The 112,493-nt window shown below is 63.9% G+C and overlaps 12 protein-coding genes across 14 annotated transcripts; 8 read left to right on the forward strand and 4 right to left on the reverse strand.

Moving 5' to 3' along the window:
• Positions 1 to 241: 241 nt before the first annotated feature.
• Positions 242 to 14,083, reverse strand: RABL6 (RAB, member RAS oncogene family like 6). Its single transcript, XM_041004658.1, has 15 exons — positions 13,833 to 14,083; positions 8,486 to 8,620; positions 8,358 to 8,405; positions 6,948 to 7,000; positions 6,404 to 6,495; positions 5,776 to 5,916; positions 5,517 to 5,622; positions 4,076 to 4,179; positions 2,119 to 2,435; positions 1,882 to 2,029; positions 1,427 to 1,639; positions 1,166 to 1,352; positions 921 to 1,089; positions 686 to 744; positions 242 to 612 (listed from the first exon to the last, which is right to left on the reverse strand). The coding sequence occupies exons 1-15, from the start codon at positions 13,960 to 13,962 to the stop codon at positions 439 to 441; spliced, it is 2,076 nt and encodes a 691-aa protein (XP_040860592.1). The 5' UTR covers positions 13,963 to 14,083; the 3' UTR covers positions 242 to 438.
• Positions 14,084 to 14,463: 380 nt separating this feature from the next.
• On the reverse strand, positions 14,464 to 21,169 carry CCDC183 (coiled-coil domain containing 183). Its single transcript, XM_040963318.1, has 14 exons — positions 21,100 to 21,169; positions 20,009 to 20,130; positions 19,602 to 19,679; positions 19,345 to 19,512; positions 18,866 to 18,970; positions 18,550 to 18,672; positions 17,595 to 17,720; positions 17,397 to 17,451; positions 16,869 to 16,969; positions 15,959 to 16,119; positions 15,552 to 15,720; positions 15,332 to 15,451; positions 14,751 to 14,847; positions 14,464 to 14,582 (listed from the first exon to the last, which is right to left on the reverse strand). The coding sequence occupies exons 1-14, from the start codon at positions 21,167 to 21,169 to the stop codon at positions 14,464 to 14,466; spliced, it is 1,614 nt and encodes a 537-aa protein (XP_040819252.1).
• Positions 21,170 to 23,480: 2,311 nt separating this feature from the next.
• Positions 23,481 to 24,879, reverse strand: TMEM141 (transmembrane protein 141). Its single transcript, XM_040963165.1, has 5 exons — positions 24,818 to 24,879; positions 24,432 to 24,498; positions 24,238 to 24,321; positions 23,963 to 24,070; positions 23,481 to 23,727 (listed from the first exon to the last, which is right to left on the reverse strand). The coding sequence occupies exons 1-5, from the start codon at positions 24,869 to 24,871 to the stop codon at positions 23,714 to 23,716; spliced, it is 327 nt and encodes a 108-aa protein (XP_040819099.1). The 5' UTR covers positions 24,872 to 24,879; the 3' UTR covers positions 23,481 to 23,713.
• A 3,270-nt stretch (positions 24,880 to 28,149) lies between these two features.
• Positions 28,150 to 31,452, forward strand: LCN15 (lipocalin 15). Its single transcript, XM_040962750.1, has 7 exons — positions 28,150 to 29,362; positions 29,701 to 29,840; positions 29,909 to 29,979; positions 30,081 to 30,191; positions 30,753 to 30,854; positions 30,976 to 31,050; positions 31,369 to 31,452. The coding sequence occupies exons 1-7, from the start codon at positions 29,261 to 29,263 to the stop codon at positions 31,371 to 31,373; spliced, it is 606 nt and encodes a 201-aa protein (XP_040818684.1). The 5' UTR covers positions 28,150 to 29,260; the 3' UTR covers positions 31,374 to 31,452.
• A 2,370-nt stretch (positions 31,453 to 33,822) lies between these two features.
• On the forward strand, positions 33,823 to 35,811 carry LCN8 (lipocalin 8). The gene is made up of 6 exons (XM_041004603.1): positions 33,823 to 33,915; positions 34,104 to 34,234; positions 34,436 to 34,506; positions 34,709 to 34,813; positions 35,575 to 35,664; positions 35,756 to 35,811. The coding sequence occupies exons 1-6, from the start codon at positions 33,823 to 33,825 to the stop codon at positions 35,809 to 35,811; spliced, it is 546 nt and encodes a 181-aa protein (XP_040860537.1).
• Positions 35,812 to 38,181: 2,370 nt separating this feature from the next.
• On the forward strand, positions 38,182 to 39,486 carry LOC121172543 (epididymal-specific lipocalin-5-like). The gene is made up of 4 exons (XM_041004609.1): positions 38,182 to 38,271; positions 38,530 to 38,669; positions 39,055 to 39,131; positions 39,308 to 39,486. Exons 1-4 carry the CDS (start codon positions 38,182 to 38,184, stop codon positions 39,484 to 39,486), a joined length of 486 nt encoding a protein of 161 aa, XP_040860543.1.
• Positions 39,487 to 42,597: 3,111 nt separating this feature from the next.
• On the forward strand, positions 42,598 to 44,771 carry LCN6 (lipocalin 6). Its single transcript, XM_041004610.1, has 6 exons — positions 42,598 to 42,687; positions 42,754 to 42,893; positions 43,753 to 43,823; positions 44,143 to 44,253; positions 44,358 to 44,459; positions 44,731 to 44,771. The coding sequence occupies exons 1-6, from the start codon at positions 42,598 to 42,600 to the stop codon at positions 44,769 to 44,771; spliced, it is 555 nt and encodes a 184-aa protein (XP_040860544.1).
• Positions 44,772 to 45,744: 973 nt separating this feature from the next.
• LCN10 (lipocalin 10) lies at positions 45,745 to 47,406 on the forward strand. Its single transcript, XM_041004611.1, has 5 exons — positions 45,745 to 45,843; positions 46,363 to 46,502; positions 46,777 to 46,847; positions 46,934 to 47,041; positions 47,252 to 47,406. Exons 1-5 carry the CDS (start codon positions 45,745 to 45,747, stop codon positions 47,404 to 47,406), a joined length of 573 nt encoding a protein of 190 aa, XP_040860545.1.
• Positions 47,407 to 51,580: 4,174 nt separating this feature from the next.
• Positions 51,581 to 57,190, reverse strand: CSF2RA (colony stimulating factor 2 receptor subunit alpha). 3 transcript variants are annotated; one of them, XM_040962765.1, is made up of 11 exons: positions 57,090 to 57,190; positions 55,870 to 55,960; positions 55,271 to 55,391; positions 55,050 to 55,182; positions 54,734 to 54,912; positions 54,377 to 54,510; positions 54,235 to 54,264; positions 53,731 to 53,866; positions 53,139 to 53,235; positions 52,049 to 52,130; positions 51,581 to 51,786 (listed from the first exon to the last, which is right to left on the reverse strand). In XM_040962765.1, the coding sequence occupies exons 2-11, from the start codon at positions 55,870 to 55,872 to the stop codon at positions 51,688 to 51,690; spliced, it is 1,014 nt and encodes a 337-aa protein (XP_040818699.1). In that variant the 5' UTR covers positions 55,873 to 55,960; positions 57,090 to 57,190; the 3' UTR covers positions 51,581 to 51,687. The 3 variants fall into 3 exon arrangements, with proteins under 3 accessions (XP_040818699.1, XP_040818698.1, XP_040818700.1); XM_040962764.1 differs by lacking the exon at positions 57,090 to 57,190 and adding an exon at positions 56,588 to 56,657 and having other exon boundaries at positions 55,870 to 56,084; XM_040962766.1 differs by lacking the exon at positions 57,090 to 57,190 and adding an exon at positions 56,588 to 56,606.
• Positions 57,191 to 58,636: 1,446 nt separating this feature from the next.
• Positions 58,637 to 66,017, forward strand: CRLF2 (cytokine receptor like factor 2). Its single transcript, XM_041004593.1, has 8 exons — positions 58,637 to 58,829; positions 60,413 to 60,515; positions 60,999 to 61,162; positions 61,504 to 61,637; positions 61,928 to 62,090; positions 64,405 to 64,525; positions 65,119 to 65,203; positions 65,545 to 66,017. Exons 1-8 carry the CDS (start codon positions 58,760 to 58,762, stop codon positions 65,845 to 65,847), a joined length of 1,143 nt encoding a protein of 380 aa, XP_040860527.1. The 5' UTR covers positions 58,637 to 58,759; the 3' UTR covers positions 65,848 to 66,017.
• Positions 66,018 to 70,149: 4,132 nt separating this feature from the next.
• Positions 70,150 to 72,191, forward strand: LOC121172539 (histo-blood group ABO system transferase 2-like). Its single transcript, XM_041004602.1, has 4 exons — positions 70,150 to 70,246; positions 70,467 to 70,502; positions 70,889 to 71,023; positions 71,452 to 72,191. The coding sequence occupies exons 1-4, from the start codon at positions 70,218 to 70,220 to the stop codon at positions 72,140 to 72,142; spliced, it is 891 nt and encodes a 296-aa protein (XP_040860536.1). The 5' UTR covers positions 70,150 to 70,217; the 3' UTR covers positions 72,143 to 72,191.
• A 33,669-nt stretch (positions 72,192 to 105,860) lies between these two features.
• On the forward strand, positions 105,861 to 108,741 carry LOC121145004 (progestagen associated endometrial protein). The gene is made up of 7 exons (XM_040963630.1): positions 105,861 to 105,974; positions 106,417 to 106,565; positions 107,195 to 107,268; positions 107,713 to 107,823; positions 108,071 to 108,175; positions 108,291 to 108,329; positions 108,613 to 108,741. Exons 1-6 carry the CDS (start codon positions 105,885 to 105,887, stop codon positions 108,305 to 108,307), a joined length of 546 nt encoding a protein of 181 aa, XP_040819564.1. The 5' UTR covers positions 105,861 to 105,884; the 3' UTR covers positions 108,308 to 108,329; positions 108,613 to 108,741.
• Positions 108,742 to 112,493: the final 3,752 nt, after the last annotated feature.

Genomic DNA, 112,493 nt, shown 5'->3' on the forward strand with positions numbered 1-112,493 from the left:
GGTGGGCTGCTGGGCCCCGTTCCCTCAGAGCGGCCACGCCGTCCCCCCTGCCCCCGGCAGTAAGCAGGACACAGCGCAGCAGGTGACAAGAGAGCTTTATGGTGAGCGGAGTGTGGGCGGCCAGGGGTAGCGCCTGGCTCCGGCTGGGCAGCGCCCGGGGAGCAGCCGGACAGCATGCTGGACGGGCCGGGCAGCCCCCTCCCCTGTAAACGGCAACGGGCCCCCCTGGGCAGCGCCTGGCCGCGCCTGGGGAGCAGCCGGACAGTATGCTGGACGGGCCGGGCAGCCCCCTCCCCTGTAAACGGCAACGGGCTCCGTCCTGGCCACAGTCACATCCCTGAGAATCGCCAGGGGAGCTGCCCACCCCGCGGGGCCCAGCCTGGTACACAGCGGGCTGCCCACCCCGCGGGGCCCAGCCTGGCACACAGCGGCCCGGGGCTACAGCTCCTCGTAGTCGCCGCCCCCGGGGTGCCGCCCGCCGGGCGCGCCGCCCCCCAGGAAGGCCTCCAGCTCGTCGGCCGCCTTCTTCTCCTTCTTCCGCCGCCGCCGCTCCTCGCGGCCCTCGTCCCTCCTGCCCTTGGACCTGCCCTTCTTGCCGGCCTTGTCGTCGTCCTGCGGGGACAGAGGGCTCGGAGCGGCTCCGGGGGCCAGGGGTGTGCCCCGCGCCCATCCCCGCCTGGCCTACCTCGCGGCCCTGGTGCTTCTTCTTCTTCTTCTCCTTGGTGGGCGGCTTGCTGGCCCGGCCTGCGGGGACACCACAGCTGCCAGCCGGCCTGGGGACAGGCGGGCCTGTGGGCTCCAGCCGTGCACCCCCACCCTGGTCACTGTGCCCCCGGGGGTCTGCGGGCTCCAGCCGCGCACGCCCACCCTGGTCACTGTGCCCCCGGGGGTCTGCGGGCTCCAGCCGCGCGCACGCCCACCTTGGTCGCTGTTCCCCCGGGGGTCTGCGGGCTCCAGCCCCAGCCCGAAGAGATCTGAGTGGTTCTGCAGCTTCAAGGGTGCGGGGGCCCTGGGGGGCGGCACGGGGCCCGGGGCAGCCTCCTCTTCGTCGCTGGCGTCCGACAGGTCCTCCCGCACCGGGAACTCGGCCTGGGAGACGCGGTGGGTCAGGTCCCGCAGCCTGGGCAGCCCACACCGCCTCGCGCCTGCTGGCCCCGTGCCTCACCGCCCGGCGCTGCGTGTCCGACTCGCCGCTCTCGAAGTCGGGGTCGTCCATGACGAAGGACAGCATCTGGGCAGCGATGGGGCCCTCGGGGTCGCTCTCCGAGGAGGACGCCCGCCCCTTCTCATCTGGGGTGCCCTCCGCAGGGCGTGCAGGCTCGGGCGCCACCCGGGACGCCTTGGTGTGGACCCTTGGGGACGGGGAGAAGGCCAGGTTCCCCACGGGCTGGCACGGTCCCCCTGCCCCCAGGCCCCAGCTCCCTACCGTCTGGGGTCCGACTCCGAGCCCCGTGGGGCAGCAGGGCCGGCCACTTTGAGGGGCAGGGCGGCGGCCGGCGCCTCATCCTCACTGGAGAGGCTGACGTCCTTGCTGGGCACTGGGCGTGAGGGCGGCAGCACTCTGCCAGGCCCATCCTCGGGGTCCACGTCGTCCTGGAAGCCGGCCACCATGGGGTTCCCTCCGACAGCCTCGCCATCACTGCCCGGAGAAGGGTTGGGTCACTGGGGTCCCCTGGCCATCTGGAGCCCCACCTGCGGGCTGCCAGGGCAGGAAGGGACACCAAGGGGAGCCCTGGGGGGACACAGAGCCCAGTCTGGGGACCCCTGGGCCACCAGGTCAGAGTATGTGGGGGATCAATAGGCAGGTATGGCCTGCTGCCCCTCCCTACCCACAGGGTCCCTGCCCGTGGCTGTAGGTGTCCGGGTTGGCCCTGCCCTTGCCTGTCGCTGTCGCGTGGGGGAACGGAAGCCCCACCCCTCTTCTCCTCTTTTTGGGGGGCCGTGTCCTCCAGGAAGCCACGGTCCAGGCTGTCCTCTGGAACGAAGTCCTCCACCTTGTGCACGTGCTGGGGAGCTGCGGGCGTGGACTCTGTGGGCGGGGACACCAGTGCTGCCCCAGCGCCCTGGCCCTGGCCGCAGCCACAGCGGGCGGGGCTGGCGGCAGCTCCTAGCACCTACCTGGGGGTGGGGGCGCTGCGTCGGCGGCCGGCGAGGTGCCGAACCAGCGGGAGATGATGCTCCTCCGTGGGGCGGGGGGATGCGTGGGGGCGGGCAGAGATCCCTGGAGGGCTGCAGGGGCTGGCTGGGGGGGGCCAGTGGGAGGCGCCCCCAGGGGCAGCTGAGGAGCTGACTGGGGCGTGCTGGAGCCAGAGCTGCCCACAGATGAGGTGCCCGTGGGCCCAGCGGGCGACTGGGAACCTGGGGGTGGGCTCTGCCCAGCGGTGGCCCCTGGGGACGTGTGGCCACGGCGTCGCGCCTCTGCCATCTCTAGGAAACTGCAGGACAGGAAGGGGGCTCAGTAAGGATGCCCCCTAGGTCTGCTCTCAGGGGGACCAGGGACAGCCCCCTGAGGCCCCAGGAGACACCTCCAGCACCCACCCAGGTGTCCAGCGTGGGAGGGAGGCCGGTGTGGACATGCACTGGCCCTGTTCAGTCCCTCCCACCGAGAAGCAGCCAGGGCCGCCCTGGGCCCCGTGGGCCTCAGCCGAGGCGTCTCTAGCCTGTGACGGCACGCTGGCCCGAGGGCACTGGGTGTGTAAGGCTGGCCTCCCTGCGGATGGATTTCCTGCCTGGGAAGGGCCCACACCAGGCTGAGCTGAGCTTTGGGCCCCCACTGACAGGGGTAGCCACTCAGGTGTCCGCAGGCCCCTGACTGGGCAGAGGGTGGGAATGGAGCTGTTATGGTTGGGGTCTCCTGCCGGCAAGGCCTCGAAGGCTGTGGTGCCCCAGCACCGCCCTCCTGGCACCTGCCTTGCGCCGGGCTGTCCGGGAAGGCAGCTGTGGCCAAATAGAAGGAGCTTTGAGAAGTCTATGACCAATGTGACAGACACACCGTGCATGGCAGCAACAACTTCCTACCTAAACCAAACTCGCACCAGCTTGTTAAAGCTCAGCCGGGTCTGGCCTGAGAAAGCAGTGGACGGCCCAGGTGCCCGGGCCCTGCACCCCTGGCCGAGGCCGGAGCTGCTGGCCAGCCCAGCCATGTGGGGGGTGACCCAGTGGGTGGGAGAGCTCTCTGTTGCTCACCATCCCTGGGGAGCCCAGGAGGGGGAGACGCTGAAGGTCACCACCTTGCAATGGTCAGCCCCACTGTGCGGGGACCTGATCAAGCTGTCATCGGCACGCCGGGCGGAACAGAGGCCAGTCAGACCTGGCCAGGTTGGAGCCAAGGCCACAGCAGGACCTGCCTGTCCCCGCCCATGACTGTGGCACCTGGGGCGGGGCGAGGGCGGGTGGGTCCGGAAGGCAGTCCTACAGGGCAGAGTGCTGGACAGGCCTGGCTGGCATGGCTTCAGCAACCGAAACCCACCTGGCCCTAGGGCCGCTCCCTGCCTGCTGTCCCCCCGACTCCCATGGGACAAGCGTGCCGGCTCGCTGCTGGCTGACACAGGGCTGCCATGAGCGTCCACTCCCAAGTCAGTCACTGGCAGAGGCAGATCTTCCACCCACTGGTTCACTCCCCACGCTGCCATGGGGTCTCCCGTGTGGGGGCAGGGGTGGGGTCTCGGGCCATCCTTGGCTGCTTTCCCAGGGGTGTCTGCTCGGGCTGGCTCGCAATGCGTGACCCATGTGCGATGCCGGGCTCACATGTGGTAGTTTTATTGGCTACACCACAACACTGTGTGGCCCTGGGGAAGTTCATGACTTTTACCTTTTAATTCCATGAACTTCAAGTCCTCTTGGTAAAGGGCAGTGCCCCCCACCTGTGCTGGGCACCAGCGTCTGCGGCTCGCTCTGGATGGAGCCCGCTGGTGAGGAAGTCACATAATCGGCCTCTTACCCAGCGCCCACTGCTCTCCCTGTCGGGCTGCCCGTGCGCGGGCCCTCTGCGGCCACCCGCTGCCCAAGGCCAACGCAGCTGCGACCCGCCACCACCCGCTGCCCAAGGCCAACGTAGCTGCGACCCGCCACCTACATGCTGTAGTTCTGGTCCTCAGTCTCCTGCTGTACCGACAGCTCCTCCAGCGTTGCATCCGTGTCCAGCTGGTTGGTCTCCAGCTGTCGCAACAGCGTCTCCCTCTGTGGGACAGGTGGACCCCGAGGCCGAGTGGGCACTCCTCGCCACCCTCCCAGCAGGCCCCATGAGAGCCAGGCAGCCGGTGCCACTGGGACTTCAGAGCTAGCTCTGTCTCAACAGCTGGGGCAGACTCCAGGCTCACAGCAGCCTGACACACTGTATGTGGCTCCTTGGGGCCTGGCAACCAGAAGCCTCACACCAGAGGCCCCACATGGGCTGGGCCTTCGGCCCCACGGGGACAGCACTGGGCAGGGTGTCTGTCACCCTGTCACCCCGTTGCCGGGGGATGTAGGATCTGGGTGTTGTTCTGACAGAAGTGCAGCAGCTACAGTGACACCCGGAGTCCCAGGGTACAGTGAGGCACTGCCCAGATGGCAGTCCACTGCCTGGCCACCACCCCCCCGTCCTCCCGCCCTGCACCCTGCCCCTCCATCCTGCACCCTGCCTGCCCCCATTCTCCTGCCTTGCACCCTGACTGCTCCCCCGTCCTCCCTCCCTGCCCCCCCATCCTCCCGCCCTGCACCCTGCCCCTCCATCCTGTACCCTGCCTGTTCACCCGTCCTCCCGCCCTGCCTGCTCCCCCCGTCCTCCTGTCCTGCACCCTGCCTGCCCCCCCATTCTCCTGCGTTGCACCCTGCCCCTCCATCCTGCATCCTGCCTGCCCCCATTCTCCTGCCTTGCACCCTGACTGCTCCCCCGTCCTCCCTCCCTGCCTGCTCCCCCATCCTCCCGCCCTGCACCCTGCCCCTCCATCCTGCACCCTGCCTGTTCACCCGTACTCCCGCCCTGCCTGCCCCCGCCCCGTCCTCCTGTCCTGCACCCTGCCTGCCCCCCCATTTTCCTGCCCTGCACCCTGCCTGGCGCACCCCCCCCCCATTCTCCCGCCCTGTACACTGCCTGTGTCTGGCGAGTCCCGTCCCCTGGAACTGAGAAAAGCTCTGGGGCTGTGCACAGCTGCCCGTCCAGCCTCGGACAAGAACACTTCAAACCATGTGTAAGTGCCTCTACATAAGACGGACGGCCTTGGCACGGCGACCACCACGGGCCAACTGTCATTTCCTTTGACGGAGAGGCCGGGCAGGGCCCACACCACCCTGGTGAACCGGGCACAGGGCCCACACCACTCTGGTGAACCAGAGGAAACTGCCTGGCAGCGGGCACAAGGCTGGGATGGGCAGCTGCTGTCTTGATGAGTGGCTGGTACATAGTGGGCTCAGAGCCATGGGTCTGCGTGTTCCCATCAGTGGGACTGGGACCCCCACGCCCACCAGTGAGATGCTGCACGCACTGGGATGAGCAGGTGAGCTCTGGGGTGGGGGGAAGCACGCCCAACACCCACCTGAAGCTGCAGGAACGGGATGTTGAAGAACTTGTGCAAGTACTTGAGACCAAAGCTGTTCTTCATGGAAGACTCAGCGTAACGGAAGTAGGAGGAGCCTGGGGGCCTGATCCAAGACAAGGCCATGGCCACTGTCCACCTGCTGTCCCTCCAGGCATCACTCGAGGATGGGAGTGAGTCACCACAGGCCGTCTGTAGCTGCCCCCGTCCCCCGACTCAGGTGGCTGTCCCCCGCTGCCCTCCCAGTGTCCTCACGCACCTGTCCAGGCGGTCGATGAAGTCACGCACGTCACTGGGCAGGATGACCCGGTGCTCGCCCATGTCACGGTAGTTCCCAAGCACACACACGGGCACGTGGCTGGGCACTTTGGGCAGCTCCCGCAGGATGTAGTTAAAGGTCCTGGGGGCGGCAGAAGGAACATGGCAAGGCTGCACCCCGAAGCCCTGCCTGGCCTACCATGCACCCGTCCACTGCTTGCACTGCCCAGCCCTGACGCCCGCCCCCCTGTGTGCTGGTGGCACAAGAAGACTCTGGTCCCCGCACTGCCCGTGCACCTGTGCCTGGGGTCTCCCACCCCTCCCTGCCTGGGCCGTGTCCCCACAGCCCTCCCACCCCGCCCGTCTGTGAGCCCCGTCCCGCGGGGTCTCCCACCCCTCCCTGCCGTGGGCCGTGTCCCCGCAGCCCTCCCACACCGCCCGTCTGTGAGCCCCGTCCCGCGGGGTCTCCCAACCCTCCCTGCCTGGGCCGTGTCCCCGCAGCCCTCCCACACCGCCCGTCTGTGAGCCCCGTCCCGCGGGGTCTCCCACCCCTCCCTGCCGTGGGCCGTGTCCCTGTACCCCGCCCGTCTGTGAGCCCCGTCCCGCGGGGTCTCCCACCCTCCTCCTACCACTGCTTGGTAATGTCAAACATCATGACCACGCCGTTGCAGTTCTTGTACACGTCCAGGAACTCGGCGTCCAGGGCCATCTCTGCTTCCACCTGCAGACGGAGGGAACAGGCCTCAGCCCCAGCGCCGGGAGGGGTGGCCGGGGCCGCTACAGACACTGCGAGACGTTCCAACACTCTGTTGTATGTTGTAGGATGACCCTACTGTGTGAATCCCAGGCCCCCACGAGGGGTGGGCTGAGCGCAGACCCGGCCTGACACATGTTCCAGAATGTTCTACAGCCCACACACTGGCTTGGCCCTAAAGGAAGAGTGGGGAGCAGTCGGGGGACTGCAGTCAAAGCAAAGCTGAGGCTCCCGGCGCTCGTGGCCGTGTCCTCTGGCTGCAGGCCGCGCAGCATGCGGGCGTCTCCTGACTGCCTCTCCCAACGGTCGTGGGCTGGTGACCTGGGAGTGGCTGCCGGGTCCTCCCCTACTACAAGCCCAGCACAAGCCCCGGCAGCCGTGTGTGGCTGCCCCGCTGCCTGCCGCCCGCCCTGGCTCACCTCCTGTGGGTCGTTCTCCACCTTCAAGCCGTCGCCACGTTTTTTGCATTTTCCTTCGTAAAGACAGAAAATATGGGTGGATTCGCTGGGCTGAAGGGAAGGGCCCCCCGCGGCCCCCTGCGCCCAGGGACCTGCCAGCCGCCTTCAGGGCCATCGTGCCCACTGACGGGGTGGGGGGGGAACAGAATGAGGCATCCAGGGCCCCCACCTCGCATGCCACAAGAACTGCTCTTCCAGAAACTTCTGAACATGGAGCTCACAAGCTCTGCCATCACGCCACCCTTGGGAACACAGCGGGGTGCGTCCTCGGTGCGCGGTCAGCCCGCCCACCTCAAGGCCTCCCGGCTGCACGTCGGGGACAAGTCGGAAAGGTCCCACCCGGACGGACATGGGTCCAGCCTGCTGTGCCGCAGGCTGTGAGGGCGGCCTGGGGGACTCTGTCCTCAGGGGCCACACCAGGCAAGGCCGGGAAGCAGAGCGCCCCAGGGCCCCTGGCTGGACGGCCCTGTTCCCAGACTTGGGTCCAACCGCATGTCCTGTGTGTGTGGCGGCCCAGCAAGCAGAGATGTGGTCCCTGTGGGCCAAAGGGCCCAGTCCCAGGGAAAGGCAGTGAGTGGGGTGGGGGGTGGGAGCCCTCCTTCAGGGTGGCAAGGGACCTAGGCTGCCTGGGGCACACACCGCAGGCTGGCAGAGGGGCACTGAGAACTACCCCAGCCTGCCCCTGTGTCACAAAGAGAGACCAAGGGGGCGGACACCAGCAGGCAGAAAGGAACAGCTCACCCCAGAGCACCCGAGGTGGACCCCCGGGGTGCACAACGCCCAGGGAGATACAGAACCCAGGCACCGTGTCATCCACTCAGCAGAAGCTGAGCTGGAGCACCCTGGACGCTCCCACTCCCACCCCCAGCCGTGCCCTCTGACCCCACAGCCCCAGGTTCCTGCGCCCGCAAGCACCGGCCCCCTGTGGGTGTGGCCTGCATGCGAGGGCGAGGGGCCTGCACCCACCCTGCCTGGCAGGGCTAGCTCAGGGCTGTCTCAGCACTAGAGAACAATTTGGGAGAGGAGGGGTGTTCTGCCAGGCTGGCAGGCATCAAGAACTGCCAGCAGTAGTACAGGGTGGGAGGAGGGGTTGCCAAAGAGCCCTTGTCCACCTTGAGGTGCCCAGCACCCTCAGCCCCATGGCTCCTGCCCTGCCCAGGGGCATGGCTCCCACACTTGGGGATGACAGGTGGGGAACTGTTGGCCCTGAACTGCACTTGGCAATGGCAGCCAGGTGGATGGAGTCCAAGTGACAGGGGTCCAGCAGAAAGTTCCAGCAGGGAGGGTGTGGCCCCAGGTGGGAGGACGGGGCACACTGCGAGGGGTATGGCCCCAGGCAGTGGGCAGCAGACCAGGGGTGGATGCCCTTACCTTTGTCAACCACGTCCCAGACTTCGACCTTCACAATGTCGTCAGTGGCTGAAACGGGAACCCCAAGATGAGTCCAGGCATGAATTGGGGGCACAGCCCTGCTGGATGCCCACAGGCCAGGGGCTCACCCTTGTAGCTCCAGTGGATACTGGTGACCTGGATCTCCTGCGTGGGGATGTACTCCTCCACAAACTGCTTGCCCTGGAGCCGGTGCCACAGAGCCGTCTTGCCCGTGTTCCTGTCCCCCCGGATCACTATTTTCACTGCAACCAGAGAGGGCAGGTGGTCAAAACGCAGCATAGGAACAGCAGTGCCCGCCGCACCCACAGCCAAGAAAGCAGGGAGGCCAGAGCGGTCAGGAGACTCCAGGCTGGGGTGCTGCCCCGGGCCCAGTGTTCACAGGCAGGGGCTCACGGGCTGCAGGGCGCGCTGCACAGCTGGAGGACGGGGTGCTCCAGTGACTGGGGGCACGGGGGGTAGGCAAACATGGGAGGTACCTCAGAGCAGGTGAGAGGTGTGGGGGCACAGTGGCTGGGTGGTCCCACAGGCTGTGTGGACGAGACTGGCTGCCCTGGGAGGGTGGGGGCACAGTGGCCGGTGGTCCCACAGGCTGTGTAGACGCTAGGCGCACTTCCCACCTACCGCAGTGGAACCTCAGACTTGTGGGAAGGCAGTGAGCCAGCTGAAGCCCCCTCCCTTCCCTCTCCCGCAGGTGGTCTCGGGACACGGCATGGTGTGGCAGGGTCACCGACAGGTCTGGGTGCAGGGTCCCTGTGCAGACGCCCCGTCTTCCCACGGACCCCGCCCCAGCCCGTGCGTGGACCCGGGGTCAGCTGCACAAGCAAACCAAGGGTGGACGCCTGATATCCTCTGGTCTCAGGGACTGGGGCAGGGGCCACACGAGACGTATGCGCCCGCCTGAGCTCCACGTGGGATTGGACGTGCTTCCTGTCTGGTGCAGCTGCCCAGGCCCATCACGGGCTGGGGGTGAGGCTGGCCTCCAGGTGTGTGGAGCTGCTCTAACCAGCTCGTCCAGGCGCCAAGGTGCACATCTGGAACACCCTTCCCCGACTGCTTCTGATCTTCTATGTACCCAAGGGGTTTTTTGTTTGTTTATAGATTTATTTATTGGTCCCGGCGCAATGGCTCAGTGTCTAAATCCTCGCCTTGCTACTAGCCTTGGGAATACACACCCACGTGGGAGACCCAGCAAAGGCTCCTGGCTCCTGGCTGGCTCAGCTCCGGCTATTGTGGCTACTTCAGGAGTGAACCAGCACATGGAAATCTTTCTCTGTAAATCTGCCTTTCCAATAATAATAAACTAATAAATCTTGGGGAAAAAAAGACGTATTTGTTTTTATGAGGAAGGCAGAAAAGCAGCTATACAGAAAAGGCAAGACAACAGAGGACCCTGCCACCTGCAGGTCCACTCCTTTCTTCCGGTCGCCCGCGAATGTGCAGGGGCTCCCGCGCTTGGGCCACCCCCGCTTGTTCCGGCGTATCAGCAGGAGCTGGATGGGAAGTGGAGCAGCTGGGACGTGGGATCTGGATCGTCTACACCCAGGGAGCTTGTCTACCGTCTCTCCCAGAAGTCTGATCAGAAGTGGAGCACCGGGGTTAGAACTGGCACCATACAGTGACGCCAGCCACAGGTTAGCAATTCTACACCGTGTCCATCACAGGGGCCCAGGGCTGCCCAGGCGGCCACTGCCCCTTCATTCTCTTCCCCGGGAGCAAGGTTGCACCCGGCCTTTCTGCCCGCGTCCTGTGCATCCACCGCCAGCCAGCCTTGCTCCAAGGCAGTTTAGAAACATCCCATACAAGCACTGGTTCAAGTCCCGGTCCCTGCTGATGCACCCGGGACCGCGGCGGCAGACGGCAGCTTTACTTCCCATCCAGGTCCCCATGGGGGACACCTAGAATGAGCCCCACTCCACCGTCCATGCCATTTGCGGGGAGCTGGGTGCTGGAGCAGGGAGGGCCAGCACATGGTGAGGAGCTGGTCACTTCTGGGACAGCTCTCCTGCCCCACCCTTGTCCGCTGCCCTCCAACAGGGGCTCCTGTCAGTACTGCCTGGACAGCATGTTGGGGGGCAGCCGGAGCCAGGGGACCCTTCCTCCCCATTGGCTGGGCCCTCCCACGCTGCAAATGTGCAGCTTCTAGTTCTAGAACTGTAAACATGTTTTTCTTTTTTTAAAAGATTTTTATTGGAAAGGCAGATTTACAGAAAGAAAAGAGCTTCCACCTGCAGGTTTGCTTAGCAAATGCTGCAACTGTCAGAGCCGAGCAATCCACAGCAGGAGCTCTTCCGGGTCTCCCACGCGGGTGCAGGTCCCAAGGCCCTGGGCCGTCCTCCACTGCTTTCCCAGGCCACAGCAGGGAGCAGAACCGATGTCCATTTGGAGGTGGGGGTTTTCAGCCAGCTGAGCTGTCAAACTGTCCCCAGAGCTGAGTGGGCAATTGTCCTGCACTTGTGGCACATGACAGCCCACCTATGTCAGGGACCATGTCTGGGCTGCCCGGTGCCAAGGCGGCCTCTGCCACCCTCTCCCGGTGGAGGGACACTGGCCGCTCTGTGAATGCTCACGGGCAGTGAGCCCCCGTGGCCCCACAGTCCTCGGCCATACCCTCCAAGCATTCTCTGCTTCCAGCAAGGCCCACCCTGTCCGCTCGGATCCGTCAGTCTCACCAGGGACTGGGACACCGGCTGGTGCCAACACTCCGGGGGGCACCCTACACGCCCACCCAGCAAATGCTCACTGCCGGCCAGGGCTGCTGTTCCTCTGCTGCCCAGCGGCAGCCCACGCCCCTGCACCCCATTTTCCCCGCGGCCCTCACCAGACAGGCTTGGGGTTTGTTGCAACCGACAAACGTGTCCCTATACCGAGCTGATGAATTCTGTTCTAGCTTGCTGGTCCCAGTGCAAGCATTTCCTGCTGGAACTATTCAAGTGGGGGAAAACAGAACCTGTCTTGGGGTTCACCCCTTGAACCTCTGCAGAGCTCACCCCCACCTGCCAGGCGCTGCGCACTGAGCCTGCCCCCCAAGCCCTGGGGCAGCCGGGATGCTGCATCCCTCCGATGCTGCCTCCTGCCTGGGAGTAGGCGGCTCCCCAGTCAGGCTGTGCTCTGGGGGGGCGCTATCACAGGCTGTGCCAGGCTGTCCAGGGCAACTGCAGGCGTCACAGGCGTGCGGAACCTCTCTCCTGGGAGCACACCCCACTCCAGGGTCCTGCCCGCATCCCCGCTGCCCCAGGGCACCCCACCCACTCCCAGGGCCCTGCTCCCGTCCCCCCCCCAGCACACCCCACTCCCAGGGCCCTGCTCCCGCCCCCCCCAGCACACCCACTCCCAGGGCCCTGCTCCCGTCCCCCCCAGCACACCCCACTCCCAGGGCCCTGCTCCCGCTCCCCCCCCCCCGCTGCCCCAGGGCACCCCCCCCACCCCAGGCACCCCACTCCCAGGGCCCTGCTCCCCGCCCCCCCCCACTGCCCCAGGGCACCCCCCCCACCCCAGTGCACCCCACTCCCAGGGTCCTGCCCGCATCCCCGCTGCCCCAGGGCACCCCCCACTCCCAGGGCCCTGCTCCCCGCCCCCCCCCCACTGCCCCAGGGCACCCCCACTCCCAGGGCCCTGCTCCCCCCCCCCCCCCCCCCCCCCCCCGCTGCCCCAGGGCACCCCAGAGCTAAGCCAGCTGCTACAGCTCCGGCATCCTGGTACAGAACTCTCCCCCAGCTCTCCTGGCTGCTGGGCTGTGTACAGCTGCATACGGCTCACCATGCTCACTGCCTCCCCTGCGTGTGCACCAGGTCCCTGCCAGGCAGACCCTGGCTAACCACCCTCTCTCTCTGAGCTTGTGGCCTGTTCCCCTAGCACCGGCTGTCAGAACGCAGCCCTTGTGTGTCCCTGCCAGCTGACAGGCCCTCCTTTCCTTCAGCTGGTCACCTTTGCTGTCACTGTGGGGAAGGCGCGTTTAGCAGCTGCTCAGCCAGCAGGGCCCGCACCCCCACAGTCCCCACCAGAACTCGCATACCTAAGGGTCTTGGCCCTGGGGTCCCCAGCCCCACCGCCCTGCACCTAAGCCCTTGGCCCTGCCAGCTCCCACACTGGCTGTCACCTCACTCACTGTGCTTCTGCCCAAACATTCAACAAATATTTGCAAACTGTGGAAAAGGAAGCGTGATTGCCCTGGGTGGGGGAGGGACAGTGAGGGCAGCCTCCCCCACCCTGTGCACCCTTGAGGTCCCACTGCTGCTCCTGGCAGCGTTTGGTGACGACCTCCCTAAGAGAGGCCCTGTCCCCACTTCAGGCACGCTCCTGTGGTGTGGTGGTGGACACTGCCACACCTCCGTCCGCCTTCTGCTGGGTCCTCCCTGAGCCAGTGGTCAGGGGAAACCAGCCCCTACCCCACCAGGAGATGTCCACATGGCACGAGGGGCACCCCACCCAGGACGCAGCTCCACACTTGGGGTGTTACCCATATGGCACCTGCGCCCGGGATGGCATCACATTAAGGTTGGCCCAACCAGTGCTCCGCACACCCCCCTCCCCGCCACTGCCGTAAGGTTCAGGGGATGGTCGTGCCCCGCACGCCAAGCCTCCAGCCGCTGCACCAGCATCCCATGCGGACACCGGTTCAAGTCCTGACCAGCTCCCTGCTGATGTGCCTGTGTGCTTGGGCCCCTGCACCCTCCTGGGAGACCTGGAAGAAGTTCTGGCTCCTGGCTCCAGATCGGATGCCTGGGGAGTGAACCAACAGATGAAGTTCTCTCCGCATTCTCTTCCCTCTCTAAAATCTGCCTTCCACATGAAAATAAAGAAACCCTCACCTACACACACTTTCCACCCCATCAACAGATCAGAGTTTCAAAGCTGCCCATCATTCCAAGACAGCAAGGCGCAAGTCCTGTCTCCGCTGGCCTTCGCTGTCCCTTGGGCTCCAGGGGCCACCTGCCAAGGACCGGGATAGTTCCCACCACCTGGGCAGGGAGGTGCAGGCATACAGGATGCCAACACACGTGCACCCTAAACAGCTGGTGCCCCGGGACGCACGAGTGCCCGAGGGTCCAGCGTCACGTGCAGGCCAGCAAGGGGCAGAGGGCATCGGAAACACCGAAAAGAGGTCAGCGGGCACAGGTACATAATTTATCAGGGAGGGAACACGGGGTGCATGGCACAGTGGCCACTGCGCCTGCGGGGGGGTGCAGGACAAGGCACGCTCCCCGCACCAGCACCGCCCCCAGAATGCTCACCCCAACCCGGGGTGCTCATGCACCCCTCATCCCGACCCCGGGCGATCCCGGGCGCTCACCCCGACCCCCCTGGGACACTCACCCCGACCCCCCTGGGGCACTTAAATGACCAGGGGCACTCACCCCGACCCCTTACCCCGTTCCAGGGCGCTCACCCCGACCCCTTACCCCGATCCAGGGCACCCACCCCTCACCCGGACCCCCAACCCGGCCGCGCACTCACTGTTATACTGCACCCCCTTGGCGAAGCGCCGCTGCAGCGCCTGGTTCATGGACTGCAGCCCCGCGGGGATGTGTTTGTCCCGGCCCGGGGCCTGCTCGGACCCCACGAGTTTCCTGAGGGCGGAGAACATCTTTCCGCGCGGCGTGGCCAGGCCTGCGCGGCCCGCGAGCTCAGCGGCGGCGAGACGGGACGCGCACCATGTCCCGGCGGCGGAGCCCCGCCCGAGGCCCGGGGCCGACGGCGGATCCTCAGCGGCTACCGCGCCACTGCGGGGCCCGGTGCGGCCGCCCGCCACACGCAGGCGCCGCCATCTTGGCTACGGGCGCCGCGCGAGCCGGGGGCGGGGCACGCAGGCGCGGGGCGGGGCACGCAGGCGCGGGGCGGGGCGCCGCGAGGGGCCGGGGGCGGGGCACGCAGGCGCGGGGCGGGGCGCCGCGAGGGGCGGGGCACGCAGGCGCCGCCATCTTGGCTACGGGCGCGCGCGGGGGGGGGCAGGGCGCATGCGCGGTGCCTGTGTCCACCCCCAGCCGCCCTGGCCCTGCATCCTGGAATGGGCCTCGGTGGCCGAGGACAGTGCTGCAAAAATGTGTATTTGTGTATCAAAGCGCGGGCTGGGCGGGGGAGGGCGAGACTACTTCTTCTTCTTCTTGGCCGCCTTGAGCTTCCCTTCGATCAGCCCCTGCGCCTGCTTCTTGATGTCGGCCCGCGACGGCACGTAGCTGTGGTCCACGTCGGCGAACTGGAACGTGTCTGCGGGGCGCGGGGTGTCACCCCACTGCTGGCCGGGGTCCCCGTCCCCGGATCCCCGTCCCACCGGGCGCCCGACTGTCAGGGCGGGTCCCCGTCCCACCGGGGCATCTCCCCCCAGGGACGGGTCTCCAGTCCCACCAAGGGCGCCCCACTCCCACCCCTGTGCACCTATCATGTCTTCCTCAGTGTCCTCAAAGCTGATCCTTCTGTTGCGCTTCTCCTTGAAGGTGGCCGTCTCCAGTGCCTCCCTCACCTGCGTGTCCACCTGCAGGGTCCAGGCCCCTCCAGTTCGGGTGGGCACACCCACACTGCCCCCACTCCTCCCATCCTCCAAGTCTCTAACACTCGGGCTCCCCTGCTCAGTCCTGGGTACATCCATGTACCCCCAAACCTCAACACTGGACAACAATGCCAACCTCCCCCATTCTGACCCCACTTCCCCACCTCCCGTCCTGGGCCCCGCTCCCCCACCTCCCCCATCCTGGGCCCCACTCACCCCTCCCCCATCCTGGACCCCGCTCCTCCCTCCCCTATCCTGGACCCCACCTCCCACCTCCCCCATCCTGGGCCCCACCTCCCACCTCCCCCATCCTGGGCCCGGCTCCCCCACCTCCCCCACCTCCCCCATCCTGGGCCCCACTCACCCCTCCCCCATCCTGGACCCCGCTCCTCCCTCCCCCATCCTGGACCCCCCTCCCCCATCCTGGACCCCACCTCCCACCTCCCCCATCCTGGGACCCGCCCCCCACCTCCTCCGTCCTGGGCAGTGCCTGCACTTGGTCCACCAGCTGAATCAGATGCAACAGCTTCTTCTCGCAGTATGCCAGCTTGGCATTCAAGTCCAGGGTGTCAGGAGGTGCTGCTGCTTCCTGCTGGAGATGGGAGGGAGGAAGCGGCTGGGGCCCTTGCTGACCCCGTGTGCCCTGCCTCACCCGGGGCCGTGGCATGAGCTCCTTCCCCCGGGGGCACCTGGGCAGCGGGCACGGGGATGCCCGTGAGGCGGAGGTACAGGTTGTCGATGCCCGTCTGCAGGGACAGCAGCAGCTGCTGGCTCCTGGTCATGCCGCTGTGAGCCAGCTGCAGGCGCTCCTGCTCCGCCTGCAGAGTGGCCTTCAGCCGCTTCTCAATGGACCTGAAGCTGAGCAGTAGTGGGGAGCAGAAGGGACCTGAGGCTGGGCTGTGCACTGGGGGCTCAGGTCAGGGCTGTGCACTGGGGGCTCAGGTCAGGGCTGTGCACGGGGGGCTCAGGTCAGGGCTGTGCACGGGGGGCTCAGGCCTGGGCCGTGTGCTGTGCCCTGGGGCGGGGGCTCAGGCCTGGGCCGTGTGCTGTGCCCTGGGCGGGGGGCTCAGGCCTGGACAGGTATGCCCCTGTGCACCTGTCAGAGCCAGGCGCCTGGTGGAACTTGAGCAGGGCCTCCTCCAGCTCCAGCTTCATCATCAAGGCCTCCAGCTGCCGCCGCCGCCCCTCACAGTCGGCCATCTGGAGCTGCAGGTTCTCCTCCGTGTTGCTCTGGGACAGGAAGCGGCCGGCGATGTCCTGGCCAGCAGGGTGGGAGGGGAGAGGAGGACAGGTATGGGCTGGCCAATAGGCGGTGGGCTTTGGCTCAGGGACGCGATCTGGACCTGCATGGCAGTCTGAGCTGAGGGACAGTAAATTGAGGCAGGACCACACTAAAGAATGGAGAGACTTGTCCACCCTGTCCGTCTGGGACTGTCCACCCTGTCCGTCTGGGGCTTGTCCATCCTGTCCGTCTGGGGCTTGTCCATCCTGTCTGCCTGGGACTGTCCACCCTGTCCGCCTGGGATTGTCCATCTGGGACTGTCCACCCTGTCCGTCTGGGACTGTCCACCCTGTCTGGGGCTTGTCCATCCTGTCTGCCTGGAACTGTCCACCCTGTCCGCCTGGGGCTGTCCACCCTGTCTGCCTGGGACTGTCCACCCTGTCCATCTGGGGCTTGTCCACCCTGTCTGTCTGGGACTGTCTGCCCTGTCCGTCTGGGACTGTCCACCCTGTCCGTCTGGGGCTTGTCCACCCTGTCTGTTTGGGACTGTCCACCTTGTCTGCCTGGGACTATCCACCCTGTCCATCTGGGACTGTCCACCCTGTCCGTCTGGGATGGGCCTGCACTCGGCATGCAGACCTGTGCAGGCTAGCAGGCTCTGTGTGACTCCTGAGTGGGGCTTGGCTGTGTTGTGTCCTGGGCACCCACCCACACATGCCTCTCCCCGCAGTGGGGAGCGAGTTGGGGCTCCTGAGGCCGCAGCCCAGGGTGCCAGGGGCAGTACCCAGAGGTGTGAGCACTGCACAGCCGACTTGACCCTTTCCACCAGCGCCATCACCTCCGACTGGTACTCAATGTCCACAATGGAGGCCTCCTTCCTCCTCACTGCAGAGCAGAGGGAGGGTCAGTCTGCGCTGGTTGCCGTCCAGCTGCCTCGGGGCAGGCCTGGGCATCCTCCTCGCCCACCCCCTTCAGCTACGGCCAGGACAGCCTGGCGAGAGCCCACAAGTCCAGACTTAGCCCTGGGGGCCAGCCTCTTTTGCCCACATGGGAGCCTCGGACCCGAGAGCTGGCCTCTTATTTCCCAGCCTCTGCCAGGAGGCCCAGGAGGAACAGCTCTTCTGTCTCCCTGGCAACTGCAGGCCACCCATGGTCCAGTGGCCTTGAGTGGCCCACCCATGGCCCAGTGGCCCCGCAGTGGCCTGCGTGTGGCCCAGTGGCCCCGCAGTGGCCTGCCTGTGGCCCAGTGGCCTCGCAGTGGCCTGCCTGTGGCCCAGTGGCCCCGCAGTGGCCATGGTGGGCTGGGTCGCACCTTTCTGGGTCTCCATGGCCATCATGTTGGGTGGGAAGTCCAGGTCCCTCTGGCCCTGAGGGGGAAGTGGAAAAACAAGATTAGCAGCCTGGTCTTCAGGAAGTGGCCCCGGGCAGAGGCTGTCCCAGCTTCCCCGGTCCATCCCCCAGCTGGCCGTGTCCCCCAGCCATCCCCTTGCCCCGACAGGCCGGGACCCACCCGGCGAAGCTTCTCGCTGGTTTCCTTGGTGTGGACCTTGTCAATGAGCTTCTTCTGCTGGCTGAGCCGGTTCTCGCGAGCCCTACGCTCCTCGATGAAGGAGGCTTCCCCCTGCCTCATGGTCCTCTGGTGGCATGGTGAGGACACGGTCACGGCCCCTCCAGGGACGGCTGCCCTTGGCTTTCAGTCCTGTGTGCACTGGACCGTGCAGCGGCCCCCGAGGAACGCGCTTTGCCTCGCTCATGCGGTCCCGGCTCGCTGCTGATGTCCCAGCTGCCTCTCGCCCAGCGCCGCCAGGAACCGGCAGTGTGGACCCAGCGTGTGGAAGGCCACGGCCACGTGTTCCCCCAAACATGCCTCTTAGCGTGTCTGCGTGGGTGGCTGACCCATCCACACTCGGCCGAGACTCCAGGTCTGCCTCTTATGGACTCGGTCTGTCCCTTGCTCCCGACCACACCCTGATGTGCACACAGCAGCCAGGGTGCACCTGTCTTGACTGCGGCACTGGCCCCCACGCCCAGCCTGCCAGCTGCAGCCCAGGGCGAGTCCTGTCCCTGCCTGGAAATCACACTTTGGATGTTTTAGTTCTGCCAAGCCTGGCTCAAGCGCCCTTCCCTGAGCGGGCTGGCATCCCAGCACTGCTCGTGGCCCATCATGTGCTCACGTGCCCTAGGGGCCGAGGGCTGTGCCCTGACACTGCCCTCTCCAGGACGAGGGGGCAGCATGCCTGGTCCTGCTCTCCTCTGGAGCCACACAGGGGCCTCCGCATGGCCTGGGTGGATGAGTGCCCCTCACCCACCCACAGCTCCTGCGCCTGACGACCTAGCCCAGCGGGTGAGCAAAGCAGGCGGCTTGGGGTCACCAGGCTGCCTTCTTCACGGCTCCCAGGCCAGTCAGATCTCAGAGCCAGCCCGGAAGGCTCCCCTGAGGCCCCAGGCCTGGGTCCTGGGCTTACCTTCACCTCGTCCGTGATCATCATGGCGTCCTGGGACATGACTGTCATGTCTGACAGCTCTGAGCAGTAGTGGACCACCACGTTCTGCAGCTTGTCCAGCTCCATGGGGTACCCTGCCAGCACCTGCACGGGGTGAGGCAGGGCCACGGCCGGCTAATGCACGCTGTCAGGGTGCAGTGTGATCTGGGGTGCTTTCTGATCTCACTGAACTGTAAAGCTGGAGGACCTCCCACCGACCCTGGGACCCCCAATACCCTCAGGGAGCAGCGGCAGCGAGGCGGAGACCCCACCTGGCCAGCCGCGGACGCCAGCTCACCGACTTCAGGTAGTCCAGCAGGTCCACGTACAGCAGGCGCATGTTCTGGCTCGTGGTGATCTTGACCAACGTCTTCTCGATGTTGTTCTCCAGCTGGCGGATGACCTGGGGCAGACCGGGCACAGGAACCTGGCCTCCACAAGCCCCGCCCCACCCCGCGGCAGGGCCCCGCCCCTCACTCCTGACCCCGCCCTCCCTCCTAGCCCATCCCTGGCCACGCCCTCCCTCTTAGCCCATCCCTAGGCCACGCCCTCCCTCCTAGCCCACCCCATCCCCTGGCCCCGCCCCCACCGGCCCCTCCCAAACCCCTGGCCACGCCCTCCCTCCTAGCCCATCCCTGGCCACGCCCCCAGCCTATCCCTGGCCACGCCCTCCCTCCTAGCTCACCCCAATGGCTGGCCACGCCCTCCTCCTAGCCCATCCCTGGCCACGCCCCTCACCCCTGGCCCCTCCCCATCCCTGGCCACGCCCCCGGCTACCTGCAGCAGCCGCAGCTCCTCCTTGGTGGCGTCGGGCTGACTGCGCAGGCGCTCCAGCTCCAGCTGCAGGCACTCCAGCTGCTGTCCACGCCGCCGCACCAGGTGGATGAGCACGTTGTGCGTGTTCACGCGGTCGAACACGTACTTGCGCAGCTTCTCGCGCGCCACCTGGGCCGAGAGGCTCGGTTCGCGCGTGGGTGGGTGCGGCGGCGGGACGCGAACACGGGGCGGGGACCCCACCGCAGCGTGCCACTCACCTCCATGCTGTTGCGGCTGAGCGCCAGCCTGCTGGACACATCCTTCCCGCAGGCCTTGGAGATGACGCTTTGGTCGTACTGTGGATGGCGGCAGCTGAGCCGGAGCGACCTTGGTGGTCCCCCTGCCCACTCTCAGAGTGTCCCCTGGCCTGCTGTCCCCAGGGGGCCCAGGTCTCCCTCCACAGCTGAGCCGGTGGTCCCCCTGGCCATTCCCGGGTCCCCCGGCCTGCTGTCCCCAGGGGGCCCAGGTCTCCCTCCACAGCTGAGCCGGAGCGGCCCTTGGTGGTCCCCCTGGCCGCTCCTGGGTCCCAGGGGGCCCAGGTCTCCCCTCCACAGCTGGCATGGGCGCCCTCTTCCCGGCTGATGTCCAGAGGGGCCTGGCTGGGGCAGTGGGGCGAGTTCAGCACCTTCTTGGCCAGAGCCCAGTCCTGGGCCCCGCGGCGGATGCTGCTCCGCAGCAGGCTCAGCGTCGCCTTATTCTGCGCCGTCTTCTCCTTCACGCCCTGGATCTGGAGTGCCCGGCATTGCTCTGCGGGCGAGGGGGAGGGGCAGGGTGTGCTGAGGTGCCTCCCTGCTGGGGTGTGGAGCCCCAGGGCCCTCTGGCCTAGGTGCTGGGCAGTGGGGATGGACAGGTGCAGGAATTCCTCCCTCCTGGCTCTGGAGCTCCCCTCTGTGCGGGGCAGGTCCCCAGGGCTGGCCCGCTCACCCTGACAAGGTCCCAGATAGCTGTCCACTCACCCACTCACCCTGGGCAGGCCCCAGCCGCCTGGCCAAATCGCTTACCCTGGAGCGGGTCTTAAGCTCTGGGACCCTTGTGGGGCAAGTCCCCCAAGGCCAGCCTGCTCAACACAGCCAGGTCCCCAGCTAGCTGCCTGCCCGTCCTCTCGCCCTGGCAGGTCCAGACCACCTGCCTACCCACTCACCCTGGCCATACCCCTGCCACCTGTGGGTCTTCTCGCCCTGGCCGTCCCGCCGTCCGTCCTCTCGCCCTGGCCGTCCTGCCTGCTGCCCTCTCGCCCTGGCCGTCCCGCCGTCCGTCCTCTCACCCTGGCCGTCCCATCCGCCCGTCCTCTCGCCCTGGCCGTCCCGCCGTCCGTCCTCTCGCCCTGGCCGTCCCACCCGCCCGTCCTCTCGCCCTGGCCGTCCCGCCGTCCGTCCTCTCGCCCTGGCCGTCCCGCCGTCCGTCCTCTCGCCCTGGCCGTCCCGCCGTCCGTCCTCTCGCCCTGGCCGTCCCGCCGTCCGTCCTCTCGCCCTGGCCGTCCCGCCGTCCGTCCTCTCGCCCTGGCCGTCCCGCCGTCCGTCCTCTCGCCCTGGCCGTCCCATCCGCCCGTCCTCTCGCCCTGGCTGTCCCGCCGTCCGTCCTCTCGCCCTGGCTGTACCGCCGTCCGTCCTCTCGCCCTGGCCGTCCCGCCGTCCCGCCGGCTGTCCTCTGACTGGTAGGCCCCGCCCGCCCGTCCTCTCGCCCTGGCTGTCCCTGCTGTCCTGCCCGCTCTCTCACCCTGGAGCCGGGTGATGGTTCTCAGCTCCTGGATACGCTCTTCCAGGTCCGGGTCACTGTGCACCTTCATGGTGGTGTCAGGGCCTGGGGCGCTGTGCACTTCCCACCCGCTCTGTGCGTCGCCCCAATTGTACAAAGCTGGCAGCAGCTTGGATTGTCCCCAGAACCCTGACCCATTGTGACAGGAGCCCTGGGATTCCAGACACGCCCTGTCTAGCCTTTGTCTCCGACAGGGTCAGGCTGGTCTCGCAGTATCTGCCGGGGAGCTGTGCAGGGCCACGTGTCCAGGGGTCTCTTCTGCACCCCATGTCCAGGCCCCTGCACTCTGCTGCCCCTCCCATGCCCTGGGGGTCCCAGCTCACAAGCCCCTCCCTGTTGGGCCTGACCTGCTCTGCCCCTCCCAGGATGGTGTCTCCCAGGGTGCACAGTGGGCTGTGGCTGGGAACTGCAGCCCGGGACCCAGCAGCTGCTCTCAGCGGTCTGGAAGCAAGGGCAGGGTCAACGCGGGTGGCTGTATGTAATCTCCCAGGCAGGATTAGCACCCCACCCCCACTGTGACATCAGCCATAATCACCTTCATCCACCTACAGGTGTAACCCACAGGGCACGCCTTCTGCTCCCTTCCAGGATGCAGTGTCCGCTGAGCCTGCAGGCGGCTGTGAACCCCAGGCAGCTGGTGGAGACAGCCCAGGGCCCTACAGAGCTGCCCGGCCTCCCTGGCCAGCTGTCCCCACTGACGGCGTGGGGAACAAACAGCCAAGGGCGTGGGGTGCAGGGCTCCTGGTTGGGCAGGCACCGTCTGGCCCTGGAAAAAAATGGACCTTGGGGCCATCCTTTTCAGCTTTCAGAACCCCAAAATGTTCGTGGCCATGTGCAGTGCAGGGCGAACACTGTGTCATTCTCATCCGTGGCCAGATGTCCCGGGGACCACACGGGTGTCCACCCTCCCCAGGTAGCCTGTCTGAGCGGGCACAGTGCTCTGCAGCCCCGCTCTGCCGCGACCAGCCTTGGCTTGACCCTGAGGCCCGTCCTTTCCCTGGGATCTGGTGCTGGGGTTGGGCCTTGGGGTATGGCCATGCCTCAGGGCACTGGGAGGCCAGGACTGTGGTCTGGGGGGACAGTGGCTCCGAGCCGGGTTGCTGCAGCCTCAACTCCCCTGGCCTCCCGCCCGGCCCCTCACTGCTCCAGCCACTTACTGCATTTCCCCAGGTTGATTTACTGGGAAGGCAGTGGTGGGTGACAGCGACTGGGAAGGCAGATGGCGGCAGCAGCCAGGAGCTTCCTCCCGGTGTGCACACGGGCTCCAGGCACCTCTCAGCTTCCCAGGCCCAGCTGCCAGCAGCTGGACTCGAGCTGCATGGATACGGGATGTGGGGTTGCATGTGGAGGTCTCTTAGCCTCACTCCAACACCACTTCCATCAGCCTCACACTCCATGCTCACACCCCCTGCCTGCTGGCCAGGGGCTGGGGGTGCCTAACAAAGCAGCCATGCAGCCTCCTGTGTTCTTGGGGACCCAGCTGGGCGTCTGCTGCCTCAAGGCTGCCCATGGCCAGGCCACCTCTTTGTGCCTGAACCAGGGTTTGTTTTAGCCGATGGGATAAAAGTAACAGTGGTGGGTGCCCTCCCTTGTGAAGTGCAATGAAGACATGCTGGCTGCCTCTGCCGTGAGGCGGGTTTGGGCGTGGAGACCATGGCAGCAAAGACTGGACCACCGGAGCTGGGTCCCGCCCCCGACCTGTACATGCACCCAGCTTTACCCGAGACAAAGTGGCTGTGGAGACCCCACGCTCCCTGCCACTTTGCACTCTACCAGCCTAAGGCATATGAGGTCCTTGTAAACATTGCAGATGGCCGCTGGCCCATGAGGAGTGGGGGCTGTGCTGGGGGCTCAGGGCACTGAGGGAGCAGGGGGCTGGGGGAGGTGGGACCTGGGCTGGGGGAGCAGGGGATTGGGGGAGGAGAGACTTGGTCTGGGGGAGGAGGGACCAGGGCTGGGGGAACAGGGGGCTGGGGGAACAGGGACCTGGGCTGGAGGAACGGGGACCTGTACTGGCGGCCCAGGAGGCTGGGATGGCCTCCCGTTTCTCTTGCTGGAGGGCTGTGGGTGGCCCTTCCTGTTTGGGACCCCAGCCCCCTTGATGCTCGCTGCGGCAGGGATGGGCTGGCAGTCGTGGCCTCCCCTTGGTCTCTGCAGCCAGGCAGGCGGCCTGCGCTCCAAGTGGTTATCAGAAACCTCCATGCAGAGGCCTCTTGGTCCCAGGGGCCCTGGCTCCGGGTGCAGGTGTGGGACGCCCTCCCAGGACCCCAGGCCGGCTGTGTGGTGGCCAGGGCACTGGTGAGCTCTCCTCAGCCCTGGACAGTCACTGCCCGAGACTCCGCTGGGAAAGCACAGCTGTGTATTAGTTTTGCGCCTGCTGGGGACACAGGGGCTGGATAGGAGGTGTCGGGGGTCTGCCTTGGCACCATGGGGAGCCCACTGTGCTGGTCCCCCGAGGCAGGCTGGCCAAACTTGTCTCAGACCTGGGGCTGCCGTGCACGGACTTGGCTGGAGTGGGGCTGCATGGTGGGCCAGCCTGAGGCTGGGGGACACGGAGGGCTGCTTGCAGGTCCCCCTAGCTGCGCTCACCTGGAAGAAGCAGAGAGACTTGTCAGTCACTGCTCCAGGTCCCAGCCCAGGGGGTACACGCAGGCCCTGGCCCTGCGTGCCACAAGGAGGAGAGTGGCTGTCAGGAGTGGGCGCCCCTGCCCTGACATGTCACCCAGAACTCCTTAATCGCACTCCCCAGGGCCCAACCTCTGCAGAGAGTGCCCTGTGCTCCCCCCGCCCCAGCCTCTGTGTCCTGTGGCCCCCAGCCCCTCACCTGTGTCCTGGTCCTGGGGGAGCCGCCCCGTCTCCAGGAAAAGCCAGAGGTCACTGCATTTCTGGGACTCCACTCTGGTCACCCCATAGCTGGCCACAGAGCCTGCGACTGTGGGGCAGGGTGATGGGCTGAGGCCTCTGTTCTCAGGGGGCAGCTGCACACGAGTTGGGGTGGGTAGGGTCCCCCCAAGAACTGGGCCCCGAGTTGGAAGCAGGGAATCCAGAACCATGGCCACCCCACACCCCTGGAGTACCCCTGCGCCCAGGAGTACCCACCCACAGCCCCCAGCAGGCTCCACTGCAGATGGTACGCAAACTTCCTCTGGGCCAAGGTCAGCAGGATGAAGGTGGTGCCCGTACCTGCCAGGGCAGAGGTGCCTACCGGTCAGCCCACGCAGGGGGCAGGTGCATCGCCGCTTTGGCCTCAAGCACTACCTAGGCAGGGGCAAGCCCCAGGCACCCACACCCACCTGAGATGAAGCTGACCACGCCCTTCATGAAGGCCCTGGACTGGCAGGCGGCGTATTCCCCGAGACCCTGGGTGAGCAGGGTACAGGGCTGGCCTTCACAGCCCCTCCGGCCTCTCCTCCAGCCCAGAGGGAGGGACCCTGAGGGCGGGCACAGTCACCCCACCCTGTGCCCAGGCCCTGGAGGGGGACCCTGAGGGCGGGCAAGTCACCCCACCCTGTGCCCAGGCCGGGTAGGGGACCCTGAGGGCGGGCACATGTCCACCCGCCCCCATCCAGGGGCAACGGGTGCCTCCTGCTGGGCTTCTTTCAAGGGGACCCCTCCAACCCCGTTGCGCTCAGGTCAGCCTCGAGGCCAGGCGCTCTACGTGCCTCGCCAGCGTCCTCACCGGGTGCTTGGCGGCCACCGTGTCGTCCACACGGGACAGCCCCAGGTTCACCATGGCGGTGCTGGTTGGCAGAGCGGAGTGCGCCTGCGCAGGCGCAAGGAGGGCCTGTGCGGGGGCGTGGCCGGCCGGAGCCGCGGGGCGTGGCGTGGATGTGGGCGTGGCCGGCAGGAGCCGTGGGGCGGGGCGTGGATGTGGGCGGGGCGTACCGGAGTAGCGGGGCGGGGCACTCTGGCGCATGCGTGGCGGAGCGGGAGCCGAGCCCGGCCTCGAGAAGCGGGCGGGATGAGCTGCCGGCTCTGGCTGCTTCTGTTTCCCGTTTTCACGTTCGGGGATGTGATGGTCATTGTCTCGGCTTGGGAACCAGGGTCCCAGCCGCGGGAGTGTGTGAGCAGGGGCGTGGGCAGCGGATCTCGGCCCCCAGGCAGAGGAGATGGCAGGACTGGGAGACCAGAGGAGGGCGCTGGGAGACCAAGGAGGGCGCTGGGAGACCAAGGAGGGCGCTGGGAGACAGAGGAGGGTGCTGGGAGACAGAGGAGGGTGCTGGGAGACCAAGGAGGGTGCTGGGAGACAGAGGAGGGTGCTGGGAGACAGAGGAGGGTGCTGGGAGACCAAGGAGGGTGCTGGGAGACAGAGGAGGGTGCTGGGAGACAGAGGAGGGTGCTGGGAGACAGAGGAGGGTGCTGGGAGACCAAGGAGGGTGCTGGGAGACAGAGGAGGGTGCTGGGAGACAGAGGAGGGTGCTGGGAGACAGAGGAGGGTGCTGGGAGACCAAGGAGGGTGCTGGGAGACAGAGGAGGGTGCTGGGAGACAGAGGAGGGTGCTGGGAGACAGAGGAGGGCGCTGGGAGACCAAGGAGGGTGCTGGGAGACAGAGGAGGGCGCTGGGAGACCAAGGAGGGTGCTGGGAGACCAGAGGAGGGTGCTGTTCAGAGGAGGGCGCTGGGAGGCCACAGGAGGGTGCTGTTCAGAGGAGGGTGCTGGGAGACCAGAGGAGGGTGCTGGGTGGCCACACGAGGGTGCTGGGAGACCAGAGGAGGGTGCTGGGTGGCCACACGAGGGTGCCCTCCACGGCGCCCAGTTCCCCGCTGATGGCAGCCGTTGGGGAGAGAGCCAGCAAGTAGGCGATCTCCTGTCTACCTTTCAGATAAAAACAAACCGTGTAAAACGGGCCCAAGCCGTGATGTGTGGAATGAGTGGGCCCGTGTTACATATCCACCGCATGGGTGCTGGTTCTAGTCCCAGCTGCTCCCCTTCGCCGGGGGGGCAGTACAGGACGGCCCAAAGCCCTGGGCCCCTGCACCCTGTGTGAGGCCCAGATGAAGTGAGGGGTGCAGTGTTTAGCAGGCGGTAACACTCATTGTGGAGCCCACTCGGGCCCTGTGCCTGCTACCAGAGTCCTTGGAGGACTTGCAGTGCTTGCCTGCCCAGGTGGCAGGTGCCCGCCTGGGGGAGAGGTTGGAGCACAGGGCGCTGGGCAGGGACGCGGGGGGAGATGGGTCCTGGCCAGGCAGGCGGTGGCCACAGCAGGGCCCGGAGCATTCCTACAGCTCTCTGCGCTGTCTCTGCTGGCAGTGAGCCTGCGAGCCTCTGCTCGGGGGGCTCACACCCCGCAGCTCTGTGCTCCAGTGGGGGTTGCTCCCGCCGGCTTTCAGCCTCACAGGGGCCCCTCTGCAGTGCCCAGGGTCAGCTCTGAACACCTGGCAGGTGTGCTGCTTGGCTTAAGACAGATGCAGGGCCTGGGCGGGCTGAGGGCTGGAGCCCAGGCCTGGTGGTGGGCAGGGCCTGGCTGGGAGGCTGGCAGGAAGTGGAGCTGGCCCAGGGTGCTATGTGAGCAGGTGCAGGCCCACAGCCTGGTCAGAACTAAGCCACTTTCTCGGGGTTCTGGAAGGGACCCATGGAGCCTCCCTCAGGCTGCTGGGGTCGGGGAGGGGAAGGGCAGACCCTCCCCTGAGTGTGTTTGGGGAGCAGAAATGACGGGGGGCACATCCTTGAACCCCATCTTGGTCAGTCACCCGGCCTGGGTGAGAGCAGTGGCTGTGGAGGGCTGACTGAGAGACGACCTGGCAGTGCCCAGCGCCCAGGACCCACTCCCAGGCAACATACCACAGCTGGGCCCGAGCAGGGCTTCCTGTCGCCTGGGACTCTTCCGGATGCTCGAGTCACTGACCTCGGCTCTGGGGTCGCTGCCTGGCACGTGCTGCGCTGGCCTGGGTCCTGCCTGCGGCCACATGAGAGCTGAGGTGTGGGTGCACACAGAGGGAGTGCGTGGGTGTGAGGGGCTGGAGGGTGATCTGGCGGCACGGTGACCGAGGCCCGTCTGTCCTGGGTGTGCAGGCTCAGCTGCCCCCGGGAGCCGCTGGAGCGCTATGGAGGGGACCTGGGGCCCCAAGCTGTGCCAGCGGCAGCTGCGGGAAGCACACCCGTGGGTGCGGGTCGGGGCTGGCCCGACTTGCTCTGTGAAGGTAATGTGGAAGGGAGGGGTGCGTGAGGTCACCGTTGTTTAAGATAAGATGGCCAGCATGGAAGCGTGCTTGTTCCGGCTCGTCGTCATTTGAGGAAATAGGCCGTAGCTGGGATGGGGCAGTGTGGTTTGACTTGCTTAACTTCTGTGAAATGCTTTCGCAAACAGCCTAGCCCGCAGGGTGACCTTAACCGTGAAGGGAGGGGTCCTGTGCCAGGAGCCCTGAGTCACCTGGGCCCGTCAACCCGACTTCCCACACCCGGAGTGAGTGGACTTGAACTCCACATGCACCCTGCCGTGTGCCGTTGGGGGCCGCGCTCCGGCCAGCAGTGTCCTTCCTGGTCACTCGGTCACCTCTGTCATCCAGCTCTCTGCCAGCCTTAGGCCGTGGCTGTAACAATGTAACCCGGTGACCAGAGCCCAGGCCTGAGGATCGGACCCCCCTGAGGCCTGGGCTCTGAAGTCTGGCAGCATCCTGGCGCCCGCTCCTCCCGCTGCAGGGCAGTGTGGGGACTGAGCTGTGCCCCTCCCCACAGGACTGCTTGTGGGGGCCACAGGGGCCAGTGTGTGTAGCCTCCTGGGCCACCGCTGGGATGGAGGCCCGACACAGCATTCTTCCTGCTCACGCATAGCCTCCCAGCGCACACGGGCTCCCACGTACACGCCTGGCCTCCCTGCACACACGGGCTCCCACGCACACGCCTGGCCTCCCTGCACACACGGGCTGTCATGGACACACCTGGCCTCCCTGCACACACGGGCTCCCACGCACACGCCTGGCCTCCCAGCGCACACGGGCTCCCACGCACACGCCTGGCCTCCCAGCGCACACGGGCTGTCATGGACACACCTGGCCTCCCTGCACACACGGGCTCCCACGCCTGGCCTTCTTGCACACACACGTGCAGCCTGGACTCCACGGAAGAGGCCTCCTGTGCACGGGGGAGCGGGGGGAGTGTAGGCCTCTGTCACCCAGCCTGGGGGGGTCTGTCCTACTGAGGCTGGGTCTGTGAGGAGGGGTCGGAACCCCTGCTGAGGTGTTCTAAAAGGTGAGAGCTGGGTGTGTGAGGTCGGAGCCAGGAGGGGTAGAGTGGGGGCAGGGTCTGCTCTGGGGGCCTTTTTACAGCTGCCCCCTGTGTGCCCAGGGGCTGCCACGTGGGCCGGGGGCTGTGTGTGCCCCGGCCCTGGCTGCCACGCGGTCGCCTGCCAAGGTCTGCCTGCTTTGCCTGCAGTGGGAACATTGTAGGAGGGGGTGGCCCAGGCCCGTGCTGTCCTGCTGGACCTGCAGGTGGGGATGCACAGGCCCCGGAGGCCGCCTTGGACCAGGGCACCCACTGCTCTGGTCTCCTGTCTCCATCTGCCCGTCTGGACGTTGTCCTGGCAACGCGCCTCTCTGCTCTGTCCCAGTTAGTGGGCAGGGAATTCAGAAGATTAATCCCCTCATCTGTGTTTGGTAAGCATTCTCGCTGCTTCTGCAGGCCAGCTTGGCAGGGACGCTGGCTGAGAACCAGTACCTGTTCCGGCAGCCCTGCGCAGACAGCAAGCAACCCCTGCCCCTTCCTGTCTCAGCTCAGACCCTGTGCCCCTGCTGGGCTGAGGCCCGTGGGTGCTGGCACCAGGATGTGCTGCAGGCTGCTCCCGGCCCAGCATCCCCGGGGGTCTGACGGACATGGAGAGGTCACCATGCAAAGTGCCCCCCGAGAGGCTCCATCCGCCCGCCCATGGCGCCTGCCCGGCGTCGCCCCCACCTGCACATGTGCACAAGCGGTAATTAGGGCTGGCTGATCCTATAATCCAGTCGAGGGCCAACCTGGCCTCATCCTGGGAAGGAACCCCTCCAGGAAATGACCCCCAGGGCCAGCAGACAATGGACAAAGGTGAGGACAATGGCCAGGGGGCCTCCCACTGCACAGCCCGCTCCCTGCCCCCGTGAGCCCAGCAGCTATAAAGTGCGGTCCCTGGGGTGTGGGAGTGTGGGCAGGCATGGGGGTGAGGTTGGTCCTGCTGAGCCTGGTGCTGGTGCTGCCCTGGGGGCCCATAGCCCAGGTGGAGGTCCTGGTGCAGCCCAGCTTTGATGCCCAGAAGGTACTGGGGACCTTGTAGACTGGAGGGCTGGGGACCAGGCCTCCCTGTGACATCAGTGACAAGGAGTGTTCACCTGCCCTGGCCTGGCAGACCTGTTAGAGCCACCCTCCATCGGGTCCTCAACAGCCCTGTGTGTGGCCCATTTCACAGCTGGGAAAATTGAGGCTCCAAGTGCTGTGGCCTCCAGGATGGGGGCTCAGGCCTGAAGGGCAGACGGACCCACACCTGGGCCTCATGATGAGCCTGTCTTTGGGCCCTGGGGCTGTCTCCCACCACACCTGGGCAGGCAGGGGCAGCTGGAGCTACCCCTGCCTGTGGCTCATGGAGCCGCCCCACAGTTCTCCGGCCTCTGGTATGTGGTGGCCATGGCGTCCGACTGCAAGGCCTTCCCGGGCGAGAAGGACCACCTTCTGATGTCCACTAGAATCGTTAACGCCACTGAGGGAGGCAACCTCAGCGTCCAGGTGCAGGTCCCGAGGTGAGAGGCAGGGGTGAGGGAGCGGGAGGGGCCTGCCGCAGGGCAGGGTGTGACTCGGTGTCTCCCAGGGCGGACAGCTGCAGCCAGGTGGACGCCCAGTACCTGAAGGTGGGCTCCGACGGACACTTCAGGGTTCCAGGTAGGTAACAGCGCCTGTGGATGGTCAGCATGGGCGGTGGGCAGGGACCGAGCCCTGCCCACCTGGCTCTGCTGTGCACTGGGCCTCCGCCTCCTCCGCAGCCCTGGGCTACATGGATGTGCGCATTGCCAGCACGGACTACGACTCCTTCGCCATCCTCTACATCTCCAAGGAGCTGGGGGGAGCGCCCTGCACAGCGGTGCAGCTCTACAGTGAGAGCCCCGCCCAGCAGAGCCCCTCCCACGCGATCCTGGAAGCCACGCCTCCCTAGCCCCGCCCACAGAGCCGCCCCAAGGCCCGCCCCAGCAGAGCCCCGCCCACCGCGCTCCCGGAGCCACGCCCCACACCCAGCCCAGGCCCCGCCCACCGCGCTCCCGGAGCCACGCCCCACTCCCAGCCCAGGCCCCGCCCACCGCGCTCCCGGAGCCACGCCCTCCCTGCACCATGCCCAGGCCCCGCCCACCGCGCTCCCAGAGCCACGCCCTCCTTACGCCCCGCCCAGCAGGGCCCTGGTCCACAGCTGGACTTTGCACCCCATGCTCCCTGTTAGGGTGGTGGGTGTTTGGGGCCGACCCCTGCCCAGCCGGGCTGATCCCGACATCTCCCTGACTCTTGGCCTGCTCTGGCCCCTCCCCTGAGTGGGGGATCCCACTACACTTTGGGAGAGGGCTAGTTGGTTCAGGGGGTCCCTCGGGGAGGTGAGCTGAGAGTAGGGACACCCCCTCCCGAGCCCCATCCCTTGCCCAAGTCCACAGGGCCTCCTGCTGTTCCAGGCCGGACGAGGGACCCCAGCCCCCAGGCCTTGAAGGCCTTCCAAGACTTCTACCCGACCGTCGGCCTGCTGGGCCACGCCATGGCCGAGCTGCCCAGGCCGGGTACGCCAGCTGCCGCCCACCGCCCTCCCCAGCCCCCTGCTTCCCCTATACGGAGAAGGCAGAGGGTCGCCCGGTCCTCCCCAACCCCTGCCCCTGCCAGCTCAGCATCTTCTCCCCACAGATGTGTGTGCCCCCCAGGGCACGGAGCCCCCTGACAGCTCTGAGGCCCCCCCGTTGTCCCCAGGTGGGGCACAGGGTGAGTGCCCAGGTCCTGAGGGGCTTCCTGGGCTGCCCGTCCCCACTCCCCACTGCCCTGCCTGGTCAGCTGGTTCCCCAGCCTGGCCCTGCATCACCTCTTCCAGGACGCTCCCCACCCCGCTCTCGGCTTGCTTGGGGGGAGTGTGACAGGTCCACAGTCTGGGTGGGCTGCAGGGACAGCAGTGCTGCTTGGGGAGCTGCCCCACGTGGATGAGGGGTGCCACCGTGAGCTCTCCCTGGCCTTGTGGGTGTCGGCCTGGGGGGCAGGGGGCACTGTCCAGGGAGCAGGTGGACAGAGCCGTGTCTCCTCCTGCAGGCTGAGCCCGGAGCTAAGGCCACGCCACTCTTCAGCCAAGCCCACCCCGTGCCTCCTTCCCAGGAATAAACAGCTGCCAAGTCAGGCGGGTCCATGCTTCCTGGGGGACGCCCTGGGGGAGGGCACCTCCAGCCCTATCTTGGGCCCTGGGGTCTCCACCGCATTTGGGCTGTGGTGGTGGTGGTGCCCAGAGTGTCTGTGAGGTCGGAGCTGTGGGGCATGCTTGGGTTTGGTGCCCAGTACGCCAGGGCTTGGGCTGCCAGCCAAACCCCCAGTGGTCAGCCCGAGGGCCTGGACTCCCTGTTCCCCACAGAGCCAGGGTGCGGGAGGGGCCACTCAGGGCCGTGGCGTTCTGTCCCCGGGCGTGCCTCAAGCCCTGCTGGCCAGCCGTGTCCACTGCCCACACTGCAGAGGTCTGGCCAGGGCTGGGAAGAGGCTCGCGGTTCTGGTCCATTGCTCGGCTGTGCCTGCGGCTCTTGCGGGGGCAGGAGCCGGAAGCCCCAGGCCCCAGGGCGGCTGTCCGCATCCTGTGCCCAGGGATCCGGGCAGCCCCCGCTTCCTGGCCCCCTGCCTCTCCTGCCTGGCCAGGGTGGCCCTGGTTGCCTCAGGACCCTGAGCTTCGGGAGTGGCAGCTGGCACGGGGACGGTCTGCCCTGACTTGCCCCATGGTGCAACCTTGAGCCTTCGAGGGTTTTTCACTGAGTGGGCTCAGGGTGGGCCCGGCACTTGGGACCCTTCTGGCCACAAGCCCTCCCCCTCTGCGGTTCAGCGAGCCAGATCCCAGGGCCGCAGGGCAGCCGGGGACCCCGTGGTGCCGATGCCTGGGCCTGTCATGTCCTCTGCCACCTAAGGGCACACGGGGCAGCCCCCCACCTGGCTTCTTTCTTCCTTTTATTTAGAGGGAAGATAAGCCGGGGCAGAGGGCATTGGCAGGCAGGTGTTTATTTTCAGCTCATTTTCAGAGGGTGAGTCTGTTTTTAAAGGGACTTATCTGTTGAATTTGAAAAGCAGCATTAGGGAGCTAAGGCCTCGCCACCCCTGGAGCCAAGCCCACCCAGCGCTTCCTTCCTGCCAACAAGCAGCTGCCACAGCTTGGCGTTCAGAACTGACTGCCCAGTGCGCCAGGAGGCTGCACAGCCTGGCAGGGCTGCCCAGAACCAGGGCTGCTTCTGGCTGTTGTGTGTGGGGACAGGGCATAAGCAGGCAGGTGGATTGGAAGTGGAGCAGTCGGGACTCGAACTTGCACCCATATGGGATGCTGTTGCTACAGGTGGCAGCTCTGCCTACTATGCCAAAATGCCAGGGTCTTAATTAATTATTATTATCACTATTATCATCATTGTCATCATTTTGTGTCACAAGTAAATTGGTCTCGAAATAAAAATGGTCTGTTTTAAGATTTCCCAGTGGGGGGGGGGGGTGTGCACAGTGAGACCTGCTCCCATCCCATGTGGGCGCCGGTTCTAATCCTGGCTGCTCCACTTCCCATCCAGCTCCCTGCTGGGCCGTCCAGTCGAGGATGGCCAAGTGCTTGGGCCCCAGCACCCATGTGGGAGATCCGGATGGGGTCCTGGCTCTGGCCCAGCCTCAGCCATCGCAGTCATTTAGGGATGGAACCAGCAGGTGGAAATTCTGTTGCTTTGTCTTTCCAATAAACATGTTAACACAGAAGCCCAGCTCTGGCCCGACGCTTGCGCTGCTGTCCGGAGGAGCCAGTGACTGGCCGGGCTTGGGCTCTGGACACAAAGTCTGGGCAGGACACCTCTTGGTGTAACAGTGAAGAAAAATACCCAAGAGACAGACAAGCAGCTCCTGTCCGCAGACTGTGACTGCTGGAGCTGGGCCGGGCGGGAGCTGGGAGCCCCCGGCCCGCTCTGCCACCAGCCCGGAGGGAGCCCAGGCACTTGCCTGCTGCCTCCCGTGTCTGAGTTGGCAGGGAGCTGGGATGGCAGCCGGGCCTCCCGGCTGGGTGGCAACACCTGCAGGGGCATGCTGAGCCCTGATCGCTGAGCCCTGGGTCCTCCCCAGCCCCCAGGTCCCGGCTCAGCCGTCACCGCTGTAAATGGGGACCCTCAGGAGGCCAGGGCTGGTGACCGGAAGAGCCGAGCAACCTTCATCCCCTTCGCCTAATCTCTTCTGGGGGCCCAAGGGTCATGCAGCCCTCCTGGGTGCTGCCCCAAGTTTGGGGGAGTAGGGGGCTGGGGTCAGGCAGGTGCCCCGGGCCCAGTGCGGAAGGAGGCCACGGGGCAGGTGTCCTACAAGGAAGGGCTGCTGGCCTGGGAGGATGCAGTTGAGGCTGCCAGCTGGCCCAGAGGCCTACGCTGGGTGTGGGTGTCCGTGGACGGATGCTGGCTTGCCAGCAGCCAGGCCAGCCCCACGGCGCTCTGCGTGACCGCACAAGGCTGGCCGCCTCCAGGTATAAGTGCAGACCGCGAGCTGCCCGCCCCACCCAACATGGAGGCTGGGCTGCTGGGTGCCCTCCTGGGCATTCTCACTGTGTCCCGGCTGCAGGTGGAACCAGTCATGGTGGTCCTGGACCAGCAGAAGGTGAAGGCTGGCTTGGGGCTGGGGCGGGAGGGGCCTGAGGGCGTTGGGGGCAGAGGCCTCCCCGTGTGTGGGTGCCCTCAGGCGGGGATGGGGTAGGCAGGTCTCCGCCAGTCCGGGGGCTGGGGATGGCTCCTCCTGGGGTCTCTGCCAGTCCCGGGGGCTGGGGACGGCTCCGCTCCTCTCTCCAGATGGCCGGCTTCTGGCGGGAAGCTGGAGTGGCCTCCAACCACAGCCTGGCGCTGAACGCTCCGAACCGGGTGGAGGGCCTGCTGCTTGCCTTTAACGGTAGCAGCCTGGTCGTGGAAGCCGCATACAACAAGTGAGGGCCCAGGGTCCCACGGGGACAGGCCAGGGGCGTTGCTCTCCAAGGCCAGCACAGAGCCCATCAGCCCACATGTGGGAGGACCTTAGGGTGGGCAGGCAGCTCGGTGTTGGGGACAGGCTGGGCAGCCCCGTCCTGCCCCGCGTAGGGGTGGGGAGATGGAGCAGCAGAAAGCAGGGGTCCTCTGCCGCCTCTCAGCTCAGGGAGCTGCAAGGTGGACACAGCTCTGGGCTTGGAGACCGACGTGGTGGGGAAGTTCATGTTTCCTGGTGAGTGTCCACGTGCCCCACGCCCTCCCAGCCCACATGCCCCCTGGTGCCGCTGCACTGGTGGTTCTGCCCTCTTGCTCCCCGCCCCCTACCACACGGGTCCTCATCCCAGGGTCTAGGCTCTGGGGGTCCCGGGGTGGGGGAGTCCCTGGAGTGCAGAAGGCCCCCCTCCAGCTCCCACCCCACCCCGCTGGCTCTCAAGGCCACAGGGAGATCTGGGTGCTGGACACAGACTATGAGGGCTATGCCATCCTGCGGGTGTCCATGCTGTGGCAGGGGCGGGACTTCTCCGTGATCAAGTACCTGAGTAAGCTCCGCTGGCACCCAGGGGGGACCCTGCCCGCCCTGCCTGCCCTGCGCCCACCCAGGGGGACCCTGCCCACCCTGCCAGCCCAGCCCGCCCTGCGCCCACCCAGGGGGACCCTGCCCGCCCTGCCTGCCCTGCGCCCACCCAGGGGGACCCTGCCCACCCTGCGCCCACCCAGGGGGACCCTGCCCGCCCTGCCTGCCCTGCCTGCCCTGCCCGCCCTGCGCCCACCCAGGGGGACCCTGCCCGCCCTGCCCGCCCTGCCTGCCCTGCGCCCACCCAGGGGGACCCTGCCCGCCCTGCCTGCCCTGCGCCCACCCAGGGGGACCCTGCCCACCCTGCGCCCACCCAGGGGGACCCTGCCCGCCCTGCCCGCCCTGCGCCCACCCAGTGGGACCCTGCCCGCCCTGCCCGCCCTACCCCCACCCAGGGGGACCCTGCCCGCCCTGCCTGTCCTGCGCCCACCAAGGGGGACCCTGCCCGCCCTGCCTGCCCTGCCCCCACCCAGGGGGACCCTGCCCGCCCTGCCCCGACCGGGGGAGGGACCCTGGCTGCCCTGCCCCCACCCAGGGGGACCCTGCCCACCCTGGCTGCCCTACTCCCCCCCGGGGGACCCTGCCCGCCCTGCCCCGACCCGGGGGGAGGGGACCCTGCCTGCCCTGCCTCCACCTGGGGGGACCCTGGCTGCCCTGGCTGTCCTACTCCCACCCAGGGGGACCCTGCCCGCCCTACCCACCACATGCAGCTTACTGTCCCTGCAGCTCGCAACCTGGAGAGCGAGGACATGGCTGGCTTGTGGCGGTTTCGGGAGTTGACCACACACACTGGCCTCTACCTGTTTCCCCGGCAGGGTGAGCCACAGGGCCTTGGGTGGGCAGCCAGGCCGGGCCTGGGTGGGGTCCCCTGGCCATCTGCACCTCATCTCCTGTGTCTGTTCCCCAGGGAAGTGTGCCAGGATGCTGAAGAAGGTGAGCCCCGGCCTGGCTGGGCCACTGTGAGCTGGGACAGGGTGCAGGGCGTCCAGCCCTCAGGCCAGGGCACCTGGTAGCATTGATGGGCAGGGGCACATCTGCTTGGCCTGGACAGAAGCCGGAGCCTGTGGGGCGCTGACCCCACACAGAATTAGGAGATGGGTCCCTGGGGCCCTGTTTCACCTTACTGTCTAGCAGGTCCTGTTGAGGAGGGCAGGCCCTGTGGGCTCTGTTTTGGGGGCTCCCCATCCCCAGAGGTTGTCCCACATACAGATAGGAAACTGAGGCAGCAGGAATGGCCCCTCCCCGCCTCAGCCCTGCCTGGCCCCCACAGGCCCCTCCCCGCCTCAGACCTGCCTGGCCCCCACAGGCCCCTCCACACCTCAGCTCTGCCCAGTCCCCACAGGCCCCTCCCACCTCAACCCTGTCAAGCACCCTACAGGCCCCTCCCCACCTCAGCCCTGCCCAGCACCCTACAGGCCCCTCCCCGCCTCAGCCCTGCCCAGTACCCTACAGGCCCCTCCCCGCCTCAGGCCTGCCTGGCCCCCACAGGCCCCTCCCCACCTCAGCCCTGCCTGGTGCCCCACAGGCCCCTCCCTGCCTCAGCCCTGTCCAGCACCCTACAGGCCCCTCCCCGCCTCAGCCCTGCCCAGCACCCTACAGCCCCTCCCCGCCTCAGCCCTGCCCAGCACCCTACAGCCCCTCCCCGCCTCAGCCCTGCCCAGCACCCTACAGGCCCCTCCCCGCCTCAGCCCTGCCCAGCACCCTACAGCCCCTCCCCGCCTCAGCCCTGCCCAGCACCCTACAGGCCCCTCCCCGCCTCAGCCCTGCCCAGCACCCTACAGGCCCCTCCCCGCCTCAGCCCTGCCCAGCACCCTACAGCCCCTCCCTGCCTCAGCCCTGCCCAGCACCCTACAGGCCCCTCCCCGCCTCAGCCCTGCCCAGCACCCTACAGCCCCTCCCCGCCTCAGCCCTGCCCAGCACCCTACAGGCCCCTCCCCGCCTCAGCCCTGCCCAGCACCCTACAGGCTCCTCCCCGCCTCAGCCCTGCCTGGCCCCTCAGGGCCCTCCCTGCCTCAGGCCTGCCTGGCCCCCGCAGACCCGTTTTCTGTGTGCAGGAGCTGATTTAGGGGAGGGCACCCCAGCCCGCAGTGCTCACAGCCTCTGGCCTGGCCTCTTCCCGCCCTCACTGGACCTCACCTGCTCTGAATAAACCTGAATGGCAAACCATTCCCCTGAGTGTCTTTTTTGGGGGGTGGGGCAGAGGGTGGGGGTGTCAGTCTATGAGGCCAGCAGCCCCACTGCAGTCTGGGGTGGTGGGGCACACAAGAGAGGCACCCCGATGTAACAGACTGCCTGTCAACCCCATGTGGGACTGACCAGCCACACAGTCCCTCCAGCTCTGGTTCCCGTCCACGGACACCTGTGGGGCAGGACAAGGAGCAGCGCCTGGCAGGGCTGTGTGTGTGAGAGAGAGAGGGAGGGTGGGAGAGAGAGAGGGAGAGAGATCTGCCTTCCACGGGTTCGCTCCCCGAATGCCCACAGCACTCAGGCTGGGCCAGGCTGTGGGATCCGGGAGCTGTGGTGGGTGGGGTGGGGGGCCAGGGGCCCAAACGGTCAGCTGCCTGCCAGGAGTTAGCCTGGAAGCAGAATTACCGGGACTGTGACGTGGGACATGGGTATCCTGAGTAGGGGTCTGCCTGCTGAGCCACGCCTGCTGTCCACTTGGCCCTGTCGACTCCACTGACCAGCACAAGTTCTGACCTGATGTCCTGGCTCGCGGGCAAGGCTACACGGCAGGGGACTGTGAGAGCTGGCCTGGTGGCCCTGTTTCCCCACGCGGCCCGTCTTGTGTGTTCGCTGGCTGCTCCCCGCCCTCCTGGTACTCTCTGCAGGGTCACCCACCCACAGCGGTGGTCAGGAGGACAGGAGGGAGAGTGTCCCCACCAGCCGCCCTGGGTGGGCACTGGCTGGCTGTGGAGACCTCCCCTAGCTCGGAGGGGGTGGGCTGAGGACCTGCTGGCTTGGCTCTCTCCCCCCTGTGCTCAGGGTGCCGGGCCTCCCTCAGGCTGGGGCACCTGTGCCCCTGCCCCTGGCAGGCCCTCAGAGCATGGGACCTGCCGGGGGGCCGAGGTGTGCACCAGGCCCTGTACCTGGGCCCCTGCCATTTCCCAAACCTGTGGGGCAGCTCGGGGGAGAGCAGCAGGTGCACAGATGGCCGCAGGCAGTGCCCTGGGGCTCCATTTGGCTGGCAGGTGGGTGAGCTGCCCACTGGTCTGAGACGTGTTGCTCAGATGTAGGGGCTGGCCATGCCTTGGCCGGTGCCCACGCCACACATATAAGGCTTGGGGCCAGTGCCCAGGCTACAGCCCTCTGTACTCTAAGGACATGGGGGGCATGGCGCTGCTGGCTCTGCTAGGGCTGTGTCTGGGGACGGTGGTCATCGAGGCCCAGGGCCCGGAGCTCGAGAGTCTGGACATCGCCAAGGTAGCCCTGGGTGGGCTCGGTGGTGTGGGGGCTGCCCCAGGCCATGCAGAGGGGCCCTGGGCTGTGGGGGTGGGGGAGAGGCAGCGTGAGGCGCCAAGGTAGCCCTCCCTGGGTGGGCATGGTGGTATGGGGGGCTGCCCTGGCCATGTAGAGGGGCCCTGGGCTGTGGGGGCAGTGTGAGGTGCCAAGGTGCCCTGGGTAGGGGAGGCGGCCCTGCTGGCATCCTGGGGCCCCTGAGCAGCCTGCTGCCCCCTCCAGCTTATAGGTGTATGGTATGAGATCGCCTGTGCCACCGATCCTGCCAGCAAGTGCCAGGCCCTGAGCCCCGGGCGGCCTGTGAGCGCCGTGTTCATTAACTTGGAGAACGGCCAGTTGAGCCTCACCACCTCCTACTTTCAGTGAGTTCAGCTGGCCGAGAGTGGGCCCACCCTGGCCAGCAGCCACCCCTGCCCCACGCCGGCTGTGAGCGTGAGGGGTGGGCCTGGGGAAGCCCCAGTGTCCCCAGCCTTCAGCCATGAAGGCCATTTGCCCCGGCCTCAGGTCCAGGGTGGCTGTGTCCCGCCTTCCGGCTGGGTAACCAATCATACCAGGCCTGGGGGCTGGCTGCCCTTGAGCAACCCTGGAGGCCGAGTCCAGCTCTGGGCCACAGGGAGGTGTCCGTGCATGGCCAGGGCGTGTCTGGGTTCCTCCCGGGCTGGGCCGGCCTGGCCTGGCGTCTGTCTAGGGGTGCCCCCAGCCTGGGCCGCTCCCTGCGGGAGGTGTGGCACCTCACTGTCCTTGCAGAAACCGCTGTGTGTCGATTAAGGAGCAGGTCTCGCAGGGGGACACTCCACGCAAGTTCAAGATCATGGCAGAGTCTGGTAAGGCCCAGCCGTGGGGACCCGTCCTGCCCACCGCTCACCACCATCCCGCGGGGCTGGGTGCCCAGGGGGCAGTGTGTGGGTGGGTTCCATGGGCAGGCCTGCGTAAGACGGGGTGTCCTGGAGTGCAGCCCCCAGCCTGGGGAGCCGTGCGCTCAGCACCCACCGCCTCCCAGGAAGCAAGGATGTGGAAGTGGTGGCCACGGATTATGTCACCTTCACCATCCTGGAAATGTCCTCCTCCGTGGAAGGGCGCGCCCAGCGGATCCTGAAGCTATACAGTAAGCCCCTGCCCCCGGGGTGGAGCGGGGGCTGGACCCTCCTCGGGCAGGCCCAGCTCAGCCCCTGCTCCTAGGTCACAGACTGGAGCCAAACAAAGAGATCTGGGACAAGTTCCGCCAAGTGGCCCAGGAACGCGGCTTCGGCGAGCAGGAGCAGGAGCTGCAGTTCCCTGACGACCTGGACCGTCAGTAGCCCCGCCCCGCCCCGCCCCAGGCCCCGCCCACCGAGCCCCAGGCCCCGCCCACTGAACCCCGCCCCAGGCCCCGCCCACCGAGCCCCCGCCCCAGGCCCGCCCACAAAGCCTTGCCACAGGCCTGACCACGCCCACATGGCCCCCCGCCCACATACCCTGCCCATCATCAGGCCCGCCCTGCCTGGCCCCGCCCCTGACCACACCCACCACCCGGCCCCGCCCTCACTTTGTGTTCCTTCCTAGGGACCTGTTCAAGAATGGTGCCGTGAGTGCCACTCCGCCATCCTGGGCGTTCTGGCCAGTGTCCCTGTCGGACGGGGACTCGGGTCCAGGGTGGCCACACTCCCCGTGCTCCCCAGAGGCTGTGCTGTATGCAGACAGGGAAACTGAGGCAGTAGGCCCTGCCCCTGGCCCCAGCCCTGCCCGGCCCCCACAGGTCCTCCAGCCTCAGCCCTGCCCGGCCCCCCAGGTCCTCCCTGCCCCAGCCCTGCCCGGCCCCCCAGGTCCTCCCTGCCCCAGCCCTGCCTGGCCCCCCAGGTCCCTCAGGTTCTCCAGCTTCAGCCCTGCCCGGCCGCACAGGTCCTCCCTGCCTCAGCCCTGCCCGCCCCCACAGGCCCTCCCCGCCCCAGCCCTGCCTGGCCCCCCAGGTCACTCCCCGCCCCAGCCCTGCTCAGTTCCCACAGGCCCTCCAGCCTCAGCCCTGCCCGCCCGCCTCCTCCCCAGCCCGCAGTGCTCACAGCCTCTGGCCCGGCCTCTTCCTGCCCTCACTGGACCTCATCTGCTCTGAATAAACCTGAATGGCAAACCCTCCCCCTGAGTGTCTTTTTGAGGGGTGTGGTGGCCTACAGGTGTGGGGGTCAATGAAAGTAGCACTTGAGGGGTACAGGTGTGGGGGTCCGTGCCCAGGCCCCGCAAGCATTAGGGGCAAGGGGAGACCCCAGAGTGCCTGGCCCTAGCTCACACAAGTGTTGGAGTGTGGCTGGGCTGCTGGGCGCCCCTCCTGGGGAACCCCCAGTCCTGGCCACTTCCCGGCTGGGCCAGGGTGGACACTGCCCGAGGGCAGGCGTGCCATGGGGAGCAGCTTGCCCACCGTGCAGACTGACCGGCCCCTGGTGCCCCGTGCTTTGCCTCCCGGCTGTGTGGCGGCACGTGAGGTGCGAGGCTGAGGGTCGTGGACAGGAGGAACACGGAAGTGGAATAAGGAACACGCAGAGGACCGTGCTGGTTTGTGGCGCAGAGCCCAGAGCCTGGCCCTGAGTCTGTCTTATTCTGTGTGTACAAATCAGATGCGGCGCTGTAAGAGTTTAGAATAACCGCTTGATTCTGCTTCTGTGTATCGCTTTCTGCTGAGCAAGAGTAGAGCCGCGTTAGAGTAAGTATAGAGAAGTCATTTCATGAAACAAGTAAAGTTTCAGTTTCCCAGACATGAACAAGGCAGCTGCAGGAATGGAGAAGATAAGGAAGCAAGGCCGATGCAAGAATATAAAAAATAAGAAAGTGAGACAGTTACAGAGAGATAAGAAGTGTGAGAAAGTACCGGGTCACCTAGTCCTAAGACGAGGAATGCAGACCGACAACAATTAAAAAATGCCAGTCGTTATGCAAAGTTTGAGGTTTTGTCCTTTACAAAGGTGCTTTAACCTGCTTGGGGCGCGCAGAGTCCTGGGTGCCTCCAGAGACTCTGTTGCCCATTCGCGAATGCTCAATAAAATCCTCATGCTTATTGCAGCCTCTGCGTTTGACTTGTTTTGCCAATGACGGTGCGGCTCCCCTGCACGGGGCTGGACTCTCCCCGAGTCTAACGACGCAAACGCGAGATCACCTGCAGGCCACAGCGGCCACCATTTGTGGACACTCCTTGGGTGACCCTCCTTCCCTGGCCGTGTCCCCATGAACCATGAGAGCAGAGACAGGGCGAGGTCACCCAGTGGACAGGCTGCCAGTCAGGCCTTGGTGAAGCCAGAAGCCCGCTAGGACCCAAGCTGCAATCCTCATACCTCCCCTGTCTGGCCTGGACCACTGCCGCCCCCCAGGCCCCAGCCCACTGCCGCCCCCAGGCTCCTGCACACTGCCATCCCCCTGGCCCCTGCCCACTGCCACCCCTCAGGCCCCTGCCCACTGCCATCCCCCTGGCCCCTGCCCACTGCCATCCCCCTGGCCCTCTGCCTTCTGCCGCCCCCCTCAGGGACCCTGCTCTTAGCCACACCCTGTGTCCTGGGGAACCTCATCAGATGGCCTTCCTGCTGTCCCGTGGTGTCGCGTGTGGGGCCTGCTGCCCTCCCCAGCTACATCCTCAGCCCACCTGAGTGCCCCCTCCATAGACACGGCCCGGGGAGGGCAGTGACGCCTGTGGGCAGCTCTGCTTGGGGCTCCCCAGGCAATGCCCCTTTTCTGGGCAGGCTCCAGGGACCAGGGGCCTCGGGCCACCTCGCTGGGGTGAGGGAAGCCCAGGCCGCTGTGGGCACTTGGGCCCCGGGGACGCAGGCATGGATGGTGGGTTGTGGGTGCGGGGCAGCGTGGGGATGGGGTGGTTGGGGTCAGCGAGCAGAGGCCGTGGGCGCGGGGCAGCCGTGGGGATGGGGTGGTTGGGGTCAGCGAGCAGAGGCCGTGGGCGCGGGGCAGCGTGGGGGCAGAGCCCTCTAGGGTGGACGTCTGGGACTTGGTGTTCTTCGTGATGACCGGAGCGCATGCCTGTGAAACCACAGCTCCCGGAAGGTCCCCCCGTCTGGCTGGCATGTCCCGCGCTCTCTGGTCCCGGCCTCCCAGCGGGCCTGGGGTTGGTGGGTGGTCAGCCTCACCGTGCTCCTGGGACATCCTCCGGGGGCAGCGGGCGGGAGGGGAGGTGGGGCTCCTGGAAGCCGCTGGGTGGCGTCCCAGGCCGGCCCGGGGGTCGACGGGCTGCCTTGCTGTGGCCAGGCTGCGCTGTTGATAAGGGCCCCAGGCTGTGGCTGGTGCGCAGGGCTGAGGGGCATGCCGGTAGACCCTGGGAAGATGAGAGCCACCCTGCTCATGGCCCTGCTCACTTTAGCGCCCATGCCCAGGGTGCCGGCGCTGTGGCTGGGCAGGCTGGACCCCACACAGGTAAAGCCTCCTGTGGGGTGGGGGCGGGGGCTGGGAGGCTGCAGGTGCTGACTGCTGCCCACGCAGCTCCTGGGGCCCTGGTACGTCCTGGCCGTGGCCTCGCGGGAGAAGGACTTCGCCTTGGAGAAGGATGTGAAAGGCATTGAGGGCGTCCTGGTGACACTCACCCCGGGCAACCGGCTGCGCCTGCAGGCATCCCGGCACAGGTGAGCTGGACGGGTGGCCGGCAGCCTGGCCTGCTGCAGGTGGCAGGACCAGAGCTGGGGTGCTGCATCCAGGGCACCCCTCAAAGCAGCCCCAGCCGCTGCTCACCCATCCTTGACCCCTCCGTGGCTTCCCCCACTCCCCTTTGCTTGGACCCCCGGTGGCTCCCTCCCCTGTCCTTGGCCCCCCATGGCCCCATCCTCGGCTCCATGACCCTCTCCAGCCTGTAGCTCAGGTCCATGTTATCCACGGGACCCTGCCCCCACTCCGACACTCAGCAACGTCCTGAGTGGTCCACAGTGTGTATTTATTTGAAAGAGTTAAAGAGACAAAAGGAGAGACACAAAGACCCTGCATCCACTAGTTCACTGCCCAGATGGCTGCCATGGCCAGGCCTGGGCCAGGAGCCAGGAGCTGCTTCTGGTCTCCCATGTGGGCGCAGGGAACCAAACCCTGGGCTGTCCTCCACTGCTTCCCTAGACCATGAGTAGGAGCTGGATGGGAAGTTGGGCATCTGTGACTTGGCTCTGTGCCCACGTGGGATGCCAGCGCCGCAGATGGAGGTTAACCCCACAGAGCCCACGCTGCCCTCTCAGGGCTGGGCTCTGGCAGCCCCGAGCTGTGGTGGCCTCCTGCCTGGAAGTCACCCCTTTTCTGGAACATGCTGTGCTTGCTCAGGCTTACCCACGCCTGGGACTGACCACCGAGGGACACCGGCCTGTGGTGGCTTCTGCGGCCACTGCCCGGCCCTGACTCTCGCGTGCCTGACTGTGGCCCGTGGCTCTGGCTGGGCCTGGGAGGAAGCTTGGCCAGGCTGGGCCGCCCTGCCCTCGTGCTCACAGCCGCACCCCTCCCGGCCAGGCTGGATGGCTGCTCCCGACAGGACATGGAGCTGGTGAGGCAGACATCGGGCTGGGTCTTTGAGAACCCCTGTGAGTACCTTGGCTTCAGGGACCGTTACCTGTCACAGGGCTGGGGCAGCTGGCTCTGGCCCAGAGGCCTGTGCGTGGCCCTTTCAGGGAGAGGTCAGAGGTGAAAGGCTCCACGGTGGGCGAGCTGGGTGCCCAGGCCCCTGCAGGTGCTGGCACCGTGCCAGGGGCCATCGCCTCTCGGGGTCAGGGCCGGGCCCAGCACAGGCACCTGTGTGTTCGTGAGGCAAGGTTATAGGTGGGGTTTGGGGCTCTAGGCCCACGGTGGGGATCCCGTGCCGAAGGCTGGTGCCAGCAGCCCCGTGGGGCGTGTACGTGGCAGCCCATGGCGTGTTGGAGTATCGTGTGCTAGGCACCAATTTCCGAGACTTCGCAGTGGTCTTCACCCAGCTGGAGTTCGGGGACGAGGCCTTCAACACGGTGGAGCTGTACAGTGAGTGGGACAGTGTCCTGGCGGGCTGGGGAGGGGGCTCAGGGACCACCCTGCCCCAACCAGGGGTGGGGGAGGCCCAGGCGCCCAGGGCTGCGCCCCTGCAGGTCGCACGGAGACGGCCAGCCACGAGGCCCTGCGGCTCTTCAGCAAGTGGAGCAACGGCCTGGGTTTCCTGGCCCAGCAGCAGGCTCAGCTGCAGAAGGATGGTGGGTGGCCGCCAAGACCAGGGTGGGTGGGCAGCTGTGGGGCCAGTCCTGGGGGGTCACTGTGGGGCCTATCCTGGGTGGAACAGCTGTGAGGGCCTGTCCTGGGGGGTGGGCAGCTGTGGGGCCTATCCTGGGTGGAACAGCTGTGAGGGCCTGTCCTGGGGGGTGGGCAGCTGTGGGGCCTATCCTGGGTGGCACAGCTGTGGGGCCTGTCCTGGGGGGTGGGCAGCAGCAAGGGCCTGTTCTCACGGCTGCCCTTCCTCCTTCACAGTCACCTGTGCCCAGAAGCTTCTCCAGGTAGGCCCCTGCTGAGCTGGCTTGCCCGGGGTGGGCCCTGGGTGTACCTGGTCTAAGCCTGTGGTCCAGGTGCAGGGGAGGGTGGGTGTGGGGCCGAGCTGGGCCCCTAGCGTGTTCTCTGTTTGCAGTGAGGGGTCAGCGCCACGGTGTCCCGGAGAGCTTGCCAGGCCCTGCCCTGCTCTGGGGCTTTCCCTGACACCGGAATAAAGCAATTCCACAAGCAGACGCAGCTGATGCCTCGAGACTGGTGGGCAGACGCTGGGCAGCCTGGGGAACGGGTCAGCTCGAGGACTGGAGCCCTCAGTGCCCGGGGCTGCTGGGTCCCTGGCCCTGACATGGCACGGGCAGCTGCAGGCTGGTCAATCTGGGCTGTATCTGGAGCAGGGCTTGTGCGGGCACCGCGTGGGGGAGGAGCTGGCACAGGTGGCCAACCCGACCCTTGGCTGGGTTGCTGGGGGAGGACAGGCTGGGCCTGCCTCAGCCCACCCTAGGTGGCCTGCCCCAGTCCAGCCCCAGCATTCCCTGGGCTTGGCTGAGGGGAGTAGGAGCCCAGAGGCTGGCATCGGTGGCTATGGTCGTGGGTTCTGGCAGGTGTGGGGGCGTGGGGCCTGTGCACTGGTGTGGGACGCCTGGCCTCGAGAAGGCTGCCAGGGTCCGTGTCCCACAGCCATGCCTCATGCTCTCACCTGTGCCCACCTGGGGTCTTCTGGGGGTCAGGTGGCCGCTGCTGGGTAGGAGGGCCCAGGACTGTCCTGGGACAAGTGCCAACCTCGGGCTGGGACGCTGGGGGCATGAGGTGTCTGTGAGGGCGCCCACCTCAGGGGCCCTGTGGAGGCCACCAAGGCAGGGCCCAGTGCCGGAGGCGTGGTGCAACCCAAGCCCTGCCCACTGCCCTGCCCTGCCCCTTTGGCGGTTGGGGGCCATTCACCCACAGCTGGCGGGTCTGGCAGAGCCTCAGTTGCTGCACTGCCTCAGGAGGAGGAGGAGGATGTGGCTGGGGCTGCCAGCGCTGCTCCTCGTCCTGGCTGTGGGCTGCCAGCCGCAGGAGGACACTCCCCGAGAGTCCCATAGCATCAACTGGGACAAGGTGAGGCTCAGCGCCACTTGAAGCAGGAGGCAGCGGCTAGGGCTCCCCAGAGCAGCTCAGAGCTGCCAAGTAGGAGGAAGATAGGGAGGGAGGAGGTGATGGAGAAGGAAGTGGGGGGCGGAGGCAGGGAGAGCGGGGGAGGCAGGGGGAGGCAGGGGGAGGCAGGGGGAGGCAGGGAGGGCAGGGGGAGGCAGGAAGGGCAGGGGGAGGCAGGGAGAGCGGGGGAGGCAGAGAGGGGAGGGAGAGGCAGGGGGAGGCAGGGAGGGCAGGGGGAGGCAGGAAGGGCAGGGGGAGGCAGGGAGAGCGGGGGAGGCAGGGGGAGGCAGGGAGGGCAGGGGGAGGCAGGAAGGGCAGGGGGAGGCAGGGAGAGCGGGGGAGGCAGGGGGAGGCGGGGAGAGCGGGGGAGGCAGGGAGAGGCGGGGAGAGCGAGCTGATACTGGAGCTGGGAGGAGAGGGGCCCCACAGGACAGCACTGAGAGGCACCCCTGACTGCACCCTCTGGTGACCCCTCCCCTTCAGTTCTCAGGGTTCTGGTATATTCTGGCCATTGCCACTGACACCCAGGGGCTCATGCCGGTCAAGGAGCACACGAAGCTGGGGGCCCTGGTGCTGGCGGTGTGCCAGCGGGATCAACTAAAGATGACGCTTGCCCTGAGCAGGTGGGCCAGGGGCCGCTGGGGCCCCTTCTGCGGCTAGTTCCAGCAGGACTGGCCTGCCACTTGGTTCCTTTGGCCCAAAGGGTCCGTGGGGTGGGGGTGGGGAGGAGAAACCCCAGAGGTACCCAGCGGGCAGTGGGCGTGGGGACACTTGCCCTTGGCCGGAGGCCGTGGTCCCAGGTGGAACATTCCAGAACAGCAGGACTGACCTCACCCCTTGGGAGCAGGGGCGGCCGTTGCAGCCCTGGGCTCCAGCTGGCATCTGCCCCGTTGCCAGGTCGCTGGGCTGCCAGGCCTGGGAGGTGACCCTGAAGAAGGACAGGAAGAAGGCTGTGTTCCGGAACAGCTGTGCGTGCGGTGGCCGAGGGGGTGGGGCTTGCCGCTGGCCTGAGTCCCCGTGAGGGCGAGCAGGGCCGGCCTGGGCTCTCTTGCAGTGAAGGGGGTCAAGGGCTTGCATGTGCTGTTCACCGACTACGAGCAGGGCCTTGTCCAGCTGCGCCTGGGCCGCGGCAGCCGCACCTACAAGAGCCTACTGCTGCTCAGTGAGTGCCTGGGTTGGGGTCGTTGGGGTCAGCAGGGGTGGGGCGGGGCTGGTGTCACTGGAGCAGGTGGGTGAGCTCAGGGGTGCAGGCTGGCAGAGAACCACCGGGTCCCTGGGAGGTGCCCTGCTCCGGGCCGGGCCTGGCAGGCAGGCTAGCTTGGCTGGTGGCAGCAGGCCGGCCTTGTGTCTGGAGTGACTGTCCCCTTGGCAGGCCGGCGGCTGCTGTCCAGCTTCTGGACCCTGAAGCAGTTCCTGACCATCTCGGACATCCTGGGGCTTTCCAAGTCCTCCACCTTACTGCAGAAAGATGGTGAGGGCCGACAGGGCGGCAGGGCTGGGAGCCTTAGCCTGGCGCTCTGGCCCTGAAGTCGTCCCACCCCTGGAGAGGGGTACCCAGGGTGGGGCTTGGCAGGGCCGGGGTAAGGGCTGGCAGGGCGGCAGGGCTGAGAGCCACAGCCTGGCGCTCTGGCCCTGAAGTCGTCCGTCCCGGGAGAGGGGCACCCAGGGCCAGGAGGGGCACCCAGGGCGGGGCTTGGCAGGGCCAGGGACCCCAGGCACTGAACCTGCCTCCCTTCTCATGCCCATGCCCTGCCCACAGCCTCCTGTGCCCATGCCGTGCTGTGAAGGAGCTCCCTCTGGCTCAGACCCACGAGTGCTGTCCCCCGCTCCCTGGTGGCCCTGCCTGTGGGCGGTGGCTCTGTGTGGGGAGGGGACCGAGGTGCCCTCGGGGTCAGCGTGAAATAGACGCGGGTTGGTGCACCACAGACTCTGCTGCATGTCTGCTGCCCCTGCCCTCACTTGGCCCTCACAGAACTGCCATGCCTCGGTCGGAGCAAAATGGGCAAGCATGTTCTAGAACCTTCTACATCAGGAGAGGCCAGAGCCAGTCACGGGGTCATCCAGTGTCAGTCATATCATGGGGTCACCCAGCACCAATCACGATTACCTGGGACCAACCACAGGCCCGAGGCCTACGCTCCCCCTTCCCTTTGTGCCCTGGGACTCCAAGAACTCCTGAGGCCTGGCACTGCACGGCCGAGGCGGCGGGGAGTGGGGTGGAGGTGACCTCGGTAGCTGAGGGAGGGGGTCTGGGAGACCAGAGGGGTCAGTGATGTGGGCAGTGAGGAGAGCCAGAGGGGTAGGGGGCATGGCAGTGGCTGGCATGGGCATGGAGGGACGGTGGCACTCGGGGAAGACGGGGGGAGGCCTCAGGGGTTTACCCTCTGCTTTAAGTCCCATCTGGTTCTGGGGTTCAGAGAAAAGGGGTCCCCAAGTTGGGCCTCTGCTGCCCACCTGGGAGACCTGGGCGCCTGGTCCAGCCCCAGCCACAGAGGTCGTTTGGAGCCAGAGGATCTGATCTGTCCATCCCGTTCTGTCCACCCACTAGGCCATTAGGCTAAATCCCTTAAAATCAGAGTGAGACCAGTGGGCAGCTGCTAGCCGGGATGGACTCATGGGAGCTCGGTGCAGGGTTAACAGAAAGGCAGGGGTGGGCAGGGCGGGGCAAGCCCCAGCAGGACCAGGTGGGAGATGACCAGATGGAGCCTGGGCACCCTGGGTGGAGGCAGGGGCCTTGGGTCAGGGCCAGCTGACATGGGGCTACTCAGGAGCTTGGCTGGGCGACCTCACAGGTGTGGGTGTGTCACAGGTGTGTGCCACAGGTGTGGGTGTCCAGGTACGTGCTGGGCACTCCTTGCCTGGCAGTTCTGTTTGTCTTCTGTGGGGTACAGGGGTGCCCAGCACAGCCCTGGGAGTCCAGTCCCACAGTGTCCTGGGTCCACCTGCAAGGTGGATGCACCAGGGATCCACCTGCCCTCCAGGTTCCAGGTGTGGGCAGACACAGGTGAGCCACGGGTGCAGGTCGGAGCCTGCTGGGAATGACCCTGGCGCATTGTTGCAACAGTGCCACCTGGAACACAGTGGGCAGAGGGCGGGGAGCTGGACACACAGCCTGGGGTGGGGCAGTGATCCCCAGCTTGGCAGTTCTACCAACCCTCATTGTGAGCTGGGGAGTCACTCTTCCTGTGAAGACCCTGGCCATCCTGGCTGCCAGCACAGCCTGGCCACCGCGGGAGGGGCACAGCCTGCCGCCTGGCCACCGCGGGAGGAGCCTGTCTGAACAGCCTGGCCACTCCTGGGGCCTGCCCACCCGCACAGCCTGGCCATCCTCACTGCTTACCGGCCCACACAGCCCGGCCGCCCCCTCGGCCATATCACCTGTCATGGCAGTGAGCAAGGCTCTTCCTGTGGGTACGGAGGACCCGGCTGGGTATGGGGACCTCGCTGCCCATGAGAGGCGGGCAGCTTGCTGCAGTGTGCTGTAGCCGTGCAGGCGCTTGCACGCGCAATGCTCACCTCCCAGTGCAGGCAGGTGAGCGGAGGGGACCGTGTCAAGCACGCCCACCTGGGCCATGTGGGTGGCCACCCTGCCAGTCACCCAGAATGACAGGGCGGGGCCAGCAGAGAGGGAGGGGCACCCTGGCCAGGAGCAGTCCCTCCAGCCAGGCGGCTGCTTGTGCACGGCCATGCCGCGCTTGTGCAAGGCGTGCGGTCTCCGCGCACAGACTGGCAGTCGCCCTCGGCTCAGTCACCCTCGGCTTGGTGGGCTGTGCCCGGGGCGAGCTGGGCAGGCCCCGGCTTGCCCCTGCCTAGGCCTGCGCTGAGGGTCAGGCTCTGCTGTCTGTCCACACCTCCCCGGAACCGTCCTTGGTCTCACCCACATCCATCCCACTGTCCGCACGGGCAGCCAGCACGCGGTCCTGGCGGCTGCCCAGACTCAGCCTGCCCCGGTTTGTGTGAGTCCCATTCGGCTTCCGGTATAACCAGGAGGTGGGACTGCCACAGCACCTGCCCGACGCGTGGGGGCTTCGGGTGGGATCTGGGCAGGCTCACAGGTCTGCTGTCCTGGCAGGCAGAGGAGGTTCAGGAGCTGACAGTGAGGCGCCCCGGGAACCCCGGGGTCTCCCACACGGGCTGGAGCAGGCACCTGTGGTCGGCAGCCCCTCTCCTCCCGTCCACTCCCGCAGCCGCTGGCCGCACAGTCTGACCAGGGGCCAGGACTCTGGGAGGAAGGCAACTCCTGAGGCCAGCTCCTGGCACGTGCGTGAGCCTCGGCCTCCCGCCTCTCTGCCCTGCAGGTGCCCACGCCTGAGGCCTGAGCCCTGCCCATGGCGGTGGATGGCGAGACGCACAGCTGGACCTCTGCTCTGCCCTTTCCCACACCCAGGCCACAGTCAGCAGGGTCCTCAGAGGCAGGACCCTGGCTGGCTTCCCGTGGGATGCATTTGGCAGACGCAGGCTCCGAGCAAGGTGCGCCCGTACGGAGCCTGCCGGCTGACAGCTGCTCAGACGAGGGGGCCTTGGCAGCCTGTGGGGGTGGGGCGGGCAGCACGAGGGGGGCTCTGCTGGCAGCGGTGCGGTTGGGGTGAATGGCCCCCCTGTTGGCAAGGCCGATGGAGCTCCCAGCCTCATGGCGAGGCCTGGCGGGTGTCTCTGCGTCCTGGTGAGTGGGCCTTTAGCAGTTCATAAGAATCAACGCAACAGGGGTACAACTGAGCCCCCACTGTTCCCGAATACTTACCTGGGCCAGACGCGTAGCATGCCTTCTGAGAAACGGTTTGGTAAGTATCCCCAACTTGATGAAAAGGGGAGTACAGCTGAAACTGTTACGGTAACCTTAAAGGTTGGCCTGTTTTTGCAATGTCTTTTAATCATAGAAAATGGATCTGTCTTGTCTCTCCCAGGACCTTTTGGCTGGAGGAACTAAAGGATGTTGATACTAACGCAGAAGCACAGGTTTCATTCTTGTCGGATTATGGGGTAGAGTGGGGCCTCGTGCTTGAAGTGTTTTGCTTTCGATCTGCATGTTTTTTCCTTTGTATTATTTGCTTTGACATGCTGTAGAGAAACACAGCAGGGGCATGTTGCTGACCTGCATGCCGCCGGCGAGGTCGGCCTGGCCGCAGGGTCGGCACGACGGCCTGCTCTGAGAGTCAGACGATTGCAGTATTTTACAAAATTATCTTTAATAAAACTATGTAAAGATTGTCGAAATAAAAAAATAAAAAACAAAATACAAAATTATCTTTAATAAAACTATGTAAAGATTGTCGAAATAAAAAAATAAAAAACAAAATACAAAATTATCTTTAATAAAACTATGTAAAGATTGTCGAAATAAAAAAATAAAAAACAAAATACAAAAGTATCTTTAAAAACACCCGCTTCCCCATGAAGGAACAAATAGAGCAGTCGGCTGTCTGTGCAGGCTGCGTGGATTCTGCGTGGAGACGGCTTTTCTGCCTTGTCCATCACGACGCCCCACGACTTCTCTCTTGCCGACTCCACACATCCTCCTCGGGCCGTGAACTCAGCTGCAGCTGGTCTCCAGCAGCCAGCCGTGCGGGCGTGCCGCCCCTGCAGCCAAATGCTGTCGGCACGCCTGGTACCCGAAGCACCTGTTACCTAGAGCCATTTCATGGTCGCCAGAGACGTCCTCACGCTTACCCCCATGGCACAGGTGGCTTGGCAAAGGCCTCAATAAGAAGTCCACTTTTATGTGAAATAATAATAATAAAAACCCCAAAAGAAATGGTACAGATGACCCCAGGGTCCACAGGACTTTCCAGAAGGCAGGTACCAGCGGAATCACAGACGCCGGTCGGAGTCCTGGCTTACTTCCTCCACTGTTAACACCTGCTCATTCTCGCCATCTCCTGGACCAGTTGGCAACTTGTCCCAGGCCACCTGCAGCAGAGATGGAGAGACAGGTAGGAGACCCCCCTGCTCTGGTTCTCACTGTGGGTCTCCACGCCTGGGAAGGCAGCAGCTCAGGTGCAGCCTGGATGGAGCTCCAGGCTTCCGGCTCCAGGCTGCTGACTCTTGGTTGCTGGCCCCAGGCTCCTGGCTGCTGGCTCCAGGCTCCTGGCTCCAGGCTCTAGTCTGGTCGCTGCCATCCCTCCCCGCCCCCCCCACGTGGCTCTCCATGTCTATTTCTCCACACACGCACCTGGTGATCCGCATCTGGCTGGTCATTCCATTTATCTCTGACCTGGGGGATCCGAGAGAAGAGGCCACACGTCCTAAAATACCTGTGGCAATGGTGGGGGAAGAGCAGACAGAGAACAGGAGTCAGGGCAGGAACTCTCTGGAACCCTCTGGAGAGTCCTGGAACTTTCTAGACGTTTCTAGAACACCCTGGAACCATCTATAAACTTCCACTGGCCTCAGGCTCAGGGATGTGTGGTGGCCATTACAGGTGGCCCAGACTACCACCACAGCCCTGGGCTGCAAGCTCATGTTTCTGACCCCAGGTTTTAGCTCCTTCTATGTGGCTCTGTACTATTATTATTATTATTATTATTATTTATTGGAAAGGCAGATATACAGAGATGAGAAGAGACAAAAATCTTCCATCTGCTGATTCACTCCCCAAGTGGCCGCATTTGCTGGAGCTGGACTGATCCAAAGCCAGGAGCATGGACCTCCTTTGGGGTCTCCCACACTGGTGCAGGGTCCCAAGGCTTTGGGTCATGCTTGACCGCTCTCCCAGGCCACAGGCAGGGAGCTGGATGGAAAGTGGAGCAGCCGGGACTCGAACCGGTGCCCATTTGGGATACTGTTGGATGCAAGGTGAGTTTTTAGCTACCCGGCTATCGTGGTGGGCCCTGGGCTCTGTATTATAAATCCAGATCCTGCCCATGGTTGTTGCTATCTTTACTGAGTTCTAACAGCTTTTAGCCATATGCTTACTTGCATCTTTTCTGCAGAGGAGAATCCTTTGGGTCTGCATGACACCTGCCCAGGAGCTCAGCCAGGCTCACAGGCACCTGAGCCCTTCCCTGCTCTCACAGGCGTGGGTGTGAGCAGAAGCAGCAGCCAGGGGCGAGGAGTTCACGCATCTGTGCCCCTGCCACCTGGAGAGTGCCCAGCTGGACTCCTGCCTCGCGCTTTGACCGGGCCCAGCCCTGGCTCTGCCCGTGAGGGGATGGGCGACAGCTCTGTGTCTAATGCATTCACAACTGTAAGCTTTCGAGTGGACGTCCTGTCCCCACACTGGCCCGTCTGTCCTCTGACGCCGTCCCCATTGGGCGATTTACCTGTTAACCACAAAACCCAGGAGCAGGGCACACACGAGGGTCCCCAAGACCACCAGGAGGGACACGCGCATGAGGCCGCCAGTCTCGGGATCGAAGCCTGCGGGGAAGACAGGACGGTGCCGAGTTACTTGATGAAAGAGAGAGAGCGTGCTGCCATCCACTGTTTCATTACCAAATGCTGGAGCAGCCAGGAATGAGTGGGGGTTCCGCCCAGGCCTCCCACGTGGGGAGCAGCAGGCGTGAGGGACCCCAGGCTGGCGCCTGCTGCTGCCTTCCCAGCTGTGCGAGCAGGTGCTGATCCGTGTGTGTGTGTGTGTGTGTGTGTGTGTGTGTGAGAGAAGGAGAGCGAGCGAGCGAGCCCTGTCCAGATGGCAGCTCTTGGCTGCCCTGTCCTGCTCTTCTAAAATGCCTTTCATAGAAGGACGAGTCATGCCTTCAGCCATCGCCACTCCACGGACACCCAAACAGTCCTTGCTAAGAAACAGCTCAACAGGAGCGGCAGGAAGTTCATCTCAGCACACCGGCGAGACGTGAGAAGGGGGCGGGGAGGTCTGCACGTCCCTCCCCCTCACCACCCCGCCAGTGCCCTTACCGAAGTGGACGGGCTGGCTCCAGGCACTCCACTGCAACAGCCTGGAGTCCGCTGCCCGAACCCTCACGGCGTGCCTGACCCGGGGCTCCGGGCAGGGAAACGTGTACATATTCTCCACAGCACCAGGGACCTCAATCTTGGAGGAGAAAAAAGAATGGGAGAATGGAGCAGCTGGGAATATACGAGAGAGAGAGAGAGAGAGATGGGGGTGGGCGTGCTGGAGGCCATTCCTGCTGCCGTATGTCCCGAGTGCTCGCAACAAGCAGGAGCTGGCGCTCAGTCTGGGCCCTCGGGAGGGCACGGCAGGTGCAAGGCCCCGAGTCCTCCCCCGCACCTCCTCCCTCAGCAACGCCCCCTCAGCCATCGCCTGTGTCCAGGACCGGCTGTCACCCTCTGTGTGAGCATCTCATGGCAGGAGGAAGAAGGGATGAGCTGGGAGTGCCAGGTGCACACCAGGACAGAGCAGCCAGGGTTGGTCGGGAAGCACCTCCGTATGCCACTCACCCAAAATTCGGAGCTGGTAGGTTCCAGGCTCTAGAAAAACAAGGGCTTTGTCATGGGTGGCCTGAGTAGTGTGGAGCCTCCTGCCCTCGGCTGCCCTCGGCTGCCCCCTGGGCCCCCTTCCATCCGCTGCCACCCGCCTGACTTCTCTGTGGATGTCCAGCTGGTACTGGAAGTCCAGGTAGGACAGTCGCTGCAGCGTCCTGGGCTGCGTCCAGCGGATGAGGCAGTGGGAGGCGTTGCACTGGACCGAGGTATTGGCTGGCGGGCTGAACCGTTCTGTTGGGGAACACGCCAACTGGCAGGAGGGCAGTGGGGTCCACTCCACCCCCAGCCTGGCCTCCAAAGAGAGGCCTCTGCCCGCAGGAGGCGTGGTGCCGCATGCAGTTGGGAAGCTAGGCAGCAGGTGGACTTGGTCTGTCCCCATCCCTCCCCTTCCGTCTCTTTTTCCTGTTCCCCCTCTCTGCTCCCGCTCCCTGCGGGCCAGCAGCGGGCGCCCTACCCATGTCCTTCATGGAGAGAATGGCGTCGAAGAACTGGACGGCCCCGAGCCGGCTGCTGCCGTTCACGAGGAAGTAGGTGCGGAAGGGGAAGCCGGACAGGCCACGCAGGAGGCAGCCCAGATGTGTGCCCGCCCTGGCCATGTAGCTCGGGCATTCCCGTTCCGTGCTCACCCCTTGCCTGCAAAGCACAAAGCACTTGAACAGGGACAGCTCCGGGTTCCCGCTGCCACGGCGCCGGCTGCAGAGCCGGCTCCACCTGCCCCCGGCTGCCGCGCTGGCTGAGGCCTCAGGGTTGGGGCAGCCCTGGGTGCGCACCTGGAGGGTCGCAGGTACAGGTGGTACTGGACGTCCCAGGGGGCGGCCGCGCCTCTGCTCCAGGTGCAGTTCATGACATCCGCATCGTAGACCACCGAGCAGGAGAAGTTCCTGGCTGCTGTGGCTGGAAGGCCTGGGGGCGGGGAGGGAGCACGTGGGCCTGGCAGCTCCTCTGGGTGGCGCTGAGGGCGCTGGGGGCGGCCGGGGTCTCTCCCCTCTACCTGGGTTGCTGTACAGGAGTTCGTCCTTGAGGACTGTTTGATTGACAGTCACCAGCAGCGTCAGAGCCACGCCCCCGTGCAGGGTAACTTCGAAGCTGCAGCTGCAGTCTGGGCTGGCGTGCTGGTGGCGGGAGGAGGGGCGGCGGCTGAGGGATTCTGGTCCCTGGGCTGAAGTGCTGCCCAAGCCAGCGGACGCACCTGAGCCCCTGGCAGGGGCCTGGGCCAGCCCCGGGAGGGGTCAGGGCCAGGAGCTCCGCCCAGGTCTCCTTGAGTTGTAAATAATGGACCAAGGCATACCACGCTGTCTCCTCCCCTACTTTTTTAGTTCTGGTTAACATAAGAAAGGTCTGCTAAGAATTGCTAGCGTCACATAAGACAAGGCCTAGTGAAAGCTTGTTGTTGACATCTGGGTTATTCTGGGGTATAAAGTCTGTGTGTTCTCCAAGCGTGTCATCCTGGACGTGTGGGCCATGGCCTCAGTGTAGAATAATAAAATCATTTTTCCATTAAGCATCTTCTCATTGATTAATCCATCCATCCATCTACCTGTCCATCTACCCACCCACCCGGGCCGTGCACCCCTGGGACCCCCTCCTTACCATCTTGATTTGTTCATTGTTGTGCAGCTGCTCCAGCTGGCACCAGGTCTCTGTCGCGTTCTCCGGGCAGGACCAGCGGAGGGTCCCCGTTCTTGGGTTGAAGGTCATGTTGAGAGCGAGGAGAGCCGCTGGCTCGGCCAGCCCCAAGGCCAGAAGCAGGGGCAGCAGCAGGGCAGCCATGGCGAGGGGGCCCGGGGCCCTTCCTAACCCCGGGACTTCGCGGGAGAGGGCATGTACGAAATGGTAACTTCTCTTTTCTCTCCCTCAAAATGCAAGTTTTGTTTCTTAGTTTTGCAATAAGTCAGGAGCTGCTGGCCCCTGCCCCAACTCCCTGCTCCCACGCACACCCTGGGGAAGGCCCAAGGCTTGTGCCCTGGCCGTACCCACGTCAGCGAGCCCGCTGGAGCTTCTTCTGGGAACGGCATCAGTGGAATGAGAGCGGGCCATAGCTGACTCACCCACGCCCACCAGAAGCCAGAGAAAATCCTTAGATTCAGTTCCCCAACCGCAGCCCCCAGCCCTGGGGACCCGGCGTTACAAGGAAGGGGTCCCTAGGCTGGTTCCCTATTCTGACTTCCTCTTCTCCGCTTTCTCCTCCCCGCCTCCAACAAAGTCACCCCAAAATCCAGAGCCTTTTAGTGATTTACCCCTCTGCTCTGTGTACCAGAAACGGCCCATCCCACCACCCTCCTGGGAGAGCCCCGCTCTCATTGCTCACCTGTCCACCTGCTCACGCCGAGGCTGCCTGACCTGCAGGAGCCGGGCCAGGTAACCAAGGAAGGGACCCTCTCTCCCGCCTCTCTCCCTCTCTCTCACACACTTACGCTGTCTAGTTTCTACTCCTGGCTCCACCTCCCATGTGTCCCGCCTTCCTGATTGTTGAGGGATCTGAGTGGCGGGCTCAAGCTGGGCTCACTCCTCCCTCTCCGTTGGGACTCGCTTCTGCCCGTGTCTGCCCTGGCAGGGAGTCCAGGCCCTCAGGGCTCAGCACCTGGGAGCCCCAGTTGGAGCTCCAGGCTCCTGACCCAGCACCCTGCTCACGGATGCCCCAGGCAGCAGGCAGGTGCTGGGTCCTCACGTACCTGCTTCCTGGAGCACACAGTCTCTCCGCCCCCATCCTCCTTCCTCTCTCTCCCTCTTCCTTCCTATAGTGCTGTTAGGTTTAAAAGCAGGCACCTTTTAAGAGGACTGGCTCTCTCTGGGCCGCTCAGGTGTCTTACCTGCTTCTCACTGCAGCTCGTCAGAGCCCGGCTGGGTGGCACCTCATCGCACATGGGCCTCCCACCTGTGGGCCTCAGCCACAGGTAACGGGAGATGGAATCTTCAGGAGGGTGGGAAGCAGGGCGGCGAGAAAGGGGCTCTGGTGTGAGCTGGGCTGGGGGTCCCCGCACGTGTGCCCGTGCGCTCACACCATCCTTACTCAGTTGTTTGTTTTTTGCCCAGGACCAGTCACTGCTTCCACCTGCTGGTGGCCCCCTGCTGCCATCTGGTGGTGCTGGGCAGTGTGACAGCGGGCGCCCCCTGGGAAGGTGGGTCAGCTGGTCCAGTCCCGCCTGGCCTGGCCTCAGGGTTCCTGCGCAGGTGGCAGGCAGGTGGCAGAGCGGCCCTGGGACACAGGGTGTGCCTGTCTGGAAAACAGCCATGACTCCTGGCCAGTCCGCTGCTCCTGGGTGTTGGGGGTCTCTGCTCCCAGTCCTTGTCTCCTTTGGGGTGTCTCTCAGACCAGACATGGGGTGACTCATCGCCCATGCTTGGGTGGAGGTGGAGGCTGGTCAGCTGGACAGACCGGTCAGTGGTCAGTAGGTAGGACAGCATGGACAGGTGGTGAAGGAGGGAAGGGTTGCGGTACACGGGTGGAGGCGGGTGGGTAGACACAGGGTCCATGATGGCTGAGGACACGTGGCTGACACCTCCTTAGACACAATGAGGGATGCCAGGTGGGCAACAGGGTGACCGACAGATGGCATCAGATGGGCAAGTGGATCACTAGACACGTAGGTGGACAGGCCACCGAAGGACGCAGAGATAACTGGGCTAGGACACACAGAGCACCCCCGTCGGCTGTGGGAGTTCTGTCCACCCAGCCATGGGTTACCTGCACCTGCCCGTCCGTCGGCTCTCTGCCTGCGTGCCTGGCCATTGCCCGTCCATCCCCCGTCCATCGCCCGTCCATCCCCCGTCCATCGCCCGTCCATCGTCCATCCATCGCCCGTCCGTCTTCCTGGTGCATATGAACCCTCCCTGTGGTCATCTGCCTCCCTGTGGTCACGCGTGCTCACCAACAAGCCCTGCCCGCCCTGCACCTTGCACAGTGCTCACGCCCCCCACCCCAGCTCATCAGAGAGCCAGTGGCACGGGGGTCTGAAGGCCAGAGGTCAGCCGTGGGAGGAAGGAGGAGCCTGCGGACTCAGACAGAGAGGGAACAGGCACACACACACACACACACAGAGGAGAGAGAGGATAGGGAGAGAGAGAGACCGGTAGAGAGAGAGGAAAGAGAGGAGAGAGACGGGGAGAGAGGGAGGAGGGCACAGTCCGCTGGCCGCTGCCAGGCTGCAGCTCAGGACTCCATCCAAGTGTCCCACATGGAAGCGGCAGGTGCACAGGCCCCGGGGTCTGCACCCGCCACAGCCTCCAGCTGTGTGGTTGTGTCTGCGCCAGCGCTGGGGTGGGGGAGGGGGCGGCGTGACGTGAGGCCGTCAGCTTCCTTCTGAGATGTTATCCTGGCCCCTGCTTCCTCTGCCGGCTCAAGGGCAGGGGTGACCGAACCCCTGCTTCCTCATGTATCAACAGCCCTCGGTCGCCTGGGTCGGCCAGGCGGCCGTCCGCCGCACGCTGTCACTCCTCGCCTGTCCCGTAGGCCGTGAGGGCGCCCGGAGCCCGGCCGGCCATGGCGGCCACCGTGGCTGCTGCCTTCCTGCTGGCACAGCTGACGTCCTCGGCGGCGGTTGAGGTCGCAGGTGAGCACGCTGGGACGAGAGGGTGGGGACGTGTCTGGGGAGCTAGGAGGAGCGAGCCGGGCCTCAGGACCCGAGCCCCCTGCTCCTGTGGCCTCTCCCGGTGGGCGCTTTTCCTGCGAGGCCCCTGACTTCCAGGCCACCTGCCACTGGGTCTGGGTGCTGGAGCTCAGACTGCTGTTCTAAAAGATTAGACCATTCTGGTAAATGGAAACACTGGCTTGTGAGAAGCTGGGCTGTGGGGAGAAGCTGGGCTGTGGGAGACGTTGGGCTGTGAGGAGAAGCTGGGCTTGGTGGAGAAGCTGGGCTGTGGGGAGACACTGGCCTGTGAGAAGCTGGGCTGTGGGGAGAAGCTGGGGTGTGAGGAGAAGCTGGGCTTGGTGGAGAATCATTGTCCTGCAGTCTGCAGGTGGATGGCACTGGTGGTAAATGACTGAGTCCTGCTCTGTGTGGACTGGAGGAGGACTGCCTGTGCCAACTGCATCACCACTCTGCCTGCTCCGGCATCGAGGGCTGGGCCAGCCCCGACGGGGAGGGGAGGAGAGGAGGGGAGGGAGGGGAGGAGAGGAGGGGAGGGAGGGGAGGGGTCCGTCTAAATAGCTCACATCTGCACCAAGCATGTCCGGCCTCTTTCCCAGACTGCTCACTCTCACAGCCTCCGCATCTGCTCAGATCTCTCTCTCTCCTCTCTCTCTCCTCTCTCTCTCTCCTCTCTCTCTCCCCTTCATCTCTCCCCTTCTCTCTCTCCCCTTCTCTCTCTCTCCTCGCTCAGTCAGGCTCCCCTGAAAAAGTCCCCACCCCTCTCCCTCCTGACCGACCCTTCCCCTCCACCCTCACAGGAACCAGAGCCGTGGAAACCACCTTTTACTCTGTGCTATCTCTGAACTTGAGCATGGGGCCGGGAAGCCACAGCGCTCCTGCTGTGACGGAGACCCGGTGAAGGTGCCTGTCAGGCTGCGAGGAGGCTCCACCTCGGGGAGACCCGGGTGAGGGTTCAGGCCCCGGGCGCCCGCTCTGCCGCCCGCGAGGCCGGACGGAGCTCCTGGCCCTGACCCCCCGGCTCGCTCCCCCCCAGTGAACCAACAGACCCAAGGTTGTTCTGTCTGTGCCTCCTCCGATATCTGCCTTTCCAATAATGCCTCATGCTGTCACTCAGGCTTTCTACCTTTCTTCATTTTAAAAAAAGATTCTCGCACAGAGAGACAGAGAGAAGGATCTTCTTTCCCCTGGTTCACTCCCCAAGTGGCTGCAATGGCTGAGCTGAGCCGATCTGAAGCCAGGAGCCAGGAGCCTCTTCTGGGTTTTCCGTGCGGGTTCAGCATCTCCAGGCTTTGGGCCACCATCAGCCGCTTTCCCAGGCGACACACAGGGAGCTGGACGAGAAGTAGACGCTAATTGGCACCCATGGGACTGCAGGGTGTGCAAGGCGAGGATTTAGCCACTAGGCTATCGCTCTGGGCCCCGTCATCCCATTTCTACGTCATGGGGTTATGTTCCCAGGGACTGCATTGTCTCCCCGCCCTGTGGGGAGGGGGTGGCCCTGCCACATCTGTCAGTCATCCATCCAATGTTTCTCCCTTCAATAGGGCGACTACGTCTACGCATAATCTGCTTGAACTTTGAGCGCGTGCAGGTGATGTGGGACCCCTCTGGGGAAGCTTCTGGAAGCAACCTCACCCTGCTTTACAGGTGAGAGGCAGCCAGGGCAAGCGTGGGGGGGAGGGGAGCACAAGGCTGATCCTGGTGGACGCACAGGGGCCTCACAGCTTCGGTACCACTGGGGGGTAAGATGGACAGCCTGGTGGGCCTGGGGAGGACTCAGCAAGGACACAGGGCTGGGCCTGGGGAGGACTCAGCAGGGACACAGGGGTGGGCACAGGGCTGGGCCTGGGGAGGACTCAGGCTGGCAATAGACGTAGGTGCAGGAGGGAGTTGGAGACAGAGTGGACAGCGCACCTAGGGAGGGCAGCGGACGCAGAGGTGAAAGGCTGTTGCGCAAAAATCAACCGAAGTGTGTAGGCTGCCACTGCTCGTGGGAGGCGTCCCTTTCCCGCACATCCGAAAACGCAGACGCGGGCAGAGCGTGCGTGGAAGCCTGCACAATACACGTAAAACTCGCGTGGGACACATGCGAGGTGCTCCACGCCCCAGTGACCGCTCTGTGCATCTCAGGTTCAGCGAAGACCAGGACGAGGTCCCCTGCCCCAGCTACAGGCTCCACGAGGGCCGCACCTGCGGCTGCCTGCTCCCAGAGGGCGGGGACCGCATCCTGTACCTGACACTCAGCTCCGGCACCCAGCGCCTCGTCACCACGAGCCAGTGGCTCAGTGAGCACTGTGAGTCCGGGCAGCTGTCCCCACCGCGGCAGGGCCCCTCTCCGCAGGCGCGACTCCCGGGCCGTGGCCCGGCGGCAGTCCGAACATCCTCTCTATTCGGCTTCCCAGCCCCGGACAACAGGTGGCCCAGGTGCGCCCAGGGGTGCTCTGCTTAGGCAGGTGGGCTCCTGCCAGCCTCCCCCGGCTCACACAGGTGGCCCCAGGGCAGGGTGAGGAACAGGACCCAGTACAACATGGTGCAGAGGCCAAGAGCAAGCAGCTGGGGAGGGGGCGGACCTGCTGCTGTCGGCCATCGTGACGGACACGAGCGACGCTCAACCTGTGTGTTCCCCACGTTGCAGTGAAACCCGCTCCCCCCGGGAATGTGAGCATCCGCTGGCGGGAGGAGGCGGTGGCTGTGGCCTGCTCGCACCTGCCCTACCGCGGGCTCATCTATGAGGTCCAGTACAGGAGCACCTTCGACACTGAGTGGCAGGTGAGGATGGGGCCTCGGGCACGCTGCTCCCGCCTCCGCCTCAGCTTGGCACCGTCTGTCCTGGGAGGGCAGGTGCACGGGGACTGGGCCGCCGCCCCTGCTGCCCCCAGACAGCTGGCCCGTAGGGAACCTGCCTGGTCCACATCGGGACGGACAGTGAGGCAGGCCTGGGAGACTTCATCCTGCTCCCTCGGGCGCTGCTTCAGTTTTGGGGGTTGAGCTCAACAGCCCGGAGCAGCTCAACAGCCTGGAGCAGCTCCGGCCCCATCATGGCTGCCCGTCTCCCACAGTCGCTGGAGGCAGAGACCTGCAACCTCACTAGCAACAACCTTGACAGCGAGAAGTGCTACAGCTTCCGGGTGCGAGTCCGAACCAAGGAGGCTGTGTACGGGTCAGAAGCCCAGCCCAGTGACTGGACGGCAGTCAGCTACTGGGAGCGGGGACAACCACAAGGTGACACATGGTGACAGGTGACACTCGGCCCTGACAGGAACGGACGGGGTGTGCTTGACGGGTGGAGGTGATGCTGACAAGAATGGACGAGGTGTGGTTGGCGGGTGGAGGTGATGCTGACAGGAACAGACAAGGTGTGGTTGGCGGGTGGAGGTGATGCTGACAGGAACGGTTGGGGTGTGGTTTGCGGGTGGAGGTGATGCTGACAAGAATGGACGAGGTGTGGTTGGCGGGTGGAGGTGATGCTGACAGGAACGGTTGGGGTGTGCTTGACAGATGGAGGTGATGCTGACAGGAATGGAAGAGGTGTGGTTGAGGGTGGAGGTGATGCTGACAGGAGTGGAAGGGGTGTGCTTGACGGGTGGAGGTGATGCTGACAGGAACGATGAGGTGTGCTTGATGGGTGGAGGTGATGCTGACAGGAACGGTTGGGGTGTGTTTGGTGGGTGGAGGTGATGCTGACAGGAACGGACGAGGTGTGCTTGATGGGTGGAGGTGATGCTGACAGGAACAGTTGCAGTGTGGTTGAGGGTGGAGGTGATGCTGACAGGAACAGACGAGGTGTGCTTGACGGATGGAGGTGATGCTGACAGGAACAGACGAGGTGTGCTTGACGGATGGAGGTGATGCTGACAGGAACGGTTGGGGTGTGGTTGAGGTGGAGGTGATGCTGACAGGAATGGAAGGGGTGTGGTTGAGGGTGGAGGTGATGATGACAGGAATGGAAGGGGTGTGGTTGAGGGTGGAGGTGATGCTGACAGGAACAGTTGGGGTGTGGTTGGTGGGTGGAGGTGATGCTGACAGGAGTGGAAGGGGTGTGGTTGAGAGTGGAGGTGATGCTGACAGGAGTGGAAGGGGTGTGGTTGAGGGTGGAGGTGATGCTGACAGGAGTGGAAGAGGTGTGGTTGAGGGTGGAGGTGATGCTGACAGGAGTGGAAGGGGTGTGGTTGAGAGTGGAGGTGATGCTGACAGGAGTGGAAGGGGTGTGGTTGAGAGTGGAGGTGATGCTGACAGGAGTGGAAGGGGTGTGGTTGAGGTGGAGGTGATGCTGACAGGAGTGGAAGGGGTGTGGTTGAGAGTGGAGGTGATGCTGACAGGAGTGGAAGGGGTGTGGTTGAGGTGGAGGTGATGCTGACAGGAACGGTTGGGGTGTGCTTGACGGATGGAGGTGATGCTGACAGGAGTGGAAGGGGTGTGGTTGAGGGTGGAGGTGATGCTGACAGGAGTGGAAGGGGTGTGGTTGAGGGTGGAGGTGATGCTGACAGGAGTGGAAGGGGTGTGGTTGAGGGTGGAGGTGATGCTGACAGGAGTGGAAGGGGTGTGGTTGAGAGTGGAGGTGATGCTGACAGGAGTGGAAGGGGTGTGGTTGAGAGTGGAGGTGATGCTGACAGGAGTGGAAGGGGTGTGGTTGGAGGGTGGAGGTGATGCTGACAGGAATGGAAGGGGTGTGGTTGAGGGTGGAGGTGATGCTGACAGGAGTGGAAGGGGTGTGGTTGAGGGTGGAGGTGATGCTGACAGGAGTGGAAGGGGTGTGGTTGGAGGGTGGAGGTGATGCTGACAGGAGTGGAAGGGGTGTGGTTGGTGGGTGGAGGTGATGCTGACAGGAGTGGAAGGGGTGTGGTTGAGGGTGGAGGTGATGCTGACAGGAATGGAAGGGGTGTGGTTGACGGTGGAGGTGATGCTGACAGGAATGGAAGGGGTGTGGTTGAGAGTGGAGGTGATGCTGACAGGAGTGGAAGGGGTGTGGTTGAGGGTGGAGGTGATGCTGACAGGAATGGAAGGGGTGTGGTTGAGGTGGAGGTGATGCTGACAGGAGTGGAAGGGGTGTGGTTGAGGGTGGCCGCAGAGGGAGAGGCTGCAATCCAGGGCAAGCATGCAGGAGAGAGGAACGGGTGGTGTCACCTGCGGGTGACGGCTGAGGGGATGGAGAGACGGGGTGGGTCGGCACACCGCCAGGCAGGCACGATGCACAAGGATGGTGGATCAGCGGACACACCTGCGATGCAGAGATGACGCCTGGTTAGAACAGGAAGTGACAGGCAGACGGCAGCGCGGCGAGGGCAGGCCCGGCGGGGACTGGTGCTGCCGCGCAGGTACAGAGCGATTGCCCGGAGAGACGATGGACATGACAGCACGTGTGACTGGCCAGGCGGTGACGCAGAGGTGACTGACGGATGTCTGTGTAGATTGACAGGTAGCGCTCATACAAATATGTGTGCATTTATATTCCAGAAACGTCTGGAAAGTTCTAGAAGGGGGTGTGGTCAGCAGAGAGATCAGAAAAATGTCAGCTCGATTCTCATTTTCTTTGAAGATTCGTGTCTAAAGCAGGAGCCTCTGCCCGCACCCAGGACCCCTGCAATGATGTGGGTTTGTGGCCTGGCCGCCTGCTTGATGTTAGGGCTGGTGTTCCTGTCGCTGTGGAAACTGCACAGGTAAGCCAGGTGGACAGGTGTGGCTGAGGGGGATGTCCGCCGTCTGAGCACGCTGGCAAAGAATGGTGAAGCGGCACACACACCTGGCAGGCACACACATCTGGGCAGGCACACACACCTGGCAGGCACACACCTGGCAGGCACACACATCTGGGCAGGCACACACACCTGGCAGGCACACACACCTGGCAGGCACACACATTTGGGCAGGCACACACCTGGCAGGCACACACATCTGGGCAGGCACACACCTGGCAGGCACACACGTGGGCAGGCACACACCTGGCAGGCACACACCTGGCAGGCACACACACCTGGCAGGCATGGATAAGGAGGTCTGTCGGTTCAGAGAACTTCTGCAGGTGGAGACTCCAGGACACCTCACCCCCCCACCTGGAGTGGCGAGAGGGCCTGCCCCTGCCCGGCGAGGCCCTGTGTACCTGCTGCACCCAGATGGGACACCCAGTGGAGCTCCTGGTCTCGGTCCCCTGCTCCCTGCTCATGCACACCTGTGGATTCCAGAAAATTCCCCATCCGGGCCTGCCTGACAGGAAAGGGGGTGGGGCTCCTGCCTGACTCGCAGGCTGTTTCAGGGTGAAGAGCTTTCTTGTGCCCGCTGTGCCGGACCCCAAATCCAGCTTCCCGGGCCTCTTTGAGATCCACCAAGGAGATTTCCAGGTAAGCTGGGGTCCTGCACTGTGCAGCCAGCTGCTTAGCGTCCTGCTCTGTGTGACGTATGCACTCACTGATGTCCTAAGTCAATGCCTGCAGGCCTGGGTCCTGCTAGCTAAATGGGCAGTGCACAGGCGGGGACCGGTAGGGGCTGGCCGGCACTGTGGATCCTTCGGGTCGCAGGCATCCCCTATGGGAAGGCCTTTTGGGGCCCCTCTCAGCTTCCCATCCGGGTCCTGCTTGCACACCTGGGAAAGCAGCCGTGCGGCTCAGGCCTGGCACACAGCTGGATGCGCTCCTGGCTCTGGCCCCACTCAACCCCTCTTCTCTCGCCTTCACTCCCGCAGGGCTGGATCTCAGACACCCAGAATTTGGCATCCCCTGGCCCAACTGCGGACGCCAGTACCACCGACCACATGCTGGTCACACACCTGTCTCAGGTGGATCTCCACGTGCCCGAGTTGTCCAGGACACGGTGCTCCAAGAACCCTGGGGACAACGGGGCTCTCTGCCCACGAAGTCCCTTGCTGCCAAGCACCGGCACCGTCCACCTGGGAGGCCTCCAGTTCACGCAGGCTGATGGTCACTACTGGTGCTGTGACGAGGGCCTGCGCTCTCAGCAGGCGCTGCCAGATCAGACCACTCCCTGAGGTGTCCGCGGCCCCCTAAACCAGCTCCCCCAGGGAGCTGGACACCTGTCCATGTTGAATTAAAGCGGCAGTAGGTGCAGTGTGTGAGCCGCCGCTGGGAAGGCCAACATCCTGGACGGAGTCCACGTGGGTCTGCCGTGTGGGTGGGGTGGGTGCCCCACGGGGCGGGGCTGGGTCGGCAGTCACACAGCCGGAGGGACAGGGCTTTCCATGTGACGATGTGTGGGTCCCAGTGAGGGGCAGAGAGAGAGAGTCTGGTCGTTGCAGCTCCACGAGGGTGGCGCCATCAGCCAAGGCACATGAGCGGGCCGGGAGACATTCTGGGCAGGGCACCTTGGTCCGAGAGATGGTGGGGTGGTCAGAGGTGTGAGGGGAGGTCAGGGGCAGGAGGGCGAGCAGCAGGGCAGGGAGAGCGTGCCTTCTCTTCCGGCAGCTGCAACCTTGGAGGCTGCTTCCTCCCAGCGCCCTGCCTGCTGGAGCCCCGGGGTGGCCCTTCCTCTGTGGGCACCTACACGGTCTCCACCGGCCCCACGTTCCTGGGGAAGCGTTCTTGGGCGGCCCCTGGCAGGTGGTCGGCAGGCCGGAGGCCCTGCTGAAGTCCCCAGGCCAGCGGTGTCCAAGGCAGGCAGGGGTGCAGTGTATCCGTGCCCTCAGGGCGAGAGGCCCTCCTGCCCCCTGCCAGCCGCTGCCACAGCCTGTGTCCAGGCCTGCTGGGCAAGCCCCGGGCACACACTGGAGAGAGGGCCAGGCACCTCCCGTGCACACGCCCACGCCGCTCCAGCACCATGGGGGGCATGGCCCAGCTGTGCGTGCGCCCCCACACCAGCCTCAGCGTCCTGGGGGCACAGCAGCAGTACTCCCAGGCCAACCCCGTGCCCAGTGTCCGTGGGGGCTCCTCCCGAAACAAGTGCAGCTGCGTGATGTTCCTGTGTGTGAGAGAGAGAGACAGACGGACAGACAGAGACACACGGACGGAGGGAGAGGGTCTCCGACTGGTTGGACGTGGTTGGAGCTCCCAGCTTCAGCCTGGTCCGGCCGTGATGTTGTGGCCACTGGGGGAGGGAACCACTGGGCAGAAGATCTCTCCATCTCCAGCTCTGCCTTTTAAAGATTTATTTATTTTTATTGGAAAGGCAGATCAGATTTATGGAGAGAAGGAGAAACAGAAAGATCCTCCATGCACTGATTCACTCCCCAAGTGGCTGCAACAACCAGAGCTGAGCTGATCCGAAGCCAGGAGCCAGGAGCTTCTTCTGGGTCTCCCACACGGGTGCAGGGGCCCAAGGACACGGGCCGTCCTCGGCTGCTTTCCCAGGCCACAGGCAGGGAGCTGGGTGGGAAGTGGGGCCGCCGGGACATGAACCGGCGCCCAAATGCGATCCCAGGGGGGATGCAAAGTGAGGATTTAGCCTCTGAAACAACATGCCAGGCCCTCAAAGAAATTTTTTTTTAAATTTTATTTATTTTGATGATTTCCCCCTATTTTTTAAATTATATTTTTGGCAATCTTTAGTTAATTAGGGTAAAAAGGTTCAAGGGCTACAGGAAAGTGGGTAAGACTATTAAAAGAAATCTTAAAAAAACAAAACCACAAACATTTGGCTGTTCCTGAAGCTGCTGTGGAATGGGGGCCCTCAGTCGGGCCGCTCGCCCTACGCCCGCAGGTGCACCCCTGGGTGGCTTCCTGCAGACTCCTCTGTGTGCGGTACCCCGGGGGGCCACCAGGACAGGGCCCGGAAGGGCCTCTTCCGACAGTCCTGGGGACCCCAGCCTCACCTCTGACCCCCGGCAGCCTGCAGGGGCCCCGGCAGCGCCCGTGCTGCTCCCACCAGCGGGGCCGGGGTGCGTCCCGGGGCTCCGTGCAGGCAGGGGAGCCCGGCACCGTGCAGGCAGGGGAGCCCGGCACGCAGCAGGCAGGGGAGCCCGGCACGCAGCACGCAGCAGGCAGGGGAGCCCGGCACGCAGCAGGCAGGGGAGCCCGGCACGCAGCAGGCAGGGGAGCCCAGCACGCAGCACGCAGCAGGCAGGGGAGCCCAGCACGCAGCAGGCAGGGGAGCCCGGCACCGTGCAGGCAGGGGAGCCCGGCACGCAGCAGGCAGGGGAGCCCGGCACGCAGCAGGCAGGGGAGCCCAGCACGCAGCAGGCAGGGGAGCCCGGCACGCAGCAGGCAGGGGAGCCCGGCACGCAGCAGGCAGGGGAGCCCGGCACGCAGCAGGCAGGGGAGCCCGGCACGCAGCAGGCAGGGGAGCCCGGCCCCCAGCACGCCAGCAGGCAGGGGAGCCCAGCACGCAGCACGCAGCAGGCAGGGGAGCCCGGCACGCAGCAGGCAGGGGAGCCCGGCACGCAGCAGGCAGAGGAACCCGGCACGCAGTAGGCAGGGGAGCCCGGCACGCAGCAGGCAGGGGAGCCCAGCACGCAGCACGCAGCAGGCAGGGGAGCCGGCTCCGCCGCAGGTGGACTCCCGGGGCGCACACGGGGCTCCCCCGGCCTCGATGGGGACACCTCCACTCGGGGCTCCAGGAAACGGGCCTCCCCGCTGCGACCGCGCTCCAAGGCGGGAAGGACGCGCCCGGGCGCTGTGTGCCATTTCCGGCCGCGCCCCGCCTGCGCTCCAGGGCGCCCCCTGTCCGCCTCCTCGGGCTGAGAGGCCATGAGGACCCCGTGGGTGCGGATCCCCCCGTGCAGTCGCCGGGCCGCGTCCTCCCCTCAGGGCGGCCCGCCGAGGCGCCCCAAAGGTAGAAGGAAGCGCTCAGCTGTGCTTGCCGTGGGCCTGGCCCTGGGGCAGCACGCTTCCCCGCGTGGGGGTTCGGGCTGTGGGGGCCTCAGATGCAAGGCAGGGGTCACCCTGCCACGGGGCGGCGCAGGCGGAAGGTGCCCTGGCCCCTGCCCGTTGCCTTGGCCCCGCTTTGCCCTGCCGCCTGCCTGTTCCATGGCCCCCCTTTGCTTTGGCCCCCTTTGCCCTGGCCCCCCTTTGCCCTGCCCCCTGCCCGTTCCCGTGGCCCCCCTTTGCCCTGGCCCCAGTGGCCCTGGGGACAGCGTGTGTGGGAGCCTCGGGAAGGCAGGTGTATCTGTGGGTGCCGGGTGGACACTCAGCAGCGTGGCCACGTCGTGACCCTCATGGTCGCCTGGCCACCCGCGGACCGCAGGTGCTGGCTGTGGAGCTCTGATTGGGGGCTGGGGTGGGGTTGGACCCCTCCCCTGTGCAGAGCTGTGGGTGGTCCCCCGGACGCGTGTTCTGTCCAGCTTCGCCTGCCCTCCGTTGTCTGGCCTCTGCTCTGCGTGGCTCCTTCTCCTTGTTTCAATGTTCAGCTGCGCCGTGTGGCCGACCACCTGGGCTCGCTTATTGCTGCCCCTGTCTGATTTCCGCGGGTCCCCAGACTGCCCGCTGCTGTGCCGGAAGGCCAGGGGTCCCCCTGCAGCCCCGGGTCGCCCTGCCGCTGCTACTCCTGGTCTTCAGGTGAGAAACACGTGGGCCCCGCTGGGCGGCCATGGACGGCGGGCGAGCGGGTGGGCTGGCACGCCCTGAGCTGTGCATCTCCACCGTGGTGAAGGGCCCGGGACAGCTGTCGCCCAAGTCCACCTCACCCCTCCCTTGCTCCCTGTTTGACCTCCCCTGGGGTACACTCACCCCCTCCCATGCACACAGAGGAATTGGGGTCAGGCTGTGAGCAGCTTCCAGACAGAAGCTTCTAGAACCCCAGAGTGAGGACCCAACTGGGGCTCCTGGGGTGTGTGTGTGCAGACAGGAAGCACCCCCTGGGGTGACCTCAGGCCACCAAGCCCAGCAGGGGGCTCCCTGGCTGCTGCTGTCCCCAGGGTCCTGCCCCCTGCTCAGCTTCCTGCCTGGGGCTTTGTGGGACCTGAGAGCCCCCCTGAGGGTCTGTGCTCTGTGTAGGGAAGGGTGAGGGGGCTGGCTGTGCGGGGTGGGGTTGGGGGCTGGGCTCTGTGCAGGGCAGGGGGACAGGATTGAGGGGCTGGGCTCTGTGCAGGGTTGGGCCGGGGGGCTGGGCTCTGTGCAGTGCAGGGGGACAGTGCAGGGGGACAGAGCCGGAGGGGCTGGGCTCTGTGCAGGGCAGGGGGACAGGGCCCGGGGGCTGGGCTCTGTGCAGGGCAGGGGGACAGGGCCGGGGGGCTGGGCTCTATGCAGGGTTGGGCCAGGGGCTGGGCTCTGTGCAGGGCAGGGGGACAGGGCCCGGGGGCTGGGCTCTGTGCGGGGCAGGGGGACAGGGCCCGGGGGCTGGGCTCTGTGCAGGGCAGGGGGACAGGGCCGGGGGCTGGGCTCTGTGCAGGGTTGGGCCGGGGGGCTGGGCTCCTCCTCTGACCCCTGCCTGGTGCCCTGTTTCTGCAGTTTCGGGTTCCTGAGAAGCCTCATGCCAGGGGGCGAGGAAGCTGCGTCTTGGTGAGTGTGGGAGTGTGGGTGCAGGACAGGGTCTGTGGCTTCGCCTCACCCGGGGGGCTTCCTCACCTCTGTGCTCTGCCCTGCTCAGGCTTTGGGGGTCCCCCAGGCTCAGGCTCCCTGGGGGTCCTTTGTCCCCCTGTGTCCTGTTCCTGGGGGGCCTGCAATGAGCCTGTTTTCCCTGTGCCCGCAGCCCCATGCCCCTCATGTTCGTGTCTTTTAGGATGCTGTACCCCCAGCCGGAGGCGCTGAGTGCAGCGTGAGTGACCAGCTTCTGGGAGGCGTCCACGCAGTGGCCTTTGTCCCCTGCTCTGTTCAGCCCGGGGAGGTGTCGGGCTGTGAGGGGGGTCCTCCTAGTGGAGAGGGGAGTGGGGGCATTGTCCGTGGGTTGGAATTCCGGTCAGCCTGGCTGTCCTGCCCAGTGCCCTGGGAGGGGCAGCCCTGGGCACGCTGGGCCGGGGGCTGAGGGGCCCGAGGGGTGGGTGCTGTCTGCGGACGACTCCTGTCTGGCTGCCCTTCGCCCAGTGCCCTGGCAGGGGCAGTCCTGAGGCAGGTCGGGCCGGAGGCTGAGGGGCCCGAGGGGTGGGCGCTGTCCGTGGACGACTCCTGCCGGCTCCCGGGTACCGTGTGGCTGTCCCCCTACAGGAGGAGTGATGTCCTTGTCCTCACCCCCTGGCTGGCGCCCGTCATCTGGGAAGGGACCTTCAACATCAAGCTCCTCAATGCACAGTTCCAGCAGCAGAACCTGACTGTGGGGCTGACCGTGTTTGCTGTCAAGAAGTGAGTTGGGGCCTGGGACTCAGCCGGGGCACAGAGGGGATGGCTTGATGGGCGTTGGATCCGATGTCTACAGAATTAACACCGAGGGTCTGACAGGGGGCTCAGGTGGACGGGGTGCGAGGCCCAGCCCTGCCCCTCCCCTGGGCTGCAGGGTGTCCACCTGCTGTGCCCTCAGCTTGATGCCCAGCCTCGTCTGGGACATGGGGTTGAGTGGACACAGCCACGGATGCGCCCAAGACCCCATAGGACAGTGTACCAGTGCCTGCCGCTTTTAGCCTCTGGAGGCCCTGTGTCCCTGCAGGACCAGCTGCCCTAGGCTCCTCGGTGGGTGCTGACCAAGGCTGCAGCCCTCGGAGGCCCCATGACCCTGCCCTGGGCTCTGGGCTGGACGCTGACCGAGGCTACGGTCTTGCCGTCGCCCCTTGCAGATACGTGGTCTTCCTGAAGCTGTTCCTGGAGACGGCAGAGCAGCACTTCATGGCGGGCCACCGTGTCATCTACTACGTCCTCACCGATCGGCCGGCCGACGTGCCCGATGTGCCGCTCGGGGAGGGCCGGCGCCTGGTGGTGCTGGAGGTGCCGAGCCACGCACGCTGGCAGGACGTGTCCATGCACCGCATGGAGGCCATCGCCCGCTTCTCGGAGCAGCGCTTCCGCCACGAGGTGGACTACCTGGTGTGTGCCGACGTGGACATGAAGTTCCGGGACCACGTGGGCGTGGAGATCCTGACCCCGCTCTTCGGCACCCTGCACCCCGGCTTCTACAATACAAACCGCGAGGCCTTCAGCTACGAGCGGCGGCCGCAGTCCCAGGCCTACATCCCTCACGGCCAGGGTGACTTCTACTACATGGGAGCCTTGTTTGGGGGCTCGGTGGCCGAGGTGCAGCGGCTGGCCAGCGCCTGCCACCAGGCCATGCTGCTGGACAAGGCCAACGGCATCGAGGCCGTGTGGCATGACGAGAGCCACCTGAACAAGTACCTGCTCTACCACAAGCCCACCAAGGTGCTGTCGCCCGAGTACCTGTGGGACGAATGGCTGCTGGGCTGGCCGCCGGTCATGAAGAAGCTGAGGTTTGTGGCTGTGCCCAAGAATCACCAGGCCATCCGGAACCCGTGAGGGGCGGCGAGGGGCCAGGAGGCCAGGGCCAGCGCGTCCTGTCCCCGCTCAAGGCCATACTACCCGGCCATCCAGAAGAAGATGAACACACGTGTCACACGCGTGTGCCGTAGCCCTGTCCTCCAGTCCCGGGACAGGCTCGTGCTGGCGGGCCCACGGGGTCGGGCCTGCCCAGGAGCCCTCCTGCCAAGAGTCGCGCCAGGCTGCATGGCGAGTTCAGCAATGTGGCTCGGGTTCATTCCTGCGGCATGCGTGGGGCGGGCTGTGTGCGTGGAGCTGTGCTGTGTACCGAGTGTGGTGAGTGGTGTGTGTGCACTGTGTGTGTATGTGATGTTTTGGGTGTGTGTGTGGGGGGGGTGTGAGGTGTGTATCATACGGGGTGTGTGTGCTCTGTGTATTGTGTGGAGTGTGTGTGGCACTGGCGTGCAGCAGCTGTGGTATCATGCGGCGTGTGGGGGCCTGCTCCCTCTGAGCCGTGTTCCCGCCGGCTCACTGCTCTCCGTGCTCCTGTGTGGTCCTCCTGCTTGCCCAGTCTGTGCTCCTGCATGGGTCCTCCTGCTTGCCCAGTCCGTGCTCCTGTGTGGTCCTCCTGCTTGCCCAGTCCGTGCTCCTGCGTGATCCTCCTGCTTGCCCAGTCCGTGCTCCTGTGTGGTCCTCCTGCTTGCCCAGTCCATGCTCCTGTGTGATCCTCCTGCTTGCCCAGTCTCGTCCCTGTGCTGCAGCTCCTGTGAAGGTGACGGAGGGTGGCCCGGGTCTGGGGCCCTGAACTCGTGAGGGAGACCTTGAAGAAGCTCCTGGCTCCTGGCTTCAACCCGGCCACGTGCTGGCTGTGCTGGCCGTCTGGGGAGTGATCCAGCAGGCGGGAGAGCCCCCTCCGTCCTTGCAGAGGAATGAGTTTTTCCTCGGGCCACATGCAGCGCTCATCCGTGTCCCAAGGCTCTCCAGGCCTCTCCTGGGTCCGCCCTTTCCGAGGCGGCCACTGGACGTCTCCTGGCAGCCACCAGTGAGCAGGTGCAGGGGTCAACACTGCCTCCCTCGGGCGCAGGACATGAAAGTGACCCTGCTGGCAGCAGGCTGGCCCCCCAGTGCCAGTCTGGAAGCAGCCCTGGCTGGCTGTGCCCGGCTAGGCCTAACTCGCACCCATCTGTGCACAGCCACACAGTTCCTGTCCCGGCCACTGGGGCCAGCCCAGCTTGGCCACTGACAAGCAGGGATGCAGGCCGGTCCTCTGGGGGATACAGCCTCGGTCCTCAGACCAAACCCTGCTCCCAGCTGCCACAGTGGGGAATTTTGGGGACCCCCTGACAGGATGCCCCAAACCAGGGTGTGGGTTCTGGGTTTTCTATCTGGACTGCAGGGCTGGCGGTGGCTACCAGGGGGCAGTGGTGGTCGGGCCCTGTGCATCCAGCGAGGTGCTGGCAGGGCCAGGCTGGCCCAGTCTCCAGATGGGGGCCTCCCCTTGGGACCTGCGTGTCCGCTGTGCTTCTGGGGTTCTGCTCTGGGCCTTGACACCCCCAGGTTGTGAGTGCAAGCTTATTTCCTGCAAAGCTGATGTCTCTGGCGCCCCCGACCCCTGCCCCTCCAGAGGTCTTTCCCAAATTGGGTGCTCGCAGCCCGGTCCCCGCCTGCTCCACCCGGTTGTCCCAGGCATCCTGGATCCGGCTTGGCAGCGTGCTTGCAGTGTGGCTGCCATGCACTGTGGGCACTGAAGCCCCCAGTTGCTGAGCTGTGCAGCACATCTCGCTGGGGCTCACGGCCCAGCCACTCTGACCTCAACGCGGTCCGGCTGCCGTGTCTGCCCCAGGTGGGTGGGCGGCACTGGGCCCTATCCGTGCCCTGCCATCCACCTACCTGGCCCGCTCCTCCTCCCCCTCAGTTCTCTGTCCCAGTGCCACCTTGGCGAGCCTGGCCCCCACGGCACAAATGTGCCCTTGTCATCGCTGCCCTGGCCCACCTGTGCACTTGGCTTCTAGCGAGCACTCGGCCGCTGGGCCGTGATCGGTAATTACAGGAGTCAACCAGGATGCGAGAGTGGGAACAATGGACAATGGGGGTGCAGGGAGCCTGTGGGCGGGGCTCAGCCCCTCACCGGGCCGGGTGGACACCTTGGTTGGCCCAGACCGGTCCTGCCTATGGCTGGGCAGAGGCCAGCAGGGTGGGACCCCCTCCTCGTCGAGGGCAGGTTAGCAGTGCTGGCACCTGCCAGTCTCCCATGATGCACTTGTATAACTGCCCACAGTGTGGGTGGGGGCGCCATCTGCAAGCCCCTTGGAGCGTCCTACGTCCCCTCCGTGTGCACACCCAGTTGGCCTGCGCAGCAAAGCAAGGGGAGACGTGGCACTGAGCTGGAGCAGGGGTCCTCCCTGTCGTAGAGCGCCGGCCAGGCAGCCAAGCTGGTCACGTGACCGACCGCTGCCAGTGTGCTCGCTGTGCCTGGCATCCCTGGTCTGGGCATGAACTCGCGGGGGGCAGGGCCTGGGGCTCTCACTGCGGCTACAAGCAGTGGTCGGCACAAAGCGGAGGGTTACAACACACATCCATACACGTGCACTCTGCACCGACACGTGTACCCCACGCCCACACACGTACCCCACACCCACACACGTGTACTCCACACATGTGTACTCCACACCGACACACATGTACTCCACACACGTGCACTCCACACCCACACATGTGTACCACACACGTACCCACACCCACACATGTGTACTCCACACATGTGTACTCCACACCAACACACATGTACTTCACACACGTACTCCACACCCACACACGTGTACCACACACGTACTCCACACCCACACACATATACCACACGCGTACTCCACACCCACATGCATGTACCCCACACCCACACACGTGCACTCCACACACCCGCAGAACCTATACACACATGTACACCTGCACACACGGTACGTGTACACACAAGTACAGACATGCATACACACACGATTGCATGAACATGCTCCCTGTACATATATGCACATGAAAGCACACGTATGATGCATTTACACACATGGTCATTGTGCACTGGGTAACGTATGCCTCTCTCCCTCCACCACTCCGCACCATGGCTGGCCCCTAGCTGACCCAGGCTGTGGCTCAGAGCCCCGTTCTGTCTTATAGGACACGGGGACACAGGTGGGCGTCCACAGGTGTCCATGGGGATGTCCTTAGAGCACAGGACACGGGTAGGCACACCCACAGGGCACTGGTGGTGGGTAGGATGCAGATGGAGAGGCAGCGGACCTGGAGTTCCTGTTGCCCGTGTGTGACGTCAGTGGGAACTGAGGCCGGGGGACAGTGAGCCGCCCGTGTGTGACGTCAGTGGGAACTGAGGGCCGGGGGACAGCAAGCCGCCCGTGACGTCAGTGGGAACTGAGGGCCGGGGGACAGCGAGCCGCCCGTGTGTGACGTCAGTGGGAACTGAGGGCCGGGGGACAGCGAGCCGCCCGTGTGTGACGTCAGTGGGAACTGAGGGCCGGGGGACAGCGAGCCGCCCGTGTGTGACGTCAGTGGGAATTGAGGGCCGGGGGACAGCAAGCCGCCTGTGTGTGACGTCAGTGGGAACTGAGGGCCGGGGGACAGTGAGCCAAGCTTGGTCCTGAAAGGCCACGGGACCCGCCCTGAGCAAGCTGCTCTCCCCTCCCCTGCCCTCCCTCTCCTCCCCTCCCCTTCCTTTTCCCTCCAGTCACCCCTGCAGCCCCCAGTCCCTCCCCCAGGTGCCCGGGTCCTGAGGGGTGCCCTCAGATGCCCGTTGGGCTGGAAGAAGGCAGTGTTCTTTCTGGGGGGCAGACCAGGTCCTGGGGTGCTGGACAAGGATGCAGCCTTCCACAGTCCCCTAGTCCACTGTGGCAGGAGGCACGCCCGTCCTGGGACTGGAAAGATGGTCAGAGCCATGGGGTCCCAGCCCTTACTGCAGAGGAAGGCCTTGGGGGGCACCTGGGGGTCCAGAGATGGCCATGGTACTACCCCAGGTCCTGACCAGGTGGGAAGGAGGAGGTCACGGATACTCCCTGGGCCTCGCGCCGCGGGGAGCAGGAGCGGCTGTGGGGGTCCCTGGGCCTCGCCCCGCGGGGAGCAGGAGCGGCTGTGGTGTTCTGGGGTGCTTGGGGGCCTAGGGACACAGAGGGTCCTGACCAGCAAGCCTTGCTGTGGTCTGTGGGGACTGTGGGGTTGGCCTCTGTGCCCTAGGAGTGACGTCCTGCATGGTGGGTGGGCACAGATGGGGCAGCCAAGCAAACAGCCAGGCAAGGGCCAGGCCCTAGGCAACCCTGCTGGTCTGAGTGGCCGGAGCAGACTGGGGGTCACATGGCCCCACGTGACCTGAAGTGAACTCGTCCCACCCTGAGCTGTATTACAGGTGCCCCTTGGACCTCAGGACACTGAGGCCCGGCAGCGGGGCGGAGAGGGGCCAGTGAGGGGGACCAGGGGCACGTGGCCCCACACAGAACTGGTTCCAGCCTCAGGGTCCGGAAGGCTCGGCCCCATGGCTGTGCGTGGGGCCAGGTGCTTCCGGGTCCCTGATGGCTGGGTCCAGCGCCCTTGGCGGTGCCAGCATGGGGTGGCTCCTGTGTCTTTATTCTCTGGGTGGCATTTCTTGGTGTTCATCGAATCCCAACAACAACAATGCTGCACCTGCCCCTTGGGCGTGGTCTGGGTCTGGGCGTTTGGGCAGATTGGCAAGATGACAGCAGGCGAGGGGGATAAAAGGGCGCTGTGAGGAGAGTCGGCACCACCCGCCACCCAACCCGTGTCTGCCGCCCGTGAGCGTGGAGCCCTGGACATGAAGGCCCTGGCCCTGACCGTTGCCCTCGGGCTGCTCGCTGCCCTGCAGGCCCAGGACCCCCTGGCCCTCCTGCTCCCGGAGGAGCAAAATGTGAGGCTGGGCTGGGCTGGGTGGGGGCAGGGGAGAGGCCATCCCGGCTGGTCGGGATCGCAGCGGGGTCCCTGTTGAGGGAGGTGTCCTTCAGACCCGGGAGAGGACCCAGGGCCCCCAGCTGGGGATTTGCCCGTCCATGACCTCCGGGAGCAGGTGCAGGTTTGCCTCAGGTGCAGCTGAAGTCATGCTCAGCCCCCGTGGCCTCCGCAGGGAGGACATATAATGCCAGGGCCCAGGCCTGTGGAGGCCGGTTCCAGGGTGTGGGGTGACACCCTCAGCCCCGCCAGGGCATGGAGCCTGAGCGTGGGCAAGCGGGCAGCAGGGGCCTGGCTGCTTTGGGGCCTCGGCCCGGAGGTGTGGGAATACTGGGGAGGCTGGGGCTGGCCGTGGTTACTCACCCTGGGGTCTGCTGCAGATCACAGGGACCTGGTATGTGAAGGCCATGGTGGGCAGCAAGGCCTTGCCCGAGGGAATGAGACCCAAGAAGCTGTTCCCTCTGACAGTGACCGCCCTGGACGACGGGAGCCTGGAGGCCACCATCGTCTTTGAGTGAGTGTCGGGTATGGTCCCCGGGCTGCCCTTTGTCTCTGCCCCACTCACGACTGGTCATGGGGGGTACCTCGGCCCTAGGCTCGGGAGTGGGACTCCAGGGGCCCCCTGGCCGGGATGGAGGTGCAGGTGCTTGGGTCAGCAGTGTCCACACCCACCCCGCCCTCCAGGAAGCACGGTCAATGCTCCGAGAAGAAGTTTGTGATGCGCAAGACAGAGCAGCCTGGGGAGTACATGGCCTGTGAGTCCTGCCAGCCACACTACCCCGCCTGCAGGGGGCGCTGCTGGGTGTCGGGGACCTGCAGGGGGCGCTGCTGGGGGTCGGGGGCCTGCAGGGGGCGCTCCTGGGGTGTCGGGGGCCTGCAGGGGGCGCTCCTGGGGGTAGGGGTCCTGCAGGGGGCGCTCCTGGGGGTCTGGGGTCACTGCAGGGGCCGCTCCTGGGGTGTCGGGGGCCTGCAGGGGGCGCTCCTGGGTGTCGGGGGCCTGCAGGAGGCGCTCCTGGGTGTCGGGGCCTGCAGGGGGCGCTCCTGGGGGTAGGGGTCCTGCAGGGGGCGCTCCTGGGGCGTAGGGGTCCTGCAGGGGGCACTCCTGGGGGTCTGGGGTCACTGCAGGGGGTGCTCCTCCTGGGATCTGGGGTCCCTGCCCTGTCTACCTCCCACACGAGGGTGATTGGTGCTCAGGGATGCCCGGGTCACGGGTGGGATGCAGGGCAGGTATGGTGGGCCCCGCTCTGTGTCTCCGTAGCTGTGCAGTCAGGGGACCCAGAGGGTCCTTAGCGTGGCCCTGGCTGTGTACCCTGCAGTGGACGGCAAGAAGCGCACGCGTGTGGAGGGGCTGTCCACGAGCGACCACTATGTCTTCTTCTGTGAAAAGCAACGCCTTGGGCGGGTGTTCCGCATGGCCAAGCTCATGGGTGAGGGCGCGGGGCCTTTGGAACCCCCAGCAGTCCCCTGTGTTAGCCCGAGCTCCCCGGGGGGGGGGGGGTGATGACCTGGACCCACCCCGGGGACACCCTGAGGCCCCGCCCTGCTGACCACCCCTCCCCCACAGGTAGGAGCCCGGATCCCGCCCCCCAGGCCACCCTGGAGGAGTTTAAGGAGGTGACGCAGCAGAAGGGGTTCCTGCCGGAGAACATCATGGTGACACCAAGGCAGCAGGGTGAGCGGCTGGCCCTGCCCGCGACACCCGTGTCCCCAGCTCGGAGCTCGGCCGGGGTCGCGGGCGCCTCTCACCCGGGGTTTTCCTGTCTCCCACAGAACGCTGTGTCCCCGCCCAGCAGTGAGCAGCCCTGGGAGGTCCACCCTGCAGGGTCTGGTCTGGTCGAGGGGCCTGTTGGGGCCTTTCCCAGCCCAGGTGTGCGTGGAGGCAGCGGGCTGTCGGCTGGGCGCCATCTCCCTGGTCCCAGGCAGGGTGGGGGAGGCTGGGGCCCTGGGCTCTGGCTGAGCTGGGCACCCTGGCCCCCCAGATCCCCAGCGCCTCCTGCTGTGGCCGGAATCACCGGGGTGTGCACTGTCAGAGCTCACCGCGTGGACCCCTGCTGCCCGGACCCCCACCGTCACCCCCCAATAAAGCCTGCAGACTGCACAGCTGCCTCTGCCTCTTTGTGATCGGCCTGGAGGCCTGCTGGGGGCCGGGGACAGTCGGGGAGTGTGGACCCAGCAGGGCCAGGACCCAGGGACCTACCTGTCCAGTCAAGGCTCAGCCTGGGACCTGGGCAGGAGCCCAGCACGGGAGGGTCATGCAGGACACAGTTCCTGCAGCTGTCCTTCCTGGGGTGTGCCAGGGGTCTGAGCCGACACTGGCACACAGGGACGGCTTTCCAATAAAAATAAGTAAATCTTTTTTAAAAAATGGATTCAGCTCAAGGCAGGTGGGGCTCAAGGCAGAGCTACCGGCCATTGATCCAGAAAGTTCCAGAAGGGTCAAGCCCTGCCCATCAGGATGGGAGCCCACACGGGCTGGGAGGGCACAGAGGGAGCCGAGCCCAGACAGCGGAGCTGCGTGTGGGGGTGCTCCTCAGGCTGGGCCCCCGAGGACTGAGCACACCTGGACCTGTGGTGCCCATGGGAGAGCCGGCAGGGCAGCGTCCCCCGACTCCCGTCCTGCGTCAGTTAGGGACCCAGCCGCCTGGCAGCAGCCCTCGTGGAAGAACGGGACGGATCCTGGGCCGTGGGATCTCAGCCAGGAGCCAGGAGACATTAGTTTCCTGTACCCCAAATTGCTCTCCACCCCAAACCCAGGGGGAAGCAGCCCAGGCTGGGCGAGGGGCGGGGGCCAAGGCCACTTCCTGGTCACTGGCAACACTGCCCCGCAGAGCGAGGGGGAACCACGGGGCCCCCGACACCCTCACCCTGCGGCCAGCGCAGTGCCCGTGGCCCGCAGGCCTGGCCTGGGTGGACAGCCAGGCTGTCATTCTCTCTCCTTAGCACTTGGTGGCAGCAGTGCAGGGTTGGGGCCCTGCCGGAAGCCCTTCCCGAGCCGGTCCTGGCATGCTTGCTGCGCCGCCCCGGGCGCCGGGCCACAGGGCTCCTTGCCTGCGGTGTGCCTGCGGTGTGCGGTGTGTGCGTGTGCCTGCGGGGGGGGGAGCGTTTGTATAGTGTGTGTGTCTGTAATGTGTGGTGTGTGTATGTGTGTGGTGTGGTCTGGGTGTGTGTGTGTGGTTTGTGGTGTGTGTGGTGTCTGTGTGTGTCTGTGCGTGCGGTGTGTGTGTGTATGTGTGATGTGTGTGTGTGTGTGTGGTCTGTGTGTGTGGTCTGTGTCTATGGTATGCGTGTAGTGTGTGTCTCTCTGTGTTGTATGTGGTGTGTCTCTGTGTGTGCTATGCATGTGGTGTGTCTGTGGTATGTGTGTGTCTGTGCTATGTGCTGTGTGGTGTGTCTGTGGTGTGTGTGTGGTATGTGTGTGTGTCTGTGTGATGGGTGTGTCTCTGTGTGTGTTGTGTGTGATGTGTGTGGTATGTGTGTGGTGTGTCTGTGTGTGTCTGTGTCTGTGTGTTTTGTGTGTGTTTTGTGTGTGTGGTGTGTGTGTGATGTGTGTTGTGTGTGATGTGTGTTGTGTGTGTGATGTGTGTGATGTGTGTGTGATGTGTGTGTGATGTGTGTGTTGCGTGTGTGATGTGTGTGGTATGTGTGTGGTGTGTCTGTGCGTGTCTGTGTGTTGTGTGTGATATGTGTGTCTCTGTGTGTGTTGTGTGTGATGTGTGTGTTGTGTGTGTTGTGTGTGTGATGTGTGTGGTGTGTGTGTGATGTGTGTGATATGTGTGTGTGTGGTGTGTGTGTGATGTGTGTGATATGTGTGTGTGTGGTGTGTGTGATGTGTGTGATATGTGTGTGTGATGTGTGTTGCGTGTGTGATGTGTGTGATATGTGTGTGTGTGGTGTGTGTGATGTGTGTGGTGTGTGTGTGATGTGTGTGTGTGTGGTGTGTGTGATGTGTGTGGTGTGTGTGTGATGTGTGTGTGTGTGGTGTGTGTGTGATGTGTGTGTTGTGTGTGATATGTGTGTGTGTGTGTGTGATGTGTGGTGTGTGTGTGATGTGTGTGTGTGTGGTGTGTGTCTGTGTGTGATGTGTGTGATGTGTGTGTGGTGTGTGTGTGATGTGTGTGATATGTGTGTGTGATGTGTGTGTGTGTGTGTGTGATGTGTGTGGTGTGTGTGTGATGTGTGTGTGTGTGTGTGTCTGTGTGTGATGTGTGTGTGTGATGTGTGTGATGTGTGTGGTGTGTGTGTGATGTGTGTGATGTGTGTGTTGTGTGTGTGGTGTGTGTGTGATGTGTGTGTTGTGTGTGGTGTGTGTGTGATGTGTGTTGTGTGTGATATGTGTGTTGCGTGTGTGATGTGTGTGGTGTGTGTGATGTGTGTGTGTGTGTGTGTGTGTGGTGTGTGTGATGTGTGTGATATGTGTGTGTGTGGTGTGTGTGTGATGTGTGTTGTGTGTGATGTGTGTTGTGTGTGTGATGTGTGTGGTGTGTGTGATGTGTGTGTGTGTGTGTGTGATGTGTGTGGTGTGTGTGATGTGTGTGATATGTGTGTGTGTGGTGTGTGTGTGATGTGTGTTGTGTGTGATATGTGTGTGTGGTGTGTGTGATGTGTGTGATGTGTGTGTGTGGTGTGTGTGATGTGTGTGATGTGTGGTGTGTGTGTGATGTGTGTGTGTGTGTGTGTGTGATGTGTGTGTGATGTGTGTGTGTGTGTGTGTGATGTGTGTGTGATGTGTGATGTGTGTGTGTGGTGTGTGTGTGATGTGTGTGTTGTGTGTGTTGTGTGTGATGTGTGTGATGTGTGTGTTGCGTGTGTGATGTGTGTGGTGTGTGTGATGTGTGTGTGTGTGTGTGTGTGATGTGTGGTGTGATGTGTGGTGTGTGTGTCTGTGTGGGGGTATCTGCTTGTATGATCATCTCTATACCTGGCTCTTTTTTATTTTATTATTATTATTTTTAATTTTTTGTTTTTTATTAATCTTAGTTGATTAGGGTACAAAGGGTCAAGGGCTACAGGGTGAAAGTGGGCAATATTGTTTCCACACTGATACAACCATTTTGCCCTGTATCTGGGGTTAGGGGAGTAGCAAAGGGAAAAGCCCCACCCAACCTCCCACCCATCCCCGATCCCCAGCATGAGGCGCTCCAAGGGTCCTGCTCAAACAGTTTGGATAGTTCATCAGTTCTGGATTGCTGCCAATCTCACTGTCCCAACCGCAATGAAACCTATTCAGAGTCCCCTGGCTGACAGTCTCTTGATGGTTGGGGTTCCACGATCAGCAGTTCAGTTGGAGAGATATCCAAAGAAACTTCATCTGAGTTGGTCCCAGATCTGATTCTTGAGTGAGTTTGCCAGTACAGACTCCAACACCGTCCGTCACACCAATCAGCTTATGCATATGCTGGTCGTTGCGATTGCTGGGTCCGTTCGGCTTCCAGCCCTGTCTTCCTTGTGAACCAATGGGTGTTGTAGTCCAGCTCAATTCTACCCACTTCATACTCGGTCTTCATGCAAACCAGTTGGAGCTGCAGCCTAGTTGGGGCGACTCCCCAAAACCCCTACCAGTTCTGCCCCCTACCCTGGTTCCCATGCTTGCCAGTATGCACCGCAGGCTTGTCCAGTCTGTCCCACATCCCATTTAGCTCTCGCACACGTGACTGGACATTGAAGCCTAGTTCAACCCAACCAACCTATTATCTAGCCCATACACCCACTGGCAGGTGCCTTTCTGTCTAGCCACCCCTGCTCCTAGCCTGGGTTTCGTGCTGTCCAGTGAGGGTGGTAACCCTGAGGGAGGTGCCCACTATTTCCCTACTAGGCCACACCCACTCCCAGAGTATGCAGTCTCCACGTGGTTTTGGCGTTTGACTTGACAGAATTAGCTCCCAGTACCAGCCTCTGCCAGCTAATGCTGTGGCTAAGCCCAAACACCCCTCAAACCCACTCTAATTTTACTTGCACAAGTCAGAACAGTCAGCTCACCGTGAGGCCCACGACTTCTCTGGCAGGACACAGTTCCATGCAGGTAAGCGCAGGAAGCACAATAGGGAACGACCCAGAACAGGCAATGAAAATTATCCCACTGGCATACACATGGCACGGGTTGGGGGCAGACCAGCCTGAATCTGTTCACATTACCTTCTGGTGAATCCGAGCACCAGAACAGAGTGTGGGTCGAGCCAGGTTCGGTTGCAACACATACCAGTACACAACAAGTAATGCCAAGGTGAGATGAGCCGTACCAGATGTGGCTGCAGCTCGCAAACAGCACATGTGACAATCGGGGCGGAGGCAAAGCCAACAGGGGAACGTGGGCACCCCTGCTGGATAACTACTTCCATTGGAAAGTGTGAATACGGATGGGGGCAATTCAGACTAGGCAGGGTTATTTTATTATTATTATTTTTTACAATGCAGTGAAGACATTTTCTCAATTTATTCAACAAAAAACAAAGATTTTGTGTATGTGTCAGGCATGAGGCTCAATTAGCCAATTCTTTGCCTGCAAGTGTCAACACCCCATGTGGGCACTGGGTCGGGACCGGCAGCCCCATTTCCCACGAGCTCCCCGCCTGTGGCCTGGGGACCCTGCACCCGCACGGGGACCCGGATGAGGCTCCTGGCTTCGGGTCGGCTCAGCTCCGGCTTCGGGTCGGCTCAGCTCCGGCTTCGATCGGCTCAGCTCCGGCTTCGGGTCGGCTCAGCTCCGGCTCTTGCCGCCATTTGAGGAGTGAATTGGTAGATAAATGATCTCTCTGTAAATCTGCTTTTTCAATAAAGAGAAAACAATCTTAAGGGAAGAATTCACTGTGGCCTGTGCTGTGGATTCCCCAGGAAAGCTCCGCCTGTGTGCTGGCATTCTACATGAGCGCTGGTTCAAGTTCTGGCGATTCCACTTGCCAGCTGCTGCTAGCAGCCTGGGAGATCAGCAGAGGCTGACCCAAGTGCTGGGGCCCTTGTGCCCACAGGGGAGACCCAGGTGGAACTGCTGGCTCCTGGCTTCAGCCTGGCAGCCCTGGCCGATGACCCAGTGGTGTGGTGTGTCTGTGCGGCTCCGGGATGGCCGTTCTGAATTGCAAAGCGTCAACACAGGAAGCCATGCCCTCACCCCCCTCTCGGCCTTGCCAGCAGGGGCGGGCTCTGGCTTTGCTCACCGTCCACCCCGCAGCTGGCTCAGCTCAGGTGCGTCCTGGGCGATTGTCTGACTCAGCTTCCTCCTACCTGAGTCCCTGGGCCCTCCCGAGGTCAGCCAGGCCTAACCAGCAGGTGAGCAGAGAGCCCTTGGCGACCTGGAGCAGGCCCTGCCCCCTCCCTCTCCCCAGGATCCTGGGTTGGACTCAGGCCAGTTGGCGGCGTCCCACCTTCCGTGTCCTGTCCCTGCTGGGCCAGGTGAGGGCCCTGAGCCGATCCTGAATGTGACCAAGGCCAGGTTTGCCTCCCTGGCAGGTGGGAGGGGAGTAGGGAGCGAGGTCCCCCAGGATCCTGGCTGTGGGTGCCGCTCCCAGGTGGGCGGTGAGCTCGTGTGGGTACTGCAGGTGGCAGGGCCGGGCTACCCCGGCTTCCTGTGCACAGGGCTGAGGTTAGGCCCACGGCCCTGGACTGCAGCTCTCCTGAGGCCAGCTGCAGCTGCAGGCGCTCACGAGACTCCAGCCCCACAGGCAGGTGCAAGGGTGTAGAGGACCGAGGACCGCAGAGAGCCTGGATGGCTGTGACCCTAGCAGAGGCTGCCCTCGGCTGCTGGGCCCCCACGGGAGGGTGCTGCCGGCTGGGGCCCCACGTGTGCCTGGCTCTGTCCAGCCCTCTGTGGGGACTGACGCGGAGCCTCAGGCCCCGGGTCCAGCTGCGTCCGGCCCCTGGGGCTCCATGCTGCACACCTGGCCTCAGGAGGCCATGCACGGGTGTGGTGCACACAAACAGGTATGGCGGGTCCCCGGGTTGGCTGTCAGGTGCCATGTGGCTGCTGCTGGAGACGGAGCGTCATCAGATAAAACCCCAAGGCCACTACTGTGGCCCAGTGGACTGCGCCGCTGTGTGACACCAGAATCCCCTGGGGACGCTGGCCCAAGTCCTGGCTGCTCCACTTCCAACCCAGCTCCCCACTCATGGAGGGCGGCAGAGGAGGCCCAGGGCCTTGGGGCCTGCACCCACGTGGGCGTCCCCGCTGGAGCACCTGGCTCTGGCCTGTTGCTGGCCCGGCCAGGCCACGCAGCCACAGGCTCATCCGCTTCCTCTCGAAAGAGTTCTCTTTCCCAGATTTTTTGCATACGAAATTACCTCAAAAAGTTCATGGGGGGTGCAGTTGGAAGTTGATTTTGATGCAAAGTTTTTGAAATCCTGGCAGGTCTTGTGTATTCAAAAAGTTCCTGAAGAATGGCTGCTACAGGAAGGCCACGTCTGGGTGGTGAGGGTTTTACATCAGGGTAAGCTCATCTCCTACTTCCATTTCTTACAAGCCCCTTGAGGCTGCGTGGCAGGCATGGGGCTGCGTGGCAGGCATGGGACTGGCCATGTGTGCCAGTACCCACCTGTGTGTGTGTGGGGCTGTGTGGCAGGCATGGAGCCCGCCGTGGGTGCTGGTGCCCACCTGTGTGTGCGTGGGGCTGCGTGGCAGGCGTGGGGCTGCGTGGCAGGCGTGGGGCTGGCCATGTGTGCCAATGCCCACCCGTTTTCTCGGCAGCCGAAGCTGCCTCTCACGGGATGGGGGGGGGGTGCAGGAATGGGGAGAGAGAGAGAGAGAGAGAGAGAGAGAGAGGGAGAGAAGGGCGACAGCGGATAGGAGAGAGAGAGAGGAGAGTGGAGAGAGGTAGTGAGAGAGCGATGTATCCTGGTTCACTCCCCAAATGGCCACCGCAGCCGGGGCTGGGCCACGCAGGAGCCAGGAGTCCAGCCAGGCTCCCCGCTGGGCATACGGCCCCTCGCACTTGGCCATGAGGCTGCCTCCCAGTGTTGAAATCAAAATGGAGTAAACATGGCTTATGGCTCACTGCAATTCTTTTCTCCTTTATAACTCCTGCTTTACTTGCTTGGCTAACGAACTGTGTGAGCCTGCAGGCTAATGGCCAACACGACCTTTAGTGCCAATGGCCCCGATCCCCATAAACCAAGGCCCCAGCCTTGTTAACCAATAGGGGATTCAAGATCGGGGTCTGATTGTCACAGGTGGCACCAGGGTTGGAGTCCAGACCCAAGGAGAGGAGGCATGGGCTGGCAAGCCGAGACCTCCCTCGCCTGTTGTAAATGGTGCCCCCCTTGAAGCTGTGTCAAACTGCCCTTATAAAAACTTTGTAATTGTGCTGCTTGGGGCCACACTCCGGTAAGGGTGATGCCCGGCTGCCGGTTGCCTGGCTTCTCGTTTATAATAAAACTCGGTTGTGACTGTCACTGGTCAATGTAACATTCTGTCAGTGGTCCAGTGGGCGCAGCACCAGGACCCTAGGACTGGGCCTCACGCCTAGGCCCCCAGGTGGACCACGAGTGTCCCTGAGCCATCTCCTTGCCGCTGGCTCTGCTGCAGACGCCTGCGAGGGCTGCTGGGGGCCAGGCACCCGGTGTGGCTCCTTGGTGCAGCTCGACACCCGAGGGTGCGTCCACCCCGCTCTGTGATGCTGTTCATGGATTTGGTGGCCTCCGTCTCCCGTGTCCTGGGGTTCCTGTCCTCTGTCCCCTGCTTCCCTTTTTCTGTTCCCTGCTTCCCTGGACGCCTGCCATGCCCATGCATTCTCAGCCCCTCCCCGGGTGTCGTGTCTCCTGCCACGGTCAGCTGAGTGTCCTGGCCTGGGGGCTGGAGGGGTCGCCCTCACTCAGGGCAGGGGGGCAGGGGTGGCCCCAAGCCCCGTGGCAGAACCGCATAGGCACAGCCACTGGAGGGCAGGGGAGTCCTCCCCACACCCCCCCTCATGCACAGCCTCGGGGACAGCCACGCGAGGGCTCCATGTGGGGACCGACCTACCCATTGTCCCTTGTCGGCAGGGGCGGGGAGTCCCGTGGTCCCAGGGGTGCGAGGGCAGGACAAGTTGTGTTGGAAAGGCGCTGGGCCAGCACTGTGGGTGGGAGCGAGTGGCCAGCCCTATGGCTCGTAGCCTGGGGACCGTGGTGGCTCCGTATCAAGGACAGCTGTGGGAGTCACCGGCTCAGCCCGCTTGGTGACCACGGGCAGCTGCGACATGCAGACCCTGCCCCTGTGATAGGAACGGCCTGGTTATAAGTGTTATTTACATACGTACTTCAATGAGTACAGATAAAAATGAATCCATGGGAAACATGGGTAGTGATATTATCAACAATCTTAATTATATCCTTAATATCACTGCACTTTTATCTGAGATTGATGACCCAGAAATAGCTACAATAACAGATCTTTTCTGTAAGTTGGGCTTCCACCCGAAACTTGCAGGCTCCCACGAGGCCGGAGCCAAAGCCCAGCAGACTTCCATGAGACCAAAGTCAAGGGTGCTCTCAGGGGCTTCCCCCGTCCTGTCCGGTGTGTGCTCGCTTGAATAAAGGCTTAATTGCAAAGCATCCACTCTCTCGATGTCGCGCCCACATGTCTTACCGCCCAGCAATAAGACGCAGACGCGAGTGAAGCCTTCTGCGGTAAAATTTATTGTGCACACCAAGATGAGGAGGAAAGAGGCCCCGACCCCGGCAGTCTGTCTGCTCTTATGTGCTGTCTGGCCCCGCCTCCGCCGATGATAGGTCGGCGTCATGATTACGCAGGGTTCTGGGCGACTGGATTCGTCAGTCCCAGTGTTTACGTGCCTGCCGCGCCGCAGCTCACTGCGCATGCGCTAGGCGCCTGCGCAGTACTGCGAAATCTACGTGACTCTCCACCAAACACCAAGATGTGGCTTCTCTGGCCGGCGCCATTTTGGGTACGGCATGTGGCCAGTACATACAGAGGCGGCTGGCAACATCTCCCTCCTTCTTATACAATAGAAAAATAAGCTGGTATGGGCCTGTCTTAGGTTGTAGACTCAAGGCGCACGATCCGTCATAGGGAGGCTGCGTGGCTTGACGTAGTCCCTGTCTTAGACCGATAATTGTCTGGGTCTATCTTACCCGTCATGGGCTACAACCGCGGTGGTTGTAAAGAGCAATGTCTCGACAAGTTAGTTATAAGATTGACTACCCTCTCGCGTGCAATGGATAAGTCCTGCGAGGTGCAAGGGCTAGTCAGGTGCATCATGCATCATGCTCGAACTCAGTGCAATGCCATAATGACCTGAGGTGCAGGAGCCATGATGTCCATGCTCTTAACTAAGCCTGTTGAAGCATGCTCAACCATACCATGGGGGAGTCACCATACTGCATGGCTAGTAGGGCTTGATGTATTGCCACACGATCTCGCTGAGCGCGGTGTCTCAGACGACACAGGCAAAAAAGGCATAAGGCACAGCCTGCACACAAGAGCAGAATCAGCACAACCACTCCCACCCATTCCTTAATATGGGAAGTGATGTTCCAAATCCAAGTGGCCAGGGTTTCAGCAACAACAGGATCCACCCGTGTAGAATTAATCTGGACAATGGCAATTCTCAACTCCGACTGTAAAATATCAAATTCTCTCGTCCAGTTTCCTAAAAGATAAGAAGAAAGCTGGCGAGAAAGATTAGCAGCCGTTGAAACATTTTGAAAAGGAATAGAAGTAACACATAAACCTTGACACTAAAATTCTCAGGAGACGCTTGAAAACAAAGCGTGTCCTGTAGGGAGAATAAAGAATTACTCACATTCTCCTTAATATCATCATAAGGGAGAAAAGGCAAATCCAAAGAAGAAAAAATCAAGGAAACACTCGGGCTGAGTGGGCGACCGGTAAGGGTCGTGGAAAAACACTCAGAACTCCTCATTGTGGCTCAGCAATCACGGTCCTCACAAGCGCCATACAGACCATTAGTTGCACCATCAGCCGTGTTTGCACTGGGCGGGGCACCATTGTCCTGTGGGATTGTAGGAGGAGTTTCTGATTGCGGGGTTGCATGAATCTTCCCCAAGTCAGATCCTCGTGCAAGCGCTCCAGCGGTTGCAGAAACGTCAGAAGGCGGTGATGGACAGGAACGAGTCAATCGAGCTGGAACCCAAACCGGAACTGGGGCGTCCTGTGGAAACACACAAATGGCTCCTCGAGCCTGCCTAATAACTGGGTCTGGGCCCTTCCATTTGGACTCCAGAACATCCTTCCACTTGACCCAAGATTGCTCTTGCGCCGTGTTGAGGGAATGACGATCTGCAGCACTGAGGCCTTGCTCATCCAGCTGTAAAAAATTGATGGTGAAGAGAGCCAGGGCTAGAGTGGCCCGAGGGCTCTGACTGGCGAGGCCAAGCGATTCCCAGGTGGTTTTTTGTTTTTGCAACAATCCTTAATAGAGCGATGAGCACGTTCGATTATTCCCTGACCTTGTGGATTATAAGGGATGCCAGTCACTAATTTGATGCCCAGTTTCTCTTGCCCTTTAAGTGAAAGGGCCTTCCAAGCCTTTATAGCTGCAGTAGAGATCTGGGTATACACTGGCCATGGATATCTATTTTGATCATCAGAGTATTGGCCTTGTCCGGAAAGCATATTATAAGTCCACGTCAAAGCGTCGCCGCCGCGCTGTTGATTTACCCGGGCGGTCTCAGCCAAAAGCTCTTGCCATAGGCCCTTCCAATTTAGATATGATCCCATGTTAGGGAGAACAGCCTTCACCACCAATTGCCAATCAGAGGGGGTCATATTCATTCCCCCCATACGTTCTAACAGGGACAAAGTATAATTGGCATGAAGACCATATTGCTTTACAGACATGGCCAATTCTCGCACTAATGATGCATCTACCTGTCTGTAAACTCTTTCCCTTTCTTCTTCTAAGACGGGGAACATATTTTGAAGTTCCCGGCGCGTGGCTGCATCGATGAAGGAAGAGCCGGCACCATAACTCATGGGCGGGGCAGATGGCGTCACAGGAGGAGGAGCCATTGGTGAAATGGCTCCAGAGTCCTGAGGCCATGGGCCGCGCGTGGCCAGCGCAGTAGCACCGCCATTCTCTTTCTTCTCCTTTTCTAATCCTCGTCTGTTTCCTGCAGGTTGTTTACGTTCTAAGCGCCTATCCCACTTGTACCCTTCCTCCGCGTCGGACGTCTCCGAACTTGATGAGGAAGATACTGCTTTAAGTTTCACCTTTATTTTTTGCTTCAAACCGGTTCTCCTCTCCCGCTCTGTTTCTGAGAGACTATCCTGGGCAGACTGAAGGGCTTTGTCACTCTCTCTGACCGCTCCCTTACGGGGGGCATAAACCATCTGCAAAAATTTCACCAGAGAGACCTGTGCGCCCATGTCTATAACCAGAAGCGGCGGCTCATATACCTCCGATTTATGCTCCTAGTCACCCGAAAGTTCTCCCTCTCAGAGCTCCTTACCTGTCTTTTGGCCGCAGTTCTGACTTCGTCCCGTTTTGAACGGGAGGCCCCCTCCAGGTCCCGGGTTTCGGCACCAGTTGTCGCGCCCACGTGTCTTACCGCCCAGCAATAAGACGCAGACGCGAGTGAAGCCTCCTGCGGTAAAATTTATTGTGCACACCAAGATGAGGAGGAAAAGGGGCTCCGACCCCGGCAGGCTTTCTGCTCTTATGTGCTGTCTGGCCCCACCTCCGCCGATGATAGGTCGGCGTCATGATTACGCAGGGTCCTGGGCGACTGGATTCGTCAGTCCCAGTGTTTACGTGCCTGCCACGCCACAGCTCACTGCGCAGGCGCCTAAAATCTGCGAAATCTACGTGACTCTCCACCAAACACCAAGATGTGGCTTCTCTGGCCGGCGCCATTTTGGGTACGGCATGTGGCCAGTACATACAGAGGCGGCTGGCAACATCTCGACTCTTGGTGTTTGTTCGAGTGACCGGCTCGGTGTTCGCGACACCCCGCTCCTCGGCCTCAGAGCAGCCGAACGTGAGGCAGGGTGGGCAGGGCAAAGGGAGTTAGGAAGTAGTTGGAGCCAAGCCCCCTCTTCACCCCGCAAGACCCTCTCCACACGGGCTGACCGGGAAGGGCAGGAGGTAGCCAGCATGTGGGCTGAGCAGCTGGCTCCCTTGATGGTCTCCAGCCTCAGAAACGGCACCATGTCGCTCTCGTCCGCCCACCCTGCGCCCTCCTGTGCCTGCCCCCAGCTCTCCACCCAGCCCTGTGCCCTCCTGGGCCGGTCACCAGTCCCACGGGGTGGGCTCTGCTGGCTCCACGTTGGTCCGGTCAGGCCAGCTGGAGTTCCAGCTCACGGCGTGGGCTGTGCTCTGGAGGTGGCTGGGCCGGGGGTGGGGAGGAGGCCCCACTGTGGCCACGAAGGACGCCAGGTGCTACCAAGTAGAGATGAGCCTGGAACCGACGGAGGAGCCGGCCAGCTTCAGCATCTGGGCCTCCCGGGGTGGGGGGCGGCTCTCAGGGCAGGTGGGGGCTGGGGACAGGTGACTGGGGCACAGACGGGGGGGCCTGAGCTGGCTGCACGTGGCGGCCTCGATCGTGAACAAACACCTCATGTTCCACTACAAGGGGCTGCTGGACAGCCAAGCCTCCATTAGCAAGCTCGTGGGTGAGTCCTGGGCCTGCCAGCCGCCCCAGTGGGCAGCAGCACGGGCATCCCCCCCCCACTCTGTTTCAAGAGGAGTTAGACCGGGCAGTAGGCAGTTGGGGAATCCCGGGTCCCCAAGTCATTTTTCCTCAAATATAAAAGAGTATCTCCCCCACCATGTCTTGGATTCACCAGAGCTGTCTCCTCCAAGCGACAAGGGTGATGTTAGCATGTCAGTTCCCCAGCTGAAACATCGGCCATCACCTCGTCCATGTACCCCTATGCCCAAGGCCAGGAATGTCCCGTGTCTGACACCTGTCTGGTCCTTTGCCCCAAAGCCAGATACCAGGGGACCAGGAATTTCCTTCTGTGCTTGGAGAGCCCCCTTTGAAGCAAACCTTTAAAAAATGCATTCCCCACTGTTAATACGGGTTTTTCTCTCTTGCTTTTCCTCCTGCCACGTTGGCAGAGGATCTCAGAGCCCCCTCCCGTCGCTAGGACGGGGGTCTCCTTTCTCAACTTTTTCTAATAAATCTTACTTTAAAACTAAACTGTGTCCGCATGAAAATTCTTCTTTCATGCGAGACAAGAATTGAGGTTGCTGCCGTATTCAGAGTCCAAAACCCTGCAGCACTGTTAGTTATGTTGCAGGATTTTTGACTCCGAGTATGGCAGCAACCTCAAATTCTTGTCTCACAGGAAAGAAGAATTTTCATGCGGACACAGTTTAGTTTTAACGCAAGATTTATTAGAAAAGCTGAGAAGAGAAGACTCCCGTCCTAGCGACGGGCGGGAGCTTTGAGATAGAAAGGACCCTTACCTCCTGCCATAGTGGCAGGAGGACAAGAAGCAAAACCCTCTGCCATAGTGGCAGGAAGAGAAGAAGAACCCAAAACCCTAGTCCTTTGCCATAGTGGCAGGCCAAAACCCGAATGAATGGTGGGGAATGCACCTTTTAAAGGTTTCCCTCAAAGATGTTTCTCCATAAACAAAGAAAATTCCTGGTTTCCATGGTACCTGGCCTTGGGACAAAAGGTCACAGAGGTGCCAGACATAGGACATTCCAGGCCTTAGGCAGATGTGTATTACTTCTTCCTGCTCTCCTTTCAATGATAAAGAGATCAACCTGAGGCCTTCCCACAGTGGCCGGAGGTAATGGCCGATACTTCAGGTGGGGAATTGATATGCTAATAGCACCACTGTCCCTTGGAAGAGACGTGCCCTGGTGACTCCAAGACATGGTGGGGAAATTCTCTTTTACTCGGGGACCCAGAATACCCTAACTGCCTACTACCCACTCTAACTCCTCTCTCAGTTATTTAAAACAGCTGAGTTCCAGTTCATAGGCTATTACAATATTATTACGCGCAGTTAATCCCCACAACCTGGTTCTTTACCGTGAGCTGCACACACCAGGCGCAACGAGGTATCTTCGGTTTATCCAGCGGTGCAGGAACGGGGTGGTGGAAAAAAGGGAGGCACTGGGGCCGCTGCGCAGGCAGGCCCGCAAGGTGTGGGGCGGGATTGGGAGGAGGGCAGGCGAGGGCCTGGTGCCTGCAGGCGGCGGGCGGGGCTGGGGAAGGGGCTGGGAGGCTGGGGGTGGGATTCTCCGGTGGAATGCCAGGTTACATCTGATTGGTGGGCTGCGAGGGAGGAGGAATGCCGGGTTACATCTGATTGGTGGGCTGTGAGGGAGGAGGAATGCCGGATTACATCTGATTGGTGGGCTGTGAGGGAGGAGGAATGCCGGGTTACATCTGATTGGTGGGCTGTGAGGGAGGAGGAATGCCGGGTTACATCTGATTGGTGGGCTGTGAGGGAGGAGGAATGCCGGGTTACATCTGATTGGTGGGCTGCGAGGGAGGAGGAATGCCGGGTTACATCTGATTGGTGGACTGCGAGGGAGGAGGAATGGCGCCGACAGGACATCAGCCTCCTTAATGACCTACATTCCTCCCTTTTTCTGCATGTAAAAGCAGAAGGGCGCAGTGCTGTGGCTTCTTCGAGCTGAGTTTGGGCGTAGCGTTCTCTAATCAGGGGTCTCCTGGGGGCCGGGGAGGAATGGGGGGCTGGGAGAGGCTCGTGACCCTGCCAAAGAAGCTGGCTAGCAGTGTGGTTAGCGATTTTTCCATTTGAGCGAGAATAAACTTTTGAAGAAAATTGATGAAGCAAGGGGCCTTGGCGAGCTCTGCAGCAAGCATATCAGAGGGGTGAGAAGAGGGGCAAACGTGGGATGGGGGAGACCCAGCCCAGGAATCCAGGGACTGCTATTAGATCCAGACTGTCCGAGGCGATCGTTGATGCCTAACAGGTGTTTCACATCCTGCTCAACCAGCCCTGATTCGTTCACGTAAGAACAACGTTCCTCGTGGAGGAACAAGCAGGTGCCCCCCTCTCCTGCCGTAAGGGTCCAGGGCCCTTCTGGAGTTACCTGAGCCAAGGTGAGCTGGCGCTGGAGCGAGGCTGGGAGAGAGCGGTGTTATCTAGGGCTGATTCGAGCTCCTCTGACAGCTGCTGGTTTGAGGTGACTGAGTATCCCAGGCTCGCTGCTGCTCATCCGAGAGAAGGCTGGAAGCAACTCTGGACGCCCCCACGAGTACTGGGAAAGAAACTGCACACCTCTGACGCTCTGCTGAGGACGGCATCCAGTAAGGGCAGCCGGGACACGACTACTCCTGGGAGGCAGGGCCGGCGGTTGTATCCTGTGAGACAAGAACTGAGGTTGCTGCCGCATTCAGTCCAGAACCCTACAGCGCTGTCTGGTGCAATGAGCCCCGGGAGCCCCTGGTGTCAGGAGCAGGAGCACGCCAGGCCTGGCCAGGGCTCCCAGCCCGGCAAGGGCCAGCAGGGGCGTCCAGCACGGGGCCAACACAGCAGGCTGGAGGAGCCTCTGGACAAGGGCCCCTTTTGAGGGGTGGGACCTGCAGGGCGCTGGGCGGCTTGAGGTGACCCCACCCCTGGAGCCCCCCAGGAAGCACGGGCCGTTCCCCCCTGCCTCGGACAGGCAGGAACCCCGACCCCAGCCCAGAAGCCCTGGAGGGCTTTAAGAAATGCATGTAGCACAAGGGGGTTCCACTGGAGAACATTGCCACCCCCAGCACGGTGAGCGCCTAGCCCTGTCAGCCTGTGGCCCTGCTCCAGCTCAGCCTGGCTGGTGTCCTGGGCACCCCTCACCGGGAGTCTTCCTGCCTCCTGCAGGGAGCTGTGTCCTCATGCAGGACTAGGAGAAGAGGCCCGGGTGACCGGCAGCCTGGGGCTCTGGGCCCAGGGACCCCACTCTCCTCCCAGAAGCCCGAGCGGCAGAGACCTCAGCCGAGCCCAGCACTTCCCAGCTGCACAGATGTCACTTCTGCCTGGCCAGGGCTTGGCTGTGGCAACCCCTCCTCCTGCCCAGCAAGGCCCGCAGTCCTCGCTGTCACCCCAACACAGCGGCTCCCTCCTGCTGTTCCCAGAAGCAGCCCCTCTCCCCTCTCCCCTCCTCTATTCTGCACAAAGAACTTTGGTGTGTTGGTCACTGTTTTGGAAGGGGCAGGGGGCGGGAGCAGACCCCAGCCTGCCCTGTCTGTGTGAGTGCTGGGGGTCCTGCAATGTCCCCCGGTCTGCACCCACGATGCCTGGTCTCTGGGCGTGGGGGACAGCATAAGGGGGGGGGTCTGCCCACTGGCCTCAGGGGCAGGAGGCCAAGGGTGTCTCCCCGTGGAGAACACACAGGTGTGGCTTGGGCCCTCCAGGCTGGCATGGGCTCCGGCTGTGTAGAGCGCCCTTCCCCAGACCTGGAGTTCTCCTGAAGTCCTGGGAGCCCCCTGAGCTAAGTATCTCTCTACCCCAAACCGCCCAGAGGCCACTCGCCCCAGCCCAGTCCTGTCCATGCCAGGGCCCCTTCTCCCCCATCAGCCCCACTTCTCCTCCCCTTTCACCGGCCCTGCCCCATGACCAGCCCCCACTCTGATCTCTCCCCTCCCCTCTGCCCCTGTGTTTTTGGCTCTGGGTCCCGAAGCGTGTGCAGACTCTGAAAGGCAGCTGGGTCCCACAGGGCAGCCTGGTCTGCCTGGCCTTGGCACCTGTGGGCAGCCCCTCCTGGCCATGCTGAGAGCGCAGCACAGGCGGGCTCTGGCTGGCCATCCTGTTGGTCAGTCGAGCCCCTGTGGGTTGTTGTCCACTGCCTTCTACTGCCTGCAAGCTCGGCTCCCCCGGGAGACCCCCCACAATCTGTGGGCAGGCCTGGGTTCTGGGGAGGGGTTCTGGGGACAGGGACGGGGCAGAGCTGCCCTGCCTGGATCACATACACACAACATGCTACGACATACATGTGCAAGCATGCATTAGGCAAGGTACACACACCTGTGTACAAAAACAGGCCTTTGAACACACACCTGTGGACTATGAAGACACGCATGTTCACAGTGCACACACATCAGCACAGCAAGCACACTCACGGCACACCACGTGTGCACCAGTAACACAGGGCAGGTGCACCCCCAGGGGCCTGGCTGCTGCTGTCCAAGCTTTGGGATGAATGTGGTGACGCAGCTCCAGGCAGAGGGCAGGGACCTGGCAGGTGCAGGCGGGGTGGGCCGGAGCAGCACAGGGACCCCATTGTCTCTGGGAGTCCCCTCCTGGCCTCCCTCCTGACAGGGCGTCCTGGCAGTGCTGGCTCCTGACGCAGAGTCCGTGCCAACTGTGCACGGGCTCCAAGCAAATGATGTCTTCTCCACCCTCTTTGCAAATTGTGGGGTCTGTGTATGGAGAGGGCTGGGCGAACAGGATAAATGGGAGGCAAGGAGGCGGGGAGCCCAGAGCAGCAGGGCCAGGACCATGCAGCTGCTTCTGCTGAAGGCTGGGCTGGGCCTGCTCTGGGCGCTGGGTGCCCAGGGCTCTGAGGAGAGCCAGAGCCAGGGGGTCAAAATGGAGGAGGCGACCTTCTCCCCAAAGCAGGTGAGAGACTGGGCCCCGCCTCCCAGGCTGGGGCCCCTGGGCTGTGGGGACCTTGGTGGGGGTCAGAGAAGTGGCAGGCGAGTCCACCCCGTGGGTCCTGAGCCTAAAGCCTTGCGATCACAAGTGGCTGACACTCGGGGCTCAGTGCACAGGGCACCGACCCCGGCCCTGACTTGGCAGACCCGGCATAGCCTCTCCTGCTGGGCCAACAGGACATCTGCTGATGGCTCCAGGGGGCCTCTTCCCTCACAGCCTGCCCTCCTTTCCCGGGAGGTCACGTGGGCATGACTCCAGGTCGCCCTGTACTGGTGCAGCGAGGGATTTGGAGTCATCCCACGTGTCCCGTCCCTCCACTCAGGAAGAAGGTGTACCCGGGGCAGGCGGACGACGAGTGGCGGATCGTGGGGTTGGACAGGTGCCTGCCGAGCCAGCAGTCAGGGCTGTGGCCGCCTGGTGCTGGCTGCCAGCCCCAGGCACATTCGATTCCTTCCTGCTTCTGCTCAGAGGTGCCCATGGCTGTGGCCGGGCAGTGCCCAGGCCCCGGTCCAGGCCACGGTGCTAGCTCTTCAGCCAAGCAGGCAGCATGACGAGCCCAGGCGCCCCCTGAGCTGTCAGAGAGAGACTTCCTGTCCGGCTCCTCTGTCGGTCGGCTCCTCTGCCCATGCGCTCCCACCTTCTGCAAAGCTGCTCAGGTGTTGTCCGCTCTCCACCTGCTGCAGCCACACTGCACTGCTAGGATTGAGGGGTGGAGTTACAGAGAGATCTTCCATCCACCAGTTCTTTCCCCAAATGGCCACAGTGGCCAGAGCTGGGCTGCTTCAAAGCCAGAGGCTCAGGGGCCAGGAGCCAGGGGCCAGGGGCCAGGGGCTCAGGGGTCAGGGGCCAGAGGCCAGGGGCTCAGGGGCCAGGGGCCAGGGGCCAGGAGCCAGGAGCCAGGGGCCAGGGGCTCAGGGGCCAGCAGCCAGGGGCCAGGGGCCAGGAGCCAGGAGCCAGGGGCCAGGGGCTCAGGGGCCAGGAGCCAGGAGCCAGGGGCCCAGCACTTGGCCGCCCTCACCTGCCTCGACGTAAATGAGCAGGGGACTGGGGCAACTGTTCATGTTCGCTGGGATCTCGGGGGCTGCCTCACCTACCCCTGGGTTCTTTCTGGTTTATCTGCCTGTGTGTGAGCTGCAGCCCCTCTGTGTCCAGCTTTTAGGGAAGTGGTACATCCACCGCTGGGCAGGGACCATCCCCTTCCACCCGGAAAAGCGCAAGCAGCCCCTGCCTCCGTTCTTCTTCGTGATAAACGGCATCGGGGTGCTGGAGTTTCGCATGCGGATCCGGTAAGCCCGGTCGGCCCCGCAGCCCCTCCCCCGGCGGCCCCCTCCAGCGGGGAGGGGCCCTGCAGGTGCTCACCAGCATACACCAAGGTGGCAGTTGGGAGGTGGCTGTGGCCTGGGGACGGGGGGCACCACAGTTCTCCCTGCCCCAGGAGGGGGCTCCCTGTGGAAGGGCACAGGGCCAGGACCCCATTGCCAAGGTCAGCGAGCCGGAGCTGCCAGCCAGACTGCTGACCCTGTCAGTTCCACCCCAGAATCCTGGGCTCCCTGCAAGTGTCGAGCCCTGGCTACCCACAGCCTGCAGGCCGGCCCCGACTGCGGAGCTGAGTCGGTGGAGCACGGGTCTGCAGCAGGAGGGCAAGGTTCCCCAGAGACCACGTGCTGGTGTGGACAGGAGGCTGCGGCCTGGCCCGGGTGCCACGTCCCCAGTTCTGAGCTGCCACTGTTTGCAGGAAGCCCAGCGGGTGCCATCTGCTGAAGCTCCCCTTCAAGCTGCTCGAGCCGGGCCAGTACGCTACCTGTAAGCCCAGGCTCGCCTTGGGGTAACCTTGTGTGTGCCCCGGGGCAGTGGAGGTCCCAGCCCTGAGCCCCTGGGGAGCCCCCTTAGGCCCTTGTCCCCCCCAGGGTGGAGGCACCCCATTCACGTCTGGAAGATGGACGAGGGGCACAGCGGCGTGGCCTACTTCAAGGACCAGATGAACAGCCAGCTCATGAAGATGACAATGCTGTTCGGTGGGTTGTGTGTGCGCATGTGCGGGTTTGCGCATGTGCGGGTTTGCACATGTGCGGGTTTGCGCATGTGCGGGTTTGCGCATCTGCTCTGCCCTCCCCCGCACCCCCACTGTGCGCTGAGCGCCCCAGCACGGTCCATCCATGCTCAGCAGGACCCCCTCAGCTCACGCACCCCCTAAGCTCAGGAGGCCTCTGGCTGCCCAGTGCACGGGACCCCGGCTAGCTTCAGTCACTCTCCGGCCCCATTCCGACCACACCAAGGCTGCATGGCCCTGTTCCCCATCTCGTCCCTTCTGTGGCTCCTGCCAAAGACCCCGCCCAGGAGGTCCCCAGAGATGAGGCAGAGCTGGACCTTCCCCTCCTTGCTGGGAGGGTGCGGACCCTCCCCAGCCCCAGGCCTGTCTCTCCTGGAGGTTGCCTCTGGCGAGCCTGTCTGCCCCGCCCTGTGCCCTGTGCCCCGCGCCCTGCAGCCCTGCACCCCGCGCCCCGCATCTCTGCTCCCCACACCCTGCAGCCCTGCACCCTGCGCCCTGCAGCCCGCTCCCCGGAGGAAGACCCCAACACTGTAGAGAGGTTCGCCATGGTCGTGGAGACATTTGGGCTCAAACGCAGAGACATTGTGAAGCCCCCTCTCACGGGTAAGGCCCCCTGTGCCCCCACGGCCCCCAGTCGCTCCTCCCCCACCCTTAGATGCTGGCCACTCACCTGCCCACCCCTGTCTTGGACCTGCAGATGCCTGTGAGCTGTCCCAAGAGGCCTGAGCCGGGGCCACCCCTGCCCCGGAGGACCCGGCCAGCAAGGCCCCAGCCAGCCCCTTCTCCCCGGGCCCTGGGAAGGGGGCTGTGCCTCTCCACCTTCTACCCCTTTGGCTCCCTCTGGAGGCCTCAATAAAAAAAGTTTTATTTTTCCTTTTCAGAAGAAAGCTTGCTTTGTTTTGTTTAATTATTTTATTTTAATAATTTTTACGTAGTTGACTAGGACACAAAGGGCCAAGGGCTGCAGGAAAGTGGGCAGGACCGTTGTTTCTACATTATTATATATGTGTATTTTTTGTATTTGGGGTGAGGGGGGAGATAAAGGGAGAAGCCCCACCCAGCCTCCCATTCATCCCGGGTCCCCGTCGTGGGATGTGCTCCGAGGGTTCAACAGTTCTGAATTGCTGCCCATCTCGCCACTCCAAGCACGATGAACTCTCTCCTGGATCCACTGGCTGACATAGTCCACCTTAGAGTCTCCGTACGCCCAGATTTTCACTGCCAACACATGGCTGGGGCAGTTGATTGATTTGTTCTGTCCTCCGTCCTGTTGTGGTCCCAGGTGTCCTCTGCCGGCTCCAATGGACCGCCATGTCCTCCATGCGCACCCGGATATGCTGTCCACTGCTCCGTCGGAGCCTCAGAGGAGGCCCAGCTTTGACACTTGCACTCCATGGTCAGACCATGGAACCTGCACTTCTCTTCATGGTGGGGGTTCTGAGATTAGCAGTTCAGTTGGAGGGATCCCCAAAGAGACTTGGTCTGAGCTGATTTCAGACCTGATTCTTGTGTTTGCACGCCTGTGCAGGGTTCAGCACAGTCCGTCGTCCCAACTGGCTTATGCATATACTGGTGGCTACAGCTGCTGGGTCAGTTCTGTCTCCAGCCCTGTCTTCTACAGCCCAGCCCGGTCCTGCCCACCACACACCTGGCCCTCATGTACACCATCGGAGTGATTTGCAATAACCTCCACCAGGCCTGCCCCCTGCCCTGGTTCCCGTGCCCGCCAGCATGCCGTCTGTCCCACATCCCATTCAGCTCTCATACATGTCAATGGGCATTGAAGCCTAGTTCAGCCCAACCAGCTCCAGTATCCAGCCCGCACACATACTGGCGGGTGCCACTCTGTCTGCCCACGCCTGCCCCAGTCCTGGTTCTCATGCTCACCAGTCGGAGTGGCAACCCAAGAGGCAAGCCACTGTTTCTCTGCTGGGCCCACTCCCACTCCTGGATCGTGCACTCTCCAGGTGGTTTTGCAGGTTAACTTGACAGAATTTGCCAGTGCCAGCATCTGCCAGCTGATGCTGTGGCAAAGCTCAACCAACCCTCACCCACTCTGACTTACGAACAGTACGAACAGTCAACCCAGCCTGGCTTTTCCCTGATCCAGCTCGCATGAGACCAACAGGTATTGTAGCCCTTCCTGGTTTGGTCTGCCCCATCCCAGCTCATGCTTTTCAGTGGGAGTGGTGGTCTAGCATGGGAGCCCTTCACATTCCCCCTACCAGCTTTGCCCCCTTCCTGCCAGTTCTCACGTGTGCTGGTTGGGTGCTGCAACCCAGTCTGGCATGGACCGCTTGCCTTGGCATTTGCCAGGGGGTGCTGTAGCCTGGCCTGACCCAGCTCACCCCCAATTTCAGCTGATGCTGGCGGGGGTTACAGCCTAGCACAGCCCAGCAGGCACCCAATCCCAGCCGTAATGTATACTGGTATGTGTTGCAACCGAACCTAGCATGACCCACACTCTGTTCTGGTGCTCGAATACACCAGTGGATGATGTGAACTGGTCCAGCCTGTTTTGCCCCGACCTGAGCCAAATGTATGCTGGTGGGTACCTTTCCCTGGTCTGGTCTGGGCTGCTCCCTATCAAGGTTCTTGCGCTCACCTGCAGGGACTGTGTCCTGACAGAGGAGTTGCCCAGGCTCCTCCATCAGAACCTCTCCCAATGCCAGATCTCATGCACACCGGTGGGTCCATGGGCCAGCCCTACTTAGTCCACCTCCTGTCCTGGCAGGAACAGTGGCCTTTCCTGACTGGCCTTCAACTCATTCCAGTTCACACATAGCTCAGTAGGGGCAGAGACCTAGCCTAGTCCATCCTACATCTACCCTGGTCCTCCTGCTGGAGTCTGGCCTGGCTCAGGGCACCCAGTCGCAGTTCACACTTGTGCCAAGGGAGACTGCAGCCATATCCAGACGAGAACGCAGCCCCGTTCTCACCCCACACTCACCAGTGGGTGCTCCAACCCAGCCAGGGTGCCCTCTCAGCTCCCCAGCCAGGCCTGTTCCCAGCCGTAGATCGCACACGTGCCAGTGGTTGCTCTGACCAGCTTGGCACAGTTCCTCACCTGTCCTGGCCCCTGCCTTAGATGCTGTGGCTTAGCATCCCTGGCTCATGCAGACCAGTTGACTTAAGAGCCTAGCTCGGCATGACCTGTGCTCCAGCCTGATTTCTGTTGTCGCTTGTGAGTTAAGGTTTGCTTGGCCCTGCCCCACCCTCTTCCATAACCAACCCACACCTTAGCCAGCTGTTGGAGCTTTTTTGCCCAACTTGCCTGACCCCTAGGTCTGGACCATGTGATCATCAGTGGGTTGTGACTCACTAGGGGAGTTTCCCAAGTTCCCCCACTTGACCCACCCCCAGACCCAGTTCTCATACATGCCAGTGGGTGTTAGGCCAGAGCTCGGCAGCCTGGCCTCCCATTTAGCCTTGTATAAACTGGTGGTGAATGTTGCAGTCTGGCCCACCCCACACCCTGTTTAGGATGCACATTCAGGTGCTGCTGCCTTGACCTGCCCAGACTGTTGTGAGTCCCTTTACCTGTGAGTGATGGCAGGTTCCATGAATTACCACCCCAACTCTTAAGCTAAGCAGCGGGACTTGTGTTTCCACAGGGTTGGGCCCATTTACTCCCTGCAGAATCTACTCCGGACCTGTTGTCTCGTGTGCTGGTTGGTGTCATGACTCTTCCTAATGTTATGCAGTGTTGGGCGCCACTTGCCAGAGTCCAGCTCCAGCTGAGTTCAGAACTCGAGAAGGGTGCGTGGAGCAGGCCTCAAGAGGAAAGGAATGGGCCACCATGGTTTCAGGATAGTAATGGACAAAGCCAGAAAGCTGTGACTTTATTTATACAGAAGCCGTCACAAGCTCTGGCACGAACTTTATACGTCATGGTCAAGTGCATGTTTCTGAGGATAATTCTGCTGTTTGTTTCACCTTAAAGCAGGATGTTATCCATTCTGGCGCCGTGGTCAGGAGGGTCTCAATAGAAGGCGTGTATCAATCAGTAACACATTCCTACCACAATCCTCATTCTACAGCTTAGTCTTGAATCAGCTAAGGGAGGAAATGCATCACAAAACGGGGGGAACCTAAACACCAAGGATGGTCAATGGGGGCAGCCGACACAGAGACGGCAGGAGCTGTAAAAGGCCCTTCTGCAGTTACCAGCGACATTAACCTCCAAGCTCACATTGACAGTAAAGACCAACAGTGAACAATGCCTCAATGATTACAGGATCCTTCAGCGGGTGGTCCGGGCTCCACCCAAAGCAAGGTGGGCCTGCCTGGGGGTGATTGCAGAGACATCCGCGGGCCCTGCCAGGCAGTGGGAAATCCCTTACGGCCCTGCCTGCAATGGCACGGTGCCCTTCACCCCTTCATGTCCTCCACGCCCACTGCACGGAGCCCAGCACCATCCCCTGTTCCACACTCAGGTACTGGGATCTAGCCCTGGCAGGCATGCCCTCAGCCACAGCTTTCTTGCGGGCTGGCATGTGGCAGTCAGCGATGCTGTGTGCTAACAGCCTGTCTCAGGATTCCCATGTGGGTTGGTCTGAACCAAACAGATCTTACAGACTCTCCACTCCAAACCACCAGGTCACAGTGACCCTGTCGCTGGGAGTCAGAGCGGATTCATCCCTCACCTGCTCCCATTGGCCTTATCCATGGATGTCCCTAGGCGGCCATTACATACCCATAACCCCTAGAGCTTGCCAACGGTGGCCAGCAGGCAGAGCCTGGCACCGCTTGGCACGCTGGCCACCCAAAAGCCCAGGACTCGTGCACCACATGGCAATGGTGTCCATGGTCAGAGTCCCAAGCGCTGGACCCGGCTTGGGTCCCCTCGCACCTCACCACTGGTGAGGACTCCCACCAGAGCCCTGAACTCAACGAGAAAGCTTGTTTATGTGAAAGGCAGAGTTGGAGAAAGAGAGCGAGAGAAATCTTCCATCTGCTGGTTCACTCCCCAGGTGGTCCGGGTGCTGGGGCTGGGCCAGGGCGCGACGTGGGCACGGGGCCCCAGCTGCTGCCCCCCAAGCAGCTCTCCTCTCGCCAGCCTTCTCCTGACTTCCTTGTGATTGGTGATTTTTCAAAACCACCTTTAATGAGATCTACAGGTAGGGGACTATGGAGAACTGTGGGGGCTGCAGGGAGGCTGCGGGGGTCTCAGGGGACTATAGGGGGTCGGCAGGAACTGGCTGAGCCTGGGGTGGGGCGGGCCCAGATGCCCTGAGGCCTACAGGTGGGGCCTCTGTCTGTACTACTCCTCCCCAGCCCACCTGCCTCCCTGCCTCCCCCAGCCCACCTGCCTCCCTCCCTCCCCCAGCCCGCCACCAGTACTGACGCCTCCCAGAAGGTCTTCCAGGACTCGAGGAGCTACAGGGTCTGTGGACGCTGGACATCGTGGCCACCCCAGCACGTTGGTGAGGTGGGTCAGGGGACCCAGCTCAACCTTCAGGGTGAGCCCAGGGCAGGGCGGGTGCCTCAGCTGAGCTCCTCCCTCCCCCAGCTCCTTCTGTGTCCTGAGCTGTTCTGTCCCCAACCGTGGCAGCCCTTTCCTTGTGGGCTTCTGCGGAGAGCTGTTCCTGGAACCCTTGGAGGAGGCCCAGGGCAGAATCTGTGGTAACTTCACAGAACTTCACAGAATGTGGTAACATTCCAGAAACTCCAAGAACCTGCAGGAAGGACGCTGCCTGGGGCTGGTGGAAAGCAGGATGTTGTGGTCCTCCCTGCTGGCTCCTGCTGGCTCAGCCTGGCCCCGGGTCAGGACTGACCGCCTGGAGACCACAGCAACCCTGGGGTCAGCATGGACAGCTGGCCCCATCGTCCACAGGTCACCCGCGCCAGGCTGGCCGTGACACAGCACCATGCTGGTGCCTTCTGCCCACAGGTGCTACCCTTGGCCACAGGGTACTGACTCGGGTCCCTGACCTGAGCCCGAGCCTGGCAGTGCCAGCGGCCCAGTCATGTGCGCTTGGGGTCACCTCAGGATACCAGTCAGGTAGGAGGCGGGTCGCCCTGCTCCTTGAACCCAGTGTGTGCAGGCCCTGCGTCGGGCTCCGACTCCCTTCCCAGGCTTTGTCAGGAGCCAGCTGAGCTGGCCCCGGGGGCCGTGTCCAGCAGCCCTCCCCACCCTAGCACTGTGGACAACAGGGAGGCAGGCCTGGCTCCGGGGCAGCAGGGCCACTGGAGGGGGCTGGTCCCAGCCCAGCTTTGCCCACCCACCTGCCCACTAGGTGCCAGCAGTCTGCTGCCGGCAGGGCCAGATGGATGTGTGGCCAGCGGGGGGGACCCGACTCTTCCCCCTGTGGTGAGGGCTGAGCTGGGTGCACGCTCTGGGGTGCTGTGAAATCCCACAGCGGGGCCAGCAGCCACGCCCCGCACCACATACACACTCAGAGAAATTCTCCATTTTCTGATTCACTTCCCAGGTGACTGCAACAACCAGGGTTGGGCCAGGTCAAGTCAGGCTCTCCTTCCGGGTCTCCCGTGTGCCCGCAGCGCCCAAGCACTCGGCATCCTCCCCCACTTGCACAGAATCCCAGGAATTAGCAGGGAGCAGCTGGGGGACGTGGAACAGCTGGGACTGGAACCGGCACCCACATGGGATGCTGCCACCAGAGGCGGGATCTCACCTGTTACAGACATGCAGCAGCCTCTCTCCCCTCTCTGAACACACCCCAAGGTCAGGCCAGCGGGGACCTGGTGTGCTTGGTGACCCCTGAGCAGCGAGAGCGCCCAGGACCCCGTCTCCACCCCAAGGACACGCCCCCAGGCTGAGAGCGAGGAGTCCCTGGCCACGAGATGTCCTTCCCAGCAGTGTGGCCCCCATCCGCCGTCCCAGGCACCTACAGGAAAAGTCGGCAGCTGGGGGCTGGCCAGGGCCCAGCACACCACTCCCTGTGTGGGGCCCACAGCATCCACGGGCTGGCCTGGGGTCCTCCTGCACGTGGCCACCACCCAGGGACTGTCCCAGGTGCAGAGTCCCTCCCTGGGGAAATGACCCTGACGCTGGACACTAGCCCCCTCCCTCGTGTCTGTGCCAGCGGCACTCCATTGCCAGGGGACATGGAGTGGGTCCCATGGGGACGTGGGGAAGAAGGCCCCATTGTTCACAGGAGGAAGCGCCCAGGGGCCCAAGGCGGAGTCTGGGGGTCCAAGGCATGGGGTGACGGCTTGGGAGGCTGGCCCTGCTCTCCTGGCCTCTACATAAGGACTGAGCCCTGCCCGGCCGCCCCAGCCGCGCTCAGCAGCACACCGCCAGCATGAAGTGCCTCCTGCTCGCCCTGGCCCTTGCCTGCAGCGTCCAGGCCGTCGTCCTGCCCCAGACCCCGCGGGCCCTGGACGTCCTGAAGGTTTGGGGGCCAACCTTTACTGAGAGTCTAGGGTTCAGCTCAGCCGTCCCAGCCCCTCAGGTGCCAGTACCCGAGTTCACCCTGGTGCCTGGCTGGTGGGGGTTCCTCCCGGGGTCTCGCCGTGGTCCTTCTCTCCCAAGGATCCCAGCCTCACGGAGAGGGTCCACAGGGACCCACCTTAACCTCCCTCCAGGCCCCCGCTCTGACACAGCCTTGAGGGCTCAGGACGAGCGGAAGTGGGTTCACATTGGGCCACGACAGAGCCCTGACACTGCCCAGCTGCACCCCCAGCCTGGCGGCCCCCGCATGCGGGCAGGGGACTCACTTAGGTGTGAGGGGCTGCAGCAGAGCCGGGCCGCAGCTGAACGGGGGCGGGTACTGGGAGCCGGGCTGGGGCTGAAGGCACAGGAGACTGCACTGTCTTCCTCCCCGCCCCCTGCAGCTGGCAGGGCCATGGCATGCCGTGGCCGTGGCCGCCCAGGACGCCCAGGAAGCCGTAGAGCCAGCGGTGGAGCGGCAGCTGCTGAGGATGTATGTCAAAGAACTGCGGCCCACTCCCGAGCTCAACCTTGAGATCATCCTGGGCGTGCGGTATGTCCTCTGCCAGGGCCAGCCCGTGGGGGGCTGCTGTGGGCGGGGAGCCTGGGCCAGCCCGTGGGGGGCTGCTGTAGGCCGGGAGCCTGGGCCCTCTGCAGCTCCTGCTGCTGCCCTCCAAGAGGGGGCGGTGGGGGTGAGGACATAACCCCAGGATCATTTCTGGCCCAGGCCATGCGTCTTCTCACCCTGGGGCTGCTCACTGATCCTGTTCCCACGCTCCCACCATGCCCGTGCCCGGGACGCCCTGCACCCCACCATGCCCGTGCCCGGGACGCCCCGCACCCCCACCATGCCCGTGCCCGGGACGCCCCGCACCCCCACCATGCCCGTGCCCGGGACGCCCCGCACCCCCACCATGCCCGTGCCTGGGACGCCCCACGCTCCCACCATGCCCGTGCCCGGGACGCCCCACGCTCCCACCATGCCCGTGCCCGGGACGCCCCGCACCCCACCATGCCCGTGCCCGGGACGCCCCGCACCCCCACCATGCCCGTGTCCGGGACGCCCCACGCTCCCACCATGCCCGTGCCCGGGACGCCCCACGCTCTCACCATGCCCGTGCCCGGGACGCCCTGCACCCCCACCATGCCCGTGCCCAGGCTCACAGCAGTGGCCTGTTTCAGGGACAATGGCAAGTGCATTGAAGAGAAAATCATCGCCAAGAAGACCGAGATACCCACCAAGTTCAAGTTCAACTGTAAGTGCAGGACGCCCCCTCCCTACTCCCACACCATTGCCCACCCCGGCCATGCAAACCGGACGCTCTGCTCTGACCCCACCACCTAGGCGGTGGCTCAGAGTACTGCCCACGGCCACAGCGTCTCGGCCACGTGTCCCACGGCCAGCCCCATCTCCCGCTCCACCTCCCAGACACTCAAGTGGGCAAGCTGAGGGGTTCTTCCTCATGCCCCTCTTTGCCCACCTGGGGAGGGGCTCCACTGGGGCCTTCCCCCTGCCCCACCAGGGCAGCTGGTGCCATGCCCCACACTTTGCAACCCTGGAGACCCCCGAGACAGCGTCTGCCAGGTGCCACCTGTGGGCCCCAGCTCTGTGTGGCTCTGCGTGTCCGTGAGTATGTGCAGGGAGATCCCAGCTGGATGAAGGACAGGAAGTGACATCACCACGGTCGGTCTCGCTGCAGATCTGGCTGAGCAAGAGCTCATCCTGCTGGACACCAACCATGAGGACTTCCTGTTCCTGTGCATGGAGGGCACGGCCATGCCCCCGCAGAAGCTGGCCTGCCAGTACCTGGGTGGGTGTGGCACGGAGGGCATGGGCTGGGGTGCCCGGCGGGAGGCAGCCTGGCAGCATCTGGGTGTGCACAGCACGGAGGGCATGGGCTGGGGTGCCCGGTGGGAGGTGGTCTCATCGGTCCTGCCCATAGGAGCTTCCACCAAGGAGGCGGCAGGAGGGCCCTGCGGTCACCTGAGGTTCCTGACACACAGTGTGAGCCGAGGGGACCTCAAAGGCTGACCACCACCCCTCCCTGGCCCCCACAGCCAGGACGCTGGAGGCCCAGCCCGAGATCATGGACAAGTTCAGGGCTGACCTGAAGATGCTGCCCACACCCATGCAGGTCTTCCGGGACCTCACCCAGGAGGAAGGTAGACTCTGACCCCGAGGAAGGCCGGCGGGGGGTGGGGTGCTGGTGTCCCTGCAGGGACCCCTCCCCAGGCGTGTGCAGGTAAGGTGCCTGCTGACGCCCTGTCCCCTTCCCAGAGCCCTGCCGCCTCTAGAGCATCTGCCGCTGCCCGCCAGGTGAGTGCCAGCCCCACCCCACAGCCTGGGGGCTGAGGGGGCTTCTCCCTGCGACCCCAGACCCAGGCATTCCTGGGTCCAGCTTTCGGAACCAGCAGGGGCAGGTCCTGAGCCTCTCCCTGCACTTCAGGGAAGGTCCTGTGACCACCTGCCAGCGCCTCTGGGACCCCTGAGTTCCACTGGGCGGGTTGGGGGGCCGGCCTGGGGCAGGGAGGTCCCTCATCCTGCGGGGATCCGGTGGGCGGGGCCATGCCTGCCCGTCACAGCTGAGCCCCGCCCCCAGGTGCAGAGCCCCGCCTCCTGGAGCAGAGCTGACCTGGGGTCCAGGCAGAGGACGTGGTGGGGTCTCTCCCTGCCCCTCCCGGGCTCCCAGCCCCTTCCAGGCAGCCGTGAATAAACCATGAATGCCTCCTCCTGCCTGAGTCGTTGTGTGGGGGCCCTCGGCATGGGGTGTGAGGGCTGGTGCTGGGGTCATCGTGTAGGGGGCATACTGTGGGGGCTGCTCACCTGCCAGGAGCCAGCTTTTCCCATGCACAGGGAACCCCTGACTCCCATTTTGTGCCAGGGATTTCCAGGCTGAGGTCTCTGGTTCAGGGTGGAGCCCAAGGGATCCCCACCCCAACTGTGCGGTCAGTCACAGGGCAGCCCACCCCAGCTCCAGGCTGCCAAACCCTGCTGGTCATCTCAGCTCCAGGAGGTCAGAAGTGGGTGGAGACCGGCTCTCATCCTGCGTCCCACATCCCATCAGTGCAGGGAGCCTTCGCAGCCTCCTCAATTCTGTTCCCGCCGGCCAGGGCAAGCAGTCCAACCCCCAAGGAGAAAGACCTCTCCCTCGGACCAGTCTGCAGCTGAGCGCCCACCCCCACACAGGCCCCAGAGTGCCCACCCCCAGACAGCTCGCTCACCCCCACACAGGCCCAGAGAGTGGGCACCCCTCCAATTGGCCCCTGGCTCTGCTGACCAAGCTGGGAGGGAGAGGAGCGGCTGTCGCCATACTTTGGATCAGCACTGGCAACTGAGGAGGCACCTGCTATGCCAGGAGCCTGAGGGTCAAGAGTGGTGCCATCGAGGTGGGTGTGGGGCTAGTGTGGGGCACGCCGGGCTGAGCCGCCGCCTCTGACGCCAGCGTGCTCGGTAGTCAGGGGTCCTGGCTGCTCCACTTCTCATCCGACCCCTGCCGATGTGCCTGGGAAAGCAGTGGAGGGCAGCCCCAGTGCTTGGGGCCCTGCACCCATGGGGTGACCTGGATGGAGCTCCTGGCTCCCAGCCCAGCCTGGCCCAGCCTTTGGCCCCTGCACCCACGGGGTGATCCAGGTGGAGCTCCTGGCTCCCGGCCCAGCCTGGCCAAGCCCTTGGCCCCTGCACCCACGGGGTGACCCGGATGGAGCTCCTGGCCCAGCCCAGCCCTGCTACTGCAGCCCTCTGGGAACCAGCAACGAAAGACTGCTCACTTCCTCCATTCCTCTCACTGTGTCTCTGTCTTGCAAACAAATAAATCTTAGAAACTGGAGTGCAGGAGCAGCGTGTGCCCACGGACACGGGCAGCCAACTTCCCCGGGGCAGCCTGTGCGGGGTGGGCCGCCCCAGAGCTCTGAGGCCCCGCACATGGAAGCTTCTCCAGTTCGCTCCGCAGTGGCCACCACAGCCAGGGCTGGACCTGGAGCCTCCTTTGGGTCTCTCACATGAGTGCAGGGGCCCAGGCACTTGGTCTGTCCCCTGCTGCTTTCTCAGGGCGGGAAGTGGAACATCTGGGACTCGAACTGGAGTCGCGCTTGCCCAAGGTTGCACTGATGGCTGCCGTGTATCATAGACAACGAGCAGACAGAGAGAGCAGAGAAGGGCGGGCAGCTTAGGCTGAAGGAACGAGCAGGGAGAGACTCGGACAGCTCCAGCAATGGGGGATTGCATAAGGGGCCTCCCGGCTGGCCCCGACGGGAGCCATGAGGGGGAAAGCTTTAGAGGGACCCTGCACACACACAGCAGGCAAGGCGGTGTGCACACAGCACACACAGCAGGCAAGGCGGTGTGCACACGGCATACACAGCAGGCAAGGCGGTGTGCACACGGCACACAGCACACATCAGCTCAGAGGAAGTGGCCCCGCCTCCTCACTGGGGTGCAACCCGGCCATGCACCCTGCTGGAACCACCCAGTGCCATCAGCTCTGGAGGAGGGAACCTCTTCAGCCTCGGGAGCAGCAGCCAAGGAGTCGGGAGCGGTGTGTGGGGGTGGGCGGCTGGCCTGCCTAGAAGTCCACCAGACAGGGACAGTGGCCCTTGGGTCAGTGCCCATGGGGGTGGGGGCTGAGACAGCAGTAGTGTAGGAGTCCAGGCAGAGGGCCAACCCTCAGGACCCTTGGGCCCTGTGGGCACAGTGGATGGGGCTGGTTGAAATCGGCCTTGACTTTGAGAGCCAGAAGAGCGAGTGCAGGACACTACGACCTTGACAGCTGGCAACGCTGGCATGCCTGTCCCCAGGGCTGGCACATGACTGGGTGCCCTGGGCAGCCACAGGGCCCTGCCCCGCCTCTGGCTCCCTGGCTTGTCCAACAGGTTCCTCTGTCAGGCCTGGCATGACCGGCCCTCCCCCCTGGCGTACCGGCCCAGGTCATTAGCTGCAGCGAGCTGTTGTCATTTACGCAGTTCGTCTGGAAGAGCTAAGACGGGGGGCGAGGGCCGGGACCCCGGCCAGGGTTGGCGTCCCAAGCGCACACCCAAAGGAAGAGCCCACACAGGACCAACCCAGGCTTCCACGTGCCCGGCTGCCCTACTTGGCTGCTGGCTCCCTCTCTGCCAACTTGGTTTCGGGGACACTGTGGTCCCGGAGAAGCCACAGAGGCCGCCACCGACTTCCCCTGCACCTGAGGAACGAGGACCAGTGGGCACCTGTGCTGTGTCTCAGGAGGCCCAGGTTGTCGGCCTGTGGCTCAACAGGTGGACTGGACCTCCTCACCCCTGCTGTCCTGTGTGATTCGCCAGTGTGGAGAAGAGGGGATCTGGAATTGGGCTGGTGCCAGGCAGGGAGAGGCTGGGTAGGAGAGGCAGTGACTGGGATGCAGGGGTCCTGGCAGGGCACCACGTGGGGCTGAGGAGAAGGCCTCATGGCCAGCGGGCACAGTGAGGGCCAGCTTGGGCCCCTCTGCCTCTGATGCCTCATACCGCTGGCAAACAGCATGGCATCCCTGTGTGGGGCACCTCCACGGCACCCCAACCATGAGTTTCCCCTGAGTGTGTCCCCAAACATCAGATGTTTTCTGCACATGCAGGCACAGGGTGACCCCGCACAGAGCACACACGTGCACACCAGAGCGGGCACAGAGAACACACATGCACACCAGAGCGGGCACAGAGCACACACGTGCACACCAGAGCGGGAACAGAGAACACACGTGTACACCAGAGCGGGAACAGAGAACACACGTGCACACCAGAGCGGGCACAGAGAACACACGTGTACACCAGAGCGGGCACAGAGAACACACGTGCACACCAGAGCAGCACAGAGCACACATGTACACCAGAGCGGGCACAGAGCACACACGTGCACACCAGAGCGGGCACAGAGCACACACGTGCACACCAGAGCGGGCACAGAGCACACACGTGCACACCAGAGCGGGCACAGAGCACACACGTGCACACCAGAGCAGCACAGAGCACACATGTACACCAGAGCGGGCACAGAGCACACACGTGCACACCAGAGCAGCACAGAGCACACACATGCACACCAGAGCGGGCACAGAGCACACACGTGCACACCAGAGCAGCACAGAGCACACACATGCACACCAGAGCGGGCACAGAGCACACACGTGCACACCAGAGCGGGCACAGAGCACACACGTGCACACCAGAGCGGGCGTTGCTGTCATGTATGTACATTGGTACACTGTGCCGCTCACTGAGCCCCGCAGAACCAAAGGGCATGGAGAGGGACCCAGCATTTCCACGGGATCCCCACTGCCTCCCACTCTCCTGGCAGCCCTGGAGGGAGAGACAAGGGGAGCCCCCACCCCACTGGCTCCCCAGGCTGCTGGCCTGTTCCCTCCCAATCCTCTTGGTCACGCTGCAGGAACTTCCTATTAAGTCTGGGTGGAGCCAGCAGAACTGGCCAGCACCTGTGGCCGCAGCAGGAGGGGACCGGGCCCCAGGGCCCCTGCCA

This window comes from Ochotona curzoniae, unplaced genomic scaffold, assembly GCF_017591425.1.
Source record: "Ochotona curzoniae isolate NIBS_2020 unplaced genomic scaffold, NIBS_Ocur_1.0 scaffold_3208, whole genome shotgun sequence".
In the NCBI taxonomy this organism is placed as follows: domain Eukaryota; kingdom Metazoa; phylum Chordata; class Mammalia; order Lagomorpha; family Ochotonidae; genus Ochotona; species Ochotona curzoniae.

Bases quoted from the DNA above. Each gene is read 5' to 3' on its own strand.
- RABL6 (XM_041004658.1), bottom strand. From the start codon at position 13,962: ATGTTCTCCGCCCTCAGGAAACTCGTGGGGTCCGAGCAGGCCCCGGGC. The intron at 7,001-8,357 runs GTAAGGGCATCC...GTCTTTACGAAG, and splicing joins CTGGGACGTGGTTGACAAAG to GAAAATGCAAAAAACGTGGC. The intron at 1,353-1,426 runs GTAGGGAGCTGG...CCCGTCCCCAAG, and splicing joins TCGGAGTCGGACCCCAGACG to GGTCCACACCAAGGCGTCCC.
- CCDC183 (XM_040963318.1), bottom strand. From the start codon at position 21,169: ATGAAGGTGCACAGTGACCCGGACCTGGAAGAGCGTATCCAGGAGCTG. The intron at 18,971-19,344 runs GTAGCCGGGGGC...GGTCTGCCCCAG, and splicing joins AGGAGCTGCGGCTGCTGCAG to GTCATCCGCCAGCTGGAGAA. The intron at 15,452-15,551 runs GTGCCCCCGGGG...CATCTCCAGCAG, and splicing joins TCCCCGTGCCCGCTGCCCAG to GAAGCAGCAGCACCTCCTGA.
- TMEM141 (XM_040963165.1), bottom strand. From the start codon at position 24,871: ATGGTGAACCTGGGGCTGTCCCGTGTGGACGACACGGTGGCCGCCAAG. The intron at 24,322-24,431 runs GTGGGTGTGGGT...CTGCCCTGGCAG, and splicing joins CGTGGTCAGCTTCATCTCAG to GTACGGGCACCACCTTCATC. The intron at 24,071-24,237 runs GTGGGTACTCCT...CCTGCCCCACAG, and splicing joins GAGCCTGCTGGGGGCTGTGG to TCGCAGGCTCTGTGGCCAGC.
- LCN15 (XM_040962750.1), top strand. From the start codon at position 29,261: ATGGGGGTGAGGTTGGTCCTGCTGAGCCTGGTGCTGGTGCTGCCCTGG. The intron at 30,192-30,752 runs GTGAGAGCCCCG...CTGCTGTTCCAG, and splicing joins CACAGCGGTGCAGCTCTACA to GCCGGACGAGGGACCCCAGC. The intron at 30,855-30,975 runs GTACGCCAGCTG...TTCTCCCCACAG, and splicing joins GGCCGAGCTGCCCAGGCCGG to ATGTGTGTGCCCCCCAGGGC.
- LCN8 (XM_041004603.1), top strand. From the start codon at position 33,823: ATGGAGGCTGGGCTGCTGGGTGCCCTCCTGGGCATTCTCACTGTGTCC. The intron at 34,235-34,435 runs GTGAGGGCCCAG...GCCGCCTCTCAG, and splicing joins GTGGAAGCCGCATACAACAA to CTCAGGGAGCTGCAAGGTGG. The intron at 35,665-35,755 runs GTGAGCCACAGG...TCTGTTCCCCAG, and splicing joins CTACCTGTTTCCCCGGCAGG to GGAAGTGTGCCAGGATGCTG.
- LOC121172543 (XM_041004609.1), top strand. From the start codon at position 38,182: ATGGCGCTGCTGGCTCTGCTAGGGCTGTGTCTGGGGACGGTGGTCATC. The intron at 38,272-38,529 runs GTAGCCCTGGGT...TGCCCCCTCCAG, and splicing joins AGAGTCTGGACATCGCCAAG to CTTATAGGTGTATGGTATGA. The intron at 38,670-39,054 runs GTGAGTTCAGCT...CTGTCCTTGCAG, and splicing joins CTCACCACCTCCTACTTTCA to AAACCGCTGTGTGTCGATTA.
- LCN6 (XM_041004610.1), top strand. From the start codon at position 42,598: ATGAGAGCCACCCTGCTCATGGCCCTGCTCACTTTAGCGCCCATGCCC. The intron at 42,894-43,752 runs GTGAGCTGGACG...CCTCCCGGCCAG, and splicing joins CTGCAGGCATCCCGGCACAG to GCTGGATGGCTGCTCCCGAC. The intron at 44,254-44,357 runs GTGAGTGGGACA...GCGCCCCTGCAG, and splicing joins CAACACGGTGGAGCTGTACA to GTCGCACGGAGACGGCCAGC.
- LCN10 (XM_041004611.1), top strand. From the start codon at position 45,745: ATGTGGCTGGGGCTGCCAGCGCTGCTCCTCGTCCTGGCTGTGGGCTGC. The intron at 46,848-46,933 runs GTGCGTGCGGTG...GCTCTCTTGCAG, and splicing joins GGCTGTGTTCCGGAACAGCT to TGAAGGGGGTCAAGGGCTTG. The intron at 47,042-47,251 runs GTGAGTGCCTGG...TCCCCTTGGCAG, and splicing joins CAAGAGCCTACTGCTGCTCA to GCCGGCGGCTGCTGTCCAGC.
- CSF2RA (XM_040962764.1), bottom strand. From the start codon at position 56,049: ATGGCTGCCCTGCTGCTGCCCCTGCTTCTGGCCTTGGGGCTGGCCGAG. The intron at 55,183-55,270 runs GTAGAGGGGAGA...CCCCGCCCCCAG, and splicing joins ACTCCTGTACAGCAACCCAG to GCCTTCCAGCCACAGCAGCC. The intron at 51,787-52,048 runs GTGCGTGTGTGG...TCTCTGCTGCAG, and splicing joins AGCCAGATGCGGATCACCAG to GTGGCCTGGGACAAGTTGCC.
- CRLF2 (XM_041004593.1), top strand. From the start codon at position 58,760: ATGGCGGCCACCGTGGCTGCTGCCTTCCTGCTGGCACAGCTGACGTCC. The intron at 60,516-60,998 runs GTGAGAGGCAGC...TGTGCATCTCAG, and splicing joins AACCTCACCCTGCTTTACAG to GTTCAGCGAAGACCAGGACG. The intron at 62,091-64,404 runs GTGACACATGGT...TTTTCTTTGAAG, and splicing joins GGAGCGGGGACAACCACAAG to ATTCGTGTCTAAAGCAGGAG.
- LOC121172539 (XM_041004602.1), top strand. From the start codon at position 70,218: ATGCCAGGGGGCGAGGAAGCTGCGTCTTG. The intron at 70,247-70,466 runs GTGAGTGTGGGA...CGTGTCTTTTAG, and splicing joins GGCGAGGAAGCTGCGTCTTG to GATGCTGTACCCCCAGCCGG. The intron at 71,024-71,451 runs GTGAGTTGGGGC...CGCCCCTTGCAG, and splicing joins ACCGTGTTTGCTGTCAAGAA to ATACGTGGTCTTCCTGAAGC.
- LOC121145004 (XM_040963630.1), top strand. From the start codon at position 105,885: ATGAAGTGCCTCCTGCTCGCCCTGGCCCTTGCCTGCAGCGTCCAGGCC. The intron at 105,975-106,416 runs GTTTGGGGGCCA...CGCCCCCTGCAG, and splicing joins GGGCCCTGGACGTCCTGAAG to CTGGCAGGGCCATGGCATGC. The intron at 107,824-108,070 runs GTGGGTGTGGCA...TGGCCCCCACAG, and splicing joins GCTGGCCTGCCAGTACCTGG to CCAGGACGCTGGAGGCCCAG.